The following is a 144,179-nucleotide window of genomic DNA, read 5'->3' on the forward strand; positions in this document are numbered from 1 at the left end:
GACTCCAGGCCCAGAGCAATGTAGTTGACTCTTAAATGCGCTCTGAAATGAGTTAGCAAGCCACTCAGTTCAAGGGCAATGAGGGCTGGGCAACAAACACTGGGCTTGCCAGTGACGCCCACATCCCATGAAAGAATTAAAAAAAGACTTGAAATTCAGTCCCGATGCTGATTTGTATAAGTCAAATCCACGTGACATTGCATGTTAATAAGGAGCTAGACCTTGGGTTAAGAATTGATGGATGTTATAGGAATGAGTCAGTATCCATTATGTCCCATTGGTTCCCAACAGCAATTACAAAATTAGGTGAAAATTAATTCTGCCTCATTTTGATCCACACCAATTTCTGGGTGGGTCAAGGGTGGCCTTTGAAAAGCAAGTGGAAGCTACATTTCAATATTAGAAAAGGGACATACATGACCTCCATGCCATTTTCCAGCCATTGAGCATGCTGGATGAAATCCAACATAAATCGAGGAACAAGGCATCGTGTTGGGACAATCAGACATTCAGGTGGGAAATCATTTAAAGAGCCATGAATTTAACCTTGATTGATTTTTTTTCAGGCTGCCCAAGAAATGATCTATGCACTCCCTCCAACACCTTGCACATCCATTTCTGTAAAGAGAGTTGAGATTACAGTCCCTCATTTTGTCAGAAGAGGCACTCTTAGGAAGCTGCAGCAGTACACCCTCAACAACATCACGGTGATACGTGTATACTTGACTAACAATTTTACTGCTTCTTCAGCATCACTTCAGTCACAGAATGCATTGGTTTACATGATATTACATGAAATAATGCAATGCAGATTGATCAAGAGACAGCTTTGTTTGGCTGCAATCTGGCAGCAGTGAAGTCTGCAGGCTATATGGCACACCTACATGGCAAAAAAATCAGGGAATCTGCCTTTTCAGGGCCTGAATCACAAGTGAGGCAAATGTACTGTATACCACCTGCTGCAAGGACACGTGCAGCTACCACAGAGCATGGGGCTAGCACTTGCAGGGACAGTACCTAAAATGTAACTCCACTTCCTTTGCAGCTATTTTGCAATGCTGATCTACGATGATGGTGATGCAACCTTCCTTGCAATCATTTGATGCAGCAATACCTCGAATTCAGCACTCATCAAACAAGTTCAAGAGAAGAGTTATTCAATTACTAGTCACAGCTACATACCTACCCCTATGATTCGCTTTCCTGTTATTTTTGCTTCTCAATTCCCAGCCTCTTCAGCTCCTGCTGGATTGAGTTAAGGCTTTTCAGAAGCTTTGTAGATTTTTTTTTTCCCCCGTTGCGGGGACACTCCCCTTTAATTGTCTCCAACCCTTTAAATTTGACTATGTGTGCAACTTTCCTCAGTGTCCCCCTGGACCTTTCTGAATGTGCACCTGATGTTATTAATTATGCAAATTAGCTCACCAGGGAATTGACTGCTCTTTGCAGTTCACCTTACAGGTGTGATTGGGCTTGGCCTAAATAGCCAAGTGGTTATGGTACTGGGTTTGTAACCCCAAAATCAAGAGTTCAAATCTCATAATGGCAAACTATTGAACAATGTAACTTCATCTGAATAGGTAACAGATGGAAACATGTTTGTACTTGAAAGAGTTACAGGTGTGATTGCTTGGCCTAAATAGCCAAGTGGTTATGGTACTGGGCTTGTAACCCTATGATCAAGAGCTTGGCCTAAATAGCCAAGTGGTTATGGTACTGGGTTTGTAACCCTAAGATCAAGAGTTCAAATCTCACAATGGCAAACTATGAAACAATGTAACTTTATCTGAAACAGATGGAAACAGGTTTACTCAAAAGAGTATCAAGAGTTCGAATCTCACAATGGCAAGCTATGAAACAATATAATTTGGCTTGGCCTAAATAGCCAAGTGGTTATGGTACTGGGTTTGTAACCCCAAGATCAAGAGTTCAAATCTCACAATGGCAAACTATGAAACAATGTAACTTCATCTGAAACAGATGGAAACAGGTTTACTCAAAAAGAGTATCAAGAGTTCAAATCTCACAATGGCAAACTATGAAACAATGTAACTTCATCTGAAACAGATGGAAACAGGTTTACTCAAAAGAGTATCAAAAGTTCAAATCTCACAATGGCAAAACTCTGAAACAATGTAACTTCATCTGAAACAGATGGAAATGTGTTTGTACTCGAAAGAGTTACAGGTGTGATTTACATCATCTCTCAACCATTTTGAACTGACTTAGACATGGAAATGAAACTCAGCTCCTTTCATCTGAATATTAGCAGGGCGAGGTTCCATAGGCTGGATTAGATTTCCAGATGGGAAACCCAGAAGTCTGGGTTTCCCCCAACAGTGTATGCCCTTTGGTCTTGACCATTTTCCCCACCCAGAAATCAGCCTGACTGATACTTACACAGGGAACACTCTAGTTAGCCAGAGGAGCAGGTAGGTCTCATCCACCATCTGAGTGGAAGGGTCCAATCCTGGCAGCGGGAGGTAGGGCAATTCCTGACCCTGGGATTGGGTGTGGGGGTGGGTGTCTGATCCAAGGGGTTAGGGGCTTTTATCCTGGAGAGGTGAAGGGCGTCAGATCCTGGGAGGAATTGTGGCAGCCCCGATTCTGATGTATGGCCCAATCCCTGATGCTGGGAGCCTTTGTATAGGAGGGGACCTGGTGGCCGGGAGCTTGTGAGGCACTGCAATAAGTATTCTTGCTTCTCCTGACCCACCAACAGTGCTGTAAAAGGCACTTAACTATCCCCCTGAAGCTGACCTCACCTCACTTCACCCGTTGGGAAAGAATGAGAAATTTGGTTGCCCATTGGAAAACCTGCAAAGCTGATTAAATTGGAGGTTTCCTATCTCTTTAAAATATTTAAATTGCTAACCCATCTCCTGGTTGACTGCCACCCCCTTGTCCCACCTATATTAAACATCCCATGGATCTGTTTGAAGACAACAGGGAGATTGCCCAATGTATTGGCCAAAATTCCTTCCTCAATCAACACTGTCAAAAAAACATCAACTGATTTTTGATATTTTTATGTATTCCCCTGGAAGAGAGCATCATGTAGCACAGCAGAAGGATTCTCAGGCTGATTTACTGTCTGTTTCTGACAGTGTGACAAGTTATAATACATACACTCCTTCTGTGGTTGTAGCCATCTTCATGTTAGCCAATAGGGTCCTTGACAGTGGGAGAGTTTTATGAGCTCCCAAAATCCATAGAATGTGCGAGGCAAGGGCTGGATGTGAGTATTCTGCTGGATGTCAACCCAGAATTCAAAGCCAGTCCACAGATCTCTAATCAACAAGCCTGTCTAGAGCAGGGTTTGAACCCTGTAACACCTGACTCAGAGGCAAGAGTGCTGCCACTGAGCCAAAAAGTCACACTATTTAACATGTAATTCATCTCATTATGAGATGTTGCTGTGCAAAATTGACTGCCTAAAAACAAAGAGGAAAGAGATATAGAGAGGTGAAGAAGTTTAATGGGGAAATTCCAGAGGTTAGGGCCTAGGCAGCTGTCAAATGAGGAACAATTAACATTGGGGATGTGCAAGAGGCCAAAATTAGAGGAGCACAGATATCTTGGAGCATTGCAGAACTGGAAGAGGTTATCAAGATAGGGAGGGGCAAAGGCCATGGAGGGATTTGAAAACAAAATTTTTAATATCAAAGTGCTGCTGGACCAGGAGCCAATCAATGTAGGTCAGCGAGCAGAGGGGTGATGGGTAAAAACTTGGTGCAAGTTAGGAAATGAGCAGAAAAATTTGGATGAGCACAAGTTTATAAAGAAGGGTAGATTGGAGGCCAGCCAGGAAAGCATTGATATAGTTAAGTCTAGAGGCAACAAAGACATGAATGATGGATTCCGCAGCGGATGAGCTGAGGTGGAGCAGAGTCAGGTAACACAAGAGAAGCAGGTAACACAAAGAGACAGAGTTCTGTCATTCTTTCTCTCCTCTCAATAAATGTAAGCTTTTGAAGCTTTCCATCTAGTATTGTGGATTTGATTTAACAGATCTCATCACTTGTAGCAAGTGAACCTGTGTTCCACTTATATTGTGAAAAAAAAATTGAACAGAATCAGTCCCATAATGTGATGGTACAATTAATGTAGGATCAGTTCCTGATAGGCTGTGGTTGAAACAGAAGATCTTACATGAATGCAATTTCTACCAAGTGCAACATTCTCATTCTAGCCACACGTCCTCCTAAAGTTTAGAGAAGATCCACGGAGACCAGCAATGCTAAAAGTGAAAAGGCTGAATTGAAATAGATGACAATACAAGTGTTGGTAGCAGTAGCCATTTATTGACATCATGAGTCAACAAAGAGAAACTAAATCCAAATCAGAGTTTTCAAACTTCTGACAACACTGGCACTGGGCCATTTATGCTTCACAGTTGCCAATGACAACAACCCTGGGCCATTAGATGGCATTAGACAACAAGCATGATGCATTGAACACCAGCCAATGTTTGAGTTTTAGCTCTACCCATGGCTTAATTTTCATAACATTTTCTATCAATTGTTTTATCTTAGCAGTATTGTAACTTTACCCTCTATGCTCACAGTAACATTCCCCTTTTCATATAACTATGCTTATGGTTTTAAAAGCTATTCTGATGAAAGCAAGACCTGGTGATGTTTGTTTTAGGCTGATCAGTGTTTCCTGTCTTATGAAAACTTTTCCAAGATTTTACATTAACCCACACATGGGCTACATTTTTAAGTGCATTTTTTTGGCATACAAAGCAGGAGTAAGTGCCAGTAAATGATCACGAGTTGGGACATGTATATTTAAATATAATCAAAAAAGGAAGATAACAGCCATAATTCTGCTAATTTGGCCTCTGTAAAGATTCTGTCAGTCACATTAAACATGCTTTTGAGGTATAAAAAAAGTTATCCAGGTGCACTATACATGCAATACACCTCATGCCAATCTATTACACAATTAAACAGAAGATCCATGCATTAAGGAGGAATTTGGTGCAATTCAGTAAGGGATAATATTGGAAATTGGAACTTGTCCCATTTCAGACACCTAAGGCAGGATTTTAGCTCCAGATGCAAAACACAGGTTGGGACTGTTTCTGGGTCTGGGGTGGGGGAATGGGGAGAATTGAGGGGTGGGGTGCCCTTTCATCAGTTGACTGCAGCTGCTCCTGAACACACCCAGGCAAGGAGTGGCTCTAGGCCTGCCTGGAGTGCTGCCACCAGCACCCGCCCTCCGCCACCCACCCCCCCCCCCCCCCCCCACCCCAACCCCCACCCCCGCCCTGCTGGTCACATTGCTCCATGCCCATCTCCTTAAAATCCTTTCCCCTGCTGTCCGTACCCTCATCTCCCACAACTACAAGAAACTTGTGGACTTTTTCGTCACTAAAATTGAAACCATTCTTCTAGCTTTCTCTGCCACTTTCCTCCCTTCCCTCACCTACCAAGTCAAAAGTGTCTGGAGGCCCTACCTCCTCGAACTCTGGTGCTGAATTTTTCCTTCATCTTATCTATCCTCATGCACATGTGTAAACTCATCGTGTGCTTAAGATCTACCTCTTGCTCCCTCCAACCTATTCACAGTAAACTGCTGAAATTCAATATCCCTTTTTGGCCCCATGCTAGCTGTGAATGATCAAACGTCCCTCTCTCTTTCAAAATGGCTGTTACCATGTCCATCCTCAGGAATGCCACCTTTGAACATTCAGTTCTTTCAATCTCCTGCCTCATCACTAACCTCACTTTCCTTTCCAGAATCCTTGAACGTTATGCAATGCCTTGTTTGAATCTCTCCAATCAGCTGCTGCTCCATTATGATACCGAAACAGCCCCAATCAAAGTCAGAAATGACGTCCTCGGTGACTGTAATTGTGACTGTGGTTTATTTTCTTCCTCAGCCTCCTTGACCTCGTTGCAATTTTTGACATGGTCAACCACAATATCCTCCTCCAACATCCCCCCTCCGTTGTCCTGTTCAGTCGTACTGCCCTCACTTGGTTGCACTCTTACCCATTCGGGCATAGCCACAACACCCCTCTTCATTATCCTTGGTCTCTTCCTCATCTACACTCAAACCCTTGGTGACATAATCTAAACACACTGTGTTACACACTCAGTCTGGTAATGCCTTGATTGTAAAGTTATGATTCCCATTTGCAAATCCCTGCATGGTTCTAGTTCCTTCCTATCTCTGGAACCTTCTCCAGCTCTACAACACACCAAAATCCCTGCACTTCTCCCATTCTGGCCTCTTGCACATCCACAATTTTGACCTCTTCACTGCTGGTGGATGCACCTTCAGCTGCCTAGGTCCTAAGCTCCATTATGCCCTCCATAAACCTCTCTATCTCTCTCCTCGTTTACAACACTTCATAAAATTTACCTTTTTTGACCAGCAGCTGGTCATCTTTCTTAATATCTCCTTATGTGGTTCTGTGTCAAATTTTGTTTTTCCAGTGTTTTCTGTTTTTATTTCAGATTTCTAGCATCCACAGTATTTTGATTTTGTTTTGCTACATAGTGCTTCTGTGAAATGCCCTGAGAAAGTTTGCTATGTTAAAGGTGGTGTATAAATTCAAGTTATTGTTGCTATCAGACTTACATTTTATTCAATGTCTTAATCAATATGTAGAAGGGACGGCCTCAGTCAACTCAGGTCTAGGTGTTTGTGAAAGAATAGTAACCTGTTTTTGGTGAGCTCACCTTGGAACCTAGTGTGCTTTACTCAACATCTTGTACAATGGTTAACTAATGGGATATGGTAGTGGGTCATCCCCCAAGTGCAGTAATCATACAGCACAAAAGAGAAATTTTAAAATTATTGATTAAAAGATAGAAGTCACATACATCCTAGTTGTTGATCCACATCAGGAGCCATGACTTTGAGACTCTCAAGTGTTTGCAGAGATATGGCTGGAATTTAACTAGGTAAACGCTCTGGTTACCATCACTGAAGAATCCTGACTCAGACACCATGAAGTAGCCTCATAGTCTTGAGTATATTAACAGCAAGTCTTTCTTAACAACTCAGAACTATATACATATATACAGTATAGGGTACAAATATGGAGCTGACCCCATCCTAGGTCTTTACACATCTCTTTCCATCTCTGGATTGACCCTGGCTCTGGGGCATGTGCCTTTTTACATCACTGTGTGGGCAGTACTGTATTGAGTCCCACATTAATCCTGTATGTACCAGACCCTACTACTACAATCACTGATATTCTTGATGCCTTTTCAAATCAGTGCCAGTCCTGCTGGACGTCAATCTAAGTGGGCCCACATTAGCCACAGTACTGTTAATAAGACAGCCTATGCTATTAGTGCTACCTGCAAGAGCAAGCCTTCCATTGGGAGTTGGGATTCTTCTCACTCAGTATCTGATAATCATGCAAGCCCTTGCCCCAACAAGTAGCGTGGCGCTGATTTGAAAGGCATGAAGGATATCAGTGATTGTAGTAGGAGGGTCTGGTACATACAGGGTTAATGTGGGACTCAATACAGTACTGCCCAAACAGTGATGTAAAAAGGCACATGCCCCAGAGTCAGGTTCAGTCTAGAGATGGATAGAGATGTGTAAAGACCTAGGATGGAGTCAGCTCTGTGCCTGTACCTTCCACTGTATGGGCAGGATTTCTCACTGAGCAGGCAGGCGCCCTCCAGACCCGCTCGAGGGTAAAATGACACGCAATGACGTCAGGATGCTCGCCCAACATCATCGCACACTGACGCGATATTTCAGTCGGCAGACGTGCGCAGCAGTCAGCAGCACGGCCGCCAACAATTAACAGGCCTATTGAGGCCATTAAAGTCACAACTGAATGGAATTTTTCACTGCCCGTCCAACCTTACGGTTGGCGGGCAGGTGAATCGGCCAGGCAGCCTTTGGATTTTTTATGAAACCTCATCCATGGGTGGAATGAGTTTTCCAACAGGAATTAAAAATAAAAATGTTGAAATATCATTTATAACATGTCCCTGCTCATGTAACACACTCACATGAGGAGACATATTTTTAATATTTGTAAAACCTTTATTTGCGTTTTTAAAAATCTTCAGCTCCCTGAGGCAGCTCTATGCTTTCAGGGAGCTTTCAGTGCGCAAGTGCAAATGTCCACACTCGCCCTCCTCCCACCCCCACCCTGGCAGTGCTCAGCCTTGCAGCGCTGGCTGTTAATTGGCCAGCTGCGTGAAATCGATGTCGGGGCCTGATCGCGGGCGGTGGTCAGCTTCCTGGCCGCTCCTGGGCCTACCTACCGTGCCCGCCCGATGAGATAAAACTCCGGCTCTATACTTATGAGTTGTTAATAAAGATGTGCTGTTAATATATTAACATACTCAAGACTACGAGTCTACTTCATGGTGTCTGAGTCAGGATTCTTCAGTGATGGTAACCAGAGCATTTACCTTGTTAAATTCCAGCCATATCTCTGAAAGCACTTGAGAGTCTCAAAGTGATGGCTCTGACAACCTGTGCCTTTGCTTTTTGGATTTAGGTAAGTCAGGTACCTCTCTAAGAGGAGAGAGTATACACTCTGCATCAAAGATATGTACAGATAAAGGGGGCCAGTCAATCTAGTTGCCTCTTGAATGACTTCAAAATGTTTGTCTCCACTGCCCTACCCAGAAAAACATTCCAGGTATTAATTACTCTTTGCTAGAAAAAAGATTTTTTGACATTAGTCCTGAACTTGTCTTTTACCTACAATTCCCATATCCCGCTGTCATGGTTTGATTTGGAATAATGCTCAGGTTTAACCTTTTCTATTCCACATAGTTCCTTAAAAACTTTTAAGTCCCAGGGAAAAGGGACTTCAGTTATGTGGAGTGATTGAAGAAGCTGGGGGTTGCTCCCCTTCAAGCAGAGAAGGTTAAGAGGAGATTTGATAGAGATGTTTAAAATCATGAAAGGTTCTGATAGAATAAATTTGAGAAGCTGTTTCCAATGGCAAAAAGGTTGGTGGACAGAGATTTAAGATGATTGGCAAAAGAATCAGAGGTGATATGAGGAAACAATTTTTTACACAGTAAGCTGCGATCTGGAATGTGCAGACTGAAAGGATGGTGGAAGCAGATTCAGTAACATTCAAAAGACAGTTGCATAAATTCTTGAGAGGAAAAGAATTACAGGGCTATGGGGAAAGAGCGGGGGGTGGTGGTGGGATTAATTGGATAGCTCTAAAGAGCTGACAGAGGCATGAGGGGCCAAGAGAACCTCTTCTGTGCTGTATTATTTTATGATTCTATGATATCCCCTCATTCTTCCCTTTCGAGGTTGGGATGCAGGTTTTTTTCTATTCCTTTCTCTTACACAATAATTTCACACTAGAGACCAGCCATGCCAGCATCATATCCAGACCCTGGATGTTTGTCTTGTGTCTCAGTGATCAGACTGAAAGCAATATTCCAGGGGCAACCGGATCAGATACAATATCAGGATGACTGCCTCACATTTATGCTCCACTGAGTTTTGCCAATAGAGTTCAGTTTACTGTGTGCTTTATTGATTGATGTATTCCAATGATAACTGAGCTTAGTATGACTCTGAGAACTCTTTCAGCCTTTTCGCTGCCTGAATGACTGACATTCAGCTAGCATGTCTCTCACTTATTCTTCTATCAGAAACTAATACTCCACCTGTATGGAATTTTCAATAGCTTAGTTTGTGGAGCCTGATGGTAGATTTCTGCAGCATCCAACTGATCAAAATAAAACTTATACAATGAGGCTTGTATTAACGACTAGGGCAGCTATGAGGTGCAAACATTACTGCACTGCTTGTGATGTTATCAGTTGCTGTTTGCTGTCTTTCAGGTGGTTTCATGGTGCGTGTGGAACGCCGCAGCTCCACAACTTCAGATTCTTTGTCAGGAACCTCCTTTTCCAGAGTTGCCTGAATATCAGGTGCTTCGGTTGGCACTTGAAGATACACTTCCTGTATCTTCAACTCTTACAGGAACATCAGACATGTCAGTCCTGGGTTGAGTATACTTAACAGCACATGCAGACCCAGTCATAGTCACTGGTGGAACCAAATCTTGGTGATTTGTCTCTCTCTTCCTTAAATGGTCTATGTATTTATGAATGATCCAGTCTTCCACTTCCACGTGATAAGATAGAGGTCCAGTCACCACACTTATTTCACCCTCATGGATCTCCACCAGATCCTCCTGCACATTTCGCTGGACATCCAGCATCTGCTACCTAATGGATGACTCCAGAGGCTCATCATCTGCTTCGACTGAGCATCATCCTAGTCTCCAGCAGCCCTCCAACTGTCGGCGCCCTGGGCGCTCTCTGCCACCACCTGCACTTCAAGTGAGTGTCAAGTGCCCTCACCGCTGTGCAGTGACATTCTTGCCGAAGATCTAGTGCCCACTGAGGTGTTGGTATCTGTACTGGTGCCTGGTTCAGAAAGAGGGTGTGACGCAGGTACATCTGGAGCCTGGTGGTCATGTGACGTCAGGGGTGGGTCATCAGGGTCCTGTGATCGGGTGCGTGGTGGCAAACCTAAGGGAGAGAAACAACATGTCATTAGTTTAAGTCATCACACTGTCATTATGCATGCCAGGCACCTTGGTGAGACCATGGAGATCTGCATCACGGTGCTACCGTCTTTCAATGATCAATGGGGGATCCAGTTTTGAGGCTCCCTTCAATGATGAGACTACAGAAGAACGTTTGCACCATCCAAAACTCTCTCCTCTGTGCACTATACTCTTACCATTGTCTGACACCCCCAGTCTCTCCACGGCCGGTTGACCGAGGTGTGTGGCGCCTCTCCAGATCCAAGGCATCCTGTTCATATCTGGTTAGGATACTACGAAGGTTACCAGGGCCTCCACTGGCTTGTGACCTTTCAATATTGTTATGGGCTGTCTTCTCCTGAAAAAATAGATGACCATTGATTAGCCCACTCTCTACCTGCAGCGCCATTGCAGCCTGTCCAACTCTACCTGAGAAGCACCTTGCAGGGCAGATCCAAGTCACGGCCCTCGAGCCACAAGGCACTCAGTCCAAGCAGCCAGGGCTCACCCCCTTGGTTAACTCCAGCTTCATTGACAATTGGCACTCAGACTCTAACACCCCTGAGATCCACACTTCAGCACACTGATCCAACCCAGTACTCACCCATCCTGAGTGCAGCAGGTTACTAAACCTCTTGCAGCACTGGATCCAGGTGCGTTACACAACATCATAGCTGCTGACCAGCACTGCCAGCTCCTCCCAAACTCTTTTTGTAAGTTGCAGTGGCCTCCTCCTTCCATCCCTGAAGGCAAGGGTGTCCCTCCTGGCAGGCACTCATCAGAAAACCGGGGGCCAAGGGCTCACCCAGCCTGCCCTCCTGCCTGCAGTCTGGAATCCATAATTTTCAATCTCCTGCTGACAACACCAAAGATGTCTTCCTCGCCGGCAGCTTTCCACAGCCTGACTATGCCAGTTTTAAACCGGCCGCCAAGTCGCCTTTGGACCCAGTGGCCGACAAGACCCCACCCCACCACCCCTTCCCAACCATTGGGGAGCCACGATCGGGGGCTGATTGCAGGCAGTGGGCCATTTCCCACCTGCTCCCAGGCCCACTGACCGCACCAGCCCGCCAAACTCAAAATTCTGGCCTAGTTTATTGCACCATAGCTTTGATAGAAAGGTCTGTTCCTGTTTGATTTTGTTCAGGTGGTGTTTGTGTAAGTTTGTTTTGAAGACTAGGTTGTTTTTGTAAGTTGTCTTTGTAGTTTTTTTTCCCCCTGTTTTGTTGACATTCCAGAATGCTTAAGGGCAATCAGGGCAAGGAAGTTGCCACGGTTACAGCTGTGTGCTTGCTAATGCTGAGAGTGAGCCCAGGGCTGTTTTCCCTTCTTCTTTACTCTGTCGGTGGCTTCCAAGAAAATTGCTCTGCTTAAATCCTGAATAAATTCCATAGGCAGAATTTTACAGTCCCCCAACAGCAGGTTTGCAGGCAGCAGACCTGTAAAATTCCCAGGTGGCCTTCCTGCTGCCCTCCCACCCACCCTAATGTAGTAATTATGGCTTTGTTAAATGTCGGACTGTACCTTTAAGAATAGTCCTGTGATGTAAGATCACATGATCTGCGTAAACCAATGAGTTAGCAGCACCGGTTACCTCCACAGTCAGTGTAGAGATAGAGATCAAGTTGAAAGCATGTGTGTAGTTGCTGCTGGCTATATTGTAAATAAACCTAATGTTTCCACTTAGAAAGTTGTCTGCGGATCAACCCTATTACTAATGGGCGACAAGGCCATGTTACAACACCTGACCTGTCTGCAATTTTACATAGTGCGAGCGAGGCTTAGAATCACCTGCCCGCTGACATCGTAATCATTGTATGGACTACATGCTTGAGGTAATTAGACTGACTATCAATTGGGCTCAAGTCTAAATTGTGAATCAAATCATTGATGTCAGGCTCTCTTGCTAACTTCAATATATGCCTGTACTGTACATATATTTCACATCTGTGTATTGCATTTGAGATGTTATTGTGGCCTTTTTTCATAATTGAAAGGTGGCAGTCTCCTCATGCTTAAAGTGACTGTAGTATAAGGGGTTAATTCTAACTGTGATTATGCTAATGAGACAGTATACATCATCACAGGAAGCGATGCAATGTCTCATGATCTTGCTCTCTCTTGTAGACCTCATGGCAAGATGAAGCCACAGTAAGATGTTTCTCAATTAAGTTAGTGTTTTCTTTAGCTCAGCGTGAATATTCTGTGTTAGCGTAACCAAGAATATTATATGGTGGCAGCAAGTCAAAGAACAAGTATAGAAAAGTCTCTGCCATTACCAGAAAGCTTTGAGCCAGGTCTTAATCAAGCAGAAGTGTAGCTGAAGATTTACCAGGTATCACACTTTATCGGGCTTCATGGCGAAGTCGAGCAGTGAGAAGGTCAGTATGCTGTTATACACGATGGGTAGCTATGCCGATGATATCCTATTCAGGCAAGGAATCGACAAAGAAAAAGCTAAGTATGGTGAAGTAATAAAAGCACTCGATGCCAACTTCAATCTGTGAAAGAATACCATAGTCGAGCGGGTTAAATTTAACAAGCATGCCCAATGACAAGGGAAAGTATTTATACATTTATCAACAATCTGTATAGATGTACTGAGAATTGTGAATATGATGATTAAAAAGATGAACTAATCAGGGACAGAATTGTTGTAAGAGTTTTGGATGAAGCATTGTCTGACCACTTGCAGTCAGTGGATGATTTAACCTTAACAAAGGCAAAATCAACTGAACAGACAAAATCAAGTCAGGGAGCAAAATCAATCAGTGATTCAGGGTGACAGGGAGAACCATATCGCAAAAATGACTGAATTAGTAAAGTATATTAAATTTAAAAGCAGAGAGATGACCATTAAAAGGCTGAGGGGGCAAACAGAGCATTCATCAATCGCCCCAGCTAACTGTAATCAGGGTGGTGGGAGAAAACACAGGTGCGCAAATTGTCCTATCAAAGGGCCCGAATGCCAATTTTACAGAAAGAAGGGTTACTTTCAGGTTATATTTCACAGGAAGAAGCTTCTACAGAATCAGCAAAAAGAGAGGCCTTTGAACGGTGGGAAGATACATGAAATAGAACTTATCAATAATATTAAGATGCCTTTCCTTGGAGGGATCCAGAAACCAAGTGGAAGCTACCGGAGTGCTGATATCCTAGCAGAGGGAAACAAGACATGCTTTAAGTTAGGCACAAGTGCAGCATATTTGGTTCTTTCTAATGTTGAACCGTGTTTGGAGAAAAGTTCTCTTCAGCCATGATGCAAAAAACAACATGGGCCAGCAAGTATAGAACTCAAGGTCATAGGACAACTGAGTGCAACCGTTCAAAATGGAAGGAAAAAACATCACGTGACACTGAACAAGAGCTGTTCACTATTAGGCAAGTAAGCCTGTACTGACTTACTTACAATTTGCAGAGTAGGGGAACAGGAAAGTCGAGAAGATCAGCCTAAAAACTTCACAGCTGAATTTCCACAGCCATTCACAGGACTTAGGAATGCTGAAGACAGCGTACCATGGCACTGTACATCCTGAAATGAAGCTAGTGTGTCTGTTTACACCCAGAAAAAGTTCTTCATCCATTTTTGTCAAAGGTTAAGAAGGAAATTGACTCTATATTGAAGCAAGAGGTTATTTCACCTGCTGCTTGGGGATGGTCCCAGTGCTAAAATCTGACGGATCGATCAGAATTTGCCAAGATCTTACATAGCTGAACAGAGAGGTTGAAAGCAAAGTTCATCCTATGTCATCTGTGGACCAAGGCTTAGCAAAGTTGGGAGAGTTCAAGCTTCATGAAACTAGATGCAAATAGTGCTTTTTGGCAACTACCCCTTGAATGAAGAGTCTAAGTTGCTCACAACCTTCATTACACCATTTGGGAGATTTTGTTTCAACAGACTACCCTTCGGCATCACATCAGCACAGCTGTAATATGCCTTTAAGGGATATCAGCATGACATCACTAGAAGGAAAATGTGTCATGTAATCCACTCTTAGTTTCACTTTTGCTTTAAGCAGAGTGCACACACAGCTCTGATGTCTTCAAACTTTATACTCATGTATAACTGTTCTCATCTGCTTACTCTTAATAAATGAACTCACATATTTACCCAACCCCTTATGAGCAATTGGTGTCTTATATCATTATAGTAACACAACTTGGTGATCAGCGGTGGTAAGAGAGGTTGCAGGAAGAAACTCACTAACCTGCCTGTCGCAATTGCATCTGTCCATCGGTAGGAGTGACCAATGCACAGTCCTTGTGGAGACAAAGCCTCATGTTCTGTGAGTATGACTGTTACTTGACTAGTCTGTGGGACAGCTCTCCAAATTTTGGCACAAGCCTTCACATGTTATTAAGGAGGACTTTGCAGGGTCAACTGGGCTGAGTTTGCCATAGTCATTTCCGGGCCCTAGTTCCATTCCTTTTAGACATTTTTTAGCAGTTTGATACAACTGAGTGGCTTGCTAGACCATTTCAGATGGGCACTTAAGAGTCAACCACATGCTGTGGACCTGGAGTCACATGCACACCAGACCAGGTAAGAACAGCAGATTTGCTTCCTTTGCTAAAGGGGATTGGTGAACCAGATGTGTCTTTACAACAATCAACAATAGTTTCATGGTCATCATTAGAATTTTAATTCCTTTTATTGAATCCAAATTCAACCCTCTGCTGTGGTGGGATTTGAACCTGGGTCCCCAGAGCATTACCCTGGGTCTCGGGATTACTAGTCCAGCAACAATGCCACTACGCTGCCACCACCTTCCCCTCCCCTATCACACCTTATGAAGTGTTTGCCAAGATTCCAATTATATGTCTTAAGAAATTTGGTAACTATTTGTTATTGGCCAAGATTGACACAGCGGCAAGTGCCAAATCCTAAAAGACGTATCCACAGACATGGAAGACCTTGGGAAACCTACTACTGTGAAACCTTCAGAGTATGACGTTTCACGAACTCCATGTGTAGAATTCGTAGTCCTCGAAAGCCAGTACAATCAATCCTCCTGGGTGTCACAGAGGTTCTACATTGTGGAAGCTAAAGGCCCAGCAATTGCAAGTGTCCTGGCATGCCGTGACCCCACACTAGTAATTATCCATGGAATTAGTCAGAGGACAAAGGGCAGATCAACCTCAGAAACTATTTCTATCACCTCAGTTCACGACCTGACATCAAAATATCCAGACTGTTTCGACACAATTGGCAGTTTCAAGGGAGCTGCAATATTGCACTTTCAGGAGAATACAAGTCCATCAACTGACCCACCACATAAGATCAGCATCCACATACAAGACAAATTGAAGGTCGAACTAGACAAAATGGAGAAAGGCAGCATCATTAGAAGAGTATAAGAAAGCACAGATTGGTGCAGTTCAATCACCTGTGTCATAAAGAAGGATGGATCATTGAGAGTTTGCCTCAATCCACGATGTTTAAAAGCAGCTTTGAAACATGGTCCTTACAAAATATCCACATTAAGTTTGAGATTTTCAGGTGCAAAATTCTTCTCGAATCTTGATGCTAAGCATGGTTACTGGTCAGTACATCTCGTGGAGAACTCCCAAGAGCTCAATACATTTCGTACCCCATTTGGACAATACTGTTTTCAATGGCTTCCTTTCAGGCTGTCCGTTAGCCAGGGCCTCTTTCAAGCTCACTTTGACCGCGTTACATGCACTGTTGCAGGATGCATCTGTATTGCAGATGATATTGCCATTGTGGGAAGAACAAAGCAAGAACATGACCATAATCTGCATCTATTGATGCCAGCAGCATGTAAAGATGTATTGATGTTCATCAGTCTAAAATGTAACATTAAGGAGAGCATTGCAGTACTGGAGAAGAAGGATTTGTCAGGGGATTCAAGGACAGAATATACTTGGCTAGAGCTAAGGAATAACAAGGGCGAAATTACATTGCTCGGTGTAATATATTGACCACCAGCTGGTGGGAAGGATATACAGGACCAATTCTGCAAGGAAATTACAGAGAGGTGTAAACATCATAGAGTAGTTATAATGGGGGACTTTAATTACCCATGTATTAACTGGGATTGTAGTAGTGTAAGGGGCAGTGAGGGACAAGTGTTCCTAGATTGTGTTCAGGAGAATTTCCTACAGCAGCACGTGTCCAGTCCAACAAGAAAGGAGGCACTGCTAGACCTGGTTCTTAGGAATGAGGTGGGCCAAGTAGATCAAGTGACAATGGGGGAACATTTAGGGGACAGTGATCATTGTATCATAAGGCTTAGGATGCCGATGAAAAAGAATATTGGTCAATCCAGAGTAAGAATAATCAACTGGTAGGGAGTGGACTTCAATGGGGCAAGAACAGAGCTGGGCTGGATAGACTGGAACCAAAGTTTGGCGGGAAAACAGTAGCTGAACAATGGGCCTCCTTCAAAGAGGAGATGGTTTGAGCACAGTCAAAAGGGAAGGCTGGACAAACAAATCCAGAGCTCCCTGGATGACAAAGGAGATAGAAATTAAGTTAAAGAAGAAAAATTGTGCTTACAACAGGTGTCAGGTAGCAAATACAATTGACAGCCAAACTGAATACAGAAGGTTCAGAAGGGATGTGAAAAAGCTAATACTAGAAGCAAAGAGCGATTATGAAAAACGACTGGCAGCCAACATAAAAGGAAATCCCAAAGTATTCTATAAGCGCATCAATAGTAAAAGGATGGTAGAAGGAGAAGTAGGGCCAATTAAGGACAAAAAGGGGATTTACACATAGAGGCAAGAGGCATGGCTGAGGTGTTAAATGAATACTTTGCATCTGTCTTTACCTACGAGGTAGATGCTGCCCAGGTCATGCTGACAGAGGAGGAAACAGTCACTAGAAGGGTTTAAAATCGACAAGGAGGAGGTATTGAATAAGTTGTCAGTACTTAAAGTTGATAAGGCACCGGGACTGGATGAGATGCATCCAAGGATATTGAAGGAAGTGAGAGTGGAAATTTCAGAGGCACTGGCAATAATCTTTCAATGTTCCCTGGATTCGGGGGAGGACTGGAGAATTGCAAATGTTACCCCCTTGTTCAAAAAGATTGTAAAGATCTGCCCTTCAATTTCAGACCAGTCAGTTTAACTTCGGTGGTGGGGAAACTTCTAGAAACAATTATTTGGGATAGAATTAATTGTCAGATGGAAAAATGTGGATTGATTCGGAAGAGCCCAAGCATGGATTTGTTAAAGGAAAATCATGTCCAACTAACCTGCTGGAGATTTTAGAAGAGGTAACAGAGATGGTTGATGAGGGAAAGGCCATTAATGTGTGTATGGACTTCCAAAAAGCATTCGATACACTGCCACTCAATGGACTTGTGAGGAAAGTTATAGGCCATGAAATAAAAGGAACAGTAGCAATGTGGATACAAAATTGGCTGAGGGATAGGAAACAGACAGTAATGATTAATGGGTATTTTTCAGACTGGAAGAAGGTTTGTAGTGGAGGTCCCAAGGGGTTGGTATTGGGACTCTTGCTTTTCCTGATATATATATAAATTATCTAGATCTTAGTGTGCAGGGGACAATTTCAAAGTTTGTGATTGACACAAAACTGGGGAGTATTGTAAACTGTGAGGAGGACAGCGTAGAATTTCAAAAGGACATTGGCACATTTGGTGGAGTGAGCAGATAAGTGGCAGATGAAGTTCAATGCAGAGGAGTGTGAGGTGATGCTTGTTGGTACAAAGAAAATGGAGAGACAGTATAAAATAAAGGATACTATTCTAAAGGGTGTGCAGGAGCAGAGACCTGGGTGTATATGTACATAAGTTATTAAAGGTGGCAGAACAGATAGAGAAAGCTGATTCTAAAGTATACAGTATTCTAGGCTTCATTAATAGGGGCATAGAGTATAAGAGCAGGGAGGTGATGAACTTCTATAAAACACTGGTTACACCTCAGCGGGAGTATTGTGTACAGTTCTGGGTGCCACATTATAGGAAGAATATGAACGCATTGGAGAGAGTGCAGAAGAGGTTTACAAGAATGGTTCCAGGGATGAGACACTTCAGTTATGATGAAAGATTGGAGAAGTTGGGACTGTTTTCGTTGGAGAGGAGAAGGCTAAGAGGAGACTTGATAGAACTTTTCAAAATCATAAGGGGTCTGGATAGAGTAGATAGGGAGAAACTGTTCCCGCTCGTAAATGGATCAAGAACCAGAGGGCACAGTTTTAAAGTGTTTGCAAATGAAGCAAATGTGAGGTGAGAAAAATCTTTTTCACACAGTGAGTAGTTAGGTTTGGAATGCACTGCCTGGAAGCGTGGTGGAGGCAGGTTCGACTGAGGCATTCAAGAAGGCATTGGACGATTACTTAAATAGAAACAAAGTGTAGGGTTACGGGAAAAGGCAGGAGATTGGCACTAAATTAAAATGCTCAGACAGCCAGTGCAGACATGATGGGCCAAATGGCCTCCTTCTGCACCGTAACAATTCTGAGATTCTTTGATTCTGTGATTGCACCAAGGACATTTGGACATCACAAAATGTTGAACTAGAACAAGACATTCTATTTGGTGGCCAGGTTTCTCAAAGTCATCGGAAAATATGATACCAAAGTGTATTACTTGTGCTATTTATTCTCAGGAGACAAGAGAACCATTGATGTCATCTTCCTTTCCATCATAATCATGGGATGGACCTCTTGGGATGAACCTCTTCAAACACAAGGTGAAATGTTCTTGATCATAGTAAACTACTCGTCCAGATGGATAGAAGTCAAGCAACTGCAAGATCACACTTCTGAAGCAGTGATTACATCATTGAAGGAGATTTTTGGAATCCCAGACATTGTAATCTCAGACAATAGGCCACAGTTTGTCAATGAATACTTTAAAGAGCTCATAGCATCATCTGGATTTGTCCATACTACCAGATCACCAAGATACCCTCAAACCAAAGGGAAAGAGGAGTGCAACAGTTAAAGAATTGCTAAAGAAGAACAATGACATCCAACTTACACTTTTGAGCTATCATTCAACTCCACTCCAAAATGGTCTAGCACCATACGAATTCCTCATGGGAAGAAGACTGAGAACTCAACTCACTGTACTTCCACACACACTCATGCCACGTGTACAAGTCAAAATGGTTTAGCACCATGTGAACTCCTCATGCGAAGAAGACTGAGAATTCAACTCCCTATTCTCCCTCACACACTCATGTCATGTGTACAAGCTGAAGATGAGGGAGAAAGAGGATGAGTATTGTTCAGCCAAATGTGGACCTATGACAAGTGTTACAAAGCACAGAACCTGCCATACCTCCAATCAGGAGAGCCAGTTTGGATCGAAGACCAAGTTCACTATGGGCAAGTGGTTGAACAGACACCGCATCCATGGGCCTACCTCATTCAAACCAAAAACGGCACAGTGAGACAGAACAGACGTGCACTACTATCCATGCAGAAACAATCTCCTACACAGTTGAAGCAGTCATCTACCCAACCAAAGAGACCAGAGATTCTGCTTTCATTGAGAGATCCAGGTGACAACCAGATTGGTGAACCTGAGTTGTCTACAAATTCTCCTTCTGCCCAGCAGTCTGAAAGATCAACCACAGGACTCAAATCCCCAATCTCCTCCAAAGGAGCAGAGGACCCTATCAGGTAGTCTCGTGAAACCGCCATAGCAGTTGTCTCTATAAACAAGAAATTGACGTCAGAGACTTGGGGGTAAATGTACTATAAAGGGGAGAATCAGAGACTTGGAGGGAGATGATGAGTTAATTCTAACTGCGAGGCATTCTAATGAGACACTATGTCATAACAGGAAGTGATGCATGATCTTGCTCTCTCTTGTAGACCTCATGGCAAGGTGATGGCACAATAAGATGTTTCTCAATAGAGTTTTCCTTACCTCAGCAGACCAAGTGAATATTCTGTTTTAGCACGAGACCAAGAATATGATAGATGCAATTAATTAAAATATCCAAATCCTTCATTGTGCAAATTTTCAACAAAATTGCACATTCTGGCATATTGTGTCACTTGTCTGTATGGGGTATTTGATCAATTTCAAAGATCTTTCATGTCAATTGACTTCCTTTGGCAGTTATTAGCATCACAATATGTGCGTCTTATCACTAGGCAAACTTGCAGTGCGGACATCATCATCAGATCAATGACACAGTCAGCTTTTCACTAACTGACAGCAACTACTATCAACAGAAAAGTAAAATCTGGCTCAATAATAAATAAAATTCTGACAAACTTAATACTATGTATTATTATATAATAAAAGGGTATCCTCTGGAGTGAGCCTACATCGTGCTACATAGTATACAGCAGAGAAACAGGCTAGTTGGTCCAACTGGTCTCTGTCAGTGTTTATGCTCCACATAAGCTTTCTCCTACCTTAATTCATCTCAGCCTATCAATATATCTATCTGCTCCTTGTTTTCTCATGTACTTACCTGGCTTTCCCTTAAAAGCATCTACGCTATTTACCTCAAACACTCCATACGGTAATGAATTCTACATCCTAACCATTCTCTGAGCAAGGAGTCATAGAGTTGAGTCATTACAGCATAGATGGAGACCATTTGGGCCACCAAGTCCATGCCAGCTCTCTTTAGCACAACCCAGTCAATCCCACTGTCCCGTTCAATCCTGTTAGCACTGCAAGTATATTTCCCTCCAGTGCCCATCCAATTACCTTTTGAAATCATTCATCGTCTCTGCTTCTACCACCCGTGTAGACAGTGATTCCAGGTCATTGCCACTCACTGCATAAAAAAGTTCTCCCTACATCCCCCCTGCAACTCTTGCCCAGATGCTTAAATCTATGAATCATAGGGTGGAGTTTTCCCAAATTTACACTAAGTGCTGTAATGACATTTTACCTGCCGGCCGCAATGGTGGGTTTTCACACCATGTCGTCCCAACCCGTCTCGTTACTCAGGCACTCCTGGGAAACACACCGTTTCCATGGCGGGTGGGCTTTCATTCGCCCGCCTGCATCACACCGGACGCCATGTTTAAAGTCCACATGCACACATCTCATTGCTTCCTGCTCATCACTGCTGCACAGAAGAAACGGCCCTGAAACTGAAGAAGACTGCAGACCCCCAGTTTAATGACAAGTCTTTTGAGTGACTTTTGGATGCCATGGAGGCCCGCTGGGATATCCTGTACCCCTGCTCTAGCTGCAGGATGGGCTGCAACCATGATTATTAGGGCCTCCACCGTGCCTTCATGACAGGAGCATTCTCACAGAGGGTATGCGTGCTGCCTTAAGCCAGACTGGAGTCAAACATTCACAAATACAATGTGAGGAACTGTGGCGTCACCCCACTGCATGTCATCATTATTCTCTACAAATCTAACAGCCACGAGGGCCTCCTGAGCGCACGTCTCATATAGCCAGAGTGAGGACCTCATCCCCATCATCGTCACTTCTGAGGATCTGTTCACTCTCATCCCTGTTGGCATCCTCCTCATCAGGAGGAGGATGTGCAGCTCCTCCATCTCCTCCTCAGCCAGCTTGTCTCTCCATTGGAGCGGCAGGTTGTAAAGGCTGAAGCAGACAATGACGATGTGCGACACCCTCTGCGGACTATATTGCAGGGCTCCACAGACCAGTCCAGGCACCAGAACCTCATCTTCAGCATCCCAATGGTCTGCTCCACCAAGTTGTGAGTTGCAGCATCAGCATCATTATACCATCACCCTGCTGCAGTCTGAGGCCGCCACACGCGTTTCATCAGCTTCAGCCTCTGCGGGTAGCCCTTGTTCCCAAGGAGCCATCCCTGCAGTTTCTATGCAGGAAGACTCCAGAGATCTGTGACCGACTGAAGATGTAGGCGTCCTGGAAACCGTGCACACACCTGCAGGATGCAGTTCTGGTGGTCGCACATCAGCTGCATATTCAGCGAATGGAAGCCCTTGCAGCTGATGTAGTCCACCTTGTGTTGTGACAGAGATCTGAGCACCACATGAGTGCAGTCAATTACACCCTGCACCTGCGGGAAACCTGAGATCTGGGCGAATCCAATTGCTCTTGCATCCTGGCTCTCCTGGTCCCAGGCGAAATGCACAAAGCTGTGTGTCCTCGCAAAGGTGGCATCTGTGACCTCATGGATGCATTTGTGGGTGGAGGCTTGTGAGATCCCACAGAGGTCACCTGTGGAGCCCTGGTAGAAGCAACTGGCATAGAAATTGAGTGCCACGATCTCTTTCATAGCCACTGGCATTGGATGCCCTCCATGTCCCTGTGGAGAACTTGGTGGCACTTTGATACCTCCGCAATCCTTGAGTGGGCAGGTAAGTTTGGAGCCCAACCCCAATCATATCAATGTGGCTGCGCCTGAACTGTCTCAGTTGCAGAGGAATGGTCACTTGTTACAGGTTTCCCGAATGGGTGGCCACCCTACCCTCCTTGCCCAAATGCTTGAGTGCTATATTCAATGGCAGGGCTGCCCTTGCCCCAACTCCCATCCCCCCACCACTTGTCGCCTCAGAGGTAGGGCTGCCCTTAACCACCATCCCGCTCCCGCCACCAGTCGCCTCAACAGCAAGGCTGCAGATGCTCCCTGCTCCCCCTCACCCTCAAAAGTCACCTCCAGGGCAGGGTGGCACTTAACCCCGACTCCTCAGCACCCCTGAAGCCTTAAAAGCAACAGGTGACCCTGGTGAGCTCCGCAGGACATTGCTGTGCACTCACCTCCAGTTCACCCAAAGTGCAGGCTGCTGAGAGCTTTTGTGCTCTTGTGAAACATGTCGGCATGCTTTCCTGCCAATGTGGACGGACGATCCAGCAGGGGTGCAAGAGCCTGGCAGGATGGCCTGATCATGATATACTGACATATTTCAATGAGGTTCCCGACAACCGATGGTGGGAAATGTGGCCCCCCCAGCTAAATGGGCTGAACGGACAATTGCGACCTGCCTTCCCACCGTCATGAAATCAATCGCGCCATATTGCCCGCTCACACCACCTATCACACTTGCCACCACTGGCGTGGAAAATTCTGCCCCTAGTCTTTGTAATGGGAACAGCTTTTCTTTGTCTACCATATAAAACATTTCATAATTTCCCCTCAATCTCCTTTGTTCTGAGGAAAATAACCCCAGCTTCTCCAACCTAACTCTGTAGCTGAAATCTCTCAATCCTTGAACATTTCTGATAAATCTTCTCTGCATCCCTTCAAGAACCCTCACATCCTCCCTAAAGTGTGGTGGCCAAATCTTGACCCAATGCTTAGCTCTGGCCTAACCAGGGCTTTCTGAAGGTTCAGCATAACTTCCCTGATTTTGCTCTCAATGCTTCTATTTATGAAATCCAAGATACCATATGCTTTGCTAATTACGCTCTCATTATGTCCTGCTGCCTTTAAAAACGTATGCACATGAACTCCCAGGTCCCCCTGTCCCTGCACACTCTTAGAAGTATGCCATTAAGTTGATATTGCCTTTCCCTATTTCTTTTTCCAAAATGCATCACCTCACACTTATTGGGATTAAATTCCGTCTGTCACTTATATGCCCATTCTGCTAGCCTATCTATGTCCTGTTGCAGCCAATTAATATCATCCTCACTTCTTGCCACACCTCCAAGTTTGATATAATCAACAAATTTTGACATTTTCCTCAGTATCCAATATCCAAGTCATTTATATATATCAAAAAAACAGCACTAACCCTTGGGAAACACCGCTGTCTACCATCCTCTGGCCTGAAAAACAACCACAACTTGCTGTTTTCTATCCTTAAACCAATCCTTTTATCCAAGCTGGCACTGACCCTCTTATTCCAAGAGCCTCAATTTTGTTAACCAGCCTTTCATGTGGCACTTTAAAACATATACAACAGTGAAGGGGCATCTAGATTTGAACTAGGGACTATGTAATCTGTAGTCAAATGCTCTACAACTGAACTATACCCCCAGGGCACCTAAATTGTCCTTATTGGATTTATTGTCAATTATGTTACATTTGTGGTCACTAGGTTTAAACTCTTACGTAAGTGAAACATCTTCTCTATGTCTACTCTATCAAGCTCCTTTGTCATTTTCAAGACCACTCTCAGGTCATATCTCAGCCTTTGCTTTACTAGAGAAAAAAGTGTCCCTGCCTGTTCAGTGCCTCATGATATTTAAAACCTCTCAGTTCTGGTATCATCCATGCCAATTAGATTTGAAACTTCTCCAGTGCCTTCATTTTCTATTTAAGTGGAGAACAGAAATGAACACATACTCTATGAACTTATCACAGTATTCTAGTTCATTTTAATTTAGTTCTCTGATCCCATCTCAGCATTCAGATGATGATTATAAACTTTCCATGATATGTTCTGATAATTGATGACATACCTGAACTCTTAAAAGATTTCTGACTTAAAATCACCTCCAGGTAGCCAAGATTCTCTGGTTAATTTATGAATACCATGGGTTCAACTGCATAAGAAGCTCATGAACGTGTTTGGAATGTTCAGGTAATATTACCTGAAATTGGGGTCAATTGACTTTCAATATATAGAAATTTTATTAGATTTCACAATATTTTTAGTGTTTTCAAAATATCCAGCCAGAAGGAAGGCCTTTCTCTATGTCTTATAGCCATTGTACAGCTACCTAAGAAGAATGTTCTTTTACATATGTCTGAATATGTGGTTCATGCTCATAAAACAAAATCAACTCCCACTTGTCACCAGTACACTGGCTGCATTACCAACTGGATCCACTGCAGCAATTCGCCAAGATTACTTTGGCAGCAACTCTGCCCCTCCAACCTCTACCTGTGAGTATGGCAAGAGTGCCAATATTGAGGGAACAGCATCAGATCCGAGTTACACTCCATTTCAGCTGGGGCAAATATCACTGCTGCTTCACCATTGCTGGGTCAATATCTTAGAAATACATACCCTGTACCATTAAGGGAGCATCATGACCACAATGACGACAGCAGTTGAGATGGTACACTACCTTCTTAAGGACAAGTAGTGATGGATTAATAATGAAGCCTTGTCTGCCGTGCTACAATCCTCCAAGAACCTCATTCTTCAAACTCTGACTTCTTGCATATACTCCATTTCCTTCACCCCGCCATGGTGGTATGCCTTCAGTCATCTAGGCTGCACGCTCTGCAATTCCCTCTCTAAACTGTCCCACCTCTCCCTTCTGGATTAACACATTCCTTAAAACCTATCTCTCTGACCAAATTTTTGGTCACTTTCCTAATATTTCCTTCTTTGGATCAATGCCAATTTTTGTCTGGTTTTTGCTTCTGTGAAATGCTTTGGTATGCTTAAAATGTTAATGGCACTATGTCAATACAAATTGTTATTCAATTGAACTTTAAATGGCTTATTTAAATCAATTATGATGTATCTTTCTATATTTTATAAGAAAGCATTACACAAAAATGCCTTTGTTTTATTAAGGTTCTATATACTGCTTGGTTTATTATAGTCTAAAATGAAAAAAAAAATCCGCACTGAACTTTTGGGATGCTAGAGACCTGTAATAATTCTGTAACTTGCAGTAGTGCATTCCGCATTCATATTACTCTTTGGGTAAAGACACTTCACCTGAATTTCCTATTAGATTTATTAGTGACCTTATTATTTTTATGACCTTTAGTTTTGGACTGCCTCCTAAGAGAAAGCCTTATATTTAGGTCTATCCTATCAAATCCTTTCATCATCCTAAGGACCTCTAAAAGTCACTATTCAGCCTCTATTTTATCTAAAGGAAAGGTTCCCAGCCTGATCACTTTTCCCACTAAGTAAATCCTCTCAGTTCTGTTGTCATCCTTATGAATCCTTTTCCACACTCATCAATGTCTCTATATCCTTTACATAATATAGAGACCAGAACTGTGCACCATACTCCAAATTTGGAGACATCTATACCTAGATTACTTTGTGTATTGTGTCATTAGCAAAAATAAATATATTAAAGTGAAGCCTCTACATGAAGCACAGCTGTCTGTGACATTTTTTTGCTGTCAAACCTAGATAAGACAACTATTTTCACATTCCCCATTTTTCCAAGTTTTAGCAGCATTAATGTCAAGCAAAGCTAAAAATCAACAGTAACCAGAAAAAAAATTGCACACAATGCATTTAATGCAGAACTTGGACCATCATGAAGCAAGTGAACAATGATGAATTTCAGGTGCTTTCATGTACGTGCTGGGTACCAGTAACACAAAATGGTGTTCAGTGCTGTAATCAATATTAGGGCTCACAAGAAATTTTCACAATATTAAATCCCTCACAGCATTGCTCATAGTGCCAGGCGTAAAGAGATATGAATTCCTCTTATGGTAAATACCTGATATCAGTGAAGTTGTCGGTGGGATTGTGAAGTGGGGCGAGGAATGAGGAAGAAGTGAAAAAAATAGATGCGGGAAGGTAATAAGAGAAAAGCCAGCCCTGTTCTGTTCTCCTACATCTGGCACTATGAGCAATGCTGTGAGGGATCTAATATTGTGAAAATTTCTTGTGAGCCCTGATATTGATTACAGCACTGAACACCATTTTGTGTTACTGGTACCCAGCACGTACATGAAAGCACCTGAAATTCATCATTGTTCACTTGCTTCATGATGGCCCAAGTTCTGCATTAAATGGATTGTGTGCAATTTTTTCTGGTTACTGTTAATTTTTAGCGTTGCTTGACATTAATACTGCTAAAATTTGGAAAAACGGGGAATGTGAAAATAGTTGTCGTTATCTAGGTTTGACAGCAAAAATATGTCACAGACAGGTTTTAGGACAACGTTGACAGAGATCTGAGAATAGTCACAATAGTGGACCTAAAAGAGGAAGAAAATAATTTAAAGTGAGAAAATGGCAGAAAGTTCCAAGCAATATTTTACAGCACAATCCTGTGAAATGGATACAGTTTTCTACTGAAAAAGTAATTTGACAAGAATGGAACGGTAGCAGTTGAAATTATGCTTTTGTCATCCATCAGTTTGGCAGGTGGTGATAACACCTACAAGAATGGGTGTCTGAGGCTGCAGAACCCATGGAAACCCCGTTTCATCACCGCCCATCCCTCATGAGTGATATAAATATATAAATATAGCTTTTCTGGTTAAGCATGACTACGAGGTCAGCCCACATATGGGGAATATCAATCAATGTACGAAAACCATCACAAACCCTGGCTTCCTTCTGTTAAATAAAGATCCGCTCAGAGTTTTTCAGCGATCCACTCAGAGATCCTCAAACGAGGTAAAACTTTTGACTTTGTGACTTGTCAAAGATTATATTGGAGAAAATATATGTCAAGTTCTGTATAATGCAGTAGTCCCAACTCTATCCTTCAAGGATGAACGTTGCCAACAATATGATAACTAAATTTATTGGCCAGGCTTGCAAGAAAGGATGTGCAGAGAATAAAGGCAACTCTAATTGTAAGCGAGGTTTCCTGGAGCGCAATTTTTTAAACTTCCGCCGCTTTGTTAAAATGCATATGTCTTAGATTTTAAAATGCCACATTTGTTTTTAAACCCTAAATTTTAATGTCAAGGTGCATATGCTACAACTTTTTTTTCCTCTAGTGGGATGGTCCTTTCTATACGTTTGTGACAAACGTGCAAGGGACGGTTCCTAAATTACAAAATACAGTTTGTGAAAAAGACTACGATTAAACAACACGGCTGTGTTTTGTTCACGGTTACCAGTGAGTATTTCTCTAAAAGTGGTTTTACATTGTTGGTTTGAGTCAAAAGTAAACAAACGCGTTTTAGCTCAGATTTTTAGATCAATATCGGCTCACCCGTCTGAATGCGATACAGTAAGAGTGTAAAGTGCATTGTTTGATGGCAAATATTTTTAAAGTAAAGCGGCAGGTTTCAAATTGGATAACAAATTCAGTAAATCTTTGTTTTCAAAAGAAATCTGCACACGAACAGACGTGGTAAATGTAAAGAACTGGCTGGCTGTTTAGATAAATGGAAATGTTCAAATTGAACAAAACTGGGGTAGTTGCCAGATAACTGTGAGAAAAGGAGGCGCTTGGTTTAAAAGTATATTAAGTTACAACGCGTTCAAATCGGGACCAGTAGTTTTAATGATTGTACGTGTCTTTTGTCGACTATGACACATGCTGCGATTTACTATTACGTGCTTGCAGTGCTGAGCCACAAGTTTGAAAATATTGGACAGTATGAGTGCACTTGGAATGCACTTTCTGTAAAAATCGGAGTGCGTGTTCGCAAATACCTGCATCCGTGAATTTTGAACCACAATGGACTTACTCGATGCAATTATGCAACAAGAGCACAGCACGCACAACAAAGCCAAATTATTGTGGCTGGAAACAAGGTGTTCGGAGGAAGGGAGAATGCGTACTTATTGCAGCGGCTTCCGAAAGCATGCATTTTATAACGTTGTGGGACGCATATCGCCTCGGGTTTGGGAATCTTATACTAAATGCAAGTGGGAAGTTATGATATTGAGAACTCGGCTGGCAGCGCAATGCATTTATTTTGCAATTGTAGAAGGTTTAAAGTGTGTGAGTCCTCACAGGGTTGTGCAGCCAGACCTGGAGCAAAATGATTGACAACTTGACAGCTCTGAGGGGGATACCGCGCATGCGCAAAACAGCGAGCTCTTTAAATGCCGGCGCCTCGGTTATGGAGCGTCATAAATCCCAGAGCCGACCATCTCTAATGGTATGAATGCGGCTGCCCCTGCACCAAAAGTTCACGCTTAACGAGGTGTGTGAGGTGGTGGTGGAAGTTTAGCGAGAGAAGATTTGGAAATGGAAGAAACAGACCCGCCACGAGAGGAGGCGACACCCAGCGGAGGCAGGGGCCGAGCCTGCGCACTGCGCCCGTCCGTGGCGCCACTATTGGGCAAAGGTGTGCGGGGAGGAGCGAGTGCGCAGGCGCACGGCCGCCGCCGCCGCAGCTTCCTAATGGAGAGCTCAGTATTTGGCAGCGGCCCCAGTTTTCCTCCCTGACCCCCCCCCCCCCCCCCCCCACTCCACTCCAGCCTCGACCGGCACCGACAGAGACTGGGACTGGCCACGTCGGCCCGGCCTCAGCCAGTCAGCAGGGACAAGTGGGGGAGGGGAGGAGAGGGGGGGATTAGAAAAGATAATTCTGGAAGGAAAGTGTTAAACACCACCCACCCAACCCCCCCCCCCCAGCCCCTGCTTACGCGCACCCTTTCCCTCCCTTCTCCCCCCACTCCCTTCCCTTTTCAAAAATAGAGCAAACACTTCCAGTTTATTATTAATAATTATTTATTATTATTCCGCTGAGAGAAACCAAGTGAGGCGAGTGGCTGAGGAAGAGTCTGTGAGGCTGCTGCCGGCCCGGCGGGTGAGTGACCGACTGAGCCTCCCTTTCCCCTTCCCCTTTCCCCACTCTGACAGGGTTTGTCCCTCAACTCGACGGCTTGCAGCGGCCGCCGGGCGGCGTCATGACAGCTCCCCTGACCCTGAGCTGCAGGCGGGTAACCCCCCCCCAACCCAACCCAACCCATAGCGAGGCAGAGGGAGAGGGGGCGGCAGATAGCTCCCCCCCCCCCCCCATAGCAGGGCAGGGGGAGAGGGGGGCAGATATCTGCCATAGCAGGGCAGATGCCACCCCACCCCGCCCTCCAGAAGGGGGGAGGGTGGGGCAGATGCCACCCCCCCCCAGAATGGGGGAGGGTGGGGCAGATGCCACCCCACCCCCCCTCCAGAAGGGGGGAGGGTGGGGCAGATGCCACCCCCCCCCAGAATGGGGGAGGGTGGGGCAGATGCCACCCCACCCCCCCCCCAGAATGGGGGAGGGTGGGGCAGATGCCACCCCACCCCCCCCAGAATGGGGGAGGGTGGGGCAGATGCCACCCTACCCCCCCCAGAATGGGGGAGGGTGGGGCAGATGCCACCCCACCCCCCCAGAATGGGGGAGGGTGGGGCAGATGCCACCCCACCCCCCCAGAAGGTGGGAGGGTGGGGCAGATGCCACCCCAGAGAGTGAGCAAGGGCAGACGTTCCTGCAGAGTGAGGCAGATACCTCTAGAGCAGGCCAGGGGGCAGATACCTACCTTAGTGAGGTGTTACCTCCCCACCCCCTAGTGAGGAGTAGGGGCAGATGCACATCCCAGAAGTGGGGGGTCAGCAGGGCAGCTGTCGCCCCCAGAGAAGGTGCAGGAGCAAATGCCAGGGGGCTCGTGGCATGTGCTCCCCAAGAGGGGGTCAGGGGCACATGGGAGAGCAGGGGCAGATGCCTCACCAGAGGGGGACAGGGCAAGAGACAGATACCACCCCAGGAGCAGGGCAGGGGCAGAGAACACTCTCACCCTCCCAGTGCAGGGCGAAGACCCCCTCACCTCCCAGTGCAGGGCGAAGACCCCCTCACCTCCCAGTGCAGGGTGAAGACCCCCTCACCTCCCAGTGCAGGGCGAAGACCCCCTCACCTCCCAGTGCAGGGCGAAGACCCCCTCACCTCCCAGTGCAGGGCGAAGACCCCCATCTTCCCAGAGGGGCAGAGGGGAGCATAGACACCCTCCCCAGAGCAGGGCATACACACACCCCCTCCCCAGAGTGGAGCAGATGGGGCAGAGCACCCCATCCCCAGAGGGCGGTGGAGAAGGCCCCCCGCCCCCCCAATGGGGGCAGCAGCGATTCCCTTAGTGTGGGACAGGGGCAGATACCCTCCCCCCAGAGTAGGGTAAGGCGTGTAGATACCCTCCCTCCAGAGCAGTGCAGGGAGTGCAGATATACACCTTGGTCCAGGCAGATACGCACCAGAGTGGGGCAACAGGAGATGGGGGAGGTGCAGATATCACTCAAACCAGGACAGGAAGAGGGACTGTTAGAGTGCAGCAGGTGGAGGGGGCAGATTGGTTAGAGGATGTGCAGGAGGAAGGATGCAAGTACACCCCCGCCAGAACAGGGCAGTGTTAGAAGGTGCAGATACCCCCCCCCCCTCCCCAATGCAGGAGAGATACTCCCAGAGCGGGCAGGGGCAGATGCCACCCATCTCCAAGGGCAGGGGCAGATGCCTCCCTCTCCCCAGAGGGGGAGCAGGGGCAGATGGCCCTGTAGAGTGGGGCATAGGGAGAGGGGACAGATACTTCTAGAGCAAGGCAGAGGGCAAATACCCACCTTACCTAGGTAAATGCCTACATGCCACAGTGAGGGGCATGGGCAGATGCATATCCCACAGGTGGTGGTTGGCAGGGCATATGTGGCCCCCAGAAAGAGTGCAGGGACAAATGCCTCCTGAGGGTTTGGGGCATATGCTCCTCAAATGGGGGTCAGGGGCCGATGCCCCCTTGGGGGCTGGGGCAGATGGGTGAGCAGGGGCAGATGCTCCACCCGAGGGGGGCAGAGGTGGATACTGCCCCCAGAGCCGGGCAAGGGCAGAGAAGTGAAGAGAACACTCCCACTCTCCCGGAGCAGGGCAAAGACCCCTCACCTCTGAGGGGACATAGACACCCGCCCAGAGAGTGGCAGAGGGGAGCATAGGCCCCCTCTCTCCCCCCACCCCCCTCAGAGTGGAGCTGATGGGGCAGAGCATCCCCTTCCCAGAGTCGGGGGGGTGGGGGGCGGAGAATGCCCCCTCCGAGGGAGGCAGCAGCAATTCCCTTAGTGTCGAACAGGGGCAGGGGGGTGAAGATAAGCTTACCCCCAGAGTAGGGCAAGGGGCGTAGATACCCTGTCCCCAGAGCAGTGCAGGGGGTGCAGATACCCCCCCACCCCGGGGCCAAGCAGAGATGGGGCACGGGGAGGGGGGTGGGGGGGGGGCAGCAGATGTCCCCCAGACCAGGGAGAGGGGGTGAATCCTCCGGGGCGGGACTGCGAGAGCGCAGCAGGCGGAGGTGGGCAAATTTCTTAGATTGGGAGTGGGAGAGAAGGGTGCAGATTCCCCCCCCCAGAGTGGGGCGGGGAAGGGGGTGGGGACAGGAGGCAGATTCCCCCTCTCTCTCTCTCTCTCTCTCTCTCTCTCTCCCCCCCCCCCCCCATGTGGGGGCGGGGGGGGGGGGAAGGCTGATACCTTCCCCAGAGCGGGCCAGAGGGAGAGGGGGGGCAGACAGCCCCAGAGCCGGTGGGGGGGGGGGAGCGGAGAATGGACAGTTACCTCCTCCAGTGTCTGGTAGGGGGAAGAGGGGGGCAGATACCTAACTATCCGGCTGACACTGCTCAGAAAACTCTTTCTCGAACATCCTCCTCCCCCCACCCAATTTTTTCCACGTACACTTCCTTTGGCACCCCCACACCTTATAATTGGGCATCCAAGTACCTCTTTATATTCGAAGCTGTTACCTATGGAGGGATCAAACCTTTCAGGGGCATGAAATAAATATGAGCGATATTAATACATATTTCGTCCTTCCTCTGCACAGCTCAACTTCAGATATAGCAGTTGTTTCTTGAGGGGAATCGAGGCTTGGTGAATTATTTCTTGTCCTTTTTTGAAAAACAAAATTGAACTGCTGTCAAAAAGCCTTACGGGCTTTCCAAGTCTTGATTTGCAAAGTGTACTGGGCAATGGCATTTTACTTTCATTCATAGTTAACGCCCCTGTACAAATGTCGAATGTATGTTAACCCTCTGGGTACTGCAGTACTGTTTTGCAGCCTCGTACCGCCACCGCCCCCCCCCCCCCCCTCCCTCCCTCCCTCCCTCCCCGCAAGTTTTTGAAATTTCTCTCGGAGTCGATATTATGCTTTTTATTTGCCATTCTGAATTGAAGGGGGAAACACGTTTGAGAAGTAGTTTAATATACGCCAGTTTTGAATGTTGTACACACGAAACAGGTTAAAAGAATGCGAGTGGGTGGATTTTTGTGGTCCTGATACAGTAGTCAATTTACACTTCTCATTACGTGAGCTGTGATTGAAATGTTGTTTTACTCGAGTGATAAAACAGAATAAATCGGGCAAATGCGTTGTCTGCATGCTAAAATATGGTCAAGCTCATGGTTTGACAGTTAAACGAATCCGTTGTTTCATAACGGAAGGACTCCAATCTCGATACTGATCATGGTCATTTGTCGCTTCAAATCATGGTAAATAGTCGTGGGAATATACTTTTCTCGACCTATTGGTCTTCCATTGGTTGGTAGTACAACCCGGACAGCTGTTTCTAAATATTGTTCCTTCTTGTTGTTCTTTTGCCACTGCAGTTGTTTATAAAAGTTGTGTATCGACTTTGTGCTATTGTTGTGGAAGAAAGTAATGCACCTGTATACCAGGTTCAGAAACAGCGTAATGTTAGCTCAGTGCATTGCGAGAGCGGCTGTAACTAGTGTCGGCCATGCATCATTATGGAGGTTAACCTCAGGCCTTCATACAAGACTGTTCTTAATGCATTCCTGCACTTTTTGAAATAAAGCACACGCAGGAATGTCACTGTGCACTGTCTAACATTTGTACAATTTGACCTGCATGCTTGGAAAGTAGTTTGTGTTGAGTGAATAAGGGAAAAAGAATGCACTTGTTATTACCAAACTATTGTGGATGGTATAGTTAATGAAAAATGTTAATTGCTGAAAAGGCAGGTGAAGAGTTCAAGCCACTGATTAAGAACAAGTTTACTCTGTTTTGAATCTGCTTTGCTTCTAGTGCATTATTTTAGTTTTCAACATTCTAGAAAATGATCACTGGCAATTATGCCTCCTGTGTAATTCTGGCTAAATCTTTGGCAGCCAGGGAAAATATTTGAACAGTAATCCAAGTAAATGTGCTAGCACTCTTGTATTGTTGGTATATAATTAAAACAAAACACTATAAATGTTCTTGATTGTGTTAGCAACAGCAGAGCAGCCAATGTTTCTATCATTGCACATTTTAACGAAAGTGCAGTATCAATGAGAGGATTAGTGAGCTATGTTTAGTGCTACTGAGCTTTTATTCTAAAAATGAATTAATGCAAATCAGCTTGCTATGCAGAAGCAAGTAATAAACCTTCTTCAAGCTTCTTGGACATATTTTTAAAAGTCTTTTTTTTGCTTACATTTAGACTTGAGACAGAGATCTGTTGTCTAGTTTAAAAGAATGGGCTGCAACCTTTAAACCTATCTGAGAGTTGCTTTGGTGCTGTGGGTCCCTGCAAAATTTTCATTCCAAGCAAGTAGCCTGGTTTCCTGTGGTTCTAGGTTGGCGTTCTTGTCGGTTTGAATTTGTCTGCTCCACTATTTACTCTGGCGGGACTGTTTTAATCGATGTAACTGGAGCCATTGACCAGAAAGAGATCATAACAAAACTAACTCTCATTGAAATAAATAATTTCCCTTTTATATAGAAGGGAAGAGGGGGAGAGGTAGTAAGAGGTGCTTGATTGGCACCCCATCCACAAATTTCACTCCCTCCACCAGTGACTCAGTAGCAGTCGTGTGTACAAGATGCACTGCAGGAACTCACCAAGGCTCCTTAGACAGCACCTTCCAAACCCATGGCCACTACCATTTAGAGGGACAAGGGCAGCAGATAGTTGGGAACACCACCACCTAGAAGTTCCCCTCCTGGCCACACACCATCCTGACTTGTGAATATTTGCCGTTCCTTCACTGTCGCTGGGTCAAAATCCTGGAACTCCCTCCCTGACAGCACTATGGGTGTACCTACACTGCATGGACTGTAGCGGTTCAAGAAGGCGGCTCACCACCACCTTCTCAAGGGCAGGTAGTGATAGGCAATAAATGCTGGTCTAGCCAGCAGTGCCCACATCCCATGAATGAATTAAAAAAGGAGGAAAAATAACATTTCTCCACTGAATCCCCGCCTTTGGTTTCTTTCCCCCTCAATAATGAAATGGTGAAGCATTCTGCAGTTCCATAGCAAAATCAAGAAGTGAGTAGCTTTCTTTTTAGATTAGGCCTGAAGTTAATAAACTTTACAAAGGAGAAGATTTGAAAATGTCAGCATAGCAGTGACAAGTGAGTAGTGTAGACAAGCTGGTTGGGCCAGGTGATTCAAGCAAACTTCCAAAATTAACAACTATTCTAGGTTGAAACGCCAATCGTTTCTGTTACTAGCTCCTGTGTCATGCATTAGACTGATCTACAGCATCCTATTGTGACACCATCATTATATTACTGCTTGATGTGTTATTAAAATTTTATTCAAAACCAATATGTAATTTTTCAAATTCATTGTTCTGTGAAATGAGACTCCAAATCTTAATACATCTACAGCTTAATATTGCAGATATGAAATGTGCAAAGTTAGTCTGTGCAGGATTTAGAATTGTGCATTCATTTGTAATTGCCAATTGAATTTCACAAGAAGACATATTATACAGACTGAAGTTTGGATAAAAAGGATAGTACAGAGCTGAGTTGGACTAAAGAGACCCAGGCGAGAAGATCCTGCATATTCTCATCGCTCCTATTCTTTCTAACCCTGGTCCCCGAATACCTCCAATTTAAAATTCTCTTTCTAATATCTAAATTATGTTTAAATACCTAATGCATTTTACTATTGCTGTAGCCTTCTCCAAACTTAGAACTTTCCCAGATATCTCCATTCCTCAGATTCATGGCTTCTTGCGCATTCCTTCCTCCCTTTGTCCCTCCATTGGCAGCTGCTTCCAGCCATCTAGCCCTCCTGATTTGGAATTTCCTTCCTAAACCTCTCTGCTGTACCACCTCTCCTCATTAAGACCTTAAATGACACCCACCTCTTTTTGGCCATGCTTTTATTAGGAGGGATAACCACTCTCCTGTGATTTGGCAGCCACTTTTATCTGATTATACTTCTTGTGAAGCAGTTTTCTATGTTAAGGGTGCTATATAAATGCAAGTTGTTATCAGTAAAGTATGTGGAGCATATAGTGTTGTACAGATTATCCTCATGTTCCGATCCCTATATAGACTGATAACTATAAAAAAAATCTGAATTTCCAGTGACTGACTAGAAGGATCATAGACAAGATTTCAAGTTTAAAGACTTACTGTAATTAACTAAGAGCAATTTTGTCTAAACACTATTCAGTATGCAACTTGTACTCTAAACTACAGAAAAGATCCCCCATTTAAATTTTAAAATGACTGAAAATCCCCCTTCAAGGTTATACTTTATCCCTTAAGTGGTCACTTCAGTCTCCAGGAACTAGTCCAAAGCTATTCTCAGCTCCTGATAACTTCCTTTTCTCTTTTCCAGCCGGATAACTTCTAATCCATGAATTGACTTTCACGGCAAGGGTTACCCTGGAGATTCTGCCATGTAGCCAAAGTTTGGTGGATCTCCTAGCCTCGTTTAAATCCTCAGGAACTTGCTCTTTTCAATTGGAGCATAAGTTCCCACCCCATTCTGTGTGTTGAACGACGGAGACTGGCTGCCTCTATCTTTCTGCAGAGCACACTGGCCTGTCTCTGACATTCAAGGATATCTTAAGAAAAACCCCATAAGCTGGTACTACAATGGCTTTCTATGGCCTGTTCCCCTCTCACAACCCATTTCTGTGGCAGTGTGAATCGCATGGGCCTTGTATCCAGGTAGAAATGCTGATTACCTGTCTTCTAAACCCTGACTCCATTCTATCTTGGAGCTAAAAAGACAGTTTAAAGTATAACTATTTATAACACCTGACATTCCTAAAACTTCCTCATGAGACTTGGAGACCAATAGTTTAGCCAGAGTCATCACAGATGCCCTAAATTGTCCACATGTGTGAACATCTTGGACTTTATTCCCAGTAAATCAATTTGGGCCTATTGTCCCCATAGCAACCAAGCCACTGAGGCTTGTTGTCCAGGAGAATTCACTATTCAATTTTACTGTAAATTAAAGAGAGAGTCCCAAAACATAGCAATCTTACAAACTTCATATTTGTAGCACTCAAGTCTAAACTAGTTTGATATACTTAGTGCTTAAAATTATTGCTGTTTTTAAATAAGGAATTTAAACAAAGAATTTGCCTAACTTCTGCCACAAAGATTTAAACATATCATTCAAATATAACATATAACTGAAGCCTTTTATTTTCCCTCAGCATGTTTTTTCTTAACCTATTTTATCACAGGATCACAGAATTCTCAGTGCAGAAAGAGGCCATTTGGCCCATCATGTGTGCACCAGCTCCTTGAATGAGCAACTCACCTTGTGCCATTCTCCCATCTTTTCCCAGTGACCTTGCACATTCTTCCTTTTCAGATAACAATCTGGTTCCCTTTTGACTGTCTCAATTGATTCTGTCTCCACAATACTCTCAGGTAGTGTATTCCAGATGTTAACCACTTGCTGCATGAAAAAGTTCAACTTCACGCTGCCTTTGCCAATTACATAAAGACCGTACCCTCTCCTTCTCGATCCTTCCATGAGAAGGAGCAGTTTTTTCCTGTCTGCCCTGTCCAGACCCCTCATGATTTTGAATATTTATATCAAATTTCCTCTGTCTTCTCTTCTCCAAGGAAAACAGTCCCAGCTTCTCCAGTCAGTCTTCAAAACTGAAATTCCTCATCCTTGGGACCATTTCATGAATCTTTTCTGCACTCCCTCCAATGCGTTCACATCTTTCCTAAAGTGCCACACCCAGAACTTGACGCAGTACTCCAGCTGAGACCAAACTAGTGTCTTATACAAGTTCAACATAACTTATGCCCTTATTAATGAAAGCCAGGATACTGTATACTTTATTAACCACACACTCAACCTGTTCTACCATCTCCAATGATTTGTGTACATATTCACCCAGGTCTCTCTGCTCCTGCACCCTTTTAGAGTTGTACCTTTATTTTACATCATCTCTCTATGTTCTTCCTACTAAAATGAATCACTTCACATTTCTCCACATTGAACTTCATCTGGCACTTATCCACCCATTCCACCAACTTGTCTATGTCCTTGTGAAGTTCTACATTATCATCCTCACAGTTCACAATGCTTCCAAGTTTCATAACATCTGCAAATTTTGAAATTGTACTTTGAGAACCAAGGTCTATTAATAAATATATATAAATATAAAATATATTTAAAAAAAAAATATATATATATATATATATATATATATATATATATAAAAAATATGAGCAAGCAAGGTGCCAACACTGACCCCTGGGGAACTCTACTACAAACCTTTCTCCAGTCTGAAAAACATCAACTGCCATTACTCTGTTTCCTGTCACTCAGCCAATTTCATTTCATTAGCTATAACTTTGCTCACAAGTCTGTTGTTCTTTTAGAAGTCCATGTATACCACCTCAACAACATTATCCTCATCAACCCTCTGTTACCTCCTCAAAAATCAGTTATTATTAGTTAAATTGTTACACTTCAAATGACTTGCAGTAACAGAGTCATAGTAACTGATGAAAATTGAGTTCTAAAATGACTATTGTCTGGAAAAAGTGCTGAAGCAAATTTTGTTGACGTGATTGAAAATTTTCACTCAAGTAGAAAAGGTAATCGTAGTTTATTAATTACAGTAATTTTCCTTTGGGGTTACAATGGCTTCAGGAGCACCTAGGTTGTTTCTTCGCTATTGTAAAGCTTCTTAACACCAGTTAAATAGGTTTTTTGCAAACCTGTCCTCGTAAAAGTAATGAGACATTTTGTGCAATACAAACAGTACTTAAATTAATACTGTTTGTGCTTAAGATATCTGTGCCTTTTTGGAACTAAAGGTAAGGAAGGGGATGGTCTTATCTGTGGAACATTTCATCAATTGATGGACCCAACGATGATGATATACCTATCTGTTCCTGATGTTGTTTCAGTGTATGCCAGTAGTTCTTGACCCCTCTGTTTTAGCACTCAGATATTTAGATGGCATTTGTTCCCCTCAACCACTTCTGGCTCCTACTGTTTATTTTTAAGTTGTAACTGTCAGATATGGTTGTTGTTGATTTTAAAATCAGATGCCCTGCAGGCTTGGTTCAAGGAGATGAAATTTAAGGTCAGCACTGAGAGGTCTGTGCTGAGATGGAAAGGAGATTATATTTTATATACCTCAGCATTGGAGAAATACAATGCATTCCTGTCAACTGTTAATCTGTTCGTCCAGCACTAAGATACTTAAATGGCAAATGTTGTTTCTGACTACTGACTTGAGTCCTGGCTTCCACTGCTGATTTTTAAAATTGGGCATAGCTCAGCAGGGTACCTAAACCAACTTGCTTTCATCTGTCACCTGCTAATGCAAAATACTTGGCACTTCTCACAGGTGTAAGGAACAGAATGGATAATAGACCAAAATAGACAACTCAAAGAAGGTGGGAAGACTAATAGTTGGGTCAGAGGTATATTCAGCATTTAAATTGTCCCCACTTATCTCATACAGCCAAATGTCCCGAGCCATTTGTCAATTACCAAGGCACTAGTTAAACCATTTTAAGCACACCTACCATTTCAAGCAGTAAATCGCATCTCATTGAAGTGCAATATTTTCAGGCCTGCCTTCAGTCATCCCGCTACTACCTGTGGTTGCGGCTTAACGGCTTAGAACGAGTGGTGAGACAGAAGGTTTAGGGGAAGGAATTTCAGAGTGTTAAGTCTAGATGGTTGCAGTGAGAATTGCTGATGGTGAGGTGAAGGAAATGTGCTTACTTAAGAGGCTGGGGTCAGACACATGGAGGACTTTGCTTGGGTTATAGCACCCTAAAGATTAAGGATTAAAAAAGAACGATGAGGCTGTGGAAGATTTAAACACATGCATGAGAATTTTTAAATTAGAGGCAGAGGGGGGCCCAGAAAACATTTGGGTAAATAAAGACAGGGATGATGTGTAAGGAAAGTCTGATGTGGAACAGGCTGGACTGCAGAATTGTGGTTAAATTAAAACATGGAGGATAGGAAACTGGCCAGTAGAGCGTTAGAATAGTCAAACCTAGGTGTAACAAAAGCCTAGATGTGGCTTTCACCAGCAAAGGGTGGAAGTATGGGGTAGAGGCAGTGATATTACAAAGGTTGAAAGTAGGCTATCTTCAAGACTTAGTAGATATAAGGCTGGTGGTTAATAATATCATTAAATATAGGAGCAGGAGTAGTCCATTCACCATCTCAAGCCCACTCCACCAATCAAAAGATCATGGCTGATCTAATTGTGCCCTTAACTCTGTTTACTGCCTGCCCCCATAACCCTTGATTCCCTTTTAGATCAAAGATCCAGCTAACTCAGTATATTGAATTACATTGAAAATTATACCTCAAGTAGAAAAGGCGATTTGTGTTCACTAATTAGTCATTTTGTCTTTGCCGTCACAATAGTTTCAGAGTGAAGCTTCTTAAAACCAGTAAATAGTTTTTTTTTGAAGGTACGCCCTAGTTGTATATGTAATGAGCATTTTATGCAATACAAAGAGCACGTAAGTTAATATTATTTGTACTTGAAATGTGTGTCCCTTTTTGGAGCTAAAAGTAAGGAGATGGTCTTATCTGTGGAACATAGCATCAATCAATTTTCAGAATACAATTCAGAATATATTCAATGAATAGTCATTTGGTAGTACAGAACTTGAGTATTGCTGAAAAAAAAGACTTTTTTGTCGTAGCTTTTCACCTTGCACTCATCAGGCAATCTGCAAGAAAATACCAATGTCAGGAGAAACAACAAATTTATACTATGTATGAGAAGAGAGTGTTGATTGGTTGGCAAGTGGGCTCTGACTGGTAGAGGTGTTGCCATAGAGAATGCAGGAAAAGCTTTGACAAAAAAAGTCTTTTTTTTCGGCGATACTCACATTCAATGACCTAGCCTCTACAACTCTCTGAGGAAGAGAATTCCAAAGATTAACAACCCTCAGAGAAGAAATTCCTCCTCATTTCTGTGTTAAATGACAGAACCCTTACTTTGAAACTGTGCCTCCTGGTTCTAGATTATCCCAGAGGGGAAACGTCCTCTCAGCATCTACCCTATCAAGCCCCCTCAGAATTGTATGTTTCAATAAGATCACCTCTCATTCTTCTAAACTCCAATGAGCATAGTCTCAGCCTTTTGTCATAAGACAACCCCATTATCAGCCTAGTGAATCCACTCTGAACTACTTCCAATGCAAGTATATTCCTTCTTAAGGAAGGAGACCAGACCTGTACATAGTACCATAGGTGTGATCTTATCTATGCCCTGCACAATTGTAGTAAGACTCCCATACTTTTATACTTCATTCCCTTGCAGTAAAGGCCAACACTCCATTTGCCTTCCCAATTACTTGCTTTTCCTGTATATTAGCTTTTTGTCATTCAAGTACAGCTAAGCTTGAGTTTGAATATGATGAGATTGCAAACAGTCTGGCTCTGACTGAGACAGTGACTGAACAGGGGAATCAGTCTAGCATTAGGTTAGTGAGCTAAAGTTGATCACTTTGGCCTTTGTACTCCAGAGGAAATTACTGCTCATCTGAAGCTACATGTTGAACAAGCAGTATAATAGCACTAAGGAAGGTAGTGGAGAGGTACCTATATATATCCATCTGCAACCTCCTTATGTCCTCTTCACAACATACTTTCACACCTATCTTTGTGTCATCTGCAAATGTAACTACCATGTCTTCACTTCCCTCATCTAAGTCATTGATATAAATTTTAAAAAGTAATTGATACAAATTAACTCCATTCATCACATCCTGCTAATCGGAAAAAGACCCAATTATGCATACACTCTGTTTCCTTCTAGTCAATCTTCTATCCATGCTAATATGTTATCCCTTACACAGTGAGTTTTTATTTTCCGCAGTAATCTTTAATGTGGCACCTTATCAAATTTCTCCTGGAAATCTAATTTCAGCATGTCTACAGGCTCCCATTTTTCCACAGCGCATGTTACTCTTTCAAAGGACTTCAATAAATTGGATGAACATGATTTCCCTTTCACAAAACCATGCGGACTCTTCCTGATTTGAGTTTCTCTTAAGTGCCCAGATATAGTGATCGATTCTAACACCATCCCCACGCCAAATGTCAAGCTAACTGACCTATGGTTTCCTGTTTTCTGCCACCCTCCCTTCTTGAATAGAGGGGTTATATTTGCTACTTTCCAGTCTGATGGAACCTTTCCAGAATCTAGGGAATTTTGGAAAATTAATACCAACGCACCTACTATCTCATTAGCCACCTATTTTAAGACCCTAGAATGAAGTCCATCAGGATCCAGACTTGTCAGCCCACAGCTCCATCAGTTTGCTCAGTACCGCTTCCCTAGTGATTGTAATTTCACCAAGTTCCCCTCTCTCTTGCACCTCCTGATCTACAGCTATTACTGGAAAGTTTTTTGTATCCTCTATAATGAAGACAGAAGCAAAATATTTGTTCATTTCATTCGCCGTTTCTTTATTATCTGTTATTAACTCCCCACTGTCACTCTGTAGAGGACTGACATTCACTTTACTCACTCTTTTCCTTTTAAGCACCTGTAGAAACTCTTGCTTTCCATTTTTACATTTCTAGCTAATTTCCTCTCATACTCTAATTTCTTTCTCCTGATTAACCTTTTAGTCATTCTGTGCCATTATTTATATTCTGACCAGTCATCTGACCTGCCACTCATCTTTGCACACTTATATGTTTTTTCCTTAAGTTTGGTGCTTTCCTTAACTCCTTTAGTTAACCATGGATGGTGGACCCTCCCCTTAGAATTTTTCTTTAGTAGGAAATATACTTATTCTGAGTATTCTGAAATATCCCCTTAAATGTTCTCTATTGAGCTATCCCCTAGCCTAGTATCCCAGTTCACTTTGGCTAGCTCAGCTTTCACATCCACATAGTTGCCCTTATTTAAGTTTAAAATACTAGTCTTAGACCCATTCTTTTCCCTTTCACTGGATGTAAAATTCAATCATATTGTCGCTGCTACCTAGGGGCGCCTTCGCTCGGAGGTCATTAATTAATCTTGTCACAATACACAATACCAAGTCTGATATAACCTGCTGTCGTGTTAGTTGCAGAACATGCTGCTGTAAAAAGAAACTATTTCGAAAGCATTCTATGAACTCCTCATGCAGGCTACTAATGCTAATCTGATTTTTCCACTTTATATGTGGATTAAAACAACCTGTGATTATTGCTGTCCTTTTATTTCAAACACCCAATATTTCTTCTTGTGTACTTTGTCCTTCATTGTAGTTACTGTTAGAGGACTTGTAGACCACTCCCACTAGTGAGTTCTTTCCCCTACTATTCCTCATCTCCACCCAAACCGATTCTACATCCTTATCTCCTGAACCAAGGTCATCTCTAACTATTTTGCCAATGCCATCCCTGATCAACAGTGCTACTCAACCTTTACCTAACTTCCTATTCTTCTTGAATATCGTATACACCTCAATATTCAGGACTCAATCCTTGTCATCCTGCAGCCACATCTCCCTAATGGCTATCAGATCATATTTACTTACTTCAATGTGCTCTATCAATTCATTTACTTTGTTATGAATACTTCGAACATTCAGATATAGAGACTTTATTTTTGTCTTTTCGTTATCTTTGTAACATCTAGTTTTCCCTATTGGTGTATTCTTAGGTTTTATATCCCTGTCCCTTCCTGCTCTTTTATGACCCGCATTTCCCATATTACTATTATAGTCTCCTACCTTTAATCTACCCCTTGACTTGCCACATCTAAGCAAGCTTGATCCCCTTGTTTAGTTTAAAGCCCTCTCTGCTTCCCTAGTTATGCAATTCGCAAGAACACACATCCCAGCACGGTTCAGGTGTAGATGTCCCAAGGGTTCAGCCCCCACTTTCCCCAGCACTGGTGCCAGTGCCCCACAAAGGACGACCCAATTCTCGCACACCATATTTAAGGGAGTTCGGCAACAGGAATCAGGACTGAAATCGGGGGAGAGAGTTTTAATTTTAAATATTGCAGCACTGGAGGAACAATGCAGTAACCAAGAGGAACATGACTATTGAAAAGAAAAAATATATATAAGTGGGTGCTGAAGGTGAGAATTTTGGTACATAAACCTGAGTTTATTTAAGACATCTTGTATGCAGATTATCTGAGATTCTACCTAATGAGGAATGCAGCTTACAAGTTATGAAATCATACCCACGCACTTCCATCCAACACCCCCCGATAGGGAGAAAATTCTCCCCAAAGTTCCTGTTTTCAAAAACAGTTGAGAAACTGCAATTCTAAATGTATTATATACTGAAAATGTTTCTTTCTTAGTAGGAATTGCTGTTGTTTAGTACATACGAACAAGGAGCAGGAGTAGGCCATTCGGCCCCTCGAGTCTGCTCTGCCATTTAATAAGATCATGAGTGATCTGATAGTAACCTCAAACCTGCATCCCGCCTACCCCCAATAACTTATCAGCCCCATGTTTACCGAAAATCTATCCATCTCTGCCTTAAAAATATTCAAAGACTGCTTCCGCCACCTCTTCAGGAAGAGTTCCAAAGACTCACGATCCTCTAAGAGAAAATTTCACCTCATCTCCATTTTAAATGGACGACCCCTTATTTTAAAACAGTGACCCCTAGTTCTAGATTCTCCCACAAGAGAAAACATCCTCTCCACATCCACCTTTCAAGACTCCTCAGGATCTTATATGTTTCAATCAAGTCATCTCTTATACTTCTAAACTCCAGCGGATAACAACCTAGCCTGTCCAACCTTTCCTCATAAGACAACCCGCCCACTCCAGGTATTAGTCTGGTAAACCTCTGAACTGCTTCCAATTCATTTACATCCTTCCTTAAATAAGATGACCAATACTGTACACAGTACTCCAGATGTCATCTCGCTTGTGCTCCGTATAGCTGAAGCATAACCTCCCTACTTTTGTATTCAATTCCCTCACAATAAATGATTACATTCTATTAGCTTTCTTAATTACTTGCTGTATTTGCATACTAGCCTTTTGCAATTCATGCATTAAGATACCCAGATCCCTCTGCATCTCAGAACTTGGCAATCTCTCACCATTTAGATAATATGCCTTTCTTTTATTCTTCCTGCCAAAATGGACAATTTCAAGTTTTCCCACATTATACTCCATTTTCCAGATCTTTGCCCACTCACTTAACCTATCTGTATCTTTTTGTAGCCTCCTTATGTCCTCTTCACAAATTACTTTCCTATCTTTGTGTCATCAGCAAATTTGGCAACGATCCCATCCATCCCTTCATCCAAGTCATTTATATAAATTGTAAATAGTTGAGGTCCCAGCACTGATCCCTGTGGCACACCACTCATTACATCTTGCCAATCTGAAAATGACCCATTTATGCCTACTCTCTGTTTCCTATTAGCCAGCCAATCTTCTATCCATGCTAGTACGTTACCCCCTAGACCATGAGCTTTTATTTTCCACAATAACCTTTAATGTGGCACTTTATCAATGTGTAGTTTCTGCAGTTAATTTGTATCACCAGGTTACTTAACCTTGAACAATCCCTTTGAGACATTTTATAACTGTCTTTTGGAAGTTAATTAAATGAATGTTAAATCAAACTGTAAACAAGAATACCACAAATATGTCATGGGGTAGAAATATTCTTTGACAGCTGTAATAAATAATTGTTACTGTCAGGTGCTTATTTTACAATTTGTTCATGATTTCTATTTGAATTATCATATCAAATTGTGAGTATTTTATGAGCTCACATCCATTTGAAAGTGTCATTCTTTTGAGTAGTTGTATGAGGGAGGCCCCTTAAAAGTATGTTTGCATCTTTTAGTTGTAACTGTGTTTCCTGTATGGCTTCAGAAATATATGTTTTCCTGTCAGGATGGGAGACAAAATTTCACATGCCAACCTGGCAGCTTTTCCTATGTGCTTGAAACTTAAATGTTTCCAACTGTATAAACAGCACCAAGGCAAGATCTCACCTGTTCACTGAACAAATGAGCAGTTGTGTGGAAATTAATGTGTTCTCTCTTGCATTGCAAGAGTTTTTCACCAGCATGTTAATTTTATTTGTTATCGTGTTTTGTCCTGTATACTGAGCAGTAGCATTTCATAGTGAGAATAGTGTTATTTGGGACACTGATATATTTTAAGTAAAACAATTAATCAGACTCTTCTTTATGTAAGGCCATGTTACAAATAAGACCGTTATCTACCACAGACAAAGCATTATACCTCATTATTCAGAAATGTACTCTTCCTGTCACCTGATTATTATAACTGTAATCTGACACCTAAATTGTTTAAGGCCGCCCTCTTCCTGTCATGCGATGCAGAGATATGGCAAAATTGTGTAGCCACAACACTATTAAGGGAAAATTGGAAGATAGAAATTTCTGCAGAGCAGGAAAAAATAGAAATAGTAGAAAGAGTAAGGCTGCACTTGTATCTAAATCATGTTAATTGGGAAAGATTGATAACTTGATCAAGTTTTGCTAATGTGAATTAATAAATTACCTGAACCTATTGGACAGAGTCTAACTTTGTAACAAACTACTGGATGTTTATGCAGTACAACTGGCTTGTCTGTCACACTGCCTTGTGTGAAAGATAGCTTGTCTTGAGCTCTTTATTTAATATTTTAAATGCACGGTTATTCCAGACAGTGTTATTTCCATTAAGAAATTTCAGTACTGAGCATACACTGCAAATTCGCAGACCAGATAGATATGGACATAATTAGACGTGCTGAATAAGTGATTTAGAAGCATGGGTTGAAAGTGATGAGTTTGTGGATAGTAGTGCTACTGTGTGATGAATAAATGTGTGTTCAAATTGTGAGCTGCATTTTAATGAGGTCAGCAATTTTTTGGCAGTACTATTACTGGTTAGACTGTGACAGAATTGCTGTGTATCCAGTCATCTGTGGCCAGCACTAATTTTGTTTCTTGTCTACTTGAGCATCTTGATGGCGAGGTATTCTTAAAGTCTTCTCAAAATGTTGTATTTCCAATTATAAGAAATAGTAGTAACTTAAGTTCAGCAAAGTAATAGAGAAATACAAAATTTATCTGAATTCTTATAGTCAGTAGAAAAAATGGATAATGTAAATGAAATCCACTGAGGAAATGGCAAAGCTTAATTTTAATATTATCAACCAATACAAATGACATGGACTTGATGGGCCTAAAGACCTCTTTCTTTGACTCTAAATTAATATTATGAGACTACTTAATAAGAAATTAAACTAGCTTCTGTAGTTCTGCTCTCTTGCTAGCGGCCATGCAGAAATAGTGGCAGGACGTTTCTTTGAAAACAGTCACCCATCAATAGTTAAAATTGGAAGTCTTTAAAATCCTCAGTAGTAGTATCTCCAGTTTGTCATTCACAAGTGCTTGTGATTTTATAAATGACAACCTGGAGTTCAGTGCTATATTCGGAACTACAAGGCCTAGAACTTAGCTCATAATACTATATTACTTTTTTAAAAAATATTAAAAACTTTTATCTCTCTGAATAGTACTGATGACAGGAACCTCAGCATGGCAATATGTAACCCCTTTATATTCTCTGAGTGGCCCTTTCAGTCATTTGATGGTTATATGTCTCAGTTGCTACTAGAGAGCAATGCACTCAAACTGATACCTCAAAGCCCTGACCAAGGTACCACAGACTTGCCTGGGCTTGTCAGTTTTTGTTTTTAGGTGCAGCATTTGCAGTAAAAATAGAAACTGTATTGACGTTGAGGTTTTAAGATGTGCGTTTTCTTGTTAGGCTTATTTAAAGTCAGTAAAGAAACCCACACGAATTCTGTGATTTTTTTTAAACGACTGTAAAATGTTATACCATCTGTTGTCAGCGGTAGCACTTGACTTCCTGAAATGGGTGAACTTCTATTCACCTCCCATCCAAAATTGGATGAAGCCAAGGCACAGATACAAGTTTCTATTTGAGGTCTTAAAAGATATGTATTTGTAATATTTTCATTTGCTTTCATAATATCTAGTAATTGCTGGTACAGTTGATGAAATAGTTACTCTTTACATGTCGAGGTCAAGTGCTGCCTATTTGTATCATTAAAGAATTCCTTATCCAGTGAAATTTAGACATTTTTAGTCACATTATTCATTACAAACTTATAGATTCAATGTCACAGAAACATGCATACAGTATCATTAAAATGGTTTTGAAAACTTACTGCTAAAATGTGTAAAATGTTTTTGGTAATTCCCGTTTGTATCTTGAAGTAGAGCAAATCTTTTGATCATACATTTATGATTTTAGACATTCTTAACAGCAATTGTCTTCTTAGTAATATGCTTTAAACTATAATTCATAATTTAATTTCATGCACGTATACTGCTTGGCATTCTGTATAATGCTCATAAAAATCTGTTAGCACAAAATAGTACAGATACACCTGGGCCTGCAATTTTTGGTCGGCAAGCGGGGGCAGGGCTCGCTCACTGACGCGTAAAATGACACGGTCCCAACGTCACCGCGCATCGTTTAGATTGTCAGTTCAGCCACTTAAAGCCTTTAAAAAAAGTAATTAAGGTAATTAATGGACCTACCCGTCCAACCTTAAGGATGGCGGGCAAGCAAGGCCAGCCGGCCTTCAGAAAAAACATGAAACCTCATCCACGGATGGGATGAAATTTCATGAAGGATTTAAAATGTTCATGAAATATGAAATGAAAGAAATTGACAAGTCCCAGCTCATGAGACAGTGGCCCATAAGTGGATGTGTCAATAATTTTTTACCCATATTTATTGGAACTTTCAAGCCTGAGCCGATCTCCATGAGGCAGCACTTTGCCTCAGGGAGATCTGTGCGCTCTTTCGCGTGCATGCCCCCCCATGTAAAATGGTGGCGTGCCCTCGAACGGGGGTGCTGATCGGGAACCCGCCCTCTCGCCACAGCTCCTGCACAACCCCCCCCCCAACAGGGGGAAGATCCTGCCCCAGAACTGAGACGTGGACCAAGGATAAATGAAAATTTACCCAATGACTTTCAGAAACCAGTGTATTGCTGTAAGCTTCATATGGTAACTTTAATTTTTATTTGGCTTTTATTTGGAAGCATTTATTTGAAACGATGATTAGAAAATTAATAATAGAATTTTTTTTCTGTCATTGAAGATGTATAAGTGTTTCTGCTGTAACTTGTGAAATATACTCTGATATTTGAAGAGTGTTATTTTCAATATCAGCTGGCCTTAACAATGTCAAAACTCTAAGCCAAGAGGGTTGAATTTTTCAAAAGCGAAAGAGTTAATTCAGTTGTCCTTATTGGAAGTTGGTAACTTGTTAACGATGTAATAATTGTAAATTAAAATCACATCTTTTAGAAATACAATGTTTTTAAGCTGCAAAGGAAACTTGTTACATTCAGTAAAATAAGAAAATGGTAACTTTTTTCAGAACATGTACCTTTTTAAAGCACAAATTCACACATTCATTTTTCTGCTGTATATTTTAATTTGGGACATATTGGGCAAGATTTTGCCCTGGACGGGGGTGCTCAGCGGGGGCGGGTGGGATGTTGGCCGCTGCCTGCGATCAGCTCCGCACTGCGATTTTACACAGGCAGGCCAGCCAAATAAGGCCTGTCCTGCGTGGATCGCAAGTAGCAGCGCTGAGCACTGCCTGTGCAGGCAGGGGGAGAAGGGAGAACTGGGCCTAGTTCATAGTTCGCACATGCGCACGAAAGAGTACTTCAATCTCCCTGAGATATGGAACTGCCTCAGGGAGATTGAAGCACTTTGGTAAAAAAAATTAATAAAGACAGTAAAAATCTAATAAAATATGTCCCCTCATGTGACTCTGTCACGTGAAATGGGAAATGTTTTTAATTCCAAAATAAAATTTTTATTTAATGTTTATTTGTTTTAGGAAACCTCATCTCGCTCGTGGATGAGGTTTCCTAAAAAATGTAAAGGCCGCTTGGCCTTTTCGCCTGCCTGCCAACCATAAGGTTGGATGGGCGACGTAAAATTGAATTTAGTTAGCTTGTCAATGGCCTTAATAGGCCTTTTAATCATTGGCGGGCGTGCAGCTGACTCCGGCGTGTGTCCGCCAAACAAAATATCACGCGAGTGCACGATGACGTCGGGATGCACGCCTGATGTCATCGCGTGTCATTTTACACTTGGGCGTGTCGGACACGTGCCTGCATGCCGAGCGTAACATTCTGCCCATTATTTTCACAGGTAGCAGTAGAAACTTCTTTTGAAAAATACCTTTCTGTGCAGAGAATACTTGGAAAATGGCTAGAGTGCATTACATAGTGAAACATAATTTTAGATCATACTTTTCCCTAATATGGAACTTAACATACTTGGAATGTAAATCAGAGAATTGGGTCTGGGGATCATTTTCTAAAATGCTTGTAACAATACTATTTATTGGAGGCTTGTACCTTTATGCCAGATGCCTGTACCTGTGTTACTAAAGTCTCAGCTTGATGTTTGTGGAGATCCCAGATCCATAACTCATGGCTGAACAGACTTTACATGATTTCAAGGTATAGATCACAGCCTACGTTTGCCCATTCATAGAGCATTGCTTATTTAAATTTAATTTGTTCCTGGAATGTGGGTGTCGCTGGCTATTATTGCCTTTGAGAAGATGGTTGTGTGCTGCCTTAAATGCTGCAGTCCATGGTGATGTAGGAACACCTACAGTGCTGTTAGGAAGGGAGTTCCAGGATTTTGACCCAGTGACAGTGAAGGAGCAGCGATATATTTCCAAGTCAGGATAGTGTGAGACTTGGAGGGTAGCTTGCAGGTGATGGAGTTGCCATGCCTCTGCTGTCCTTGTACTTCTAGGTTGTAGACGTTGCAAGTTTGGCAAGAGCTGTCGAAGGGGCCTTGGTAAGTTGCTGCAGTGTATCTTGTAAATGGCATACACCGCTGTCGCTGTGTGTTGGTGGTTGAAGGTGGTGGATGGGGTGCCAATTAAACGAGCTGCTTTGTCCTGGATGATGTCGAGCTTCTTGAGTGTTGTTGGAGCTGCATTCATTCAGTCAAGTGAAGAGTCATTCCATACCACATCTTTCTGTTTGCAATCTCCGCTCCTTTCTATCAAACAACACAAAGTCTCAGGGAAGCCACTATAGAAATATTTAAGTTAGCATAAAACATCAAAAGCATGGTAAAAATTCAATATTTTGAGGTTCTTGGAAAACAGAGAAGTGCAAAGTGTATATTTATTAGTGTGTCTTTAAACTTTTGTGACTGATACTTGTCATTTGGTACCTTGATTAACCTGCTCAGCAAAGAGCTTTGTCTGTGCATTGATACGTACATATGCGGTGTTCTCTCAGCTATATGAAAATGTACTAAGAGCAAGTGGTGAGATTATCCCCTGAAAATTTTGTAAACCAGATTTGACATGCACTTGGTTTACACTGCATGCTTTGACAATCCGAAGTGGGGTGAGAGTCTATCCTTCAGGGAGTCTCATACTCTACAATGGAAAAGGAAAAATCCCTAAGGGAAGCAGGCAGTGATGATAGGAGGAGATAAATAGCAAGTGGAGAAGTACTCTGGTTGCATTTGCTTGGAGCAGGACTTTTGTTATTGATGTTTGCTATTAAAAATTCATCCCAAATAAATGAGCAGTTAAAATAAAGAGCTACAGCTACATTTTCAAGGTATATTTTGTCTAAGGCCTCTCAAGGTGGTAATCAGAGGCAGAATCATCTTTTATGGTGTGCAGGGGCAGACGTCACTGCATGTCATTCTAATCTTTAGTTCGCCAGGTGCGCACCAGAGTCGGCGGCGCGCAAGCCAAACTGTCAAAGGCCTGTTAAGGCCATTAATAAACTAATTAAAGTGACTGTCAGGGTTGTCCGTCCAACCTTAAGGTTGGCGGGCAGCCGAAGAGCCCAGACGGCCTTCGCATTTTTCACGAAACCTCATCCATGTGCGGGGTGAGGTTTCATGAAGGATTTATTAATGGAACAAAGATTTTTCTCAAAATTCATAAACATGTCCCAGCTCATGTGACACTGTTACATGAGGGGACATGTCTGAATAATTTTATTTTTTTGATTGTTTCATTATGAACTTAATCTCCCTGAGGCAGCTGCATACCTCAGGGAGATTTCTGTGCTCTTTCGCGAAGGTCCCGACACATAGCACTGAGCGCTACTGGGTGGGCCTTAATTGGCCTGCCCACGTAAAACAGCGGTGCGCAGCTGATCACGGGTGGCGATCGGCTCCGCGCCCGCCTTCGCCTGCTCCAGACCCACCCGCCCAAAGTAGAGAAAATTCTTCCCCATCTTTCTAAATTCACCAGTGATGTGTCCGTATTTCTCATCTTTTAACAGGATAACCTCCAAATCTATCAGCTATGCAATTGAAAGATTTAGTAGCATGAAAATTTCACATGAATACTAAAATTGGTCACAACACTGTCATGTACTAACATGCTGCACACACTATAACATCTTAAATCCATAATTGTTAACTTGTTTCTTGCTGGCCCACGTTAAGAAAATCATTTATTGGCTACTATTGATGACCTAACAATGCTACAATTTGGGAATAAACTGAGACTGTGAAAATAGTTGTCTTTACACATTTTGCTTGCAATTAATTCTAGCTTAATGTGGGTCATGGATTGTGCTACTTTATGTGGAGACTTCACTTGAAAAGTGTTTATTTTTGCTTATTATACAGTACACAGAAAAGAAAATCTAGGGGCTATATTTTCAGTTCCCACGTGTGGACTTGCGCCTGATACATACAAGCGAGAAATAGCGCGCGATATTTTGGTTGGCGGGCGCATGCGGAATTTGGCAGCGTGCGTGCCAACCATTAATGTACAGCACATTTAAACCCATTAATAAATTAATTAAACTGAATTTTTCCCTGCCCGTCTAACCTTACAGTTGGCGATGGGGTGGGGGGCAAAAAAGCCAAGCGACCTTTGGATTTTTGAGGAAACCTCACACACAGGTGGGATGAGGTTTCTGATGTTAATTAAAAATAAAATAAAAAATTTTGTATCTCATTTTTAATGTGACAGAGTCACTTGAGGGGACGTGTTAACCTTAATTTAATTTTTTTTTATTTTGAATGTTAGAAATCTTCAACTCCCCTAGACAGTTCTTTGCCTTCCATGCTCACCCTCCCCAAGCAGCCTGAGCATTAGAGTGCTTGATTCACGCTGGCTGGTCATTAAATGGCCAGCCAGCATGAAATCGAGGTCAGGGCCCAATCGCAGGCGGCAGTCAGTTTCGCAGCCACTCCCGGGCCTACCCGATGAAGTAAAACCCTACCCGGGGTATAAGAGTATTGCCACAGTTCCGATCTCCATGTTATGAAAAATATATAGAGACGTTGGTGAAGGTGTAAGAAAGATTCACAAGAATGTGAGAGGATCTACTTAGCAGGAAAAACTGAACAGGCTGGTATTCTTCCATTAGAAAAGAGAAGGCTGAGCTGAGGGGATGACCAGTTGGAGGCCCTTAAGACAATGAAAGTGCTTGATAAGATAGATGTAAAGAAAATGTTGCCATTTGTGGGGCTGTCCAAAACTAGACAATACAAATATAAGATAGTCACTAATAAATCCAATAGGGAATTCAGGCGAACCTTCTTTACCCAAAAGACCAATATGAATATGAAATGTCCTATTTAAGGGGAAGCTAAATAGGCACATGAAAAAAATAGGGTTAGAAGAATGTGCTGATTGGCTGAGATGAAGTAAGGTGGGCGGAGACTTGTGTGGAGCATAAACGCAGACATAGATCAAATGGATAGAATGGGCTGTTCCTGTGCTGTACATTCATTGTTAATTTTGGATATATTGCAAGAGTTTCGCGCTATTAAGTGGTAGAGAAGGGTGGGGCTTTGGAGAAAGCTAGTGGTTGATTTGCTAGATAAGCTTATAAATCAACCAAAGGTTCTCCACAGTAATTTTTGCATAATTTTAGTAGTTGTTTCCACATAGTCAAAATCTAATCATAGCAACTATTTTTAAATTATATGTTATCTTTTTGCATGAACTGTATGGATTGAAAAAGCAATTGACAGGTTACAAGATTACAACATCCAACACAATTGAGGTTTTCTTCAATCATAATTAAGGTAGCAAATATTTATTCTGCACTTGATATAAGCCTGTGAAATTCAGACAACTATTTTGTATTCATTAATTCTGATTCTCCTGATTTGTCTGTTAAATGTCATTTTGTGTATGTTTTAACCATACCCTCTCAAATTATTTGAATGTCTCATGTCACTCAGTTACTGAATGCAGTTATCACATAAATTGAACAGACAAGTTCTTTTGTGTGTCGGAAGATTGATGACAAGATTATCATCTTAATTTCCCATTCCTAGCTTTGTTAATGTTAAATACAAGAGACTTGTTGAACAGATAAGTGAAAGATGTCTTAGAATTATTTTAATAATAGTACGGCCAGGATCAGAAATGGACCATTATGTGCAGAATAGTATTCTTCCACTGATTTAAATTAAGAAATATGTTTTGGGTTCATTCCTTTTATGCATTTTCCAAGTCCATCTGCCCCCCCTCTATTTTAATCTTGCTATTTTTTCCTTCTTGCTGTCCTATTTTTCTCCACCTCCTTGCTGTTATCCTTTCATTTTTGTTTCTTTAAATTAATATTTACATTGATGTATAACAGCCTTATTCAGAAACCCTCCTGTTTCTGAAAGATACATGAAATGGGAGAAGGCTGTTAATACCAGCACAAACTAGTTGAACCGAATGGCCTGTTTCTATGATGTATTTTCTGTGATTCTACTTTTCCCCAAAAGCAAGAAAATAAAATAAGCAGACTGAATGCCAAACTGTTCATTCATTGATCTGTTGACTATCTTAAAGAAAAACTTTTCCTGCTTGTCTGGGTATTGTATTAATGAGTTGTAATGCATTTTGAATGTACTTTATTTCAGCGCTGTAATTGCGTAGTAAGTTTTCTGTATTTGATTGAATTTAAGTAGATGTAAATGTAGTTTGTCATTACATTTTTGTCACATTCAGTTCTGGAAAAAGGGGTCTGTTAAGCTGCACTGTTCCTTGGGTGCACTTTGTGATACCTTGCTGCTTAAGCATCGTTCAATTACGTTCACTCATCATGACTCTTTTTCTGCTGAATGCAGTCAGATAATGAGAAGTCTCCATTCTTCACTGAAATTGGCCATGATGGTTCAGTAGGCCAAGCATTCTAGATTATAACCATTTCAAACTGTAACTCTAAGTCATCCCACCCTAATCTTGAACATGCATTTTTCTTTAGCTTCCCTTCCATGCCCTCTCCAAGCTCAAATCGTCCATTGGGTTCATCTCCTGCTCCCTCAACCCTATTCCTATTAAATTGTTGACCACCTGACCTCCCTCCTGAGGCTTATGCGAGATGAAATTGTTCTCAGGTACTGTTGTTCTCAATCTTGACCCTCTGTCCTTGCAGATTATCACCCTCTTCTCCAACCTCCTTTCTTAAAAGTCTTTGACAGTGTTGTCTTCTCCCAAATCGAAGTCCATCTTTCTTGTAATTCCCTGATTAAATCTCTCTAATCAGATTTATACCCCCGCCACAGCACTGAACTGGCACTAATAAAAGTCACACGTAATATCCTGTCGCTGTGGTGTACAATCCCTATTCATCCTTCTCTATCTCTCTGCAATCATTGACATGGTTGATCACATCATCTTCCCCTAATGCATCTCCCCTGTTATCCAGCTGAGTGGCACCACCCTTCGCCTGGTTCCACTCTTGCCTCTCCCATGGCATGGAGAATCTCCTGCATTGGCTTCTCTTACTCTGCAACATTACCTCTGGAATTCCCAAGAGTTTGTCCTTGCCACCCCTCCTATTTCTCATCTATACACAGCTCCTCACTACCCGTCCAAAGATATGACATCAGGTTTTACATTTACTAAACCTAGCTCTACCTCACCACCACTTCTCTTAATTCCTTCACCTGCATCTATATTGTCAAACTGCTCCAACATAGTCCTGAGCCATAGTTTTCTCCAGTTAATTACTGGAAAGTCTGAGGGTGGCAGCTGCCACAAAATCAATTTCCCCACCACTGATTCCATCTCCCCCCCCCCACCCCCACCCCCATCATTGTCTCAGATGGAACCAGACTTTTTGCAACTTTGGCATCCTATTTAACCCTGGTTTGAGCTTCATTCTCCCCATCACAAAGACCATTTACTTTCACTTCTTTAATATCATCTAGCTTTGTATCTGCCTCAAGCACATCTGCTGAAACCCTCATCCACGATTTTCTTTTAAGGAAAAACTCCAATCTCTACCATTCCAATGCTCTTTTGGCTGGTCATACATCTTCCAGGCTCCATAAACTTCAGCTCATCTGAAGCTCTGCTGCCTATGTTCTAACCTGCAACAGGTTGTTGTGCTCACCAATCCACATCAGCTCCTGGTCCACCAATGGCTTGACTTTTTCAAAAATTCTCAAATGGGTGTTCAGATCCCTCCACTGCCTTGCCCAACCCCATCTCTGAAACTCCTCTAGCTCTATAATCCCCAAACACTCTGTTGCTGCAACCAATCTGCATCGTCCACATCCTTTGCGTCACCATGGTGAATTTAAGGATAGTATTAGATCCAAAGAGGAGGCATATAAAGTTGTTAGAAAAAGTAGCAAGCGTGAGGACTGGGAGCAGAATTCAGCAAAGGAGGACCAAGAGATTGATTAAGAAGGGAAGATTAGAGTACGAGAGTAAACTTGCAAGGAACATAAAAGAGGACTATAAAAGTTTTTATTAGTATGTTAAAAGAAAAAGACTGGTGAAGACAAATGTAGGTCCCTGACAGTTCAAAATGGACGAATTTATAATAGAAGTAAATGGCTGAGCAATTAAACAATTATTTTAGTTCTGTCTTCACGGAAAAAGACACAAATAACTTCTCAGAACTGCTAGGGAATGAGGGTCTAGTGAGAAGGAAGAATTGAAGGAAATTAGCCTTACTAAAAAAACAATGCTGGAGAAATTAATGGGACTCAAAGCCGATAAATTCCCAGGGCTTGATAATCTACATCCCAGGTGGCCATGGAAATAGTGGATGGGTTGGTTATCATCTTCCAAAATTCTGTAGATCCTGGAACAGTCCCGGCAGATTGGACAGTGGCAAATGTCATCCCACTATTTAAAAAAGGAGGGAGGGAGAAAACAAGGAATTACAGACCAGTTAGCCTAACCTCAGTCATAGGGAAAATGCTAGAGTCTGTTGTAAAGGATGTGATAACAGTACACTTAGAAAATATCAATGGGATTAGACAAAGTCAGCATGGATTTTTGAAAGGAAAATCATGTTTGAAAAACCTACTGGAATTTTTTGAGGATGTAACCAGCAGAATAGATAAGGGAGATGTGATGTATTTGGATTTTCAGGAAGCTTTTATTAAAGCCCTGCATAAGAGGTTAGTGTGCAAAATTAAAGCACATGGGATTGGGGGTAATATATTGGCATGGTTTGAGAATTGGTTAGCAGACAGGAAACAGAGTAGGAATAAATGTGTCCTTTTCAGAATGCCAGGTGGTGATTAGTGGGGTATCGCAGGAATCAGTGCTTGGGCCCCGTGTATTCACAGTATATATCAATGAAATGTAGTGTTTCTAAGTTTGCTGACAACACAAAACTAGGTGGGGATGTGAGTGGTGAGGACGATGTTAAGAGGCTTCAAGGTGATTTAGACAAGTTGAGCAAGTGGGCAAATACATGGTAGATGCAGTATAGCGTGGATAAGTGAGACATTATCCACTTAGGAAAAACAGAATGGCAGCGTATTATTTAAATGGTGATAGTTTGGGAAAAGTTGATGTACAAAGGGACCTGGGTGTCCTTGTACACCAATCACTGAAAGCAAGCATGCAGGTGCAGCAAGCAGTTAAGAACGCAAATGGTATGTTGGCCTTCATTGCACGAGGATTTGAGTACAGGAACAAGGTTGTCTTACTGCAGCTGTATAGGGTCATGGTCACCTGGAATATTGAGTGCAGTTTTAGTCTTCTTGCCAAAGAAAGGATTTACTTGCCAGAGAGGGAGTGCAGCAAAGGTTCACCTGATTGATTCCTGGGAAGGCAGGGTTGTCATATGAAGAGAGATTGGGCCGATTAGATCTGTATTCACTGGAGTTTAGAGGAATGAAAGGAGATCTCATTGAAACGTATAAAATTCTGACAAGGCTGGATAGACTGGATGCAAGGATGATGTTTCCTCTGTCTGCGGGGCGGTGGGGGGTGTCTAGAACAAGGGGTCACAATTTCAGGATATGGGGTAGGCCGTTTAGGACTGAGATGAGAAACTTCACTCAGAGGGTGATAAATCTGTGGGATTCTCTACCGGAGAGGGCTGTGGATGTCAAGTCACTGAATATATTTAAAAAGGAAATAGATAGATTTCTAGACTCTAAAGGTGTCAAAGGGTATGGGAAGGAAGCAGGAGTATGGTGTTGAGGTAAAGGGTCAGCCATGACCATATTGAATGGCGGAGCAGGCTCGAAGGATCAAATGACTGACTCCAGCTTCTATTTTTTATGTTTTTATGGTGGCTGTGCCTTCAGTTGTCTAGGCCCTAAAAACCTTTCTACCTCTGCAGCTCTCTCTCCTCCTTTAAGACCCTCCTCCTTAAGAACTACCTCTTTGACCAAACCTTTAGTCACCTGTCCTAATTCTCCTCCTTTGGCTTAGTGTTAAAATTTGTCTGATTATATTCCTGTGAAGCACCTTGAGACGTATATCTTCATTAAAGGCGTTAGGCCTATGTGGTTGTTGATTTCAGATAGGTAGACTTTAACTTCAAAGGAGGTTGGGTTGTATTTTACCTGAGAATCAATTCACAGTCAGAGATTAACTTCAGTGCCTCCTTGTCCTTTTTAAGTGTTGGGCCAATCATCAAAATAGCTCAGTTTCATTTCGAATGGTAGCCTGTTCCACAGGGTAAGAAGTGAGGCTGTGTTTTAAGTCTGTCTTTATAGCGGAAGGAAGAGGAAGTTTTTCTATTTTATATACAGTTTACTATTTTGTACCGTTTATTGTTCATCTACCTTTACTTAAAACCACTTGTTGGTTCAAAATTGAGTCTGGGACAGTACCGTGTCTGCTTTTGAAGCGAGAAAAATCAAGATGATACATTGCGTATTCCAGTAGCCTGTGCACAGAGTAAAAGTTTTCTATTATAATCTTTTTTCTATTATAATCTTTGGTTCTTGCTATCATTTATATAGGTACTTGGCATAAAAATCCATACCTTGTATCATAGGGAATGTGAGGCAACTTATAGATATTGCCAGTGGTGCTGAACTGAGGATATATTGTGAATGAAAAAAAAACACAAATATGATGATTCTGTTTAACTTGATATCAAATTAATTGTTTTCAAACTAAATATTGGGGAAGGTAGAAACAAGTACAAACATTTTATATAAAAAGCAAACTTGAATTTGGAAAAGGTGATGAATGCTCAGTTACATACAGGGAATATATGTTAAAGGGAGTAAAACATTTGGAAATGTTTGCTCTGCGATGAAGGTGTATCTTTTTAATAAGAACGTAATAAATTAGAAGTTTAAATCTGGGAACACTGAAGAAGTGTTTTGTTCTCATACATTCCCCTTGACCTCCAAAGTTGTTTTTGCTATCTGTTCCTCAGATATGCATCAAATGGCATTTTGTTAGATTAGAAGAATTTGATCTACAAATGGTATTGGCAAAGAGTAGAGAGTTTTCCTTTGGATATTAATTGAGTACTATAGTGAACTTCCTAAATCAATATCTGTCAATGTTTGTTGTGAACATAGCATGGCTCATCAGGTTTAGGTTTGAGAACTGAGTTGTAACTCCTAATTGGCTTTCAGGAAGGAAATGTATGGCATTTTGGAATAAAGTAATCAGGGCCCACAATCTGCTTCCTTCACTCTTGCTGGCCGAAATATCCTGCATTTACAGTTAGTAAATAATAAAAGTTAGATGTGCTTGATTTACGATGTGAGCTCTGCTTGTGATTGACGCCAGGAGCCTTATGAAGAACCTTTGTCCAACAGAGTGAACTTACAGCGTATAGCAATTATCTGTCTGTGATTAGATGCAACTCTAGTTGCGATTATAAAAATTAAGATTTATGTTAAGCTGTTCCTTTGCCATACCAAAATATTAGCAGGTAGTCACAGGAGCTGGAAGTTTTGTCTTTGGCTCTGTGTCATATGGGTCAGAAATGGCAACCAATGACTTTATAGCATTTTCACATTTTACCTGGAAACGTTTGATTCTTCAAATTTACGTGGAATTATTTTGCATCAACAAAACATTTTTGTACCCAGGTTTTGTTCTTTTTTAATTTGATGCTGGGCACTAAATGCCAGTGAATTAAAAATCCATTCGTTGAAAACTGGAGATCTGATAATATTATGAAATTGGGTATTAGTTATATACAAGTGTAATAACCACTGTGCCATACTCTACGGCATATCCTGAGATGCCCAGAGGGGATTGTACGAGACTAAAAGCTGGACCTTGGCTAAAACAAAAGCCTGATTCTTTTGGATATTGGAGAGAATTTTTAGGCTGGCTAATGGGGGTGGGAGGCTGACACGTAAAATGATGTGCAGTGACATCGGGTGTGCGTCCTGATGTCACCCCGCGTCATTTAGATTTTCAGGCCAGTGGGCATGCAGCTAACCCTGTTGCATGCCCGCCGACCTGTCAACAGCCACTCAAGGCCCTTAAAACACTTAATGGACCTGCCCATCCAACCTTAAGGTTGGCGGGTGGGCGAAGAGCCCAGGCAGCCTTCAGAAAAAAGATGAAATTTCATCCACAGACGGGATGAGGTTTCATGAGGGATTTAAAATGTTCCAGAATTTTTTCAAATGAAAGCAATGGACATGTCCCAGCTCATGTGACAGTGTTACATGAGGGGACATGTCAATAGTATTTTTCTCATCTTTATTCAATGTTTGAAACCTGAGCCGATATCCCTGAGGCAGCACTTCGCCTCAGCGAGATCTGCGTGTTCTGTTGCGCACATGCGTGAAAGAGCGCACTCCCGGCTCAGGGAATCCCGCCCCCACCCGCACAGGGAGCGCATAGCACTTCCTGGTGCGCGTCACACTGCGTGGGCCTTAATTAACCCGCCCACGTAAAATGGCGGCGTGGCCCCAACCGCGAACCCGCCCGCTCCTGCACAACCGCACCCCCCCCCCCCCCCCCACAAAAAAAAAATGGGGGGAGGATTCTGTCCATGGAGTTATGGTTGGGGTTGGTGAGCATGGTGATTGAGTAATGAGAATGGCTTGCATGATATAAGATTTTGATGGGTTAATTATGTAATATGTGGCAAACAAAACTATTCTGAGTGATTGATCACACTTGGGGAAAACATCAGATGAAGAGCCAAACTTGATGGTTGAACTGTGTAAGGAAAGACTCAAAAACGTTAGTGATAACAGGCGTGTGGCTGTGGCAGCTCGCAGAGGGAATAGTAAGATTATTTTAACTTGGCCATGTACATAATATCCTTGTAAAGTGAATTTCCGACCTGTTATGGACCCAATTGGACAGGTTGCCAAACGGGTGGATGATATGCTCCAACAGGATGTAGCCAGGCAGTGATGTTGAAAATGATCCCAATGGTGTCAGCAATGAACCAGGTTATAATGACTGATTGCAAAGCAAAGATTGGCACACTTTTATTAAACTAAGGGATGTCACTGCAAAACATTTGAACACTTTGGGTATCTTTTGCCAGCATCAAAATTGGGTAGTACAACAACTTACATTTATATAGCATCTTGAACGAAGTAAAGTGTTCCAAGGTGTTTCACAGGAGCTTTGTCAAACAAAATTTTACATAAAGAGGTATTAAGATACGTGACCAAAAGCTGCTTCAAAAGGCTTTGTTTTAAGAAGCATCTTGAGGGCGGCGAAAGAAACAGAAAAGTTTATGGAGGGAATTTTGGGTCTAGGTGGGTAAAGACACGGCCAACAATGGTGGAGTGCAAGAAATTATGGGTGCAAAAGAAGCCAGAATTGGAGAAGCACAGAGATCTCTGAGGGTTGTAGGGCTGAAAGCAGTTGCAGAGAAGGGGTGTGGCGAGGCCATGGAGCAGTTTGAAAACAAAACTAAATATTTGCCTGGGTACAAGATTAAAGCTAATAAATGAAAATTGCAAATTGAAATATCAAGAACCCTGCAGAGCCTATTTTTCGCTGTTTGGGTTATTGAAATAATACACTTGCATCGTTACATTAATATTGTTTAATCTATATAGTATAATTTAGTTTATATGTATTTGGGTGAGTAAAAGGGAAAGTTTGATTTCCAGTTTATTTCACATTGTTCCCATTTCTGCATTCTCACGCAGTTACTTATCTGGGACAGATTTACCTTGGCTCCCTATAGCAGAATGATTTCTACAATATGGAACTACTTGCCCCAGGAAAGTGCCTCTATCTTGATTGCTTGTCATTTGGTGGTCTCTCAGTGGTGTTTCCACCACTGCGAGTTTGCCTGTCTTAGGTGTGGGAAAGGAAATAGTTGTGGTGTCAGGTGTAGTGCAGCATAGCCAGTGTCCTTGGCACCAGACCGAAAACAAAACAAAGTGTAACCTTCACACCTTGCCTAGTGCTATTGATTGCATGCTGCAAGGCAGTCCAATTTTGAATTCTGTCTTCTATCATTTTAGAAACCCTGACACAGAAGCATACTGATATTCCTAAAAGAAACAAAGAACTTGAATTGCCATCCAGACATCTCTAAGTGTTTTACACCAAATGAGGGACTTTTGATGTGTAATCACTCTTGTGATGTAGGATACACAGAAACAAAATTGTAGACTGAATGCTGTAACAAACAAGACTGTGATAATAATCTGGTTGTGATTAAAAACAGAAAATGCTGGAAATACTCAGCACATCCATGGAGAGAGACAGCATGTATCAGGTGGATACGCTTTCATCAGAACTGGGAATAGGTTTTAAACAAGTGAAGATCAGGGTTGAACAGGGGCTGATAGAATGGGGGAGGTGAGAAAAAGAACAAAAGGCAAGGTCTGGGATAAATCAGGTGAAATTAAATGACAAAAGGCTTGGTGATGCAAGGCCAAAGAGAATGGGAAAAGTCACAGAATCACAGAATTGTTACGGTGATGGAAGGAGGCCATTCGGCCCATGGTGTCTGCACCAGCTCTCCAAATGAGCATTATGACTTAGTGCCATTCTCATACTTTTTTCCCCATAACCTTCTACATTGTTTCTATTCCTCTTGAATGCCTTGATTGAACCTGCTTCCACCACACTTCCAGGCAGTGCATTTCAGACTCAAACCACTTTCTGTGTGAAGAAGTTTTCTCACATCACATTTATTTCTTTTGCAAATCACTTGAAATCTGATCCCTCTCGTTCTCGATCCTTTTACTAGTGGGAACAGTTTCTCCCTATCTACTCTATCCAGCCCCCTTATGATTTTGAGCACCTCTATAACATCTTCTCTTAGCCTTCTTCTCTCAGTCTCAACCTCTCCAATCTATCTTCAAAACTCAAGTTTTTCATCCCTGGAACCATTCTTGTAAACCTCTTCTGCACCCTTTCCAATGCGATTGCTTCCTTCCTATAGTGTGATACCCAGAACTGTACTCCAGCTGAGATCTATCTAGTATCTTATATAAGCTCAGCATAACCTCCCTGCAGTTATATTCTATGCCCCTATTAATAAATCCCAGGATACAGTATGCTTTATTAACTGCTCTCTGCACCTGTCCTGCCACCTTCAATGCACATGTGCACCCAGGTCCCTCTGCTCCTGCAGACCCTTAAGAATTGTACCCCTTATTTTATATTGTCTCTCCATGTTCTTCCTACCAAGATGAATCACCTCACACTTCTCTGCTTTGAACCTCTTCTGCCACCTGTCTACCACTCCACCAACTTGTCTATGTCCTTTTGAAGTTCTACACTGTCCTCCTCACAGTTTACAATGCTTCCAAGTTTCATATCATCTGCAAACTTTGAAATTGTCCCCTGCACACCAAAATCTAGATCATTAATATATATCAGGAAAAGCAAGGGTCCCAATACCAACCCCTGGAGTACTCCACTACTAACATCCCTACAGCCCAAAAAATATCCATTGACCATACCCTCCATTTCCTATTACTTAGCCAATTTTGTATCCACGTTGCTACTGTCCTTTTTATTCCTTGAGCCATAACTTTTCTCACAAGTCTGTTGTGTGGCATTGTATTGAAAGCCTTTTGCAAGTCCATGTACACCTCATCAACAACATTACCCTCATCTACACTCTGTTACCTCTTCAGATAACTCCCAAGTTAGTTAAACACCATTTCCCCTTTAGAAATCCATGCTGGCTCTTCCTAATCAACCCACATTTTTCCATGTGACCACTAATTCTATCCCGAATAAAGGTCTTTAGCAGCTTCCTCACCACTGAAATTAAATTGACTGGTCAGGCTTATCTTTGCAACCTTTTTTGAACAAGGGCATAATGTTTGCAATTCTCCAATCCTCTGGCACCTCCCCTGAGTCTAGGGCAGACTGAAGGATTATGGCCAATGCCCCTGCAATTTCCAGGCTTACTTCCTTCAATATGCTTGGATGCATCTCATCCAGTCCTGGTGCCTTGTTAACATTAAGTACCGACAGTCTATCCAACACTTGCTCCTTATCAATTTTGTATTCTTCTAATGACAGTTTCCTTCTCTGTCACCAAAGCCTTAGTAGCATCTGCTTCCTTGGCAAAGTAAACAAAAGGTGTATATAGACTAGGTGAGAAAGGCAGACTGATGAACAGCTGCAGACCAAAAGCAAAAAAAGGAGAAAAACAAGCAGGTAAAAACATAACCAGCCAAGAGAAAGGAAACAAAATGATGGAAGAGATTATGGTCTGGAATTGTTAAACTCAGCATTGAGTCTGTAAAGGCTGTAAAGTGCCTAATCAAATGATGAGGTGCTGTTCTTCGAGCTCGATGCAAGAGAGTTCTACCAACTGAGCCATAACTGACATCAATGCTAATGACTGGAACTCGTTCTGAAAAGACTGCTGTTAGTCCATGACTGAATCTCAGTCACAACCTGCAATCAGTTTACTCCTTGACATGTTTCTGAGTGATAAGTTATAAGTTCCCTTCTAAAGAACTGTAGTGACTCCATGCTCACCAATACTTGAAAGGTTGACACCAGAAACAAACTAGCTTTCTGTGAATGAATTTGTAGACATTTCCTGTGCACATATCATTCCTATCCATTTCAACACCAAATTGCAGTTCCTATCTTGATAAAAGTAGGTTAGTTCCTGGGCAACTGATTTATGATAATCACAGGTAATTATATATAATTGCAGTTAGCCAAATGTTTTTTCCCAATATTTTAGCATGTAACCATTGTACAAAGTTGATTTCTAATTAGGCCCCATGTCTTTGCCCTACTTTTAAGTTGTTTTGCTTTAGAAGAGTTTGCAACTGTCATAGGGAGGTGATGCCATAGTGTTATTGTCACTGGACAAATAACTCAGAGACCCAGGATAATGCTCTGGGGAAAAGTCTAATGATGACCATGAAATGATTGTTGTAAAAACCCATCTGGTTCACTAATGTCCTTGAGGGAAGGAAATTTTCCATCCTTACCTGGACTGGCCTACATGTGCCTCCAGACCCACAGCAATGTGGTTGACTCTTAAATGCTTTCTGAAATGGCCTAGCAAACCACTCAGTTGTATCACAATTGTTAGAACGCCTTTAGGGAATGAAACCAGACAGAACACCCAGCATCCACATAGGCACCGGAAATGACAGTGGCAGACTCAGCCCTGTCAACCCTGAAAAGTCATCCTCATTAACATCTGGGGACTTGTGCCAAAATTGGAAGAGCTGTCCCACAGATTAGTCAAGCAACAGCCCGGCATAGTCATACTTGCAGAATCATACCTTACAGGTAATGTCCCAGGCATCACCATCACCATCCCTGGATATGTCTTGTCTCACTGGCAGGACAGACCCAGCAGGGGTGGTGACACAGTGATATACAGTAGGGAGGGAATTGCCCTGGGAGTCCTCAACATTGAGTCCGGACCCCATGGAGTCTCATGGCATCAGGTCAAACATCGGCAAGGTAACCTCCTGCTGGTTACCATGTACTGTTTTCCCCCACCCACCCCCACCCTCATTTGACGACTCAGTGCTCCTTCATATTGAACAGCACTTGGAAGAAGCATTGGGGGTGGCAACGGTGCAGAATGTACTCTGGGTGGGGGACTTCAATGTCAGCGTACCACTATTGACCGGTCTGGCCGAGCCCTAAAGGACATAGCTGCTAGACTGGGTCTGCGGAGGTGGTGAGGGAAGCAACAAGAGGGAAAAATATACTTGACCTCATCCTCACCAATTTGCTGGTCGCAGATGATGGTACTGATAGGAGTGACCGCTGGCGGCAAAGTCCAGCCTTCACATTGAGACTATCCTCCATCATGTGTGGCTCCACCACTGTGCTGAATGGGATAGATTTTGAACAGATCTAGCAACTCAAGACTGGGCATCGATGAGGCGCTGTGGGCCATCAGCAGAAGCAAAATTGTATCCAATTGCAATCTGTAACCTCATGGCCTGGCATATCCCCCACTCTACCATTACCATCGAGCCAGGGGATCAATCCCTGGTTCAATGAACAGTGCAGGAGGACAATGCCAGGACCAGCCCAAATGAGGTGTCAACCTGCAGAAGCTACAACACAGGACTAATTGTGTGCCAAACAGCTTAAGCAGCATGAGATAGACAGAGCTAACTGATCCCGCAACTAACGGATCAGGTTTAAGCTGTGCAGTCCTGCCGCATCCAGACGTGAATGGTGGTGGACAACTAACTGGAGGAGGAGGCTCCACCAATATCCCTATCCTCAATGATGGGGAAGCCCAGCACATCAGCACAAAAGCATTTGCTACAATCTTCAGCCAGAAGTAGAGAATGGATGATCCATCTCTGCCTTCTCTGGAGGTTCTGAGCACCATGGATGCCAATTTTCAGCCAATTAGATTCACTCCACATGATATTAAGAAACAGCAGAAGGCACTGAATACTGCAAAGGCTATGGGCCCTGACAATATTCCAGCAATAGTACTGAAGACTTGTGCTCCAGAACTTTCCGCGCACCTAGCCAAGCTATTCCAGTACAGCTACAACACTGGCATCTACCCAACAATGTTGAAAATTGCCATGGTATGTCCTGTTTTTTTTAAAAAAAGGACAAATCCAACCGGGCCAATTACTGCTCCATCAGTAAAGTGAAAGGAGGGGTCATCAACAGTGCCACCAAACAGCATTTGCTTAAAAATAATCTGCTCACTGATGCTCAGTTTGGGTTCCTCCAGAATCACTCAGCTCCTGACCTTATTACAGCCTTGATTCAAACAAAGACAAAAGAGCTGAACTCCAGAGATGAGGCGAGAGTGACTGCCCTTGACATCAAGGCAGCATTTGACTGGGTGTAGCATCAAGGCACCCTAGCAAAACTGGAGTCAATGGGAATCGGGGGGAAAATTCTCTACCAGTTGGAGTCATACATAGCGCAAAGGAAGATAGTTGTGGTTGTTGGAAGTCAATCGTCTCAGTTTCAATACACCACTGCAGTGGTTCCTCAGGGTAATGTCCTAGACCCAGCCGTTTTCAACTGTTTCGTTAATGACCTTCCTTCCATCATAAGGTTAGAAGTGGGGATGTTCACTGATGATTGCACAATTTTCAGCACTATTCATGACTTCTCAGATACTGAAGCAATCCATGTCTAAATGCAGCAAGACCTGGACAACTTCCAGGCGTAGGCTGACAAGCGGCAAGGACATTCGCCTACACAAGTACCAGGCAACGACCATCTCCAGCAAAAGAGAATTGAACTATTGCCCCTTGACCTTCATTGGCATTGTGGAATCCCCCATTATTGACCTCCTGGGGGTTTACCATTGATGAGAAACTGAACTGGACTAGCCATATAAATACTGTGGCTGCAGGTCAGAGGCTAGGAATCCTGCAGTGAGTAACTCACCTCCTGACTCCCCGAAGCCTGTACACCATCTACAAGACACAAGTCAGGAGTCCACTTGCCTGGATGAGTGCAGCTGCATCAACAATCAAGAAGCTGGGCACCATCTAGGACAAAGCAGCCCACTGGATTGGCATCCCATCCACAAGCATTCACTCCCTCCACACCGATGCACAGCTGCAGCAGTGTGCATCGTTTACAAGATGTGCTGCAGCAGCTCACCAAGACTCCTCAGACAGCACTTTCCAAACTCACAACCGCTTCCATCTAGAAGGACAAGGGGCAGCAAATACATGGGAACACCACCACGTTTAAGTTCCCTTCCAAGCCACACACCATCCTGACTTGGAAATATATCGCCGTTTCTTCACTGTTGCTGGGTCAAAATCCTGGCAATTAGGGGCAATAAATGTTGGCCTAGCCTGTGATGCCCACATCCCATGAACAAATATATTTTAAAAATTATTTTACTACCTTAATTTACTGGTGGGTTTGTACTGAATTTTTTTTTTTATTCGTTCATGGAATGTGGGAGTCACTGGCCAAGCCAGCATTTATTGCCCATCCTTAATAACCCTTGAGGAGGTTGTGGTTAGCTACCTTCTTGAAACACTGCATTCCATCTGGTATAGGTACACACACACACTGCTGTTAGGTGGGGGGGGGGGGATGGAGTTCCAGGATTTTGACTCAGTAACAATGAAGGAATGGCGATATAGTTTCAAGTCAAGATGGTGTGTGACTTAATTTCAGGTAGGTTTGGAGGGGAACTTGCAGGTGGTGGTGTTCCCATGTATCTGCTACCCTCGTCCTAGGTGGTAGAGGTCGCAGGTTTGGAAGGTGCTGTTGAAGGACTCTTTGTGAGTTGCTGCAGTGCATCTTGTAGATGGTATACACTGCTGCCACTTTGCGTCAGGGGTGGAGGGAATGAATATTGAAAGAGGTGGATGGGGTGCCAATCAAGTGGGCTGCATTGTCCTGGATGGTGATGAGCTTTGTGAGTGTTGTTACAGTTGCACTCATTGAGGCAAGCGGAGAGTATTCCATCACACTCCTGACTTGTGCCTTGTGAGATGGTGGACAGGCTTTGGAGACTTAAGCGGTGAGTTACTGGCTGTAGAATTCTCAACCTCTGACCTGCCCTTGTAGCCATAGTATTTTTATGGATGGTCCAATTTAGTTTCTGGTCAATGGTAAACCCCATTATATTGTTAGATGGGGATTCAGTGATGGTAATGCCATTGAATGTCAATGGGAGATGGTTGGTTTCTCTCTTGTTGGAAATGGTCATTGTCTAGCATTTGTGTGGTGCAAATGTACCTTGTCACTTAGCAGCCCAAGCCCAAGCCTGAATGTTGTCCAGGTCTTGCCACACATGGAAACTGACTGCCTCAGTATCTGAGGAGTCGCGAATGGTGCTGAACATTGTGCAATCATCAGCGAACATTTCCACTTCTGACTTTATGATGGTTGGAACTTCATTAATGAAGCAGCTGAAGATGGTTGAGCCTAGGGCACTACCCTGAGGAACTCCTGCAGTGAAGTCCTAGGACTGAGATGATTGACCTTCAAAAACCACAACCATCTTCCTTTGTGCTAGATATGAATCCAACCAACAGAGTTTTCCATCTGATTCCTATTGAATCCAGTTTTGCTAATCCTCTTTGATGCCACGCTCAGTCAAATGCTGCCTTGATGTCAAGGGCAGTCACTCTCACTTCAGCTCTGGAATTCAGCTCTTTTGTCCAGTTTTGAATTAAGGCTCTACTGAGGTCAAGAGCTGAGTAGTCCTGGTTGAACCCAAACTGAGTGTCAGTGAGTAGGTTATTTCCAATGCTTTGCTGTTGATCAAGAGTAATTGGCCATGTTGGATTTGTCTTTTTTATGTACAGGACATACCTGGGCAATTTTCCACATTGCCTAGTATATGTGTGTTGTAGCTGTACTGGAACAGCTTGGCTAAGGGCGTGGAAAGTTCTGGAGCATTATGTTGTCAGGGCCCATAGCCTTTTGAGTACCATTGCCTTCAGCTGTTTCTTGATATCATGTGGAGTGAATCGAATTGGTTGAAGACTGGTATCTATGATGCTGTGGACCTCACAAGGATGCTGAGATGAATCATCCCCTTGGTACTTCTGGCTACAGGTGGTTGCTAATGCTTCAGCCTTGTCTTTTGCACTGATGTGTTGGGCTCCCTCTTCATTGAGGATGGGGATATTTGTGGAACCTCCTCCTCCAATGAGTTGCTTAATTGTCCACCACCATTCACAACTGGATGTGGCAGGACAGCAGAGTTTAGGTCTGATCCATTGGTTGTGGGTTGGCTTAGCTCTGTCTATTGCATGCTGCTTCCGCTGTATGGTATGCAAGTATTCCTGTGTTGTAAATTCACCAGGTTGAAACCTTTTATAGGTATGCCTGATGCTGCTCCTGGCATGTCCTCCTGCACTTTTCATTTGGACCAGGATTGATCCCCTGGCTTGATGGTAATGATCAAGTGAGGCTTATGCTGAGCAATGAGATTACAGATTATGGTTATATAGAATTCTGCTGCTGCTGATGGTCCACAGCGCCTCATGGATGCTCAGTTTCGTGTTGACAGTTATGTTCAAATATTGCATGATGGAAGAGCCAGACAACACAATGGAGGGTATCCTCAATGTGAAGACTGGTCTTCATCTCCACAAGGATTGTGCAGTGGTCACCCCTACCAATACTGTCATGGAATATGCATCTGCAACAGGCAAATTGGTAAGGGTGTTGGGTCCCTCACCACTTGCTGCAGACCCAGTTGTCAGGAAGATATAATAGTTTTCATAATGTTATTAAAATTTATTGTAAAGTAGAAATTTGTGTGTGTGTGTGTTGGATTTAATTGAATTAGAGACAGCTGGTCTGAAGGCTTTGATGTATCAAGAAGAGAAGCCAGGTTTGAAATGTTAAATAGGTAAACATGGCTGCAGTTTTAGAATATGAGGTGTAAAGGGAACATTTGCATTTTTAGATAAACTAGAGTAGTGAATTTCAAAGAGGTGGTAAGGCGTTATACCTAGCCAACGGAGTGTGTTTATTTTTCCCAAACCTTACTGATAAAATTAGTACTATGATAGGTTATTATTATAAAAGTAGAGTTGAAAAAAAAATCGAAACAATGGGATTTATATTGAAAAGGAGATGAGGTTATATGTAAGGGGCATGCATTTTAAGACCTAACACCAGTGTGAAAAGCCTCAAGTTGCTGTCTATAAGGAACTGAAGCTAAGGAAAGCTCTCTTTGAATTTGACTGTCCAGGGTGTGTGCTTTGACTGGGTCTGTTTAAATCTGTGTTTTACTGTTGCCTTAAAGGAAGTGTAACTGGCAGTCAGATTAGTTAGGGGATTTAGGAGTTAACAACATTAGTAATTCGTCGACATATGTATGTGCTTAAAATTTTTTTCATTTATTAATAAATGTTTAATTTAGTTTTGTAAAAAAACCTCTCAGCCTCAGTGGCATCTTTTTACTGAACTCAAAGCCCGTGTTTTGAAAGAAATACAAATTGCAAATAGTTGTGGCAGTTGGTTCAAGTTTCTCTCTGGAATTTGAGCAGCTTGGCAGTTACCATCCACCTGCCATAACACCAGTCTAGCAGCTATGTCCTTTAGGACTCAGCCAGCTCAGTGCTGCCAAGTCACTGATGGTGATGGACATTGAAGACCCCACGCAGAGTACATTCTGTGCCCTTGCCACCATTATTGCTTCTTCCAAATGGTGTTCAACATGGAGGAGTACTGATTTCAGGAGAGGGGGGCACATTAGATGGTAACCAGCAGGAAGACAGTTAAAAGTCAGCAACCCTGGTGTTGGATTGGATTTTGCATTTTTGCAAGACTGAGTGAAATTTATAGCAAGTTGCCTGAGGACATTCTAGAACTAATTGGACCACTGGTTGACCAATTTGAATAGCTGTGTTTTTTTTTAATGAATTCAAATTTCAGACTGCCATGGTGGGATTTGAACTCTCCAGCCTCTGTGGGGAGGTTGTGTCTGACCTTTGGCTTGGACTTTACTCTGAGAAGGGGAAATTGCGTAGAGATCCTTTGGGCTGAGTGACATTTTGGATACCTGGCAATGCATCTTTTGCACTGGAGTTACATGACTTGTAAGCACCGGATTAAGGGATTTCACAACTTTAGAGAAATATCTTGCATTTCACTGCATTTTTGTACTTCTATTTACAAAATTTCCAGTTTCACAGGCTTTAGAAAATGTATTTTTTTGAAATGTACAAAATATATTCCAAACTCTGCTCCCTATTTCTACATTAGGATTTTCAACTGTGGTTAAGGATATCAAAATGCAACTTTTTATTTTATATAGGAAAAGATGTAGGCTATTCAACTCCTCAAACCTGTACCCCATTCACTAATACTACTAATCTGTATCTTAATTCCACGTACCCCACCTTGGTTTTGTAACCATTAATACCCTGACAAAAATTCTCCTCATTTTGCTTAAAGGATTTGTCAGAATTTTAACTTTGGTGACAACTTAACGTTCATATAGGTATATTTTTGTACAATTACTAATGCAAATGGACAAAGTCAGAACTAGAGTAATTATCCCCTACATTTGTTTACTTTATATTAAGGTTTAGTTCATGCAAAAATACTTGATAATCCTTGCAATTTTTGAAATAGATTGAATTAATGAGCTGTTGAATACCAGAGGAAAATTCTGTGTATGATCAAGCCAACCAGCTACACAGTCAAGAGCTGACCAGTGTTAATATGAGATCCATAACCTTAATTGTATTTATTAGGATCTAAACTCCAGCTTTTAGTGGTGCAAGATAAATGTGCTTATCCTTTAATATTCTAAAGAATTGTTCATATAATTTCAATTGATCTAAGGAATCTACGTGATTTGTTACTGCGCTGGATTAATTGTTAACGTAAATTGGGAAACTAGAATGACGGTGGAATCATACCCATTGTTCTGTAGATACTATATCTTGTTGTAAATGATTCTAAGTAAATTAATTCAACTGAATTACAGGAAAGGTTTGGTGATTCTGATCATGAAACAAGCTGAAGATTTGAGCTTTGCATCTTTAAAAGAGGCATGCTGTACTTTCAATTATTTATTCACTTGTACATTGTACTAATTATGTTTTTATGCTTTCTTGGTCATTGTCAAACTTCCAGATATATTAAGCTTGGTGATTTGCAGGTAATAAGATATTTGTTTCTTCTTCTTACAGCTAAAGATTGAAAAGATTTCCATCTACCTTTTGTTGGAGAATCCTATACAGGAGAATGCCTGCTTCCATTGCACATGTTTGATGAACAAAGAGAACAGTGCATGTTTGAGCCTCACTTCTGTGATGACAACATTGTTGTGATAAAACGGAAGCTCTTGTTTGTCGCTAACAAAATAGCATTGACTGCTTTTAGCTGGTTCTTTCTATTACTCTTCGTACAGACCAAGTGTTTGCAGCAATTTGAACTCATTACTGAGATCCTAACATCGCAAAGTTTCAATCAGATACTATGCTTTTTTTATGCACCTAGACTTAATGTGATTGCATATGATATACAGGAGGTGGTAAATATAGTCAGGGTCCTTCAGATGAGTCATATTGCCACCACTTGCAAGAATCTAATTGACAGTTGTGCTTTGCACATTTCTGGGATGGCCCAGGAGGGAAAACAGTGCTCTCAGATCTCACCTCCGTTTTATTGTAATGCTGATAAAGAACTTGATTTATCCACCAAGATTTATCCAAGAGAAGGGAATAAACCATATTTGGTGAAAGTAGAGGATACAATGGCAAAACGGCATTTGAAAACAAGAGACCAAGCATATTATGAAGAAAATAAGCAAGTTGAAGATGTTTGTGGAATGGAAGGAGATGCAGAAGACTCTAATGACTCAGATGACCAACGATCCTATAACCGAGAACAAATCATAGTTGAGGTAAATCTTAATAACCAGACTTTAAATGTTTCAAAAGGGACAGAGGGTGTGTCTTCACAGTCTGAGAAAACTGCCACCGTTGACTCCAGTGATGGCGATAATGAAGAAGATGATGATGATGTGGATGATGACATTGACACTGAAGATGACGGACGGGATGAAGAAGAAATAGAAGATGACATCAAACACCGAAAAACCAAAGAAACCAGCAGAATGGGGGCAGCAGAAGCAACTCCTTCAAGGGAAAGTGCAAAGATTAATTTGTCCAAACAGCGAAAGAGAAAAAGTAAAAACCCCAAAGCTCCAACGCAGAAAGAAAAACAGATTGAAGAAAAACAGAATCTCACTTGTGAGAAATGTCCCAGAGTCTTCAATAATCGCTGGTATCTTGAAAAGCACATGAATGTCACTCACAGTCGAATGCAGATCTGTGATAAGTGTGGGAAAAAATTTGTGTTGGAAAGTGAACTCGTCCTTCATCAACAAACTGAGTGTGAAAAAAATATTCAGGTAGGCTACAATTTTTTGTTGTATTAATTGGTAAAGTACGTTTTACACTTTTCTAGTTTAATCATGAAGTAGTTCTTCTGGTAGAAACAAGACAATTTCTTCCAGGCTGTTTCCCTTTGAAGACGTGCTCACCTTTTGTAATTTCAAGCCTGCAGGATTTTCCCTGCCTGACAGCAAAGTTAAGTAGCCTGCTCCCAGGCCATCTATGTGGTGGTGTTAGTTAATCACTCCATAAGGTGGGCAAAATGTTCAACAGTAGTGTAAAGACCATTTGATTTCTTTTTCCTCACGATGATACCCAGCTGCCATGAACCAATTAGTCCCATAGCTGAGAAGAATGAAGATCTCAGTGGAATGAAGACTATAACTGCATTATTCCTTTCTGTTTTATTGTGGCTTAGTGGATACAAGTGATTTCAATACATCACGACAGTTACTGGTCCTAAAGCATGTTTTATATGTGTTTGTTTTAATGAGTACTTTTTCAATAGTGGAGAGATTTTGGTAGGTGTAAAGGACGTTAGAATTGTTTTATCTTCTGATAGAATATTCATGATGGATATAACTGAGCTAACACTGTGCGCATTGAAGCAATATTCTCTTTGTGATAATTTAGTTACGCTCTAGTTTTCATCAAAGGTAGACACCAATATGTAACTTTTAAAAGTGAACTGCAGTGCGATTAAGATATTCATTAGAAGATAGCTGAAACAAGCAGTCTGATAAGAAAACAATGTGATCAGCCAGTAACCCTGAAGAAAGAAATGGATGCATCACAAAAGACTGGCAAGGTACAAGTCTACCAAAATCATGCAGCAGAATTTTACACTGATTGGGCGGACGTGCACCTGACCCGCTTGGACGTGAAATCACATGCAGGATGTCTGAGCTGCACCCGCCATCAATTAAGAGACCAGTTAAGACAATTAAAAAGGCAACCGACCAAGATTTCATGTTGCCTTTGTGATTTTGCACTGGCAAAATGGGCAGGCGGGCTGCCGACAATTTGCAAAACCTCATCCAAGGGCAGGATGAAAAGGGTCAGCAGCATTGCCAGTGTGAGTAGTGAGGAGTTTTGGGAGATTGATTGCTGCTGGTTGCTTATTGGTACTTCATCTCTGTTTGGGGCTTCATTCTTAGCATTTCCAGGCTTCAGGACTCATTGGTGTCTCCAAGGACCCCGGAGAATTCAGACCATGTGGACCCTTCCAGGTATCAGACACCTCCACAAGTGCGGTGATAGAGAGAACCATAGGTCTTCTGAAGTTGTGCTTCTGATGACTGGGCCATTCAGGGGAAGCACTACAATAGCCCCCAGGGCGGGTGTCACTGATCGTGGTTGCATGCTGCGCTCGCCACAATCTGGCACTGGCAAGGGGGGACCCAATGGAGTAAGAGGATCTTGATGCAGCTACAGAGAATGAATCCAGTAGTGAATTAGAAGAGGAGCATGGTGAGAAGAATGCTGAGGGCGTGGAAGCAGACCACTGTAACCTCCAGGGAGGCAGGGGCACCAGGGACTATTAATCCAATGCTCCTTCAGCTAGGCTGCCAAATAACCGCTCCCACCCCGTGCCCGGGCTGCCGCCTCCATCCAGCTTGTCCGAAATGCCCCTGTCATGTGAACCCAAAGTCCACTCAGTGCCTGTGCACCAAAGTTTAGAGCTACTCATTATGTACTGGTGTACCCTGCACCAAAAATAAAAGGTGAAGCATACTCAGGCCAGCACACCAAAAGCAAATTTAATGTTATTGTCACATTGAAATCACATTGACATGACCATTGTTGGTGTTGACTTCCACACCAATAGACATATAAACCAAACACAACTGAACAGAAGATCACCCGTGAAAAGTCCCTCTTGTGATTATGGTGCCTTAAACTTAGTTTGCGAGTTCTATGTCATGCTGCCAGTGAAGGTGGGGGGGAGGCACTGGCAATGGAGGCAGCCTGCTGACTGTGCTGTCTTGTTGGCCTTGATGACCTTGGCGGTCGTCCTCTAGCCAGTGGACCCTGTGCTGGCCCTGTCTGGGAGAGAGCAGTTAGTGCCAAGGCTGGCATTTCCCCAGTCATTGCAGTTTCATCAGATGCCATGGTCACTGGCGGAGGGCTGGAGGAGCTGCTGCCGTCATCCAGAGTGCCTTGAGAGAAGCCCTCAGAGACGACAAGCGGGCCATGCGCCAACATGAGGTCGCTCTAGACCTCCCTGCTCACCATTGATGGATGGACACCTAGTTGGGATACTGTGAGGGTCGACACAGTGCTCATGCTCCACATAGACTCCTTCACAACGGAGACCATGGCACGCAGACCTTCAGGGATCTCCACCAGATCGTCCCACACATCCCACTGGACGTCCAGCATCTGCTGCCTAATGGATGACTCCAGAGGCTCAAAATCTGCCTTCGACCCAGCATCGTCCTGGTCCCCAGAGTCCTCCAACTGCCGGTGCCCTGGGCACTCTGTCTCTGCCTGTACCTCAAGCGAGTGTGAAGTGCCCTCACCAATGTGCACCAACAATGTAGCCGTCAATCTAACACCCACTGAGGTGCTGGTATCTGCGTTGGCGCCCTGGTGAGACAGTGGACACCTGCATCACAGTGCCATCATCTTTCAATGATCAATGGGGACTCCAGGTTTGAGGCTCCCATCAATTAAGAGACTACACTGGAATGGGTGCACAATCCTGAACACTCACTTCTGTGCACAATTCTTACCTTCAACTGACACCCCAGTTTCTCCATGACCGGTTGCACGAGGACCATGCCGGCTCTCCAGTTCAAGGGCGCCCTGCTCAAATCTGGTCTGTCATTTCTCCAATTGGTTATGGCTCATTTTCTCCTGAAACAACAGAGGACTATTGATTAGTCCACTCTCTACCTGCAGCGCCGTTGCAACCTGGCCAGCCTCACCTGAGGAATACCTTGCAGGGCACGTCCAAGTCACGACTGTCAAGCCTCAAGGCACTCAGTCCAAGCAGCCAGGGCTCACCCCCTTGACCAGCTCTACTGTCATTGACAGTTGGCACTCAGACTCTAACACCCATGAGTTCCACCAGGGGGCAGCCAGCCCTTAACACTTCTGCACACTGATCCATGCCAACACGGCACTCACCCTTCCTGAGCGCAGCAGGTCATTGAACCTCTTGCGGCACTGTACCCATGTGCCCCACACCACGTCATGGCTGCTGACCTGTGCTGCCACCTCCTCCCATGCTTTCTTCGTGAGGTGTGGTGGTCTCCTCCTCCCGTCTCAGGGGGCAAGGGTGTTCTTCCTGGCAGCCACCTCCTCCAGGAGCATGGCAAGACACTCATCCGAATAGCGGGGGGCCGAGTGCGCACCCAACCTGCCCTCCCGCCTGACATCTCCAGCCACATTTGATTCCATAACTTTACTGTTGAAAATGCAGAAGATACATTCTTCCGTGGCAGCTTTCAAGGGACTGCCTGTGCTATTTTAAACTGGCTGCCAGGTTGCCATTGGACTCGGTGGTTGACAGGCCCCTACCCCCACCCACCCACTCCCAACCTTTGGAGAGCCGGATTTCACGCTGGGCAGGCCTTAATTGGCCCACTAGTGTGAAATCGCAGTCGTGGGTCGATCATGGGCAGTGGCCAATTTCCTGGCTGATCCCGGGGCTTGCCGATCGCTCACCGACCTGATAATTCTGCCCATGGTAACAGTTGTCACAGTTGGTTCCTAGAGCAATACAACAGTTATCAGGATCGGCTAGAAGTGAAAATGAATTGCCAACTGTTCCTGTTTATTTTCGTTTTGAACTAGTGTCTGGTCATCCTTTTGATAGCATTTCCATTCAGATGATTACAATGGGATATGATTAAAATTCACTTCACTTCGTACTTTTGCATGGTCTGAACATTTCTGGTGTGTAAATCGTAACATTTTCATTGCAAATTTTGAGGTCAGTTTATGGCAATTGTTTTTCTAAATGGAAAATCCGGCACGGTTCTCTCTCAAGCACTCCCTCCCTATCTCCCGCTGTTCTCAGGCTGTCTCTCCTTATCTCCCACTGTTTTTATGAGAGCATTAAAGAGTTAAATACAGCTCTTGTTTCTAATAAATTTAAATTTTGATCATCTTTGTCACATTATTGTATGCCAGTATTGTGAAAGTATTCATATTCATTTCTGTCAGGAGAAAGAAACACTGCATATGTTCATCATCTGACCTTAAGTTAAAATTCAAATGGTTCAGAACCCTCTTATATGCATTGGATATCTGCATTTTTATAACAAGCTTTACACATGCTAATTGTCTAAATAAATCAGTTTTCTAAGTTTATTTCCTGTACAATTGTTATTTTTAATTACTAAATATACAGTTGTTCATGTTATGCTTTCATTTCCATCCAAGTTGTAAAATCAGTTCATTGGTTTTAGATTCTTAGTATGTTATTTAGCCTTTTTGGTAACTGATTTGGAATCTTAATTTTGGGAAACAGAAGTGAATGCAGATTTTTTTTAGGCATGTTTAAAAGTATAGGCTAAAAACATTTTACAAGGAGCAATAACAAAGCAACTTCATTAGCCCAGTTTATTACATAAATTTAAATACTGATCTTTATACAACAATATAATATTTTGATTTTTAACCATTAAAGAAGCCAATATTTAATAAATCTTTAATTTGGTATTGAGTAAGGATAGCTGAGAATATCTGCTTTATTTTATGTACTTAACTTGGATTGGTGCTGAGATTATTGTGCAAAATAACTATTCCTGTATAGACCAATTCAGGCTAGTTTGACAATGTCATAGTTCACTTGCTGTTTGACTTTTCGAAGTTGACACATTGGTTGGTAATGGTTATGGAGGATTTTTTTCTTATGTTCGATATGTTCGTTCTAACACATTATACCAGTTATTGTTAACTAAAATATTGCTGAGCAATATGTAATGATAGATTGTTGCATTTGCCGTCAGCATTCCTAAGCTAAGTAGGAGTAAAAAAAGTCAGCTAGATTTTTACATTTTTATCATTATCCAACAACCCTCACTGTTTATTAGGGGGAATGGGGGGCAGTGAACTCTAGGCAAGAAAATTATTTCATAAAAGCTGCCTGCTGTTATGGAACGGTGATAAAATGTGTACGAACATATTAAATACGAGCATACGAAATCGAAGTGGCGTAGGCCATTCGCCCCTCAAGCCTGCTCCATCTTTCAATAAGATTATGGCTGATCTGTTTGTTATTCAAGTTCTACTTTCCCATCTACCCTCGATAACCTTTGATTCCCTTGCTTAACAAGAATCTAGCTACCTCGGTTTTAAAAATATTCAGTGACTCCACTTCCACTGCCCCTGAGGCAGAGACTTCCAAAGTCTCTCAACCCTCTGAGAGAAAAAAATTCTCTTAATCTCTGTCCTATAAGGGTGACCCCTAATTTTAAAACAGTGCCCCCTAGTTCTGCATGAGAAAACATCCTTTCCACATCCACCTTGTCAAGACCACTCAGGATCTTATATATTTAAATCAACTCATCCCTCACTCTTCTAACCTCCAGTGGAAACAAGCCGAGCCTTTCCAAACTATCCTCATAAATCAATCCACTCATTCCAGGTATCAATCCAGTAAACCCCCTCTGAACGGCCTCCAGCGCATTTACGTCCTCCTTTTAAATAAGGAGACCAAAACGGCACACGGTATTTGAGATGCAGTCTCATTGATGTCCTATAGAGCTAAAGCAAAGCATACTCACTTTTATGTTCAATTCCTCTCATAATAAAGGATAGCATTCCGTTAACCTTCTTGATTACATGCTGTACCTGCATACTAATTTTCTGTGCCTCATGCATGAGAACACCTAGATCCCCCTGCACCTCAGAATTCTGCGGTTATTCCTGCTTTTTTATTCTTCCTGCCAAAATGAACAACGTCACAGTTTCCAAGATTATACTCCATATGCCAGAATTTTGCCCACTCGCTCAACTTTTCTATATTTGTCTGCAAGCTCCAGTCTAGTGTGGACTGGTCAAATGTGTGAATTTTTGCTGCAGTAAATAGATGGGACTTTTGTTGCAGTTTTAATCCCTCATCAAGTCCAGTGTTCCTATGAACAGTGGCTATTTAGAATATTGTGACTCTTGGGAATCTTTTGGTTATCTTTAATTAATCTGCTGAGTTTTTTTTTGTAAAATTCAATCTTCTATATGACACATTCAGGGGAGCTGTTCTTTTCAGGAGATCAAGATGACAAATGATTAGTAAAACTGCCCATTGTCTCTGGGACCAGGGATTACTAAAAATGAGTTTGGATTGTTTCAGTCCAATTTCCAGTGGTTGCAGTACATTACCAAATCAGCACTGTGCAGGAAAGAGATTTAAATTGTAAATTTGGTACAAAGTATTTGGTGCTTTGCTCTGTATCAAGCTGTAATGTGTCCAATCTTTTTGATTGCTTTTTGCTGACTGGATCACAAAAATTGAAAAAATTATGGGAATGGAATTGACGCAGCAAGTTTACCACAAAAAACTAATTATTTAGGCAGCTAACATACCTAAATGTAGTTTTGTGACTCTAAGCTTGAATATTGCTTTTTTGAAAACAAAAAGCCCGATTCATCATTTTTACATGGTTTCATAGTGGGGTCAACATCTTAAATTGACTAAAACAGAAAGATGATTAAGATGATTACTCCTATTAAAAGTTAACCAGGAAAAGGAATGGAAATTCTCATACCTGTATATGCCAGGAAGGTTCCATATTCAATTCCTGGTATATGTTTAACCTCAGGTGGCAGCATGGATTTTGCAGTTGATTTCAACACACTGAGTTAGGTAGAAGAAAAACCCAGAGATGGATACGTGGGACACTGATTGAGCGCAGGATTGGTCTTAGCTCTGAGGGGCCTGCAGTAAAATTGCCTGCCAACACTTGCAGTTGGTGCTCATAAATGAAATAAAAGCAAAGTATTGCAGATGCTGGAAATCTGAAACAAAAACAAAAGTTGCTGGAAAAGCTCAGCAGGTCTGACAGCATCTGTGGAGAGGAAGACAGAGTTTTGAGTCCATTTGACTCTTCATCAGAATAAATGAATCTCAAAAATGAAATATTTGAGTGGGGTCAGAGGGGAACAGATACTCATTGAGCACCTGTCAGCTGTGACTCATTTAGTAGAATCACAGGGTTTTGTGTTCAAATCCATTTTAGGTCATCAGCACAAAAGTTAATAAATCTCGTCGGGACTTGGAAAAATTTATTAATTTTGCATCCAATCTCCACCCCTCCATCATTTTCATGTGGTCCATCTCTGACACTTCCCTTCCCTTCCTTGACCTCTCTGTCTCAATCTCTGGTGATAGACTGTCCACCAATATCCATTACAAGCCTACCGACTCCCACAGCTACCTCGACTACAGCTCCTCACACCCCGCTTCCTGTAAGGACTCCATCCCATTCTCTCAGTTCCTTCGCCTCCGTCACATCTGTTCTGATGATGCTACCTTCAAAAACAGTTCCTCTGTCATGTCCTCCTTCTTCCTTAACCGAGGTTTTCCACCCACGGTCATTGACAGGGCCCTCAACCGTGTCCGACCCATCTCCCGCACATCCGCCCTCACGCCTTCTCCTCCCTCCCAGAAACATGATAGGGTCCCCCTTGTCCTCACTTATCACCCCACCAGCCTCTGCATTCAAAGGATCATCCTCCACCATTTCCACCAACTCCAGCATGATGCCACCACCAAACACATCTTCCCTTCACCCCCCCCCCCGGCGGCATTCCATAGGGATTGTTCCCTCCGGGACACCCTGGTCCACTCCTCCATCACTCCCTACTCCTTAACCCCCACCTATGGCACCTCCCCATGCCCACGCAAAAGATGCAACACCTGCCCCTTCACTTCCTCTCTCCTCACCGTCCAAGGGCCCAAACACTCCTTTCAAGTGAAGCAGCATTTCACTTGCATTTCCCCCAACTTAGTCTACTGCATTCGTTGCTCCCAATGCGGTCTCCTCTACATTGGAGAGACCAAACGTAAACTGGGTGACCGCTTTGCAGAACACCTGCAGTCTGTCCGTAAGAATGACCCAAACCTCCCTGTCGCTTGCCATTTTAACACTCCACCCTGCTCTCTTGCCACATGTCGGTCCTTGGCTTGCTGCATTGTTCCAGTGAAGTCCAACACAAACTGGAGGAACAGCACCTCATTTTCCGACTGGGAACTTTACAACCTTCCGGACTGAATATTGAATTCAACAACTTTAGATCTTGAACTCCCTCCTCCATCCCCACCCCCTTTCTGTTTCTTCCCCCTTCCTTCTGTTTTTTCCAATAATTTATATAGATTTTTCTTTTCCCAGCTATTTCCATTATTTTTAAATCTTTTATGCCCCCCCACCCCCACGAGCTGTACCTTGAGTGCCCTACCATCCATTCTTAATTAGCACATTCGATTAGATAATATCACCACCTTCAACACCTCTGTGTTCTTTTGTCTGTGACATCTTTTGATTATCTGCTCCTATCACTGCTTGCTTGTCCCTACAACCACACCACCTCCCTCCACTTCTTCCCCACCAACCCCCCCCCCCCCCCCAACCTTAAACCAGCTTATATTTCACCCCTCTCCTTGGATTCACCCAGTTCTATTGAAGGGTCATGAGGACTCGAAACGTCAACTCTTTTCTTCTCCGCTGATGCTGCCAGACCTGCTGAGTTTTTCCAGGTAATTTTGTTTTTGTTTAACACAAAAGTTAAGTCTGCCATTCTAATGCAGTACCAAGGGAGTGTTGCACTGTTGGAGGTATCATCTTTCAGATGAGGTGTCAAAGCAAGGCTCCATCTGCCTGTTAGGGTTGATGTAAACTATCCCATAGTGCTATTTCAAAGAGGGAGTTATCACAAGTGTCCTGACCAATATTTACCCCTAATCACCATCACAAAAACAGATTTTCTGCTCATTATCACATTGCTGTTTGTGGTAGATTACTGTGTGCAAATTGGCTGCTGTGTTTGCTATGTTACAACAGTGACTAAAAGTGATTCATGGGCTGTAAAAGAGTTTGAGATATCTGGCAGTCATGAAAATTGTGACATAAATGCAATGCTTTCCTTTTTCTTTGAGGGTCAGGGTGATCTGAATTTTTGGATGCACTGAGACTGGTTAAATATAGTGCAACTCTCAAAGTAAAATTCAGAAATAATGTTGACTGAAATTTGAGATTTAGGGAAATTTGAATTAATCACAGCCAGTCAGCATGGACTTCAAAGGGCAGGTAGTGCTTGATGAAGGTACGTTTGAAAGAAATTCAGGCAATAGATAAGTACTCGTTTGGCAGTATAGAACTTGAGTACTGCTGAAAAAAGACATTTTGTCAAAGCTTTTCATCTTGCCAATCAGGAATACATTCAGAAATGTATACAAGAGTACGTTGGTACAAAGGAATACATTGGTATTCTTGCAAATATCTTGAGTGCAAGATGAAAATCTTCTACAAAATGCCTTTTTTCAGATATTTAAGTAATAGATAAAAGGAATCTAATGTAGTTTATATATGTGGCACAGTAATGTTTAGTTTTCTGAACCAGTCATTTAGCGTCATGAGTTAACGTTTCAAAGATTGTGATCTTAAATCTTGCTATTGCATTTTGAGAATTCAAATTTAATTTAAAATAAAGATCTAGAAATACAGAGCTGGTGCCAGTAAAATTGACCATGAAGTTGCCTGATGATTATTTAAAAACCCACCCAGTTAACTCATGTCATTCAAGGGAGAAAATCTGCAAGTACGGTGGATAATGATTGTGTTACTGGACTAGTATTCCAGAGGGCAGGACTAATGATTCAAAGAATCTTGAACTCAGTTAGTGCCCCATGCATCCAATTCTGACCATGAACACTCTCCTCCATCTTCACCCTTATTTAAAATTTTATTTATTTACTTATTTTTATTCATTCATTAATTGATTTATCCCTTTTTAAAATCCTTTTTTTATCCCCCTTCCCCCACTGCACCCAAAAAGGCCATCTGTCACTTGTTCAATGATGTTCTTTCACAAGAGTGCTGACCCTTGTTCTGCTATTCCCCCTCTCGCCGACGGCCCCCCTCGCCCCCTCTCGCCGACGGCCCCCCTCTCGCCGACGGCCCCCTCGCCGACGGCCCCCTCTCGCCGACGCCCTCTCTCGCCCCCTCTCGCCGACGCCCTCTCTCGCCCCCTCTCGCCGACGCCCTCTGCTTTGCTGTGGGCGAGGGCTCAGAAGAAGGAGGGAGCAAAAGGAGTTGCAATTGAGAGAGTCTGACAGGGAAGTGGCAAGTAGGAGAGAGTTGGTGAGAAAGAGTGAATCTCTGGGAGCCAGAGGAATTTGGGGGACTGGGAGTAGCCACTCCAAATGGCACCAGTCGGGTCACACATGCTCCATCAGCCCCAGTGTAAACGCCACTAAAGCGAAGTTCCGTTTGCTAAGTGTGCTTACAGTCTCCGCAACACTAAAGCAAAATAACACTGATGAGGCAACTTAAAATGGGAACTTAAAGTAACTAGCAACAGTTTACATATTGTCTTCCTCACGATAAGAACTACAGTTTTTTTTAAGAGATGTAAAATTCATATCTAAACAAACGTAATTAAGGCCATTGATTTACAATTTTTGAAAATGTGGACCGTTATATTATTTGAATCTAAATGTACTGTTAAAATGCCCATAAACTTTAAAAAAAAATTAAAAATTAATTTTTATTACAACCAGCATAAATCAGTATCCTCAGATTTACCTTGTATAGCAAAAGACAGTGAGATTGTCAATGTGTTAAGAAAATTGTAAGCGTGAAATTTAATTTCATGAGATATAAGTTTTACTGATTCATTGATTTTTAAAAAAAATTTTTGAATCCATGTGCTAAATATCCTTTGTACCACCTATTGATGTGTTTTTGTAGGTTTTTGGAACGACTTGAATCAAGCGCTAGAAGATACTTTCACAGTACTTTAAATTGCCTAATCCTAACATTTTGCTGACTTTTAATTTGTCCAATCAAAAGGTTGAAATGACCAGAAAAAAATGTCGCCCCAGCAGTTTAGCAATAGCACACTTAGATCTGATCCCATCCAAGCTAAAAGAATGAAATCCTATCTGTTTTCCATGTCTCAACCGTAACTGAAATGAGTTTGGGTGCTCTAAAACTGGTTCTCACAATGTGGACCAACACCACAAAATTGACGATTTGGCTCAACTTTGAAATTACGCACACATAAACATTACAAATGCGGGACTTTACAAGACTGTTAGGTTTTAGAATGCCTCTTAATTTAAGGTGAAACAGAATGTTTTGGAATGGGGGATGGTGAGATCATTCTAAACTGCCCAGAGACAGACCCATGTGATATGGGTGTCATGGGGTGGGAGGCACACAAGAAATCAAGTGCCAGCTTTCACACCTTGACACTAAAGAGAGAAAGCTGTTTTTTTCTGAACACATACTCAAGAGACTTGGAGAGAGAAGCACTGCTGGGTGAAGAAACAGGCAAGCTACTGCTCAGAGCAGGATGCTTATAGTCAATTTTCTGTTCAGAAAGTAGATAGGACAGACAGGATGCAAGCAAAATACTGTGAATGCTGGAAATCTGAAATAAAAACAGTAAATACTAGAAAAACTCAGTATGTCTGGCAGCATCTGTGGAAAGAGAAACAGGTACGGACTCGAAACGTTAATTTTATTTCTCTTTCCACAGATGCTGCCAGACCTAGTGAGTTTTTCCAGCATTTTCTGTTTAGAACAGACAGGATTTTGGCAATTTAAGAACTAAGGAGTCGCCAGTGTGGACCTTGCAGCTGGAAGTCAATTTGAGGATACCAAGAAAACTTGAGTGACACGATTTTCAAATGACACTGGAAGACTCACCCTGGTGAGGTAGGGAGAAGGGAGCCTGCTGCAAAAGCCAGGAGGAGTTTGGACTTGAATCTACAAGGTCAAATACCTGCTGAGAGCATAATGTAATTGTACAAATGGGTAGGGAAGTATTTTTGAATGTGTAAATTAGTTAATGGAGAGGTACCTTTTCTGTAATTTGGTATATCATTGCCTTTTAAGCAATGTTTACTCTGTTGATTTTCATTTGTTGCAGTAACAGCCTTAAAACGTAAACTCCTGTCATGCGATTCTTTCTGTTAGTCGCTGGGAAATTCATATCTCTTTTTAAAAGTTATCTGTTTCTACGCGTTTCACAGCACAGGACATCAGGATGGAGGACTGAGAAATGTTAAAATTACAGAAAGATCCCAAATTAGATGAAAAACTAGGTTACCTATTTTTGTTGGTAATGGCTGAGGAAAGAGCATTGGCCAGAACACCAGAAGAGCTTCCTGCTATTCTTCAGTAATATTATAGGTTCTCTAATGACCACAGAATAGACAGACAAACCCTTGATCATGCATCTTTCAACAATGCAGGTTCTCTTAGGATTTCAGTGGAGTATCAGGCTAGGTGATGTGTTCACAGAATTATAAGCACAGATAAAAGTAAATACATCTTTATAGAATAGCTGTTTTAGTTTTAAATAACTGCATAATTTTCAAGAGAAATTTTTAAATACTGTTATTTTGCAAATTATTACTCTGGATTAGTCTTCACAGCAGAATAGAATATCACAATATGAAGATAAATTTAAATTTTGGCAAGTAAATAACAACAACAATATTGTTTTTGAATGTGGGAAGCTGCCATATTAATTTCCATTTTGACCAAAATGAACTGTATACTTTTAAACTGTTAAATGGATCTCTAAAACTTGTATACTTAAATTTTCTCATTCATGCACTTAAAATGTGATAGAACATTTTGCCTTGTTTACAGTACCACTGCATTTACTACAAATTTCCTGTAGATGGCACAGGAATCCAACTTACAGTATTAAGTTGCAGACTTTAATGTGAAATACCTCCCTTTGCATGTGGTTTCACACATTTGTGCTTAGTTATATTCTCATGTAAGGAAATGATACTTTATAAAATGTTTATATGTCTTTTCTGAATAATGAAAAACCTGATGTGGATGTCAGTTTCCATTAGTAAATGGTGTGTGTATATGCTGCAGTCAGAAGATAGTGAGCATGCACTCACACTGGTGAATTGTGATGTTCACCCATTTTGTTCATGATGAGCTTTTGGTACCTGCTGTCCCTGTTTCAGTTGTCCAATGGCTGACTAGTGACTGTCCTCCTGGCAGGGTCGAGTGGCTCCAAGATGACACGCCTGACGATGGGAAGTTCCGAACCAAGTCAATCCTGCACGGAAAACTTGGTAATTTGATACCTGAGCCAGACTAGTCCACAGAACTCTACGTTACTGCTTGGCTGACAAATGGGAAACTGTTGCTGAAGGCTGGGGTCCACTTGGCTCCAAATAACTGCTTCCTATTGAGTAGGGTGACCAAAGCTGGGCTAGCAGCAGGAAACTTACCTGTGATATGCAGTTTTAGATGGTTTAACTCCAGCAGTAGCTTTGGCCATACTTGGGGATCCTAAATCTTGGCAACCTGCACCTAAACTATCTAGAACTATGCAAGTGGGAAGTAGTTGTTCACTGCATATTGTTCAAATGGGTACTTTGCAGGTGGGTATCGACTTCTCAGTAGCTTGGTTTGGAGACTGAAATAAAGCATAGGGTTTCAATGTATGTCAGAGACCCAATTGATCAAAAACAAAGATATCAAATATGATTAGTGTGAACAGTGAATTCGGGTTTACACAGGACTCAAAATACATGTCATATGTTTATATGGATCTAGTACCTTTCTTGAATGATCCATGGAAATATATTCTCTATTGTATAACTTGGTCATTAACCCATATTACTCATTTCGTGAAAATGAAAATTCACTTCAGACCATAGGAACAGAAATAGGTCATTCAATCCTTTGAGCCTGTTCTGCCATTCAATTAGATCATCTCCATTTACCCATCATCCACAGCTTTTTAAGAGGCGAGATCATCCCTCAATCTCCTAAATCCAAGGGAATACAAGCAATGTTTATACATCCTGACCTCATAATTTAATTCTTCTGCCCTGGTGTCACTCTGCATTGTTTCCCTTCCAAGGCCAAATATATCCATCATGAGGTGCAGTGTATGCTCAAAGCTGAACACAGTTCTGCAGATGGGGTTTGACCAAGGCCTTGTAAAACTGGTGCATAATTTCCTCCCCTTTGTATTCCAATTTCCTTGACGTAAGGTCCAAAATTCCATTTGCTTTAATAATTTTTGTACCTGTATACTAGCTTTTAGTGATTGTATTTGTTGCCTAGGTACTCAATTTGCTCAACAGTTCCTGGTCTCTCACCATTAAAGAAATATTCTGATTTGTCTTTCTTGGATCTAAAGTTGATGACCTCACATTTGCTTAGAAAGGACATTATTCCACTGAATGTCCAGAATTAAATTTGGTTGTATATTAAATATGTCAGGGGCAAAGTATAATCAGTTTATACTGTTGAGTTCTGGATTTTAAATGAGCTGTCTGAGAGTGGGAGTAGCAGCGAAGGGAATTATTTCTCTGCCTCTACTATTGGCTAGTTATAGGGTAACATTGAAAGCATTTCTTGCTTTGGGTCAAGTGCATATAAGTTATCACAGCCTATCACTTCTGTCTGGCTCAAAATATATTTGAGAAGTAGCTAAGCAACCTCAGTGGTCACTTGGATGAAGTGCCAGAGCGATGACAATGTCTGTGTTATGTATCCCAAGATGGGCTTTTTTTAAGGAAAGGAAGAGAGAAATGGTGTTCGATACAGAACATTCCAAGTGTTTCAGTTAACCAGACATGCCCTGTCCTAAGTAGAATTTCTAAAATGTTCCTGTTTTCCCCCAGTGTGTATCCTGTGGAAAATCTTTCAAGAAGCTGTGGTCTCTGCATGAGCACATCAAAGTTGTTCATGGCTTTGCTGAAAAGAAATTCTCCTGTGAGATTTGTGAGAAGAAATTCTACACAATGGCTCATGTTCGAAAACACATGGTCGGTGAGTTGAAAATATGATTATATTACCTTTTGATTGAGGAAGAGTAGCGTGCTTCTTAATATCCCTAAATCAAGAAAGAGGATGAACATCTCTTTATGATCTTATCATAAAGAAGTAATTTAAAAAGAAAAATATGAGTTCCGAAATCTGGAGACCCTGTGTATTATTGCGCATGGTCATATGTAACAGCTATTCACAATCATGATAATTACAGATGAAAAAGATAATTTGATCACCATATCTGTTCATCCATCAAGACTATTTGGTGACTACCTAGGACAAGAGGAATCCCAGCCATTTCCCATTTTTTTCAAAGGTCCCATAATTGCTAAATCCACCATGGTCAACATCTTGCGTGGGGTTGGGTGGGGGGGTCACCCACAGATCCAAAGTGTCTCTATAATCAGACATATCAACACTAGTGAAGAGCAAGGCAAAGGGTGGGTGCTCTGCAGTAAGTAGCTCACCTGGTAATCCTTCAACGCCCATCCATTGTCTGTAATACGCTAGTCAGGAGTGAAAGGGAATGCTCACCATTAACTTGGATGAGTGTAACCCCACCAACATTCAAGAAATTCAGTGCCATCTAGAACAGAGCGGAACTCAGTATCCAGACCTTCCATCGCTGATGCACTGTGTCTGTAGTATGTACAGTTACAAGATGCACTGTGGCAATAGAGTTATTATAGGGTTATAGTCCAGAAGGAGGCCATTCGGCCTGTTGTGTCTGCCAGCTCTGCTCAAGAGCACTCTGTTAGTGCCGCTCCCTCACCCTTTCCCTGTAGCCCTAAATTTTTTTCTCTTGAGGTTACTTGAGCAGCATCTCTCTCCCATAAAACATCATCAAATAGATCAAGAGCAGCAATTTTGTGGGAATATAAACACCTCCAAGTTCCTCAACCTTACTTGGAAATATATCACCTCCTTCATAGTTGCTGAGTCAATATTCTGAAATTCTCTAATACCTTTTTATGAGAGCAATACAAGGACTGCAGCAGTTAAGAAGTGTAACTAAGGATAGGCAATAAATGCAAACATTTTTTAAACATTGTACTTTCATTACTGCTTCTAACTGTTTCTGGAATGTATCCAGGGTTTTCCCATCTGCCACTCTGTCCAAAAGTCTATTGCACTTAGTGCTTGAAGAAAAAACTTCTTTATCTATTCTAAGGTTAGCTTTTATTAGTTGGAACCCTTGTCCTCTTCCTGTAAACCCACAATCTAATTTAAAGTAATATTCCAGGTTTACCTTTTTCATACTGTTTAATATTTGATGAACATCTTCCTTGTGTGTCACTGACCAGAACTGATGCAGGACTCAAGGTGTAATCTGATTAGAGCACAATACGTTTTGAACAAGACTGTTTAGCTATGTTGTTCGATATTCTTTTGACTTATTAATTGCTACTTTGGGTTAATGGGGAATGTTTAACGTAGAGTAAGTTAAGACTCCTAAGTCTCTTTCCACATCATTCTTACCTATTTCAATACTACTTATTTGGTACACATATTGCTTATTTATCTATCTTATACAGGAAGTCCTATTTAATGTTGCCCCTTACTACGTTGTTTTGCTTTAATGTCGGTCATTTAATGGGGCCTGTTTTCTTGTTTAGCGCCACGAGTTTCGTTTTAAAGTCGTTTCGTGCTGGTCGGACATAGGGCCATGTGACCTGATTGGTGCCATTTTGGAATGGCCCCTGCTGCTTCCTGACTTTTTCTTGCTGCCGATCCTTTAGCTCGTGGCCTCTGCCACTCCCTAGCCCACCCTCTTGCTGCTGACCCTCTAGCTCATGGCCTCTGCTGCATCCTAACCCATCTTCTCACAGCCAACCCTTTGGCTCGCAGCTCCTGCTGCTCTCTAACCCACTTTCTCACTTTCAACCCTTTGGCTCGCAGCCTCTGCCACTTCCTAACCCACCCTCTCACTGCTGAACTTCTGATTTGAGGTTTCTGCCACTCCCTAACCCACCTTCTCAATGCCAATCCTCTGACTTGAGACCTCTCCTGCTCCCTAATCTACCCTCTCACTGCCAACCCTCCAACTTGCAGCCTCTGCCGCTCCCTAACCCACCCTCTCGCTGCCAACCCTCCAGTTCATGACTTACCTGCTGCAAGAGGAAGCTGTTCCTCCTGCCTCTCGCTTCTCATCTTACGAGCTGTCACTCACACTGAGGGTTCAGGAGAGGGAAGTAGGGAGCAGGAGATTTGGCAAGAGGGAGGGCCAGGGAGCAGCAGAGGCCACAGTTCAGAGGGCCAGCAGTGAGAAGGTGGGTTAGGGAGCAGGAAAGGGCGCGAACTGGATAATTGGCAGAAACCGGGTGGGTTAGGGTTGGAGAGGGCAACTGAAGGGTTGTCAGTGAGAGGGAGGGCCAGGGAGTGGCAGAGGCGAAGCAGATGGTCACAGCAAGAAAGAGGGTCAGGGAGCAGGAGATTTGGGAAGCAGGATCGGCAGTGAGTGGGAGGTAAGTGGAGAGTTAGCATATTTCTTTTATAGTTTTTATTTTATTTTATTTTGTAAGTTATTTCATTTACCAATATAGGAATTTAGCAATGTAAAGTATTTCAACTTACAGACTATAATGAGTTTTTTTTTCTGATGCGAAAGGTCCCACAGAACCGAACCACAGCTTCTATATTGGTTTAAATGGGGAAATCTGATTCGCTTAAAGTTGTTTCACTTAAAATTATTTCACTTAAAGTCACACTTTCAGGAACGTAACTGCAACTTAAGTGAGGACTTACTGTACACAGTATTTTGCATTTATCTATATTAAATTTTGTTGGCACTAAAACTTATTTTGTCCAGCTCATTCTCATTTTTGAGCTGCTTCCTCTGATTTTCTGCCCTCAGCAGTTTAGTATCATCAGCAATTTGACAGCCTCGAGTTTTGGTGACTAGGTCATTTTTTTAGGAAATAGTGATAGTTTAAGTAAGTTATATTGGTATTTGTGGGTGTTAGGAATGAGTTTAGCTTTAATGTTTAAGTTTGATTTGTATTTCTGCATCTGTGTGTTAAGAAAAGGTCAAATTGAGTTTTAGTTTCACTTTAAAAGGTGCCTGCATTTCTAATGAGAGTTTACAACTGTAAGAGAAGTTAAGCAAACACAAGAGTAGAAAAACTGCCTAGCAACAAGGGTCCAGAGAGGCAGGTCCCTCCCACAGACACAGAAGAAACTGGAACCAGCAGTTTTTGAGTTCAGTTTTGAAGACAGCTGCCAGGCAGAAGCAGCCTAGAAGGCTCAGATAGCCAGTTCCAAGCTAAAGTTGGTTGAAAGTAGCTGCCAGGAAGAGACTGGAGCAAAGCGGACAGATAGCTAATCCCAAGCTAAAGAAGAAAGTCCCCGAGAATCCAGGGGAGTGGAACAGGAGAAAGTCCCAAGCAGATCTTCTAGTCAAAGGAAAGACAGGAACCTGGAAAACAGCCTAAGTGAAGTTAAGAGTGACGGGCAGAGAAAGGCTCCAAGTTTCAAGCTTAAAGCTCCAAGCTGCAGGAAGCAGAGTCATAGTGATATAAAGATTTGTGGGAAGTCAGAATGTCCAAAGAGGCAACTTAAGGTCTGTAACTCTTTGCTATGGACATGTGAAGCAGCAGTTTACTGTTGACAGCTGAGTCGATGAGAGAATTTGCATGGAAGAAAGCTTGAATGCATGTGGTGACCCAGGGGAGAGAAACATCGGAAGGAGCGTTCAAAACCCTGGAGGTGAACCCTTGCGGAAGGCATCTGAGAGAACCCCAGTTTGGAAGAAGATTCCAAGGCGAGTTCTTGGAAATTGGAGATTGGAAACCCTTGTGTGAAAGACGGAGTTCATTGAGACTGGTTAGCTCACGGTGTAACAAGCACCTGGGGAGAGTTGGGGAGAGTTGATGAGAGATCCATAGCATCTATCTGGGGTGACATGTCACTTGGTTTCAGAGTGTGGTGTGTCTGACCACAGATTGTCAATTGGTTTACATGGATTGTACTTACTGTGAACATTAGAATATAAGATAGCTTTTGAAACTTGTGTTATCCTTACAATCTGCATATATCTGTATAGGTATAGTTGTGAGTGAAGGAATATTATAATGTAGTTCATCTTTTCTTGTTTAATAAATATTTTATGCTTTTGTTAAAAGTTCATTAGCTGACTCAGTGACTCTGTTCAGTCACCCCTCTCCGCATATCTAAACAAACAAATAAAAGTTAGGATCTATCAAGCTGGGTTTCACCCTGGTATCAGGCTTGTCCATGGTCACATCAGCTGGGGATCATAACAATTGACACAACGAGAAAAAACAGTGTCCCCAATACTGAGCGTGGGGCGCTCTGCTCAGCACTCTACTCCCCAATCCCAACATGTTGCTTGCTACCATTGAACCAGTTTCTCAGCTATTCCCAGGATTTGCTGAATCTCCATGTTCTGAGCTTAAGTTAAAGCCTATCATGAGGGAATTGGTTAAAAGCGTTTTGTAAATCTAGGTACGCTATGTTATAGGGCTTTTCACAGTCTACTTGGGATGCTGCTTCCTCAGATAACATGATCTGTTTTGTAATGGTGTTGCTATACAAGTTGAGAGCCTAAAGCTCAGGAATACCTTTTAATCTCACATGTTCTGTGTCTGTCACACTGGCCTTTTTCACTTGTTGAATCAAAAGATTGCTTGATCATTTTGAGGATTTAAGGCCTAGAAATTATGGATGCACTTTCACATTCAAATAAAGAAAATTCACATTAATTTTAAGGTCCAAATATTTGTGTAATGACTATGCTACCACCCTTTCTATCTGTTTAGTTATAGCATTAATCTGATATACATAACAAGATCAATTTCCAAAGATATAAGTAATTCTAATAATTTAGCTAAATTTGCATCACTCTCCATTCTTCATTTTTCAACCTTCACACCTAATGGGAAGATAATATACCTGAGGGTAAAAACAAATTGTAACTTTGCAGGTGGGTGTTGCCACACATGATTTCCATCTCCTGCAGTACAGGGCTGCCATGAACCTGCACCATTATGTTAGCTCATTTTCTCCCAGCTATTTGCTCGTTAAGCAGGTCTCTTGTTGTGAACATCAGTGACTGATCTATGCTCCATAGCAACACTTCTTAATTTTCCCTGTGTGGGAGATCCCTGCAAATATTGAGTCTTTTTCAAAATCATAGAAAAGGACAAAGTGCAGTTTGTGATCCAATGTCCTCCAGTAATTATGGTCTAAATTGAAGTGGAACTTGCATAATGCCAGTGAATTAAGTATACTAAGTGCAGGATTCCCACTTCCAGCTTTCAAAACTACAGACAGCAAATTCATGATCACTTCATTGCAGATTTTGATAATGGACCAATCTGAAGTTCAAGGCACTGAATTGTAAGGAACTGGGGATTTGCAAAGAGAAGTGTTGCCACATACCTGCTTGAGCCTGTCCTGAGGCACTGAGAACTATTTCTTATGTATAACACATTATAGGAGATAGAAACCTCCCAGTGTTGAATGGAGCCCTTCAAACACTCTTGAGTATCCAATTCCTGCTAACTCTCTTTTTTCCTAATTGTTCAAGGCGTGATTTGTATTTGTTTCCCTGCTTTCTCCTGCTCAGTACTGCTTTGTGTCTCATTCTGTGCTAACACTTGCTCTCTCTCGCTCTCTCTCTCTCACTCTCTCTCATGCTCCAGGAATCCATGGGCCTTAATCTCCCTCTTCTCCACGAGTCCAGCTGCCACTGATGCCTTCCTAGCACTGCTGGATTGGCTGGCAGCTCCAGAGGACAGGACATCTATACCAATGAGGGGCAGAGGTTCCACTAACCCTCATTAATGAGCCCCGCAGCGATTTATGGCTCCACACCGAGATTGTTTCCTTGGGTTGGGTGGGGGGGGTTGGGTGGGGGTAGGGGGGGGGTGCGGTGGCGTATCATCGAGTTCCACCACCACTCCCCGCACACACTCCCGCCCCCCCCATATTATTCTTATTCTGTCCTGCATCTCAGTTGGCTGTAATCATAGTAGAATGGTTTCCTCCTGTGTTGTATCATTCTATCAAGTCTGTGCTGGTTCTTTAGAAAATTAGTCCAATTGAATGTTGCTGAAAAGAGAGACATGTTGCAGAAGCTTTTTGGGGGTGGGGGGGGGGGCTTGGCCTAAATGGCCAAGTGGTTATGGTACTGGGCTTGTAACCCCAAGATCAAGAGTTCAAATCTCACAATGGCAAACTATGAAACAATGTAACTTCATCTGAAACAGATGGAAACAGGTTTACTCAAAAAGAGTATCAAGAGTTCAAATCTCACAATGGCAAACTATGAAACAATGTAACTTCATCTGAAACAGATGGAAACAGGTTTACTCAAAAGAGTATCAAGAGCTCAAATCTCACAATGGTAAACTATGAAACAATGTAACTTCATCAAGAGTTCAAATCTCACAATGGCAAAACTATCAAGAGTTCAAATCTCAAAAAAAGGCTAGGCCTAAATAGCCAAGTGGTTATGGTACTGGGTTTGTAACCCCAAGATCAAGAGTTCAAATCTCACAATGGCAAACTATGAAACAATGTAACTTCATCTGAAACAGATGGAAACGGGTTTGTACTCGAAAGAGTTGCAGAAGCTTTTAAGACTATAAGACATAGGAGCAGAAATTAGGCCATTCGGCCCATTGAGTCTGCTCCGCCATTCAATCATAACTGATAAATTTCTCAACCCCATTCTCCCGCCTTCTCCCCGTCGCCTTTGATCCCGTCACCAATCAAGAACCTATCTATCTCGGTCTTAAATACACTTAATGACCTAGCCTCCACAGCCTTCTGTGGCAATGAATTCCATAGATTCACCACTCTGGCTAAAGAAGTTTCTCCTCATCTCTGTTCTAAAAGGTGTTCCCTTTACTCTGAGGCTGTGCCCTCGGGTCCTAGTCTCTCCTACTAATGGAAACATCTTCCCCCCCGTCCACTCCATCCAGGCCTTTCAGCATTCTATAAGTTTCAATCAGATTCCCCCTCATCCTTTTAAACTCCATCGAATATAGACCCAGAGTCCTCAAACATTCCTCATTTGTTAAGTCTTTCATTCCTGGGATCATTCACGAGAACCTCCACTGGAACCTCTCCAGGGCCAGCACATCCTTCCTGAGATACAGGGCCCAAAATTGCTCACAATATTATAAATGTGGTCTGACCAGAGCCTTATAAAGCCTCAGCAGCACATCTCTGTTTTTATATTCTAGTTCTCTCGAAATATTTGCCTTCCTAACTACCGACTCAACCTGCAAGTTAACCTTAAGAGAATCCTGGACTAGTACTCCCAAGTCCCTTTGCATTCCAGATTTCTGAATTCTCTCCCCATTTAGAAAATAGTCTTCTTCCTACCAAAGTGCATGACCTCACACTTGCCCACGTTGTATTCCATCTGCCACTTCTTTGCCCATTCTCCTAACCTGTCCAATTCCTTCTGCAGCCTCCCTGCCTCCTCAATACTACCTGTCCCTCCACCTATCTTTGTATCATCTGCAAACTTAACCAGGATGCCCTCAGTTCCTTCATCTAGATTATTAATGTATAAAGTGAAAAGTTGTGGTCCCAACACTGACCCCTGCGGAACTCCACTAGTCACCGGCCGCCATCCTGTGAAGGACCCCCTTATCCCCACTCTCTGCCTCCTGCCAGACAGCCAATCTTCTAACCATGCTAGTACCTTGCCTCTAACACTATGGGCTCTTATCTTACTGAGCAGCCACCTGTGCGGCACCTTGTCGAAGGCCTTCTGGAAGTCCAAGTAGATAACATCCATTGGCTCTCCTTCGTCCAACCTACTCGTTGCCTCCTCAAAGAATTCTAACAGATTTATCAGGCATGACCTCCCCTTGATGAAACCAAGCAGACTTTGCCCTATTTTACCATACACTTCCAAGTATTCTGAAATCTCATCCTTAATAATGGACTCCAAAATCTTACCAACGACCAAGGTCAGGCTAATCGGCCTGTAATTTCCTGTCTTTTGCCTCACTCTCTTCTTAAACATGGGGGTTACATTAGCGATTTTCCAGTCCTCTGGGACCCTTCCTGACTCCAGTGATTCCTGAAAGATCACCACTAACACCTCCATTATCTCTTCGGCTATCTTCTTCAAAACTCTGGGGTGTAATCCACCTGGTCCAGGTGATTTATCCACCTTCAGACCTTTCAGTTTTCCTAGCACCTTCTCCTTAGTAATGGCCACCATACTCACCTCTGCCCCCCGACTCTCTTGAATTTTGGGGATGTTACTCGTGTCTTCCACCGTGAAGACTGATGCAAAGTACTATTCAGTTCCTCCACCATTTCTTTGTTCCTCACTACTACTACTCCAGCATCATTTTCCAGCGGCCCAATGTCTACTTGTGCCTCTCTCTTACCCTTTATATATCTAAACAAAAATTCTTGCAATCTTCTTTTATTACTGGCTAGTTTACCCTCATATTTAATCTTCTCCCTCCTTATTTCTTTTATAGTTGTCCTATGTTGGTCTTTATAGGCTTCCCAATCCCCAGGTTTCCCACTGCTCTTCGCCGCATTGTATGCTTTCTCTTTAGCTTTTATGCTGTCCCTGACTTCCCTTGTCAGCCATGGTTGCCTCGTCCTCTCTTTAGTATGCTTCTTCCTAGGGATGAATTTTTGCAGTGTCTCCCAAATTACTCCCAGAAACTCCTGCCATTGCTGTTCCACTGGCTTTCCTGCTTGTCTCATCTCCCAGTCAATTCTGGCCAGCTCCTCCCTCATGCCTCTGTAGTTGCCCTTATTCAACTGTAATACCGTTACATCTGATTCCAGCTTTTTCCTCTCAAATTGCAGGGTAAATTCTATCATATTATGGTCACTTCCTCCTAAGGGTTTCTTCACCTTATCAAATCTGCCTCATTACACATCACTAAATCTAGAATTGCCTGTTCACTAGTGGGCTCCACCACAAGCTGCTCCAAAAAGCCATCTCGTAGACATTCCACAAATTCCTTTTCTTGGGATCCACTACCAGCCTGATTTTCCCAGTCTACCTGTATATTGAAATCAGCCATGATCACTATAACTTTGCCTTTCTTACACGTCTTTTCTATCTCTTGGTGTATCTTGTGCCCTACATCCTGTCTACTGTTCGGAGGCCTGTACGTAAGTCCCATTATGGTTTATTTACCTTTGTGGTTCCTCAACTCTACCCACACAGATTCTACATCATCAGACCCTACGTCGTTTCTTGCTAACGATTTAATTTCATTTCTTACATACAAAGCAACCCCACCACCTCTGCCAACCTGCCTATCTTTTCGATAGGATGTATATCATTGGATATTTAGCTCCCAGTCCTGATCCCCTTGCAGCCATGTCTCCGTGGTGCCCACCACATCATACCTGCCAATTTCAATCTGCGCTACGAGCTCATTTACCTTATTTCGTATACTGCGTGCATTCAGTTACAACACTTTCAGTCTTGTATTTCCTGTCCCCTTTCTCATTGTCGTCCCTTTATCTGATGTGCTTGAGTTAGATTCCCAGCCCTTTCCAAACGCCCTGTCCTATTTTGTGTTCTGGAGACTTTAATAACCTCTCCTGGGCTCTCCTTTCTTTTCAGTTTTTTCATAATTTTCCATGAAGTTGAATCCACCGCCCCACATGCTAACCTACTGCTTTGTTTACCATTAGTCACACTTCTTGGAGTTTTACCCTTCTCCCGCACTTTTTAGTTTAAAGTCCTGTTGACCACCCTATTTACCCTTTTCGCAAGAACATTGATCCCAGATCGGTTCAGGTGGAGACCGTCCCAACGGTACGGATCCCTCCTGTTCCAATACTGATGCCAGTACCCCACGAAATGGAACCCCTCTTTCCCGCACCACTCCTTTAGCCACGTGTTTACTTCCCTTATTCTCACGTCCCTATGCCAATTTGCACATGGCTCGGGTAATAATCCAGAGATTATAACCCTTGAGGACCTTTTCTTTAATTTAGTTCCTAGTTCCAGATAATCCCCAAACAGGTCCTTTTCCTAGTCTTACCTATGTTATTTGTCCCAACATGGACCACAACAACTGGATCCTCCCCCTCTCCAATATCCTTTAAAGCCGGTCAGAGATGTCCCTCACCCTGACACCAGGCAGGCAACATACCATGCAGGACTCTCGATCCTGCTGCTTTTCATCTTGCACTCATCAGGACAAACACAATGACAAATTTCAAATGACCACCACATTTTATACTACAAGAGAAAAGAGTGCAGATTTGGTTGGCAAGTCGACTCTGATTGGCTGAGGTGTTGACATGGGGAAGGCAAGAAGGAACTATAGGCTCCCCAAGTTCCCAAGTAATTCAGAAAAGACACCAGGCTTGAATATATTTCTTTTGTTTGCAGAGAACAGGCCCCTGCATATGAGCATATGTTGCTTATAGCAAGCATAGATGTTATAAGCTCGACTGATTATCTTAAACTGGTTATTAGTGTGGCTATTAGCTTGGTCCATATTAATCACAGATAATGTGGGCAAGATTATCATTAAGTACATTTTCATTTTTGAGCAACTTTTAGTTGCAATGGGCCACCTATGGTATTTGTGGTGACCTTCTTTTGAGGCAGTATTTGGAGCAATGTTGTTTAGTTGGCATCAATGCCACCCAATTGGTTTATTTCAAAATTTCCTGTAATCTTGGTCTATTTTATGGATAAATGTCTATAACTTCAGTATGTTAGCTCAGGCCTTTCCTCATGTGACCTCCAGTTCTTTTGCCAATCACCTCTGGTTGTTCGCCTTTTCAACCATTGGAAACAGTTTATCTTTATTTACTCTGATACTGTATCTCCTTTGGTACTGACCCATATAACCTACTGTTCAGAGGCCTGTACGTAACTCCCATTATGGTTTTTTACCTTTGCGGTTCCTCAACTCTACCCACACAGATTCTACATCATCTGACCCTACGTCGTTTCTTGCTCTCAATTTAATTTAATTTCTTACTAACAAAGCAACCCCACCACCTCTGCCAACCTGCCTATCTTTTCAATAGGATGTATATCATTGGATATTTAGCTCCCAGTCCTGATGCCCTTGCAGCCATGTCTATGATGCCCACCACATCATACCTGCCTGTTTCAATCTGTGCCACAAGCTCATTTACCTTATTTAGTATACTGCGTGCATTCAGATACAACACCTGCAGTCCTGTTTCTCATTGTCCCCTTTCACATTGTCGTCCCTTTATCTGATGTGCTTGAAGTTAGATTTCTAGCCCTTTCCAAACGCTCTGTCCTATTTTGTGTTCTGGAGACTTTAATAGCCTCTCCTGGGCTCTCCTTCCTTTTCAGTTTTTTCATAATTTTCCATGAAGTTGAATCCACCCACATGCTAACCTGCTGCTTTGTTTCCCATTAGACATGCTTCTTGGAGTTTTACCCTTCCCTTCCCCCCCATTTTCTAGTTTAAAGTCCTGTTGACCACCCTATTTACCCTTTTCGCTAGAACATTGGTCCCAGATCGGTTCAGGTGGAGACCGTCCCAATGGTACAGATCCCTCCTGTTCCAATACTGATGCCAGTGCCCCACGAAATGGAACCCCTCTTTCCCGCACCACTCCTTTAGCTACGTGTTTACTTCCCTTATTCTCACGTCCCTATGCCAATTTGCATGTGGCTTGGATAATAATCCAGAGATTATAACCCTTGAGGTCCTTTAATTTAGTTCCTAGTTCCAGATAATCCCCAAACAGGTCCTTTTTCCTAGTCTTACCTATGTTATTTGTCCCAACATGGACCACAACAACTGGATCCTCCCCCTCTCCAATATACTTTCAAGCCGGTCAGAGATGTCCCTCACCCTGACACCAGTAAGGCAACGTACCACGCAGGACTCTCGATCCTGCTGCTTTTCATCTTGCACTCATCAGGACAAACACAATGACAAATTTCAAATGACCACCACATTTTATTCTACAAGAGAAAAGAGTGCAGATTTGGTTGGCAAGTCGACTCTGATTGGCTGAGGTGTTGCCATGGGGAAGGCAAGAAGGAACTATAGGCTCCCCAAGTTCCCAAGTAATTCAGAAAAGACACCAGGCTTAAATATATTTCTTTTGTTTGCAGAGAACAGGCCCCTGCATATGAGCATATGTTGCTTATAGCAAGCATAGATGTTATAAGCTCGACTGATTATCTTAAACTGGTTATTAGTGTGGCTATTAGCTTGGTCCATATTAATCATAGATAATGTGGGCAAGGTTATCATTAAGTATATTTTCATTTTTGAGCAACTTTTAGTTGCAATGGGCCACCTATGGTATTTGTGGTGACCTTCTTTTGAGGCAGTATTTGGAGCAATGTTGTTTAGTTGGCATCAATGCCACCCAATTGGTTTATTTCAAAATTTCCTGTAATCTTGGTCTATTTTATGGATAAATGTCTTTAACTTCAGTATGTTAGCTCAGGCCTTTCCTCATGTGACCTCCAGTTCTTTTGCCAATCACCTCTGGTTATTGACCCTTTCAACCATTGGAAACAGTTTATCTTTATTTACTCTGATACTGTATCTCCTTTGGTACTGACCCATATAAACTACTGTTCAGAGGCCTGTAGATAACTCCCATTATGGTTCTTTTACCTTTGCGGTTCCTCAACTCTACCCACATAGATTCTGCATCATCTGACCCTACGTCGTTTCTTGCTCTCGATTTAGTTTCATTTTTTACTAACAAAGCAACCCCACCACCTCTGCCAACCTGCCTATCTTTTCAATAGGATGTATATCCTTGGATATTTAGCTCCCAGTCCTGATGCCCTTGCAGCCATGTCTCTGTGATGCCCACCACATCATACAGCCTGTTTCAATCTGCGCCACAAGCTCATTTACCTTATTTAGTATACTGCGTGCATTCAGATACAACACCTTCAGTCCTGTATTTCCTGTCCCCTTTCTCATTGTCATCCCTTTATCTGATGTGCTTGAAGTTAGATTTCCCAGCCCTTTCCAAACGCTCTGTCCTATTTTGTGTTCTGGAGACTTTAATAGCCTCTCCTGGGCTCTCCTTTCTTTTCAGTTTTTTCATAATTTTCCATGAAGTTGAATCCACCCACATGCTAACCTGCTGCTTTGTTTCCCATTAGACATGCTTCTTGGAGTTTTACCCTTCCCTTCCCCCCCATTTTCTAGTTTAAAGTCCTGTTGACCACCCTATTTACCCTTTTCGCTAGAACATTGGTCCCAGATCGGTTCAGGTGGAGACCGTCCCAACGGTACAGATCCTTCCTGTTTTAATTCTGATGCCAGTGCCCCACGAAATGGAACCCCTCTTTCCTGCACCACTCCTTTAGCCATGTGTTTACTTCCCTTATTCTCAGGTCCCTATGCCAATTTGCATGTGGCTTGGGTAATAATCCAGAGATTATAACCCTTGAGGACCTTTTCTTTAATTTAGTTCCTAGTTCCAGATAATCCCCAAACAGGTCCTTTTTCCTAGTCTTACCTATGTTATTTGTCCCAACATGGACCACAACAACTGGATCCTCCCCCTCTCCAATATCCTTTCAAGCCGGTCAGAGATGTCCCTCACCCTGACACCGGGCAGGCAACATACCATGCAAGACTCTCGATCCTGCTGCTTTTCATCTTGCACTCATCAGGACAAACACAATGACAAATTTCAAATGACCACCACGTTTTATACTACAAGAGAAAAGTGCAGATTTGTTTGGCAAGTCGACTCTGATTGGCTGAGGTGTTGCCATGGGGAAGGTAAGAAGGAACTATAGGCTCCCCAAGTTCCCAAGTAATTCAGGAAAGACACCAGGCTTAAATATATTTCTTTTGTTTGCAGAGAACTGGCCCCTGCATATGAGTATTTGTTGCTTATAGCAAGCATAGATGTTATAAGCTCGACTGATTATCTTAAACTGGTTATTAGTGTGGCTATTAGCTTGGTCCATATTAATCACAGATAATGTGGGCAAGATTATCATTAAGTATATTTTCATTTTTGAGCAACTTTTAGTTGCAATGGGCCACCTGTGGTATTTGTGGTGTCCTTCTTTTGAGGCAGTATTTGGAGCAATGTTGTTTAGTTGGCATCAATGCCACCCAATTGGTTTATTTCAAAATTTCCTGTAATCTTGGTCTATTTTATGGATAAATGTCTATAACTTCAGTATGTTAGCTCAGGCCTTTCCTCATGTGACCTCCAGTTCTTTTGCCAATCACCTCTGGTTGTTCACCTTTTCAACCATTGGAAACAGTTTATCTTTATTTACTCTGATACTGTATCTCCTTTGGTACTGACCCGTATAACCTATTGTTCAGAGGCCTGTACGTAACTCCCATTATGGTTTTTTACATTTGCGGTTCCTCAACTCTTTTTTGAGCAACTTTTAGTTGCAATGGGCCACCTGTGGTATTTGTGGTGACCTTCTTTTGAGGCAGTATTTGGAGCAATGTTGTTTAGTTGGCATCAATGCCACCCAATTGGTTTATTTCAAAATTTCCTGTAATCTTGGTCTATTTTATGGATAAATGTCTATAACTTCAGCATGTTAGCTCAGGCCTTTCCTCATGTGACCTCCAGTTCTTTTGCCAATCACCTCTGGTTATTGACCCTTTCAACCATTGGAAACAGTTTATCTTTATTTACTCTGATACTGTATCTCCTTTGGTACTGACTCATATAAACTATCAGCTGTGCCAAAATAAATTAAGTGCCTACATGGTTGTATCTACTAAAGGCTGAAGGTGCTATGGAAAATTCCATAGCTCATTCAAAGTCATTGATATAATTGCTGCAATATTGGTACAAAATTCTGTGTAAATGTGAAGCATATTACATTGTTTTCCTCCATGAAGGTAACTGTCAATCTGTTGAAAGATAGGGAATTTTCAGTTCAAATAGCCAGGTAAGTCAATAATCTAAAGTACTCAGTGCTCCATGGCGCAGCTTACACCTTCAGACAATACTCCCTCAAGTGTTCTCAAAACAAAGCACGTAAATATCTATTTCGGGAGCATTGCAAGCCTTCCAAACAATTACCAGACAAAGTATTTTGAAATAAGCTTCAGTTCTCCACGATGTACAAATATGATCCTTATCCATACCATTTTCATTGCAACCTCCTGACATCTGTAGAGGAGGGTTTCAGGAAACTGAGGCAATTCTGCCACCCATCTATAGACAATATGGTGGGGAACCACGCACATGATGACTGACATTCTTTGAATAAAAGCATTGATAACTGAATCAATGAGAATCAGATCACTGTAGTTGGGAAAATGGGACCATTTCCAAAACTTGCATAGATCCCAGCACCTGCCTTATGACATCACATCTATCCTCAGGTGGTTTGGAACAAAACTTCTTTGAAGTTAAGGAGGTGCAAGAACAACTATGTTAAATTGTCACAGTGCATCATTAGCTGAAAGCTTCAAATGCAATGATGCATTTAACATGAACGTCACCGAAAGGTTCAATGTACTGTTTCCAGTGGTTTTTAGCTCTGGATTTGAACCAGTCCTCCTGATCTTGCATAAACAAATTAAGCAGTTTTACAGTTTCCTCCTGTCCACATCCTAATTGCCTAAAAGCAAAAAGGCCTGAACTAACATATTGAGGCCATGGACATATATCCTTAAAATAGACTAAGCATTCAGATTATTTTGGAATAGGCCACTCAGAGCACACAAACAACATTTGACAGAGTATGCGGACAAGTAAATAATTTCTTCCGACTGCCCTCCATGATCTTCAGAGCAACCCCACTAGGATACCCTCGACATGCCTTGATCGCAACACAATTGTTATTAAATCAAAAATACATGACAAGTGTTCTGTATTCTGGTCTGAGGGCAAAGATCTAGATTTGAGTTGTTATTTAGTATCCTTACAGGGCAAGGTTCACCACTTTATTTCCATTGAGCCAAGGTAAAAACAACAGTAGATATTGGGGCTAACCCAAAGAGCATGTAGGCAATTTGCTTGTCTAAGTTACTCAGCCAAAAATAACAATGTATTTAATGCCCCGTCAAGAGAATGTGTTTTAGTAATATACTAGGACAGTCACTGCTATTGAATCAATTTGCATTATGGATGGATTCCGTAGCACCATTGGCAGCACAAAAACAACTTCAGTTTGTGCATGGACAGTTTGAATTTTGTAATCACACCTTTTATCTATTTATGTCAACAATATGAAACCATAATAAAAACAGAATTACCTGGAAAAACTCAGCAGGTCTGGCAGCATCGGCGGAGAAGAAAAGAGTTGACGTTTCGAGTCCCCATGACCCTTCGACAGAACTTGTTTGTCCCTACAACCACACCAACCCCCTCCACTTCTCTCTCTCCCCCCACCCCCCACACACCTTAAACCAGCTTATATTTCAACTCTTTCTTGGACTCGAACTCAAGTTCTGTCGAAGGGTCATGAGGACTCGAAACGTCAACTCTTTTCTTCTCCACCGATGCTGCCAGACCTGCTGAGTTTTTCCAGGTAATTCTGTTTTTGTTTTGGATTTCCAGCATGCGCAGTTTTTTTGTTTTTATGAAACCATAATACATCAACATCACTGCCTTTTACATAGGAACTGTCCCTTGAGCTGATGGCAACAGCTATGCCTAATTTACATGACAGTACAGCTACCAAAGTGAAGATTACTTAAATGTATTGAAGGCATTAGCTTTATTCAAACTTCTCATTACATCAATTTTGGAATTTGAAAATTCCTTTAGGTAAAAATCCAGAAAATGATTCAAGTTTTTGATCAAAGCTTTTAGTATCTTGACCTTCAGAGAATCCACAAATCCTTACTGTCTTCCTAATAATGGCAAACATTATCAAGGCAGTATATTTGAAGCAGATTTTATTTGGAATTATTTATTTTAAATAAAAATACAGAGAACCTGGAGAATAACAAAGTCTGAAGAAATATACCAAGAGTCCAATTAAATAGAAAGAGTGGAACAGGTTTGAGAAGAGAATATTCTGCTCTGGCTCAGATGAGGGAGCAGAAGGAAAAACCTGTGCAGGTTTCTGGATCACAGGAAAAAATACCTTTCGGTACCTCTTTTATTAGGATTATTCTCTCCTCAAACCTGTTCCACTCTTTCTATTTAATTGGACTCTTGGTATATTTCTTCAGACTTTGTTATTCTCCAGGTTCTCTGTATCTTTATTTAAAATAAATAATTCCAAATAAAATCTGCTCCAAATATACTGCCTTGATAATGTTTGTCATTGTTAAAAACTCAGCAAATATTAAAAAAAGCTTTAGTCAGCAAGTTGTGCTAGTAGTAGGTGCTGCTGAGATATATTAAAAATCACCATACTAAGTGCAGGTGTTAGATAATTTCAGTCATGACTACAATCATGGTAATTTGCAGTCTAGAAATTTAGTGCTGGTTTAAAGAACTGTGACAGCAAAAGTTTAATCCATGTTTAATTTTAGAACTCATGGATTTGAATTTTTCATTTGTATTCTGGAGTTCACTAAATTGTTGGGTTTTTTTTACATTGAAGAATAGTATGTACTACTTGAAAGATGATACAAAGGTGCCAATGAATTGTGTTTTTATAGTGCTCTGTAGCATTTGGACATTTGTTGTTTCAGCACATACTAAAGATATGCCATTCACCTGTGAAACATGTGGGAAATCTTTCAAGCGCAGTATGTCATTGAAGGTTCATTCTCTTCAACATTCAGGAGAGAAGCCTTTCAAATGTGAGGTAAGTTAATATGTTAATACTGTTTTTATTTATAACTAAAATGTTATGAACTGATACCTAATAACGTTTACGTTTATTATGGGCAGAGTATTGCCGTTGGGTGCGGGGGAGGGCCCGACACGCCAACGCGTAAAATGACGCAAGATGATGTCTGGCATGCGTCCCAATGTCATCACGCGTCATTTCAATATTTCGTTTGGCAGGCGCACGCTGGAGGCGGCTGCGCGCCCGCTGAACTGTCAACGGCCTATTAAGGCCATTATGGAAGTAATTTAGCTTATTAACAATGTTGCCTGTCCAACAAGGTTGGCGGGCAGGCAAAGAGCCTAAGCAGCCTTCGCGTTTTTCATGAAACCTCATCCATGGGTGGGATGAGGCTTCCTGAAGGTTTAATAAAATAATTAAATAAATTTTGCAAACTTCACAAACATGTCCCAGCTCATGTGACACAGCCACATGAGGTGAGATGTTTAAATTATATTTTACTTTATTTTTTAAAAAGTTTTATTATCTACTTAATCTCCCTGAGGCAGCTCTGTCCCTCAGGGAGATTGCTGCGCTCTTTCACCTCATGCACAAAGGAGCTCAGGCCCCAATGCTTCCTCCTCCCCCTGGTTGCATAGGTAGTGCTAAGCGCTGCTGGTCACACGTTACGCTGGGAGGGCCTTAATTGGTCTGCCTGCATAAAATGGCAGCGTGCAGCTGATCGCGGGCGGCAGTCGACTCCGTGCCCGCTCCCACCCAGCCCACCTGCCATAGGAAAGATTCTCCCCTATATGTTTTTTGGCCTTCAATACAAAAAAAAATGGTTTTGGGCATGAATTCTAAAGTCTTTGTGTTCTCTTGTGGAAATATATTACTTTCAAACTTATAAACTTGTTTACCTGATGGAACAGATTTATTGCCTGTGATGTGAAAATTCACTGTTGCATTTTCATAATCTAATGTCTTGTTCTTCTTAATATATGAATAAGTAAATTAAATTTGTAATTTAATTTTGGAACAAAAATAACTTGGCCTGTTTAATACTAGCAGCTAGACATTAAGTGTATTCATATAATTGTTCTGTTCCAATGCGAAGTCCTCATTTTTACCTTCCCAGCGAGTTAGGGAGTTGCAACTAAAGTCAGAAATTTGTGGTATGAATTTTGCAGGTACACTGATATGAATGACACCGCACATGCTAAGCCAGTGAGAACCCTGTAGAAATTAAAGTTAAGAATGTATTAGGAGCTTCATGATTTATTTAAAGGTAATATGTAAACGTTCATGATGTAGTGGGATAATTTACTAATTTATGCTCTATTATTGTTTAAAATCTGATCAATATCATGTTTAATAATCCAAAGGAAACCATATGGATCACTGATTGTAGTGTGTTGCCTGCAGCACAGCCAAATTAAAAGGGAAATACCCAACCCTAACTAAAATGGTTATTAATCTGGCTGGATATTCTGTGTTGTGCCTAGTTTTTAGTCATATACTCATACTATGATCTATTAGGTATCAAACAACTTAGAATTAAATAGGCTGTATGTATATTAGCATGACTGAACCGGATACTAAAAATTGATTCCAGAATGCAACCAGATATTGTGCTTAATTTCATTGGAATCAATTTTCTGAGTAAGGCCTTTGCAGGATTACAGCTGAACTGTAAAATGAGAAATTGTGTTGTCAGAGCATCTTGAACGGCTTCTCTCCCCCAATACCAGTTCACTACTGGAATGCTGATCTGTTGCTGCTCTTGGACCCGGTGCTAACACAAAGTAATGGTGAGCTAATTGAGACTACTTCCTTTACTCAATCGAACAACAAAAAAAGCTAAGGTTAATGTGCTAATGGCAAACTATTTGTTCATTAAAGATGCATAAATAGATAACTAAAACAAGTGTTTGTCTTTAAAATTACTAAAAGGTTTGTAAATTACAACAAGTGGTAATTTACATGAAGCTGAGTTTCCTTAAAAAATTATTTTAAGTGATTTTCTAAATTGTACACTCTTTACATCAGAAAGTTATCATTTTTGAAGGGGCTGTTAAAAATCAAATAATTTATCAATTATACAGTGCAAAATAATTGAATTATTAATTTAATTAAGGAAGATTACTCCTTTCATTTCAGAACTGTGATGAACGATTTCAGTACAAGTACCAACTTCGCTCTCACATGAGTATTCATATTGGCCATAAACAGTTCATGTGCCAGTGGTGTGGCAAGGACTTCAACATGAAACAGTATTTTGATGAGCATATGAAAACTCACACCGGTAAGAACATGGTTCTGTGGCTAGATTTTTAATTCTAACCAAAATTAATCTTTCACTCTGCGCTTACTGAAATTTGCAATAGATAACACGAACATTAAGTGAATTTTACATAGGCAAGCCAGTTTCTCTTAAACATAACCACTTTGGTAAACTGACACCTGATTCATGTCATGAAGTAGAATGCAATTTTGTTTCTATTGTATATATTCTGGCGAATGTCATCTCATACTGTCGATATGTTCTAACTTTATCATTCGGTTTCGTTTGCGAGTTAAAATTCTATGCATTTGGACACAAGTAGAATGTGCTGATGCACTGTGACCAAAAATGCATTGAAAAAAAAATAAAATGATATTCTTTTTCGATAGAGAAATTTAAACCCGATTCTATAGCTGTATTTTTTGCTTAAGGAGTTCTGCTCTTCTTGGGGCAAGAAAATATATTTGTGCAAACTGGATTTTATTTTAAAATGTGCTAAAATCATGTGCCAGAGAAAAACAATCTTAGGGAGATCAGTGAGCAGTCAGAGAAAATAAATGGATACTGAATAGTTCATTTTCCATCTTGACAGGTTGCAAAATATTTTTGATTCAAACTGGGTGGCCTCTGATAAAAAGATTTTCTGTAAATTGATTAAGGAGGGCACTGGAACATATTAAAGTGCATGCACCAGTTAATTTCACCTTGCAGCACATCAAGGATAATCATGGTTTCCTGGAACCTAATTTGATTTTCCTCCTAGAATCTCAGGGAATTTTCTTAGAAATTTTCCTGAAGTTGGCCATTTTTTTAAAATATATGACTCCCCCAAGAGCTGGCATCACTATCAGTGGCCAGAGTCATATCTAGCTCATCCAGGATATATTTGAAATTCCTTGATTGGTTTGGAGTTGGTGAGTCTTAAGGTTACGAGTAGGAGAGGCACTTTGAATTCAGGCGTTGGTGTGAGGTTTAAAGTGGTGAGACTGCAATAATAGCTGTATCCATGGCTAAAACATTTTTGGAAGTAGAAGATATAACTGATTGGGTTACAAGAAGTATCTAAGGGTAAGTTAACAGAGTTGGCGGATAAGTTGCAGTTGAGGTTACCTGTAGGGGCAAAGAAAGCAGGTATAGTTGAAGTGATAGCACAGCATTTAAAGTTGGAAGTGATACCTGACACTAGTGTGTCACAGTTGGAGGTGGTGAAACTTCAGTTAGAAATGAAGAGGCTTCAATTTGAACTAGCAAAGGAAATGAAAAAAACTGGAACCAGAGGCAGCAGAAAAAGGAAAGAGAAAGAGCATTCCAAAGGGAACTGGCGGAAAGGCAGGAGAGAAAAAAAAGACAAGGAAGGGAATTTGAGATGGTGAAGATAGAAAAGGAAGAGAGAATGAAAGAAAGAGGCAGAGAGTACCGGCTTAAAAAGCTGGACTTTACAAAGAAGACATCAGATGCTGAGGAAAGTCCTGATGATGAGAAAGCCTTTTATCTAAAACCTAGTGGAGAGATATTTAAATTTGAGCAAACTCTTCCAAAGTTTGAGGAAAGCGATGTGGAGGCGTTCTTTATTTCATTTGAGAAGATAGCGAAACAGATGAAATGGCCACAAAAAAACTGGACATTGTTATTACAGTCTAGGTTGGTGGGTACAGCACATGACATTTATGCTTCACTGTCAGAAGAAATGTCGGTTGACTACAATGTGGTTTTAAAAAAGGCTATTTTAAGTGCATATGAATTGGTTCCTGAGGCATACAGGCAGAAATTTAGGAATATGAGAAAACACCCTGGGCAAACTTATATTGAGTTTGAGAGAGTAAAACAAAGTAATTTTGACTAGTGAATATGGGCATTATAAATAGAGATGACATATACAGACCTTAGAGAAGTAATTCTTTTGGAAGAATTTAAAGATTCAATTCCTTCAATAGTGAGAACCGATGTGGAGGAACAGAAGGTTAAAACAGTAAGACAGGCGTCAGAGATAGCTGATATAGTTCATAGACCTAAACCTTTTTTTTCATCACCCTTTAAATCAGAGAAGGATGAAAGTGGGAAGGTGAAAGGAAGGAGGGTAGCCAGGAAGAAGGAGTAGGTGGAAATTCCCAGGAAGTTTTTTCTCAGACTAAAAGGGAAGGTGCTGAGGGTAGAAGTTGAGGTGTTTTCATTGGACACACAAAGTATTGTGGGTTCTGAGAATCAGGCACAGGAAAAACCAGTGGTTTGTGTACAGGTAAAACAGGAAGAATCAGTGATAGGTAAAGAAGTGGTAATGTGTTCACAATTTACCCAAAGGAGTTCTGAGGAGCAGGTTGCAGAAATGTTTAAAGATTTCGTATGTGAAGGGGAAGTCTTTCCATGTGTACAGAGTGGAGTATCACAGAATCACAGTGCAGAAGAGGCCCTTCGGCTCATCAAGTCTGCACCGACATGTGAGAAACACCTGACCTACCTACCTAATCCCATTTACCAGCACTTGGCCCATAGCCTTGAATGTTATGACATGCCAAGTGCTTATCCAGGTACTTTTTAAAGGATGTGAGGCAACCCGCCTCCACCACCCTCCCAGGCAGTGCATTCCAGACTGTCACCACCCTCTGGGTAAAAAAGTTTTTCCTCACAGCCCCCCTAAACCTCCTGCCCCTCACCTTGAACTTATGCCCCCTTGTGACTGACCCTTCAACTAAGGGGAACAGCTGCTCCCTATCCACCCAGTCCATGCCCCTCATAATCTTGTACACCTCAATCAGGTCACCCCTCAGTCTTCTCTGCTCCAATGAAAACAACCTAAGTCTATCCACCCTCTCTTCATAACTTCAAAGTTTCATCCCCGGCAACATCCTGGTGAATCTCCTCTGCACCCCCTCCAGTGTAATCACATCCTTCCTATAATGTGGTGACCAGAACTACACACAGTACTCCAGCTGTGGCCTCACCAAGGTTCTATACAACTCCAACATGACCTCCCTACTTTTGTAATCTATGCCTCGATTGATAAAGGCAAGTGTCCCATATGCCTTTTTCACCACCCCACTAACATGCCCCTCTACCTTCAGAGATCTGTGGACACGCCAAGGTCCCTTTGTTACTCAGAAGTAGTAGGTAAAGATATTAAAATTTTAAGGGACACAGGGGCTAGTCAATCCTCAATGTTGTGGGATAGTGATAATTGTTGTTCAGAGGGAGTATTGCAGGAACAGGTGATAATAAGCGAAGTTCATGGAGATGCTAAACCTATTCCATTGTGGAAGGTAAATTTAAAGAGTAAGTGGAAAACAGGTGAGGTGATTGTTGGAATGGTGGAAAAACTGCCCACTGCAAGCGTTCAGTTTATTTTAGGTATGATGTAGCTGGGTCGCATATGTGGGTGATGCCTATAGTAGTTAAGCAGCCTGTAGAGGTGTTTTCAACAGAAGTGTTGCAGAAAGAGCATCCTGGATTGTTTCCAGTTTGTGTAGCAATAAGATCACAAGCTCACAGGATGAAATAGGAAGAACAGGAAGTTAAAAGGCAGGGAGAAGGTGTGGAAGTTCAATTAGTTGACACTGTTTTGATAAGATTGTTCTGGAAGAAAGAATGGAGGATATGCAGCTGTGATGTTTAGCTCAAGGCAGTTGCTAGAGTTACAGAAAAAGGATACGCAGATAGGACAGTTATACCGGACAGTTTACTCAGAAACAGAGGCAGAATGTTATTACCTTAAGGGTAGTGTTTTAATGAGAAAGTGATGGCCGTATCATGTTTCAACAGATGAAAACTGGAGGGAAGTACATCAGATTGTTATACCATTTGGAAATAGAAATGAGATCCTGATTCTAGCTCATGAAATTCCAATGGGGGAACACTTAGGAATTAGAAAGACACAGGCAAAAATACAAAAATGTTTTTATTGGCCTGGATTGCATAGAGATGTGGTCAAATTCTGTAGAACATGTCACACATGTCAGGTAATAGAGAAACCACAACCAGTAATTAAGCTGGTGCTTTTAATTCCAATTCAAGCATTTGAAGATCCTTTTACTAGGGTCATGATTGATTGTGTAGGACCCCTCCCTAAGACTAACAGTGGAATTCAGTACTTACTGACAATAATAGATGTGCTGCAAGGTTCCCTGAAGCGATGCCATTGAGAAAAATTACAACAAAGAAAATTGTGGAAGAGTTAACTAAATTGGTTTACCAAAAGATATAGTTTACCAAAAGAGATACAATCAGATCAGGGTTCAAATTTCATGTCACAGCTGTTTGAGGAAGTAATGAACAGTTTGGGGATATAACAGTTTAAATCAACAGCTTACCATCCTGAATCACAAGGGGCTTTGAAAAGATGGCATCAAACTTTAAAAGCTATGATGAGGGCATATTGTCAGGATTATCCACAGGATTGGGATAGGGGAATTTCATTCTTGTTATTTGCTATTAGGGAAGTTCCTAATACATTGACTGGATTTAGCCCTTTTGAATTAGTCTTTGTTCATGAGGTAAAGGGACTACTGAATTTGATTCATGATAAATTGGTGGGTCAAAGTTCAGAAACTACTCTCCTGGATTATGTATCAAACTTCAGAGAAAGATTGGATAAAGCATGTGAGTTAGCTAGGGAACATTTAAAGATATCACAGCAAGAGATGAAAGTGAAGGCAGACAGGAAAGCTACAGCTCATAGTTTTGTTGCTGGGGAAAAAGTGTTAATTTTGTTACCAGTACTGGATGATTTGTTAAAAGGCAACATTTAGTGGGCCTTACAGAATTGAAAAGAAACTGAGTGAAGTAAATTATTTCATAAATACTCCCGATAGAAGGAAGAAGCAGAGGGTGTGTCATGTAAATATGCTTAAAAAGTACTTTAACAGGGAAGAGGACCAAAAGGAGGTAATAGTGATGGTAGATAAGGAGAAAAAGATAGAAATGAAGGATTCTGAAATTGATTTCCCTCTAATCAAATTGGATAATGAGGGGCTACTTGAAAATTTAAATGTGATATTGAGTTACCATCCAGACAAATGTCAAAGTGATTTGGAAGAGCTATTGCAGTCACACAGTGATTTGTGGGAATAAGCTGGGAGGACAAATCTAGATATACATGATGTGTGTAGAAGTTTCATCTTCGATAAGACAACATCATTATAGATTAAATATGGCAAAGTTATCACAAGTACAAAAAGAAATTGATTCCATGCTTCAAAATTACATCATTGAGTCTAGTTGCAGTAACTGGAGTTTGCCTATTGTGATGGTACTGAAATGGGATGGAACACAAAGACTATGTGTGTACTATCGAAAGGTGAATGCAGTGACAAAAGCGGATTCATATGGTATACCATGGTTGGAAGATTGCATTGAGAAAGTGGGACATTCAAAAAATATCACAAACATTGACTTGCTGAAAGGAGATTGGCAAGGACCATTTTCGTAGAGAGCATTTGTGATGTCAAATGGACTATATCAGTTTAAAGTCATGCCATTTGGCATGAAAAATGTAACTGCAACATTTCAAAGACTGACAGTAAATGCAGGACTGAGCAATTGTGCTATTTATATTGACGACTTGATAGTTTTCATCAAACATGGAGGAGCATTTACAACATCTGGAAGAATTATTCAGTTGACTACAAGGAGCTAATTCGGTGGTGAACTTGGCTAAAACTAAATTTGCAGAAGTGCAAGTTACATATCTACATACCATTGGACATGGTAAGGTGGCTCCAAGAGATGTGAAAGTCAAGGCTATCATGGATTTCCCTGCACCTACAACAAAATGAGAAGTTTTGAGATGTCTGGGCATGAGTGGGTTTTACAGGAAATCTATACCAAAGTTTAGTAGTATGGTTGCTCCATTGACTGAACTATTAAAAAAAAACAAGAAGTTTTAATGGACACAGGAGTGTCAGCAGGCATTTGACAGTTTGAAAACTGTATTGACTTTGACATCAGTTTTGGCAGTACCCAATTAAGCTAAGCAATTTAAGTTGGCCATTGATGCGAGCGATATAGGCATTGGGGCTGTACTGTTGCAAGAAGATGAAACTAGAAGTCAGAAACCAATAGGGTATTTTTCAGGGAAGTTGAATGTACAACAGAGAAGATATTCAACGATGGAAAAGGAGACTCTGGGTCTGGTGTTAGCATTGCAGCGTTTTGAGATTTACGTTGCAAACAATGCGTCAGAAGCAATTGTTTATATAGACCACAATCCTTTAAAGTTTCTGGACAAATTTCAAGACAGAAGTGCAAGACTATGCAGATGGAGTTTATTACTGCAACCATTTAATCTTAATGTTAATGCATGCATCTGGTAATGTAATAGTATGAGGATATAGATAAATGTAGGAGGTAGTGTAAGATGGGGGTAAGAAAATGAAGCCGTCTTTTTAAATTATGATGGTTCATTTTCTGGTAAGGATGGGAGTGTCATCAAAATATTATTTTCATAGTGTTATGGTGATTTATTATAAAGGTAGGCTAATAGTGGGGTTTGGATGGTTTCTGTGTATGTGTGGGATTTAATTGAATTGGAGACAGCTGGACTGGAGGCTTTGAGTCATCAAAAAGAAGCTGGGTTTGAAATACTAAATACATAAGCATGGCTGAAGTTTTAGAACGTGAAGTTTAAGGAAAGTTTGCATTTTTAGATAAACCGGAGTAGTTTGAATTTCAAAGAGATGGTAAGATGTTACACCTAGCCAGAAGAAGCTAAGCTAAACTGTGTTTCTTTTTCCCAAAGATTATTGATAATATGAGCACTATGAAAAATTTATACTATGAGAAAGATAAAGCTCCAAAGACATATTAGAACAATGGAATTTACATTAAAAGGGGGAAACCATGTATAAAGGAGTATGAGGCTATGTCTCAAGGAGGAGAAGGAATTCTAAGATCTAACAAATGTGAAAAGCCTCCAGCCTCTGTGCATCAAGTCGCTGTTTAGAGGAACCAAAGCTGAGAAAATTCACTTTGAATTCTCCTATCCAGGGTATTGTGTTGCTTTGCCTGGATCTGTTTAAATCTATTTGTTTTTTTACTGTTGCCTTAATGGAGGTGTAACTGGGAGACAGATCAATTAGGGATTTTAGGAGTTACTGTAGTAGTAATTTGTAGACCTATGTATGTGCTTGAAATCTTTTCTTTTGTTAATAAATGTTTAATTTAGTTTTCTAAAAAACCTCTGAAGTTGTGGTATTCTTACTACTTCTGAATTCAGGGCATGCATCTCGAAATAAAATATAAATTGCATAACAGTTGTGACCACATGATCAGGTTTCCCTCGTGGATTTGATCCGTCTGGCACACATCATCTATCACATCACAACAGAATATGGTTGTGGATTTTGGAAGTCAATCATCTCAGTCCCAGGACATCACTGCAGGTGTTCCTCAGGGTGGTGTCCTTGGCCCACAATCTTCAGCTGCTTCATCATTGACCTTCCTTCCATCACAAGGTCAGAAGTGGGGATGTTCACTGATGATTATGCAATCATGCAGCCATCTCCTGGGAATGAGATGATTGACCTCCAACCAATACAACCATCTCCCTTTGTGCTAGGCATGACTCCAATCAGTGTAGAGTTTCCCCCTGTTTCCCATTGACTTCAGTTTTGATAGGGCTCCTTGATGCCACACTGAGTCAATGTTGCCTTGTCAAAGCCAATCATTGAACTCACCTCTGGAGTTCAACTCTTTTGTCCATATGTGGACCAAAGCTGCAATGTGGTCAGGAGCTGAGTGAACCCAAAACTGAATGTCAGTGAGCAGGTTATTGCTAAGTAAGTGCCGCTCAATTGCGCTGTCGACGACACCTTCTGTCACTTTACTGATAATCAAGAGTAGACTGATGGGCAGTAATTGGCCCGGTTGGATTTGTCCTGCTCTTTGTTGACAGGAGATGCTGGAGCAATTTTTTACATTAGTGGGTAAATGCCAGTGTTGTGGTTGTACTGGAACAGCTTGACTAAGGCTGCAGCTGGTTCTGGAGCACAAGTCTTCAGTACTATTGCTGGAATATTATCAGGCCCATAGCCTTTTCAGTATCCAGTGCCTTCAGCCATTTCTTGATATCACATAGAATGAATCGAATTGGCTGAAGACTGACATTTGTGATGCTGGGGATCTCGGATGAAGACTGGAATGAATCATCCACCCTGTTCTTCTCGCTGACGATGGTTGCAAATGCTTCACCCTTTTTTTTTTGCACTGATGTGCTGGTCTCGCCTATCGTTGAGGATGGGGATATTTGTGGAGCCTCCTCCCCTGTTGGTTGTTTAATTGCCCACCACCATTCATCACTGGATTTGGCAGGGCTGCAAAGCTTAGATCTGAAACGTTGGTTGTGGAATCGCTTAGCTCTGTCTATCGCATGCTGCCTCCTCTGCATGGCATGCAAGAAGTCCTGTATTGTAGCATCACCAGGTTGACACCTCATTTTTAGGTATGTCTGGTACTGCTCCTGGCATGCCTTCCTTCACTCTTCATTGAACTAGGGTTGATCCCCGCACCCCCAGCTTGATTGTAATGGTAGAGTGGGGGATGTGCCAGGCCATGAGGTTACAGATTATGGTCGAATTCAATTCTGCTGCAGAATTTATGGTCAAAAGCCTGCTTCTGTGGATAAATTCAAGTAACAATAAGCTGAAAGATGCTATTGCATTCCAATAGGAGAAAGCAAAGACATTTTGTAATAACCAGTGTTGTGAACAGAATCAAATTTAGACTAGAGTGTAACCTGAATTATTTTGGGAATTCCTTTTAATCTTATTTTTTAAAAAGTCAATTAAGATAACACTTTGCTTATGTAGAGATGGAAAAATGTTGACTAAACGCCTACACTGCTACTCATCTGTATTTCACTTTCATTGTAGGTGAAAGGCAAGTAATTTTTTTTATGGCCAAGGTCTCAATAGCGAAGTAGCAAGCTGGGAATGAACACAGTACATGGTAGCATAGTGATTCATGGCTTTCCAGCCTCTGTTAACCTAATAACAATTATTTGCCTATTTTTTCCAGATATTATAATGAAGGTGCCCAGTCCTTTAAAAAATAACGTGTTGGGTTTATTGCAGATTATATTTGCAGGTTAATCTCCCTTGGGAGGGGAAAGAGTAGTCAACACTTGTTCCTGGTGATGCAAAGCTAAACAATGTCTGTCACAACAGGCATTGCAAATTAGGTTTTCAATTTGAGAAATACCATATGTTGCAACCTTCAAAACCATATTGTATAGAATCTTGACGTCATTATAAGCTACAAAACGTAGAGGAAATAAAATTATAAATTTAAGACAAAACAGTATATGCCCTACAAAATGTTTCTATCCAGGTAGGTAAACATCACATGCTTATCTGTTGCAATATTTGTTCTGCTGTGACAAGTATTGCTTGTATTAAGAGGATTCTGTTAGGTCTGCTGATGTTTCACTGTTATAATTTGCTACTGTAATCCTCTTAAAGCCTTATATCCATTGAAGTGAATGTCGCCTTGTTATTATTTGGGAAATAGTACACTGTACAGATTTTAAAAGATACTTTAGTAAGTCAAAAATTAATTATAAATTGTCTATTTATATGTTGCTTATTTTTGTAAAATCTATATTTATTTTTCCAGGAGAAAAGCCATTTATCTGTGAAATCTGTGGCAAAAGTTTCACAAGCCGACCAAACATGAAGCGCCATCGCAGAACTCATACTGGGGAGAAACCATATCCCTGCGATGTTTGTGGTCAACGATTCCGATTCTCCAACATGTTGAAAGCCCACAAGGAGAAGTGTTTCCGGGTCACCAGCCCCGTCAACTTCCCACCTACTACCACCACTGTCTCTTTTGCCACCACACCCGCATCCCCACCTCCACCAGTTACCATAAGCTCTCTCAGCTCACTTCCTCCTCGACCAATGCCACACCCACTTTCCCATCTACATCTTCACCCCCATCATCATACGCTATCAATTCCAACTATTGCACGCCTTCCACCACCACCGGCCCTTTTCAATGCTGAAGCAGTGAACCATAGATGCCAAAATGAGAGCACTTTCCTGCACCATATTTCTGAAAAAAACACTGCAGCAAGTGGAAGCCACCATCACTGAAACTTGGATATTTGAATTTTACTTTAAGTTGTGCTGAATATTTAGTGATGCTCCTATTAACTGTGCACTAAGCAGCAAAACAAAGACCGAGCAATCATGGTGAACTACAAATATTATTTTACTAAACTTCAGTGTACTTATTGCGGTTGTAGAACTAGCAAAATAATTTTTATCTAATCTATTGTGTAAGACAACTAAGCTGTGTGTACAGTGAACTAAGGTTTTATCATTTTTAAGGAATTCAGATGTATCCAGTTTTGTCATTTGATATCTGTTGATAAGATATGCTTTTTTATATTGGACTATTCCTTTTGCATTAAGAAAGTATGCTTATTTCTATTGCATTGATAAAATATTCTGGGGAAATTTAATGTACTAAATTAAATAATTTCATTTTTATTGTGAGAGATAAGAGCATTACATATTATCACTGTGCAACAAGGATTTTTCTGAAGCTAATAGTTAAGACTAGATCATGTTCTAGCCTAACCTGTCCATATGAAGCATTATGAAGTCCTGTTAATACAAATGTCTTTCACTTAACTAAAAAAAGTTTTTAAATGTCTGTGTAGCATATTTAGAAATAATTCTAAGATATAAATGTATGTCATTAAACGTTGTAATAATTATATTTTTGTTCTTGTAGCTGTTACATACATAAAGCTCAGTTTTACAAATATTGAGCACATTTATTCCAAGAAGTCTTAGTGGAGAAGGTGTAATATTTTGCATATAAGCCCCAATTTTAAAAATAGGTACTACTGCAGATGACCTGTGGCATATATCTAAAAACAAAAAAACTGCGGATGCTGGAAATCCAAAACAAAAACAGAATTACCTGGAAAAACTCAGCAGGTCTGGCAGCATCGGTGGAGAAGAAAAGAGTTGACGTTTCGAGTCCTCATGACCCTTCGACAGAACTTGAGTTCGAGTCCAAGAAAGAGTTGAAATATAAGCTGGTTTAAGGTGTGTGTGTGGGGGGCGGAGAGATAGAGAGAGAGAGAGAGTTGGGGGTGGGTGTGGTTGTAGGGACAAACAAGCAGTGATAGAAGCAGATCATCAAAAGATGTCAACGACAATAGTACAATAGAACACATAGGTGTTAAAGTTAAAGTTGGTGATATTATCTAAACGAATGTGCTAATTAAGATTGGATGGTAGGGCACTCAAGGTATAGCTCTAGTCGGGTTTTTTTTTATATAATGGAAATAGGTGGGAAAAGGAAAATCTTTATAATTTATTGGAAAAAAAAGGAAGGGGGAAACAGAAAGGGGGTGGGGATGGGGGAGGGAGCTCACGATCTAAAGTTGTTGAATTCAATATTCAGTCCGGAAGGCTGTAAAGTCCCTAGTCGGAAGATGAGGTGTTGTTCCTCCAGTTTACGTTGGGCTTCACTGGAACAATGCAGCAAGCCAAGGACAGACATGTGGGCAAGAGAGCAGTGTGGAGTGTTAAAATGGCAAGCGACAGGGAGGTTTGGGTCATTCTTGCGGACAGACCGCAGGTGTTCTGCAAAGCGGTCGCCCAGTTTACGTTTGGTCTCTCCAATGTAGAGGAGACCACATTGGGAGCAACGAATGCAATAGACTAAGTTGGGGGAAATGCAAGTGAAATGCTGCTTCACTTGAAAGGAGTGTTTGGGTCCTTGGACGGTGAGGAGAGAGGAAGTGAAGGGGCAGGTGTTGCATCTTTTACGCAAAAGATGTGGTCTCCTCTACATTGGAGAGACCAAACGTAAACTGGGCGACCGCTTTGCAGAACACCTGCGGTCTGTCCGCAAGAATGACCCAAACCTCCCTGTCGCTTGCCATTTTAACACTCCACCCTGCTCTCTTGCCCACATGTCTGTCCTTGGCTTGCTGCATTGTTCCAGTGAAGCCCAACGTAAACTGGAGGAACAACACCTCATCTTCCGACTAGGGACTTTACAGCCTTCCGGACTGAATATTGAATTCAACAACTTTAGATCGTGAGCTCCCTCCCCCATCCCCACCCCCTTTCTGTTTCCCCCTTCCTTTTTCCAATAAATTATAAAGATTTTCCTTTTCCCACCTATTTCCATTATATAAAAAAAAACCCCACTAGAGCTATACCTTGAGTGCCCTACCATCCATTCTTAATTAGCACATCCGTTTAGATAATATCACCAACTTTAACTTTAACACCTATGTGTTCTATTGTACTATTGTCGTTTACATCTTTTGATGATCTGCTTCTATCACTGCTTGTTTGTCCCTACAACCACACCCCCCCCCCCCCACCTCTCTATCTCTCCGCCCCCCCACACACACACCTTAAACCAGCTTATATTTCAACTCTTTCTTGGACTCGAACTCAAGTTCTGTCGAAGGGTCATGAGGACTCGAAATGTCAACTCTTTTCTTCTCCGCCGATGCTGCCAGACCTGCTGAGTTTTTCCAGGTAATTCTGTTTTTGTTGTGGCATATATCTGTTCATTCTTCATTTTTGGCATCCTCTGTAATTCAAAGGTACAGAGTTTCTTGCAAAGCAAATTGTAAAAAAGATATTTTGACGATGCATTTTAATGTCACTGATATCTTAGCAGAGCCACTTTTATTTCATATATGCACACCTTGTTCCCATTACAAGGACCCAAATTTGTGTTTCTCAGATCTACAAAAAATCTTATTGATGGATTAGTTTTAGTAGTTTTTGTTAAAGAGAAAATGCAGACACGGCTACCAGTTTTAAACATTGTATAAAATATGTTAACTTCTCAATTTTGGGCATCCATGATTTTCCAATAGTGGATGTGTAAGCTGGCCTAGATTTTAGATTTTGGCAGAATTTATTTTGCCTGCTTAACTTGACCAGTTTTAGAGGCTTTTACAACACATGTATTCTGCAATAGCCTAACAAAGTTAAGTTTCCAGTTTGTACGAACACATTATCTAAAAAGTGATTTAAACACCTGCTGCCAAATTATAATTTCAGTACTCTAATCACTAGTATTGTAATGTAGCAACCGACTAACAACAGATGATTATTGGAGGAATAATTAATAATCATGTAGTTAATAAGTTTTGGATTCTATTTATTTCTGTTTTTCTACTAATGTTTGAACATGCTGTGTCTGTGGGAAGCAATTGCATTATTCGGTCTAAGTCCCTAGTAAAACAAATTCAACTTGATTAGTCTGGTAAAGTGCCCCTAATGAATAAGGAGTCTGTCCAGTTTAAGATAAAGAATACATCTGAAATAATCCATTCTTTTATGTTTAAGGTAATGTGTACAAATGGCCAGATCCAATTAAACTAACCCCTACAACATTATTGATCAATTGGTTATTAACAACTTTGGATCAACTTGTGGAGCGATGCCAGAATTAGGTATCAAAGAGGGTTTTGGGAATCATCTTGTTTGCGTATACCAAGTGAAAAGGAAACTGGTTGTGTTGTTTGTTCTCGGGGGCAGAGGTAGAATTCCAGTCACCTTGGGGACTGTATAGTGCCGTATATTAGTGAAGCACTGTTCCTGGGGGAAGAGGCAAAATTCCTGTCAGCGCAGAAACCATTTCATACTGTGTGCTTTCAGGGGCAGAGGCAGAATTCCTACCAGCACAAAAATCTTGAAGTCATGAAACCTACTGTATATTCTTAATCAGTATATTTTTGTTATTTTTCTCTTATTCAATAAACTTTAATATTCTAATATCATTTAATATCATTATATTAAAAAGCATACAATTGCACTAAGTAGGTAGCAGATCAGAAAATTGAGCAGACTATAAAAATCAGCAAAGGATGACCAAAAGATTGATAAGGAAGGAAAAAAAATACAAGAGAAAGCTAGCTAGAGATATAAAGGCAGATAGCAAGAGCTTCTATAGATTTTTTAAAGAAGAGTTAACAAAGTGTGCATTGGTCCTATAGAAAGTGAGTCTGGAGAATTAATAATGGAAAATAAGGAGTGACAGATGAATAGAACCGATATTTTACTTTGGTCTTCACTATTGAGGATACAAGTAACATCCCAGAAATAGCTGTAAATCAGGAAATGGAAGGGAGGGAAGAACTTTGGAAAATTACAATCACCAGGGAAGTGGTACTGAGCAAATTGTTGGGGCTGCGGGCTCACAAGTCCCCAGGTCCAGATGGACTTCATCCTAGCTTCTTAAAAGAAATTGCTAGTGAGATAGTTGATGCATTGGTTTTAATTTTCCAAAATTTACTAGATTTGGAGAAAATTCCATTAGATTGGAAAATAGTGAATGTAACTCCTTTATTCCGAAAGGGAGGGAGACAGAAAGCAGGAAAATACAGGCCAGTTAGCTTAACATCTATTATAGGAAAAATGTTAGAAGCTATTATTAAAGATGTCATAGCAAGGCACTTGGAAAAATTCAGGGTAATCAGGCAGAGTCAACATGTTTTGTGAAAGGGAAATTGTGCTTAAACAACTTATTGGAGTTCTTTGAAGATGTGGATAAATGGGAACAGGTGGATGTACTATATTTAGATTTCCCGAAGGCATTTGATTAGGTGCCACATCAATGTTATTGTGGAAAATAAAAGCTCATGGGCCAGGATTTTCCAGTCATCAGGCGGGCTCGGCGGGCGGGCCTGGGAGTGGTCGGGAAGCCGACCACCGCCCGCGATCAGATCCCGACTGCAACCTCATGCTGGCTGGCCAATTAATGACCAGACAGCATGAATCGCACAATACAGCGCCCAGCCTGCCAGGTGCTGGGAGGTGCAGGGCGTGGAGAAGGGCGAGTGTGAACAGTAAAAGCTCAGTGAGGCACAAAGCTGCCTTAGCGAGCTGAAGATTTTTATAATAAAAATAAAGATGCGTGCAGGGACATGTTAAATATGAATAAGGGGTCACCCGTTTAGGACAGAGATGAAAAATTTTTTCTGACGGTCGTGAGTCTTTGGAACTCTCTTCCTCAAAAGGACGTAGTCGCAGACTCTTTGAATATTTTAAGACAGAGATAGATAGATTCTTGATAAGTAAGGGGATGAAAGGTTATTGGGTAGGTGGGAATGTGGAGTTGAGATTGATTACAATCAGATCGGCCATGGTCTTACTGAATGGCTGAGTAGGCTCGAATGGCCAAATGGCCTACTCCTGCTCCTAATTTGTATGTTCGTATTTGCTAATTCAGCATCTGAGTCTTTGCCAGATGGTGTTATCTCTGTTGAACTAAAACAGATTAAAGGGTTAATTTGAGATCAAGTAATTAAACCGTACACAGCTAAATTGCATCGTATAAATTTATCAAAACATCCCTTTTTAAATCTACAGTGACAACCAGGAAGGGACAAAGATAAAAGGCTAAGACACCCGAGTTGTGAAAGTATGTAACAGAACATGGTGATATAATCCCCATTGCTTGGTCCAGAAGAATCATGTTTCTTGATCCCAAAACAGGAAAATTTTGGGTTTTACAATGAGCTGCTTTAGTATATGCTAAAAGGAAAGGGAGAGGCCTTAATGTCATAACCATCAAACCCCAGTTTAAACTACCATCTCCTGTTTCTATATCAAGAATGGTTCCCAAGATATTTGTGTGTCCAGAGTATAGGCCAAACACTGACAATGGTTTAGTTGTCACTTCCACCCACAAAGTATTATACCACAATGTGCATCATGAAATGGTATCAATAATGACCAATTTAACTGATATGGGATAACCAACCTAGTGCAAACACAATACCAGAGCTTTGCAGGAAGAATGTTAAACCAGCTAATTAGAGATTTTTGGGAAAGAACAAGAGGGATCTGGGTGACCTAGTGCATGAATCACAGAAGGTTAGTATGCAGGTACAGCAGGTAATTAGGAGAGCTAATAGAATGTTATCATTTATTGAGAGGAATTGATTACAAAAGTCAGGATGTAATGCTTGAGTTGTACAGGGCATTGGTGAGACTATGTTTGGAGTATTGTGTACAGTACTGGTCTCCTTACGAAAGAAAGATGTAAATGCATTAGAAGCATTTCAGAGGAGGTTGACTAGACTAATACCAGGAATGGCCAGGTTGTCTTATGAGGAAAGGCTGGACAGATTAGGCTTGTATCCACTGGAATTTAAAAGAGTAAGAGGTGACTTAATTGAAACCTTTGAGATCCTGAGGGGTCTTGACAGGGTGGATGTGAAGAGGATGTTTCCTCTTGTGGGTGAATCTAGAACTAGGGGGTCACTTTTTTAAAAAAAAAAAGGGTCACTCATTTAAGACAGAGATGAGGGGAAATGTTTTCTCTCAGAGGGTTGTGAGCCTTTGGAATCCCTGTCGTCAAAAGGCAATGGAAGCAGAGTTTTTGAATACTTTTAAGGAAGAGCTAGATAGATCCTTGATTAACAAGGGGGTGAAAGGCTATTAGGAGTAGCTGAGAATGTGGAATTGAGATTACAATTAAATCAGCCACAATCTTATTGAATGGCAGAACAGGCTTAAGGAGCCGAATGGCCTACTCCTGCTCCTAATTAATGGCCAGAATTTTAAGTTTGGCGTGCAGGTGCGTGCCCAACACACCCGAGTGTAATATGATGCACGATGACATCGGGCGTGCGGCTCAACGTCATCACGCATTCGCACGATATTTCATTAGGCGGACGCACGCCAGAGTTGGCTGCGCGCTCACCGATAATTGGAAGGCCTATTAAGGCCATTAAGAAGTTAATTGAAATCAAATTAATGCCGCCCGTCCAACCTTACGGTCGGTGGGCAGGTGAAAAGGCCAAGCAGCCTTTACATTTTTTAGGAAACCTCATCCACGAGTGGGATGAGGTTCCCTAAAACAAATAAAATTACGTAAAAACTTTATTTTTGAATTAAAAACATGTCCCAGCTCATGTGACAGTCACATGAGGGGACATTTTAAAAAAATGTTTACTATCTTTATTAATTTTTTTAAAAAGTGCTTCAATCTCCCTGAGGCAGCTCTGTGCCTCTAATTAGCTCTGAAGCGCTCTATCACACGCATGCACAATCTGCATGCCAGGCCCTCTCTCCCTCTTCCTCCCCCCCCCCCCCCCCCCCCCACACACCTGCACAGGTAGTGCTGAGTGCTGCCGCTCGTGATCCACGCAGGACGGGCCTTAATCACGGGTGGCAGTCAGCTTCCTGATCACTCCCACAGAGCCCGCCCGACGAGGGAAAAATTCTGGCCCATATGTTTGTATGTATGTTCACTTGGAAAACACACCCATGGGATGAGAGAAGTCTCTAGGAAAAGTAGGAATGCATCAAGTGAGGCAGCAGAGGATGATGCCTGCATTGTTCATGGTTCTTCGATTTTAGAACGGCTTAGAGAGAACTTGCAGAGAATTATGGAAAGAAATTTACCCTCCTGGATAAAAGACATGCATCTTGAAGCCATGTGACCTTACCAACTTAATAACATTTACGCCACTAGGAATCTAACACGGATACTCCGTAAAACGTGTACCATCTGAGACATAACAGGATGAACATGATTGGAATGATGCCCGTATTGAGAGAAAATGAAAGAGTCCCCTGTTTAGGATTAAGCACATTGGAATAGAGAAAAAAAGGCCCCATACTTCAGCATCTCAAGGACCTAATTGTACTATGAGTCTCCAGAGGAAGAGAATTCCCTGCATATTCAGCTTATAAAAGGAAAAGAGAATATTGCATTGTTATAAAGTATATCAATTTGGGAATTTGACCAGCCCCATTCATTCAGGTACTTTTTACTTTACCCCTGCCTCACCAGTTCAGGCACACACGTACATTCGACACAGTATGTATGATCACCAATAATTTAACCTCAGCCAGGGATGATATGAAGGAGCAACTGCATGGGTATATTACTAGATTTGGATATTTATATTCTTCAATTGTCTGAGCACCTGACTGAATTGATAGAAAAGATTGACTCCTCCAACAACACTTTTCTACTATGCAACAACAAAATATGAACATCATAAAATAACTGCCTGATGTTGGAATCAAGAGGCAACAGAGGAACTTTGGACTTGATATTGAAATACCACGATGGACTAGAATAACATTACACACACTGTGGTCGTAATCCAAATGTTTGTTTTGATTGCTCTGTCTGTATCTTTAGTTTATATGAATAGAATGACTAAGGACTTAAGGCTGTGTATGGAAGCATCCAGTTTATGTTGGAAAACTTTTCTACGATGAAGAAAAATAATTAGTGAGGGATCAAATATATTGGCAATATATCTCACCCTCATCCCAGGGAGATGTAAGCTGGCCTAGATTTTAGATTTTATTTCAGTAGAATTTAGTTTGTGTGCTTAACTTACCATTTTAGGAACTTTTATAACACATCCTGCAAAAGGCTAACAAGATCAAGTCACTATTTTGTACTAACAAATTATCTGAAAAGAAGCCATTTTGTGATTTGAACACCTGCCAAACTAAGCAACATTTTAGTACTCTAAGCACTAGTATTGTGTAATACTGGCTCTGTATTTGTGTGGCATTATTGTTATTTGATCTCAACACATACCATTCTAATAATTATTCCCTAGACAAAATAAGGTTAAATGTTTTCATTGCAAAATGAGTTGTCTTTCCATTCAATGTATAGTTTCATACTTGAGATACCTTAGATGTTGCCTCGTATAGTCTTTATCAAAATGAGTTACCTCTCAATAGGAGATGTAATAAATTCCATGTCTTAAAATTTCCAAATCTTTTCTAATGATCTTAACAGGACATCAGAATTTTCATGGTCTGGAGATCTTCGATACTCAATTTCATATCTATATGCAGCTAAATTAATCCCAGTCAAAAAAGCTAGGCTTGAAGCAATGGCTTTGATCTCAAAATAGCCAATGCTACTTTGTGTTTTGTTATGATGTGTGCCAGGCAGACCAAATCCACAAGGGAAACTTGGCCACACTATCACAATAGTTTTGCAATTTGTACTTATTATGAGAAGATTTAGGCACTGAATTCAGAATGAGTCCACTAACTGTTTAGAGATTTTAAACATTTATTAACAAAACAAATTTCAAGCACATACGTAATATTACATTACTTAATGCTATAACAAATCCCAAAATTCCAAATTAACCTGAGCCCCAACTACACACCACCTTTAAGGCAACAGTCCAAAATAGATTTCAAATTTAAATAGCAAGCCAGCAAGTTTGCCACAGCATCCACTTGACAGTGAAATTCCAAAGGCTTTTCTCCAACTTTAGTTACTGGACACAGCAGACTTTTGCAAAAATGGCTGGAGGCTTCCCCAAGGCTGTTTCATACACTCCTGTTAGATCTTGTATCATCCCCACAACATCATCTTCCTTTCTTCTTTATATATGTTTCTCTCTCTAATCTGTAAATTCCACTGTTCTGCATGTCTTTGGAAATGTACGTTTCCCATAATATAAAAATCTTTCATGTTGCCAATATGGTCAGCACCTTTAGGAAAAAATAACCTTGCCCTATTTATCTTGTTATTTGTAAACATCCTGCCATCCCTTTGAAACCCAAACAACTCCATTTATCTAAGAATGCAAATTTCTTTCATACCTTACATGCTAACGTTACATCCGTGTTTACTCATTAGCTTTTCAAATGCCTTTTACCTCTAACTTATTTTGATAATTTGAAGCTTGCAGCCTTTCTGACTCTAATTTAATTAAATCACACAGACAGAACCATCTACACTCACATCCATAAACCTACTTTACAAATACCCACAATAATATTGTGAAAATTATTATAGTTTCGTAACAGCTTGGTGATAGAAGAGTATTTCCAATCATAATGTTAATTATAAAACCCTTTACTCCAAATAAAATGGCAAAAGCCACTTTTTCAATGTGGAATTATTTTTGTTTGCTGCTACTTAATATCCAAGAAACATATCCGGTGGCTCTTCTGTTCCCATCACATACAAAATTTCTGTGCCCTACCTATACGGATTAATTAGAATGACCATCATGACATAAGAAAACCAAAGCTCTACTATTCAGAGACTACAGTTTGCACTTAGTTAAGAAAATATGATGCTGCATTTTAAGGCCTGCCTTTTCTCTTTACAGAAGCTCATACAGGAGATGAAGAGTGTTGATTAGATTACATAAACATCATCCAATAATGGTTTAAATATCTGAAAGAAGACCTTGATTCAAAAACATTACGGGTAACTGCCGAGCGGGCTTTAATTGGCCTGCCCGCATGAAATTGCCCACTGGGCCCGATCGTGGGTGGCAGTCGGCTTCCCGACTGCCCCCACCTGCCGAGCCCGCACACCAAGGGCAAAAAAAAATTCTGCCATAGGTCTTCGTGATAGTTGAAAAGACAATGTGCTTACATTTGTTGCAACTTTTTCTTTGGTAAGGTGTAAACCTTCAGCATTCCTAAACACCTCGAATGTTCTATCTTGGGTAAAGTATGCTAAAGCTTTGTCAGCTTCCCACAAACTCCATGGGAAAAATTTTCCTGTCAGCGAGCGGGGCCGGGGCTGCTCGCCGATGTGTAAAATGATGCATGGTGACGTCGGGCATGTGTCCCAACGTCACCGCATGTCATTTAGATTGTCAGTTCAGTGTAACCACAGCTGCATGCCAGCTGAACTGTCAAAGGCCTATTAAGGCCATTAAGAAAGTAATTAAAGTTAAGAATGCTGCCTGTCCAACCTTAAGGTTGGTGGGCTGGCGAAGACCCCAGGCGGCCTTTGCATTTTTCATGAAATCTCATCCACGGGCGGGATGAGTTTCATGAAGGGTTTGTTAATTAAATAAAAACTTTTGAAAAAATTAATGGACATGTTTCACATGAGGGGACACGTCCTTAAATTTTTTTTTCACCTTTACTAAATTTTCCAGAACTTAAACTAATCTCCTTGAGGCACCGAGGTGCCTCACGGAGATTTCTGAGCTCTTTTGCGCACATGCGCGAAAGAGCACAGACCCCCAACTCAAACCCTCCGCCGCTCGCACAGGGAGTGCTCAACGCTTCCAGGTGTGCATCATGCTGGGCGGACCTTAATTGGCCCACCCACATAAAATTGTGGCGCGCACCCAATTGGAGGCGCCAATCAGGTTCTAGCTCGCTCCTGCCCGCCCCCGCACAACCACCCCTCCATCCCGACATCACCGCACGTCATTTAGATTGGCTGCACGCCCGCCGATCTGTCGAAGCCATATTAAGGCCGTTAAGAAGGTAATTAAAGTTGTTAAGAATGCTGCCCGTCCAACCTTAATGTTGGCGGGCAGGCGAAGAACCCAGACGGCCTTCACATTTTTCATGAAACCTCATCCACAGGCAGGATGAGGTTTCATGAAGGGTTTATTAATTAAATAATAAAATTTGAAAAAATTAGTGGACATGTCCCAGCTCGTGACAGTTTCACATGAGGGGACATGTCCTTAAAATTTTTTTTTACTTTCACTTATGAAACATTGAGGAAATGTAATCTCCCTGAGGCACCTTTGTGCCTCGGAGCACGCGTGAAAGAGCTCAGGCCCAGACTCAAGGAACTCCCCCTCCCCCCGCACAGGGAGCGCACAGTGCTTCCAGGTGTGCGTCATGATGGGCGGGCCTTAATTGGCCCACCCACCTAAAATGACGGCACGGCCCCCATCGGGTTCGCGCCCACCCCCGCACAATTCCCTCAACCCATTAGAGTGCATTCAACTTCCTGCATATTGTACTGTATTAATAGAAGCTCCAGTGAATATTGACAAAATATTGCCAGGAGTTAGCAGGTAGCCCTAGCTGCTGATAAGCAAATCCATCTTGCTGTACAAGTCACCTTTGGTTACTGCTGCAAGAGAATTTTCAGCATACAAATTCAGTATGCAATTGTCAATACAAAAGACAAGGTTGAAGCATTTGCAACCATCTTCAGCCAGAGTGCTCAGTCTGCTCCTGAGGTCCTCAGCAGCACAGATGCCAGTCTTCACTCCATGTGATATCAAGAAACGGCTGAAGACACTGGATACTGCAAAGGCTATGGGTTCTGACAATATTTGGCAATAGTATTGAAGACTTGTGCTCCAGAACAAGCCACACCCCAAACCAAGCTGTTCCAGTATAGCGACAACACTGGCAACTATCCGGCAATGTGGAAAACTGCCCAGGTATGTCCTGTCCACAAAAAGCAGGACAAATCCAACCTGGCCAATTACTGCCCCATCAGTCTACCTTCAATGATCAGTAAATTGACGGAAGGTGTCATTGACAGTGCTATCAAGCAGCACTTACTCAGCAATAACCTGCTCAGTTTGGGTTTCACCAGGGCCATTCAGCTTCGGCCCTCATTACAGCCTTGTTTTGAACATGGACAAAAGAGCTGAACTCAAGAGGTGAGGTGAGGGTGACTGCCCTTAACATCATGGTAGCATTTGACTGAGTGTGGCATCAAGGAGCCCTAGCAAAACTCAAGTCAATAGGAATCAGGAGGAAAACTCCCCTTGTTGGAGTCATATATAACACAAAGGAAAATGATTATGGTTATTGGAGGTCAAACATCTCAGTCCTAGGACATCACTACAGGAGTTCATCAGGGTAGTGTCCTAGGCCCAACCATCTTCAGCTGCTTCATCAGTAACCTTCCTTCCATCATAAGGTCAAATGGGGAATGTTTGTTGATTGCACAATGACTCATCAGATACTGAAGCAGTTTGTACCTAATGCAGCAAAACCTGGACAACATTCAGTCGTGAGCTGATGAGAGGCAAGTTTCACTTGCAATACAGAAGTGCCAGGCAATGTCCATCTCCAACAAGAGAGAATCTAGCCATCTTCCCTTGACATTCAATGGCATTACCATCACTGAAACCCCCACTATCAACATCTTGGTGGTTACCGTTGGCCAGAAACTGAACTGGGCCAGCTCTATAAATACTGTGGCTACAAGAGCAGGTCAGAGGCTGGGAATTCTGTGGTGAGCAACTTACCCTTTGATTCCCCAAAGCCTGTCCACCATCTACATGGCACAAGTCAGGAGTGTGATGGAATATTCTCCATTTGCTTGGATGAGTGCAGCTCCACAACATTCAAGAAGTTCAACACCATTCTGGACAAATCAGCCCACTTGACTGAAACAGGATCCACCATCTTCAACATTCACATTGGAGGTACCACCAACACACAGTAGCAGTAATGTGTACCATCTACAAGCTGCACTGCAGGAACACACCAAGGCTCTTTTAACAGCAACTTCCAATCCATGACCTCTACCACAGAAAAGGTCAAGGGCAGCAGATGCATGGGAACACCACCACCTGCAAGTTCCCCTTCAGGCCACACACCATCCTGACTTGGAACCACATAGCTGTTCCCGCACTCACTGGGTCAAAGTCCTGGAACTCCCTTCCTAACAGCACTGAGGCTGTACCTACACCACATGAACTATGTTTCCAGAAGGCAGCTTTGCACCACCTTCTCAAGGGCAATTAGGGATGGGCAATAAATGCTGGCCAAGCCAGCAGGCCCATGTACATCCCATGAAAGAATTTTAAAAATGAATAATGCATGAAGCTCTTTCCCTACACTATGGGCAGGATCTTTAGGTCAGCGAGCGGGGGAAACGGAGCCAGCTCGCCGACACATATCACACCGCGTCATCTCCATTTTCAGGTCGGTACGGGTGCAGCCGAATCAGCTGTGCACCCGCCGATCTGTCAACGGCCTATTGAGGCCATTTAAAAAGTCATTAACCTAATTAATGGACCTGCCCGTCCAACATTAGGGTTGGCAGGCAGGTTGGGAGCCCTGGCGGGCTTTGGAAAAAACATGAAACCTCATCCATGGGCAGGATGAGGTTTCATGAGGGTTTTTAAAAATTTAATAAAGGTTTGATTTAAAGTGATGGACATGTCCCAACTCATGTGACAGTGTCACATAAGGGGACATATCAGGAAAATTTTGTTTTTGTACCTTTACCATTTTTAAACTTGGAGCAGATCTCCCTGAGGCAGCACTTAGCCTCAGGGAGATCAGTGTGCTCCTTAGCACATGCGCAAAAGAGTGCACTCTCGGCTGAGGGAATCAGCCCCCGCCCGCACAGGGAGCGCATAGCACTTCCTGGCAGACGTCACGCTGAGCGGGCCTTAATTGGGTCACCCACGTAAAATGGCGGCACGCCCCAACCAGGGGCGCTGAATGGAGGCGCGCCTGCCTGCACCTACGCTTCCCGCCCCCACCCCCCCATCAACGGGGGGAAAATTGTTCCCTATGATTTACTGTAATTTTGTAACCCCAAAAGATTACTAGGAATTTAATTGATGTTTATAACTCAACCCCAGAGGACAAAGGTTGAAGGTGATTGGTAAAAGAAGCAGAGGTGGCATGAGGAAAACTTTTTTTTGCACAGCAAGTTTTTGTGATTTGGGATGTACTACTGAAAAGGGTGGTGAAAGCAGATTCAAAATTGGATAAATGCTTGAAGTGTAAAAATTAACAGGGCTATGAGGAAAGAGCAGGAGAGTGGGATTAAGTAGATAGCTCCATAGAGCTAGCACAAGCACAATGGGATGAATGGCCTACTGTGCTGTATTATTCTATGATTCTACTTTGGTAAGCCTTTAAAATAATGCTACTTTTTTCCAGTCTTTCATGCTGTAGTTCCACTGTCACCCTAAAGTCATAAGTCTTGAGGAAAACTGATTTGGAATCAGGTTTTAATCAGATTTAAGTTTTAAAATCCTTGTGGTGTAGTATCCATCTTGAAATATACTTAATGCTGTGTTACAGCATTGTCTGTAGAAGTTGCATCCGAAAATGCCTCTATATTCCTTTTGGAGTGGCAATTTATTTTATTTCCCTAATGCCAATTTTATTTTTGATAGTCCCTATGTACTCTGACCCATTTTCATAGCAGGGCAAATTGCAACCAGATTTAGAAGTCAAATATTTTTCTGATGGGAGCTTCTTTCGCTCCTCAGGCCCATAAATCAATCTTGCAAAGCATCATTTTATAAGGCTTCAAAGCCAATAAGAAATCAGATGATATAAATCAAAAATATAAATGAAGAGGAAACAACTTCCTCTTCATTTATGTTGCTTTTGTGAATTCAGAATAATTCTATAGACTCTGAGGGAGTCAGTGCATCTCTGGGAAGATAATGACATCAGCAAGTCTTAGTTGCGTCTTTTGGGATATTCTGCTGATTACTCACTGGTACAGGAAACCAAGGGATGTCACATGATTTCTTCTGGGGCAGTCATTTCATTATATGAAAATGTTATGGAAACTGAAACAGCTTCATGCCTTATAACAGCAGAAACTGCTGGAAATATTCAACATCTGTGGAGAGAGAAACAGAATTAACATTTCAGGTCAATGACCTTTCATCAGAATTGAGCTCCAATCAGGAGCGAGTGAATAATCCTACTTGATTTGGAAGTGGCATGCAGATCTAAGGCCTCATCCAGAATTCTACCCAATGTTGTTTCTCTGTTTCATTTCTGAAGATAATACTAATGAAAAGTCATTGACTTGAAATGTTAACACTGTTTCTCTCTCCACAGGAGCTGCATATTTCCAGTATTTTCTGTTTCTATTTCAAGTTTCCAGCCTCCATGGTTTTTTGCTTTAGCATCTCTTCTTGTCCTTATGGTGCATTTGTAACTAGTACACAATCTAATTTATTCTTTCTTCATAGCTCTCTTTATTGCAGACTTAAATTTCTCTCTTCGACAACCACTTTGGCACTCTGGTTTTTGCTTGAGTCATTGAGCTCCAAGCACCAGTGAATGAATAATCCTGCTCGATTTGTAAGTGATTGTGCAATTCTAAGGCCTCAACCAAGTTTGTGCCCAATGTAGTTTCTCTGTTTCATATCTGGTGAATCTTATCTGTCTTTTATCCACATCTTAAGTACAGTTTGGAATGTAACTTTAATTATTGTGATGTTCATGGAGTAATAATTTTTATGTACTAACACAACTCACATGTCTTGGCAATCCTCAGTGGTTCATCTTCCATGAAACATGGCTAGAATAATTTAAACACAAGGTGTTACTATAATACATTCAGTAAGGAAGCTTGATTAAGGACACATCACAATTATCATTACTGCTTTGTGGAATAATTTGAAATTGCTATTCATTAAAACTATCTAAAGTTACAAAATGATGTAACTCACATGCTATTCCAAAATATAATTGCTTAGTTCTAGCCAGTGTCAATCCTTGCAGCTACAGCATCAACTCCCAAATACAAACTCCCATCCAGCTCCTTTTCTTGATTGGACAGTCTTCTGTAGAGTCCAAGGATGAAGGAAAAATACATCTGCTTGTAGAAAATCCTCATTCTTTGAATTTGGGCATCTTTCAACAATGGTTTCCCATCCTAGCAACCCTTCTAGCACTTTTTAAAATTCGGTTTTAGGAGGTGGTTGTCACTGGCAAAACTGGCATTCAATGCCTATCTCTTATTACCTTTACCACCTTGAACCTCTGTCCCAATTTTGGTTTGCTGGTTCACTCCAGGGGCTACTTAAACGCCAACCTCATTGGTGTGGAACTGAAGTCACATATAAAGTAGACTGGGAATGGATGACAGGTTTCTTTACCTGAAGGACATGAGTAAACTAGTTGGTTTTTATAACAATCTAACAGCTTCATGATTTTTATTGATGCATGCTTCTTTCATTTTCATTTTTTTAATGCATTCAAATTCTCAAACTATCTTGATGGGATTAGAACTCTCATTTGTTGGATTATTAGTCCAAACATCTGGATTACTAGTCCAGTAACATAAATATTCATCCGTGTGTTGGAAAAGTTTAAAATTTGGATTCTTTAGATTATTTTTTTCAGAGCACTGAGATCTTTTGTAGTGCAGTGAATTGAGGAAGATTAATGGGTACCATTCTTGTACGTTGAAATGGTTGGCGTCAAACTGTACTAAAGAGAACTTTGTTGCTTTGCTATTTGCCCATCTGCAACAATGTGGAATTGGAAATTGTCTATGATGTGTAGAGGATATCTCTGTTGAAAGTGTGAAGATAATCTACAGGCAGGAATTTCTTATTGTTTCATAGTGGTCAAAATATTCCTTATATCTGCCACATTTAACAAAATGTTTAATTAGTACCAAGAAAGAAAATCTGAAAAGGGTTACATTTTTCATCATGGCAGTACAAGCCTTCCTGTGAACAGACAATAAATCAGCTTGAAAAGACTATGGGATAAATTGCTGGAGATTTTTCTGGGCTCTTTATTATTTAAATCTGCAGTGAAGGTGATTTCATTTGTTTTAATCCCTGCTACCGGCTGGAGCACTATGTGAATCTGAAAAGGCTGCCTCTCTGTATGTGCACCTTCTGATGTAGATGTATATTCAGGTTGAGTGCAAAAGAATGGACTAAAATTGACTTAAATTCAGAGGGATTGCACTTGAGTCCTAATTAAACTGGTGCCATTTATGTTACCTTTCTTTTGAGTAACACCAGATTTTAATGGACTGCTTAATCACTTTACAGTTAATAAGGAAAAGTTACATTTGATATAAACCTCTGGCGCTTTAAGAAATAATGCTTTACTTCAAATCTTCAAACACAATTTGTTTTGGCTTTAAGCTACATTTTATTTTGGCAATGTTAAGGCCACACCCTTTAAGAGAAGAATATGGAATAGCCTCTCCACAGGAACTAGGAACAATTTACCTTGGAAACAACTTTGTCTCAAATATCTTTTTGTATTAAGGAACACATTTATTCACTTCAAGTGTTTCTTTTTGGGGTATCCAAAGACAAAAACTGGAGAATCTGTTTAATGTGGGCACTTAAATTGGCTGCATCCCATACTAGAAGAGCTTAGATGTGTGCTTTCTATAATAACAGTAAAGTTGTGTTGTCAACCGGTTAATGCTGGCTTTTTTATTTTTATTGCAAAATTAATTGAAAATGAAAATCCAGCACTTGTGAAAAGGTGTGTAAATTTTCAACTACTCCCTAAAATGAATGAATTACTAGGATTTGGGAAACTCAGGAGATTTATATAGAAAACTCAACCAACATTATAAAAAATACAAAAGTACTAAAATTGTTCTTTACGTTGAACATGTTTTACATGAATCAATAACTCATACTACACAACTGACCTTATGTCAATATATAATGCATATGAGAAACCACCAAAGTGCATGGACTGAAAAGCATTTATCAGAAACTGAAGTTATATTGTGGTTGCCAAGTGGGCATGAATATGTTAAAATGTGAGGAAAAGGAAGATTTTAGTAATGGGTCACTTCAAGTAAACAGGTTGTATCATAAGTAGAAAGAATAATGATGTTTACAGGTGTATCAGTAGATCTTTCTCATTTGTTTGACCTCCATAATTAAGAATTGCCCTGTATAGTTTGAATTTCATGAAAGGACATGTCTGAAGTGCTTTTTATTTATAGGATGATGGCAATTCTTATTTGTATGAGATTCTCTTCAAAGAAATTTTGAGGTCTCATCAATTTACTTAACTTACCTTTTCCAGTCAGGGTATTTATAATTATTTTTCTTCTTGCTCATTTCATCTTTTTGCTGTGTATGCAATCATGCTGTATTTAAATTGGTTTGCTAGTTGCCTACAAAGCAGTGACTGCATTTCAAAATTAATTACTTAGTTGTAACATGCTTTGGGGACATCTTGAGTACGCAAAGTACATTATGCAAATATTTTTTTCTTCCAAGTTTGTTGGCTCCATTCACTACCTTGGAGTCCATGACATGTATTGATTACTCTTAGTATGAGGAAATACATTCTGATATCCAGCCTAAATTTATCTTTTATTATTTTGAACTAGTGTTCCCTTACTGTCACAATTTAATTTTCCAGATTTACCTTTTTTGACCTCTACACCATGTTTTAAAGGTTAAATGTTTGGAGAATAATTTTCAGTATTATTTCTTCAAAACTCAGACCTCTATCTTGAGATTAGTTTTGTAACTTAGATGATCTCCCTTGTCATTTGGTGAACAGAACTGGACATAGCACTAAAAGTTCATTCTGACCTGAGCACTTTTGAGTCTGACCATGTAAGAAAGACTTCCATTTATGTAGCGCTTTTCATGACCATCGGACATCTCAAAGCGCTGTATAGCCAGTGGAGTACTTTTGAAGTTTGATCACTGTTGCAATGTAGGAAACATGGCAGCCAAGGTGACCACAGTGAACCCCTACAAACAGCAATGTGATAATGAGCCCATCATCTGATTTTTGTGGTGTTGATTGGCCAAGACACCAAGGATAACTCCCCTGCCCTTCTTTGGAATAGTGCCATGGGATCTTTTACATCAACCCAAGTAGGCAGATGGGGCCTCAGTTTAACATTTCATCTGAAAGACGGAACATTTGACAGTGCAGTGCTCCATCAATAAATTTCACTGACTCCCAGATCTTTTTGAATTTGATCCTTAACTGTTTCAATGCCATGAAGTACACCCCCCTTTACTTTTCTACATTCAGTTTCTTACAATTGTCTGTATTAAATATAATCTGTTATTCTTCTACTAGCTTGCATATTTTGTCCAACTCATTTAGCAATTTCTGAGCTGACTTTTCTGTTGCTGTACCATCTGCAAGTTTGACTAATTTGCTTTAGCTTTCTAAGCTCTTCATTGATGGAAATTATATACAGTAGTATTCCTAACATTGATTCCTGGGGTACCAAACTTTGTCGTTCTCTCCTATTCCAACATACTTCTCATAATGATCAAACGGATGTGAAATAGTGTGAGATGACATCAGGTGAGCATCCTGACGTCATCCTGCACACGAGCAATCTTCAGGTCGTGGCTCCAACAACCGTGCGCATCCTCCATCAATTGAAAGGCCATTAAAAAGGCAATTGTTCGTGATTTTACATCGCCAGTGCAATTTCACAAGGGCATGCAGGCAGCCCGCTTTTTGCAAAACCTCATCCAAAGGGTGGGATAAAAAGTGTCAGCAGCATTGCCATTGTGAGGAGTTTAGGAGATAGTTTGCTGCTGGTTGCTTATTTGAACTTGACAGCTTTTCTCTGTTCTGAGCTTCATTTTTAGCATTTCCAGGATTCCTTTCAGGACTCATTGGTGTGTCAAGACCATGTGGATCCTTCCAGGTATCAGACAGCCTTCTGTAACCCTGATAATGGGGATTGTGGTGTCTGCTGGTGGCACCTCCTGTGAGGAAGGAGAGAGGGGCAGAAGGGAGAAGAGGCCAGGTGTCCCAATGCAGCTTCCAGGGGAGCGACCTGTGGGAGAAGTGGCATAGGCACAAGGGGCACAGGACCAGCAGGTAGACCCAGGTGTTAGGGGCCACAAAGATGCCACTATCCTGCTGCCAGGGTTTGTAGGCAACAACGCAGCTACCTCAATATGCCTGAGGTGCGATGCTGAAGGAGGTTCCACCTCTCCAGGGAAACAGTGGCCTCCATTTGTCATATGATTGGGCCTGAGATCAGCTCTGACTGTGTGGGTGGACACCCCATGCCAGTGGCTCTGAAGGTCACAGTGCCTCAACTTTTATGCCTCTGGCTCTTTCCAGGGGTCAGTGGGGGATCTGTGTGGAGTGTTCCAATCAGCTGTCCGCAGTTGCATCAAGCTGGTGACTGATGCTCTGTTCAGGCGGGTACTGACTTTTATTCATTTCTGAATGAACGAGGCCAGCCAGGCTGAGCGAGCCAGAGGGCTTGCAGTGCTTACTGGGTTCCCCTGCATCCAGGATTCAATCGACTGCACGCATGTGGCCATCAAGGCACCAGTAGGTCAGCCGGGTGCCTTTTTCAACAGGAAGGGCTTCCACTTGATGCACATCCAGATAGGTTGTGACCAGAAGACGCAGATTCTGCAAATCTGCAAGGTACCCTGGCAGCTCCCATGACACTTACATCCTGAGACACTCCCAGGTGCTGAGGCTATTCACTGCTCCAGCCCGACTGGATGGAAGGATGCTGGGTGACAAGTGCTATCTGTTGAAAAGGTGGCTTATGATGCCTCCCTGCCACGCAAGAAAAGAGGCAGAGCAATGTTATAATAGGAGTTATGCCTCCACAAGGGTGGTGATAGAGAGGACCATAGGTCTTCTGAAGATGTGCTTCCAATGCCTGGACCGTTCAAGGGGTGCACTACAATAGCCCCCAGAGTGGGTTTCACTGATAGTAGTTGCATGCAGTGCTCTCCACAATCTGGCACTGGCAAGGGGGGTACCCACTGGAGGAAGAGGATCTTGACACAGCTCCATAGGCCACAGAGAATGAATCCAGTAATGATTCAGGAGAGGAGCACGGTGTGGAGAACACTTAGGGTGTGGAGACAGACCTCTGTATTCTTCAGGGAGGCAGGGACACCAGGGACACTCCAGCAGCTGGAAAGATCTGCTTCCACATCAGGCCAGGGGTGCCGCCTCCATCCAGGATGTCTGAAATGACCCTTTCATTTGAACCCAAAGTCCCTTCAGCGCCTGTGCAATAAAGTTTAGAGCCACTCACATCCAGCATTAGATACTGGTGTGTTCTGCGCTTACAAAACAAGTGAAGCATACTCAGGCCATTAAGATAAAAGCAAAATTTATATCATTTTGACACACAAGAAATGAACAGAACTATATCTATTGTTAATGGCCACACCAGTAAACATATTAACAGAACATGGCAGAACAAAAGATCACCCATGAACAGTCCCTCTTGTGCTGATGGTGCTTTAAACTTACGTTTGTGAGTACTGCATCTTGTTGCCACCACCACCACCCCTCCCACACCCTTCCCCTTTGTTGGCAGTGGCATTGGAGACAGCCTGCTGATTCTGCTGTCTTGATGACCTTGGCGGTCGTCCTCTGGCCAGTGGAGCCTGTGCCGGCCCCACCTGGGAGGGAGTGGCCAGTGCCACAGCTGGCATCTCCCCAGTCTTTGCAGTCTCATCAGATGCCACGGTCATTGGCAGAGGGGCGGAGGAGCTGCTGCCGTCATCCAGAGAACCCTGAGAGGAGCCCACAGAGACAACAAGCAGCTCGTGCACCACAAGCAGCTCGTGCACCAATGCTAGGTCGCTTTGGACCTCCCTGCTTACCATTGGTGGATGGGCACCTAGCTGGGATTCTGTGTGCCTCATCTTTCTCCCACACAGGGCACTGTCCACCTGAGGTCATTGCCTGTGTGAGGGATGCAGGTTTGAACGCAACTCCAGGAACCCCTGATTCTGTCCCTGGAGCTGCCTCTCCATGAGAGTCGCCACTCTCTCAATGGAGGAGGCAGCGCACTTGGCAATGAGGGTCAGCGCAGTGCTCATGCTCCGCATGGACTCCTCCGCAACAGAGACCATGGCGCGCAGACCCTCATGGATCTCCGTCAAATCCTCCCGCACATCCCGCTGGACATCTAACATCTGCCGTCTAATAGACGACTCTAGCAGCTTATCATCTGCCTTCGATTCAGCATCATCCTGGTCTCCTGTAGTCCTCTGACTGCTGACACCCTGGGCACTCTCTGCTTCCGCCTGCTCCTCAAGCGAATGTGAAATGCCCTCGCAACTGTGCACCAACATTGTAGCCGACGATGTAATACCCACTGAGCTGTTGGTATCTGTATTGGTGCCTAGTTCAGAGAGCGGGTGTGACACAGGTACATCTGAAGACTGGTGGTCCTCTGGCGTCAAGGGTGGCTCTTCAGGGTCCTGCATTCGAGTGCGTGCTGGTGAATCTAAGACAGAACAACGACATGTCATTAGTTTAAGTCATCACACTGTCACTGTGAATTCCAGGCACCCTGGTGATTCAATGGAGATCTGCATCATGGTGCCATCATCTTTCAATGATCAATGGAGACTCCAGTTTTGAGGGTCCCATCGATGATGAGACCACACAAGAATGTTTGAACAATCACCTCTGTGCACTGCGCTCTTACCTTCATCAGAGACCTCTGCCTCTCTATGATCAGCTGTTTGAGGTGGGTGGTGGCTATCCAGCTGCAAAGTATCCATTTCATACCTCATCATGATTAGGAGGTTTGGGGGGCCTCCGCCTGTCCATGACCTCTCGATGTTGTTATAGTTCCTGTTCTCCTGAAAGGACAGAGGAGCATTGACTGGTCCACTCTGTACCTGCAGCACCATTGCAGCCTGGCCAACCCCAGCTGAGGAACACCTCACAGGGCACATCTGAGTCATGGCCCTCGAGCCGCAAGACACTCAGGCCAAACATCCAGGGCTCACCCCCTCAGCCAACTCCAGCATCTTTGACAGTTGGCACTCAGACTCTAACACCCCTGAGCTCCACAGGGGTCGGCCAGCCCTTAACACTTCTCCACACTGATCCATGCCAACATGGTACTCACCCTTGCCGAGCACAGCAAGTCATTGAACCTTTTGTGGCACTGCACCTATGTAGGCCACACAACGTTGTGGTTGCTGACTTCAGCTGCCACTTCCTCCCAAGCTTTTCTCATCTGGTGCGGTGGCCTCCTCCTGTCATGCCTGGGTATGAGAGTATCCCGCCTGACACCCACCTCCTTCATGAGGACATCAAGGTCCCTGTACCCACCTGACCTGTCACTTGTGAGGCCATTGTTCCAGTCTCCAGACCGAGTAAAGATTCTTCCCTGGCAGCCTTCAGGGAGCTGCCTTTGCCTGGTTTAAAAGGTCCGCTGTGTCGCCATTGGACCCGGTGCCCAACAGGTCCCAGCCCCTGCCTGGCCCTTCTCAGCCATTCAGAAGACACGTTTCAGGCTGGGCAGGCCGTAACTGGCCAGCTAGTGTGAAATCCCTTCCATTCCTGGGCTCGCCAATTGCGTGTGCCTGATGACAGAAGAATGCAGGCCAAGGATAAAGTTTTTAAAAATGCTAATATTTAAAAAAATTTCAAACAATGATTAAAATCAGAAGAGATGACACTCCACACTTATTTGATTTTTGATGTCAGAGAGGTTGCTTAGCATGAGTTAAGACTTATCATGTAATTAAAAATTCACTCATCCTTAAATGGACAAGCCCTAACTTTCTCTGGTATGTTTAGTGGGTATTCATGGATGAATACTGCAACTTTACACCCTTAGAAGCTGCTGTCTGTGTTGCCCTAATGTTCTAGAAGATTCACTCTAACAGTACACTGCCAAGAAACCTGCTACTAAAATATATGGAGGGGTGTCACTGCCAAGTCTCTAGGCAAGACACTGTTCAACTGAAGCTACTGGTGTAACAGAGCAACTCAGACTGCAGCTTCTTAGCATCCACATTAGAGGTCATTGCTGTCTGATTTCCTCCATGATAATGGTGAGCTCTATTTGCCTTATTGTTACTTCTGTGGCAAAGTTTGGACCATGATTTTATAGATAATTCTTAAGTTTACGCCTGATAATCATTTCCATCATATAATATAGGATTGCAAGATAATGGTCTGATATTTTATTGTCAGTGGCTAAGTGAATGAATTCACCCCTTGACTTCAAAGAAAGATCCCCACCAAGATCTAGCATGGATTTCATCTTTCCTGCCATTCATTTCATTCTGGAATTAATATAGGAAATCTCTGGACAT

At 42.0% G+C, this 144,179-nt stretch overlaps 1 protein-coding gene across 1 annotated transcript; it reads left to right on the forward strand.

Annotated features, from left to right (window-relative positions):
* The first annotated feature begins 12,253 nt into the window (after nt 1–12,253).
* znf652 (zinc finger protein 652) lies at nt 12,254–120,428 on the forward strand. Its single transcript, XM_041217594.1, is given in 8 exon segments — nt 12,254–12,357; nt 14,674–14,808; nt 73,519–73,606; nt 73,609–74,744; nt 89,573–89,720; nt 107,306–107,421; nt 109,546–109,690; nt 119,270–120,428. Coding segments are annotated over 7 exon segments (2,151 nt in total). The 5' UTR covers nt 12,254–12,357; nt 14,674–14,772; the 3' UTR covers nt 119,752–120,428.
* The last annotated feature ends 23,751 nt before the right edge of the window (nt 120,429–144,179 follow it).

This window comes from Carcharodon carcharias, chromosome 23 (assembly GCF_017639515.1).
Source record: "Carcharodon carcharias isolate sCarCar2 chromosome 23, sCarCar2.pri, whole genome shotgun sequence".
Taxonomy (NCBI): Eukaryota; Metazoa; Chordata; class Chondrichthyes; order Lamniformes; family Lamnidae; genus Carcharodon; species Carcharodon carcharias.